Source organism: Saccostrea echinata, unplaced genomic scaffold (assembly GCF_033153115.1).
Source record: "Saccostrea echinata isolate AGI-Se365-2 ecotype Australia unplaced genomic scaffold, CSIRO_AGI_Sech_v1 ptg000056l, whole genome shotgun sequence".
NCBI lineage: Eukaryota > Metazoa > Mollusca > Bivalvia > Ostreida > Ostreidae > Saccostrea > Saccostrea echinata.
Window position 1 is genome coordinate 14914264 of NW_026889805.1, and position 125737 is coordinate 15040000.

The window sequence follows — 125737 nt, forward strand, 5'->3', positions numbered from 1 at the left end:
CTTTCAAATCTGCAAAATTTCGTGTTTACATCCATTTGTCATATATCATTTACAAAAGACATAAATTTGTCTTTGTTAAATTCATTTTCAAAGTGAGAATGAAACCTGGATACATAATTTGGCGCCTTCTTTGGATACAGTGATTTCCTGTGGGAATTCGATATTGACGAAGATGCCAAACCTGGTCATTGGTCTTTTTTTATTTAACAGTTGTCAAAAATGTTCGGTTGATGCTGGGGAAAACCAGTCTATAGGCTAAAGCTCTGCTCAGAGTATATAAATATAATTATTGACTTGTCATTCAATGGATCCTTAACTGGGATGTGTTTTTGTTACATTAAAAATTAATTTTAAATTATCTGAGAAGGGCAAATTCAGATTGTCCTTACATATAAGTGTCGAATACAGGTCTAAATTTGCAGCCTCCCACTGGCAATTGGTGTCATTCCTATACTGAATGAAATATTTGAAAGGATGTAAAGCAAACCAAACAAACATATTTCACCCGGACCATTTATTGAGAGGACTGGGGGTCATGGGCGTGTCTGCTAAACCTTTCGCATGCAATCTTTCAGTTTTCCACTGGTTTCCAAATTGTTGTTTTAACATGTCTCAACATTTTAGATGATCAACTTTAAGAAATCCATATCTCTCTTCTGTATGTTCCAACTCTGACAATCGGCTGCGCATGCTTAATAGTATATTGTCTATAGTATATCCCAACGATCAATTTAAGATTAAACAAGGATAACTCTAGTCTCCTTTGGTCTTTTACCATGTAGGTACAGTAATATTTTTACATATATTTTCCTAAGTCTCATGTTTTTGGTTTACTACATTATTAATTATTTATTTGTAATTTGTTACATGTTCAATATTTAAAATCGCCATCTTGTTTTAAATTGAGTCGTAACATCATATTTAGTAATATTTACATTTCCAATGTCTTTGTCCGAGATAAAATTACAAATTGTAAAAATACTTTATTTCTACATAAATCTACTGGTTCATCGATAGGCGCGGTTTAAAAAAAATCACGTGCGGGGCGGGACAAATAGAGACAGAAGCGGGGCTATTAGCACGGGAATTTGCAGCATCAGGAGCATGTAAATATAAGGAATAACTGTCTTATTTTTTGGATTCATGACGATGATCAATCGATTGGCTTGCGTGATAATTTTATGCATAAACGCCTTCGGCGTTTATGCAAATTATCACGCAAGCCACTCGATTGATCACATCATGAATCCAAAAAATTAGACAGTTATTCCTTAAATAGCTGCAATAATGTAGCCCTCTCCGATTTTTTTTTTTTTTTTTTTTTTTTTTTTGGGAGAGGGCTACAACTCCTTAGGATCTCCGTAATGGTGCAAGTGCGGGAGTGATTCACTACCGCACATATTTCGGCTCAAATTATCAGTAAGTGGGTATTTTATTAACATATCTTACCTGAACTCATAAAATGTAGTCATGCAAGACATGAATTGATCCAAAAATATACAGAACAATCCGTATATCGGTTATTTTTCGTGTATGTCAACATCACAACTTGAATTTATCCGCCATGTTTACTGACCTTGATCGATTTTATTTTGGGACAACCAATGAGAATTCGGGATCTATGGGAGCGGATCGAATTGGATTTCCCTTATTTTAAGCATAAATATCACTGTTTATGAAAAAAATATCCCATGGAATGCTTTTATTTATCGATGTGTAGTGATATCATACAACACAAACATTTATCAACACCGATATTTACTTTATCAAGTGATTCTAAATTTTAAGCGCAAGTCTCAGTACATCACGCGAGAACTGTCATGGCTGCTGAGGAGAACGACTGGTAAACACTGAGATTTATTTTACTTGGTATTCGCGTATAAAGGGCTATGATGTTGACAGTGAATAAAAATTCCATCTTATTGGAAGTAAGTTGAATGCAAAAACAATTTATTTTGCCTGCAGTCACCCGTATCTAAAAAATATATTTGCACCATTACGGAGATGCAGTGGAATTGTAGCCCTCTCCTGAAAATATCAGATTAAAAAAAATTGGAGAGTGCTACATTATTGCAGCTAATTTAGTAACATCATATTTAGTTAGGTGTAAAATACTGTGTTCGTGTTTTTTTGTTTTTCTTCTCCATTTTCCTTGAAATGTACTTTTAGGTTTTAGCATTACAATTTATAGGGTATCATGGTTAAGGCAATTGGAATTCGCAATTCAAAAGTGATCTACATTCTAGAAAGGATTTTGCAAATCAAAATATAAATACCTTCTAGAACGCAGTTTGCAATTCATTTTTTTTAAATCCATAAGAAGACAACACCATAAATATTGAAGACTTCTATTCTGGAAATTGAAATTTTCAGGAAGGGGTTTAGTGGTCAACTACTACCATGGTGAAAAAAATTTTGATAGTATCAACTCTTGTTTTGCAGATACGCTCTTCAAGTTTTTTCATGAGTACTGTATTTTAAGCCAAAATACGTCTGCCCATATTAAATGACAAATTTCAGTGTTATCCATCTAAACTCAAAAACTTGTTTGTTATTGAGTCAGATATCGAAATCATTATTTAAAAAAAAAAAAAGAGGCCCATGGGCAACAACGCTCACTTGAGTTATTAATGACTCGGCTATTCTTTATCAGCAGTTTTTCCCCGACATATTCCTATGTAAAACTTTGATCACATATTATGGCCCAACCTTACCTCAGGGGTCATGAGTTGAACAAACTTGAATCTATACTACCTGAGGATGTTTCCTTATAGATATGACTAACCATGGCCTTGCTGTACTTGAGAAGATTTTTAAAGATTTTTCCTATGTACATGTGTATTCCTGTGTAAAATTTTGATCATTCATTGTGGCTCCATGCCCCCGGGGGACAAGATTTGAACAAACTTGAATCTACACTACATGAAGAGGCTTCTAAAGAAAAAATTAATCCAGGCTTTGCGGATCTCTAAAAGATTTTTCCTATGTATTCTTGTGTGAAACTTTGATCACCCATTATGATCCCAACCGTCATGTACTCCCAGGGGTCATGATTTAAAAAAAAACACCTTGAATCTACACTACCTTAAGATGCTTCCATAAAAATATAACTAATCACTGCTTTTCTGTTCTTGAGAAGATTTTTAAAGACTTTTAATTTGTTTTACAATGTAAAACTTTTGATCCCCAATTGTGACCCTAACTTCCCTCGGGGGTCTTGATTTGTATAAACTTAAATCTACAGTGTGTAATGATTCTTTCTCATAAGTTTAATATTTTCTGGCCCAGTGGTTCTTGAGAAGATTTTTTAAATTTTTTTTTCCCTCCACATTTATTTCCCAGACAATACTAATCTAGAATTACTTCAATTTTGCAATTCTGCTAGAACCTTAAGCTTATCACTTTCGAGTTTTTGTGTTTCTTAATTTCATATCACACGAAAGAATTTTCTTGTTTTTTGCTGGTGAAAATTGTCAGTGTAAAAATTGTACATGTACATATAGCATTTCCAGTTTTGTAATAATTTTGTCAACAAAATTTGACAAAAACGCTTACAAAATGACAATATTCTTAATCGGAAAGTGGCGTCCGATGTCGGCCATCGTACATATGAGCATTCATAATGGAAAGAATAGCTGAAAATGCATTGACTTGTAACTTTTCTAAATATTGTATAACTTAACTGTGTTCAACTGTGAGAAAAGAAGATGGTCGAACAAGGCGCACAGAATGCCTATAGCTTCAGACATATAAAAATCCTATTCAATTTGTGAATTTAGTAGTTAGAGTTCAGTTCTTATCATTGAAATTTATGAAATCATGACAAACAAAACTTTTCTGCGGAAATTTTATCGACAAAAGTTATTCTATTATTAAAAAAGATAATGTGTTATTCTTGGAGTTCGAACCCAAACAAATAAATCCGGAGTATCATTTTCTTTTGAGACTAACACGCTAACCACTACGCTATACAACTATTGACAAATCTTTCATTAAAGCATGTCTCTGATATGACCCTTGACTAAATTAACTATTTCTCGGAGATATACGAATGATGTATCATAAAAGAGTATTTTTAAAGTATAGTGGGTCCTTGCTCCATGTTTTTATTATTCAAAAATGTATATTTTTACGCATTCTTTGAGGATAAACTTTCAAACAAATGGAGCGAAGATCCACCCATATGGAAAAATTGTGTTATGAGAAAATGATCCTTTTTGCACTCTTTTGTGTGTGTATGCTATTTCATAGACAAATAATTTCAATCTTTGTGAGATTTTTGCAAATTGTGGAGATTTTACATAAAGTACACTTTAATGTCAGAAGAAATATCCAAGAAAATTTTGTTATTATTAAAATTTAATTTTTTATCTTCATTTGTCGCTCCATAGGCATTTCGCTCGCTTTGTAATGTACAAGTAGGGAGAGGGCCTAATAAATTTTCAGAACTTGTGCTCGATCCCTTTGTATTATAAATGTCAATAAAATATGTTCAAACTAATAGCTGAAATGAAGGAATGATTCTTTGTAATCTCGTCTGCATAGACGACAGAGAAATGAAGTTCAAGTTATTGATTTGCCTGTATTAACATTGCAGTGTATTACCCTGATTCTAAACGACACTTCTAGTGTTATATGCAAATTAGACAGATTGATTCAATCCAATATTAACAATAAGTAGAATTTTTTACATCAATAGCCATGTTCGAAAACACAATTACCGTATATACTCGTCTATAAGTCGGTCCGCCTGTAAGTCGGTTGTATTTTAAAGCTTATATTAGAGGGATTGACCCGCTAAAACCAATCTTTTTATAACTCGCCTATAAGTCGGACAAAGATTTTTGGACCAAAGTTTAACTCCCAAAAAACGAGTATATACGGTATGCAAGTATATTTACATCCACTGAATATTTTCTTTATTTTTTTTATGAAAACCGATTGCTGTTAATCAGTCGATTAACTCTAGATTAGCTCTAGTTAGAACCCTTTCTTTTAAACCGCAAATTTCTTTAGAAAGGGACTCTTCAAGCAAGGTAAAGAACGGATCAATGATACAATGATTTCAGTATATTGAACCACCTTATACGAATAATTTATATGTATATATAAGCAATAAAATATCTCTCTTATGTATGCGTGTTCTGTATTTTTTCTGCATTGTCGCAACCTAACAAAGAAAGCTTTTTTTATTGTTTAAATAATTGTCAGTTGATGCTGTTGTTGATTATTTGGTTTTGATAAAAAAATCTTTTTACCCACTTCATACGAACAATTGACTCACAAGTACAATAGTACTGAAATCCTGATAAGTCGATACATACAGTTTGGCACATCATCTCTTGTGTTAGCAGAAAGTGGTTCTTTACCAATTGATTGAATACTGTTTTGTGGTTTAGATGTGGATAAAAAGACCATTCAACTGAAGAAAAGGTAAACAAAATTAACTTTATGATAGTTTAAAATGAAAGGAAAAAAAACCGTGTATCAAGTGAATTTTGCAATCATGCATTTATTTCAGCTCATGAGGATTCCATGATTATAAACCGGTATATCTCATTGAAACGGGTCGGTCCGCCTGTCATAATCCTCCTCTCAAATTCCTCTTACATTTTAAGACATCTTTGAAATATGATTGGCAGTGTCTTGTAGATGCGCTGCTAGGTTTCAGAATTTTTCTTTTCGTAGAGAGGGCATTTTGGGGGAAAACACGACATTTTTCTTCAAAACCATGTTTCTAGAACTCCTCTTGAATTTTATAGTAGGCAATTCTTCTTTCAGTATATGACTGGCCGTGTCCTGTAAATTTTCAATAAGGTTTTGGGAATTCCATTTTCATTCAGTAAGTCAATTGGAAAGGGGGGGGGCAAATTTAAAAGATTTTCTTTAACAAAAACTGTTCTCCAAAACTCATTTTAAACAGATGCTTCATTAAATTTCAAATTTGTATTTGATTTTTTACATGAAAATCTACTATAAGAGGCCCATGGGCCATAGGCTCATATGAGTTTTGTATTCCCAATTTGATGTTGTATTTTTGCGAAAATTATAGAATAATCACTAGTTACCCAGGTATGAAAGGAGCTTACATTTAGTGGCAAACACTTATGTGCGGGCTTTACTGACAGCATCTAGTATCTTTTTGATTTGTACGATCCTTGCTTAACAATGGAAGAATATGATGGGAAATAAATAGGTGCAATTCAACAGTAATATTACTCCTCTCAGTCTGTCAATTTATAAATCTCCTAATTATTAAAGTATCAAACAAGCTAACGATTTTTGTAAACTAGGAGGTGTTTGAGTTATGACAAAGACTTTATGCTCTAAGAAAACCTAACTTTTTTGTGTTATATCTCAATGTGCTGCAAAAAAAAAAAAAAAAATCCTTAACATGGTCACAAAAAAGTGAAGCATGTAATAAGGTTTTGGATGTAATCTGACTGCCTGAGAGAGTAATCATTGCTCGATATTTACATACTCTATTCACAGATATAATGATTCTGATCTTTATTTACTTTTTGAACTCCATGAAACGTAATGTTTCACTCAGTTTTATACAGTTTCCATTAATTAAAATGTAATCGCGTGCTTAAATATGATACTTAATTTTCTAACAAACATGTTTACCCTTTGCATGGTAAGTGGTTTTGATGTCGATGAAAAGTGATTGGAAATTCTTTGTTTTTGAAATAATTATTAGGATATAGATGTGAACATCTGGAGATTTTCCAAGGAGTCATTTAACTGTATGTTTTCAGATCTACGTAATATGTTTTGAATGATCCAGGATGTTACTCCGACTACAGGGTTTTCTATGGTTATTAGAAATATTTCGTCATATCAGAGGTGAGTTAAAACTTTACATTTCACTTTGAATGATTTTATAACTTGCGTCAATCGCTGATGTTCCTGCCTGTATAAAATTACCAATTAAAAGTATTTTTACACGATGTTTTGGGGAACAGAAAATCTATGCTACTTTATATACACTTATATAATACTTTCGCTTCACCATAATATTTATTTATGTCACCCCGAACGAAGTCGGGGAGACATATTGCTATTATTCAACCAATAACGCTGTCCGTACAATTCTCAAAGATGGCTTTGTCCATCTTTTTGAAACTTAACTGTTGTAATGATCACCAACTAAAGATGTACAATTTTTATTCAAAAATTTCAAAATGACCCCTGTTGCCATGGAAACTGACAAAATTTTTTTTTTAATTTCATCTTTCTCAGTAACTTTTAAACCAATCTTTTTGATCTTTTTAAAGCTATAAATTATTTATTTTCTTTGTCTTTCTAATTTCTTTTTTCTTTAAAATTCCTAGGGCACGTAAAGGCCCATCTATGATGCTTTTATATATTACAATTTTCTTTATATGATTAAGAAGAAAATATCATAGAATTTCCAAAAACGTAGGACCAACATCTCTTAAACACTACAAACTATTCATTTTATTTTTATGTACATGTATGTAGTTTCATTACGGGGACTGCACTAGAGTAAAACACATGGTACGAAATGTAGAGGTACACCTTCTCGTCACGGAGAAGAGACGGAAAAACCTTCCTATTGCTTTAACAACGAGTTTTTATTAAATAAAAGGGGTTGTATAGAATACAAAATGATGGTTATATAACATATGTCTATTTTCAAGTCCCCCCCCCCCCTCGAAACAGCTTAGTTGACTACGCAGATATAAAATTTACAATTGACAGAGAAGATCTTAAGAGTGTCATTAATAAAATTAAATTTCGCTGATGTGATCTGCGTGATACTAGTATTTTGCCAGCATTCATTCTTCTCTTTTGTCTATAGAATTTATAATTATTTTATTTAAGATTAATTAATCTTTTTAAAAAATAGCGATTGTCAGCTGCATTTATTAGAATTCCGCGTATTCAAGTGAATGTATAACTTGCATATGAATAATTTCATTCAATGATATTAAGAATTATTTAATTTCCATTGTTTTTATTAATTTGAAAATCCTGGGGTCCGCTCCCATAGGTGCGTGAAGGCCTCATCACTACTGTACACAAACATTCAGCACACCGTAAATGTTCATGATTCTGCTAACCTAGAAAATTTACACATAGGTTATCATCTCAAAAAAAAAAAAAAAAAAAATCAACCCCTGTCTAATGCAGAAATGCCCGAATTGAAGAGGAAAATTCAGGAATTATTTTGCTTCAGCCATGTTTGGACGTGAACCTTGCACGACTCCGCAAGCTCCATTTTCGATTCTGGAACTTTGACAAAAGCTAGCAAGCGTGACGTGCTTCGTTTGTCTGTGAAAGGGGCGTCTTTTTCTACCAATGCTCACTTATTTAAGCATTGAAGAATCTTTTAGCTTATAGTTCAGTTCGGTATTGCTTGTAATAGCAGACTTTCTAGTTTTATATTTATATCTGTAAATAAAACTGTAAACAACGAAAAGGTTTTCTTGATTTTTTTTTTTTTTTTTTACATATCTATCTTTGCAGAAATGTCTGGTAAATATAAACGTGTAACTTTTTGTAGAGATGACAGCTGCTGATATTGAACTGACATCAAATGAAACTTACCAACAGATGAGTTTCTATTGTATAAGTGCTCAAGGTCGATCTCACATAGAATTCTGGGTAAATTCTACAACGGATGTCCATTTTGCTCTGATGACCGAGGACACTTCCACGCCGAGAATCAATTATAGCCAGTTTTATGAGATTGTTATCGGTGGATGGCACAATACAGAGTCATGTATTCGAGCACAAAGTGTTCAATGTAAAAAAGTCAGTACCCCAGGTATTTTAGATGGTTCAATGTTTGTTCAGTTCTGGGTCAGTTGGGACAATGATCATGTCTATGTAGGAAAAGGACCAAAGTCATCCGGGATCGTCATGCTCTCCGAAACCAAACCCGGGTCTTATGAAGTAAATTACTTTGCTGTAATGACGCATCACAAAAGTGTCTGGAGATTTGTTGATGGTAATTGTAGTTTTTGATAATGTGTATAATTCTAGATCTATAATTCCTTTTGATTGGAATTTTTGATTTGACTTAGAGATAATAATTTTACACTGTGGATAGAAATTTTTGTTTTCTTCCATTTTTTGCTTATCATTTTCAGATAACTAATTACTTTCTTTTAAATATACTTTCTTTTAAAGATACAGAGTGTGAAATGAGAGAGTTCAACAATACGGATTTGGTTACGGAAGATAAATCATGTAATGGTATAACAACGTATAGATGTAAACCTGGATTCCTTCTGACAGGTGGCAATCTGACTCGCACGTGCATGATTGGTCGGGTATGGGATGGTGAACCCCCTGTGTGTACAGGTATAAAAACTGCTAAGGGTTTCTTTCCTGCATGTGAAATATGTGAAATAGCGTCTTACAGGTCGAAAATATAAAACGTTTTCGAAGCACAAACCCACGCAAGCGGGCGCAAAACATTGTCCCAAAGTGTTTTTTGATTCCAGAGCAGGTCTTATAAATATACAAAGTATAACTTTACACGTGAAACCTTATACTTATTTACTCAGCTTTTGGCCTTTCTGTGAAATAAATCTGTAAGCGATATCCATATAGATCTCTCTAAAATTGGAGACCAAAGCTGATACAAGATTTTATTCTTACTGAATAAATCCTTGTCCTTGTTCAGATTTAAAAGATGGATTTTTTCTATATTCTTTTTTTTACATGTGCCATCATAGTAACATTTGTTCAAAGGCTTAATTACACTTGATCATATATCAGGCACTACCTCAGAAATACTTGAGCAAAAACACTCCGAAGGAAAGTGTTAAATAAAAAAAAACTCTCAAACGCTCATTTCACCATACAATGATATATTCATGTTTTTCTTCAGCAAATTAACATAAAGAGCGCAAGAAAGACTGATTTTATTGTAGATTGTGGTTGTACATCAACAAATCATGTGTCAACGAATATGTCCATAGATTATCTAAAGGAAAGAATATCACAGCTCACAAAGGAACTTAAAATACACAAAAATGTTACAAGCTCATACTGGAGGTCTAAAACCAGCGCACCTGACTACAGGATATCCTCCAGAGGGATAGGATATACATTAGGATACGGTTTAATCGGTTTTATGCTAGGTGTTATCTTCATTTCAGACCTTCAAAGGATAGCAAACAACAACTTGCAGAAAAGAGTAAATGTTGAAACTTGAAATGATGATTATCACGAGTGAACTGTCAAAATGTGTATCTGTGCAAGCTTTGAAATAAAGATAAATGCAGTAACTTCAATTTTTTGTGTCTGAGCTTTCTTTTGAACCTATGTTGGACATTTGCATCGATAATTATGCTCCTGCCTTAAGATGACCTTGAACTTACTTCTTGGTCTCATTGGCTTTCAATCTTAAAAGTTTTTCCTTTTTTCCCCCTACGTTTTAACTGATACATCTTGTCAATATTTCAGTTGTTATATACCAGGCTTTGTAACTTGTAGTAAGTTAAAGGTTAAACATTGACGAGGAAACTTTTCAAACAATACTCTTCATTTTAGAGGCAAATGTAGCAAACATCGAGAAAAAGATTACTAAGTTTAGTCAAATGATTCAAACTACTTTCCTTGTCTTATTTTGATTTCAGATTTGCAGGTGACCTTGTGTCAAACAAATCAAAAGTATAGGAATGATATTTTAACCCACTTAATGTTTATAATGACATGTGTCAGTTTTAATTCATTTAATTACATTGTACATGAATAAGCGGACAGAAAACAAGAAAGGCGCTAAAATATATGATTTCCGCTTAGATAGGAACGTTTACAGTAATCATACAATAAACACACATACTGAACTTTCTTATTTTACATTAAAGTGTTAATATATGGGAATATAGCAGATTAACAGACTTTAAATAGAGATAATGGAATAAGTCAAGGTAAACTTGCATTCCGTCCTGTCTTGGTCAAGTCAAGGTTTCCACTAAAGTACAAATAGCATAAACCAGTTCACGAGAAAAGCAACATGTCTGTCAGACCAAGATCTCAATAATGATGCTCAAATAAGTCAAGACCAAAAGAGAGGAAAAACAAACCAATCAATGAAAACAAAAGTTGAGCCTGACACAAGACAAGATAGAAAGGTTTTTTAATGACCACTATGATGTCATAAATCTTTAAATAACCGAAAAGACGCAGATTTATTTCAATACGTTAATGTGATTTCATTCAAATAAGATCTGTTTAATTAAAGAAATGGATAAAATGCTGGAATTAAATATGATTATCATTAATCTGAATAAAATCAAATCCTGGATTCGAACAAAAGGCACAAGGGCCTTAACGGTCACCTGAGTATAATACAACACTGTAAAGGATTCATAGAATTATCATAACTAAAAGGGAATAAACTGCTAGATGAAGCTATGCTACCCAAAAGCAAAGAGAAAGAGGATGATCATGGATCAAGAAAATAATAAGTCTAGTACTCGGTAACAAATCTTAAAGTAGATCTATGTACTTGCTCCAATTTGCCACTATCACCATGCAAACTTAACTATACTGAAACGCAAAAGAAACGCAACATCCTAATTTTAGGGGGAAAAATTATAATTATACAGGTTATAACTTTGTACTTAAAAAGTTAGGACATCTTCAACTTTGCCAAATCAGTTATTTAACGGTTGAATGGTTTTCATTCCATAACCGGAAGTTGATTTTGAGCCCTCTTAACAGTGACAAAAATTGCATGTTTAATGAAACATTTGACAATTTGGGTGTCCAAGGGTTTGTAGTTGTTAATCAGAAGTATTGTACTAATATTCCGAAAAAAATCCTTCTTCCTTTTTCCGATGTGATGCCAAAATTTCCTCAAAATGACTGAAAGCACGTATTTTCATTGCTCTTGCTAGAAATTCTCAAAATAAAGGTAAAAGAGAGTTGCAGATGCAAATATGCACTACATAACGACTCATCAGGCTCATGCGTTTCAAAAGCATGAATGACAGTTCTTTGACCGGAAGTCCAAGGGTTACTACACTGCGCCAGGTTAGAGAAAATTCGACCTCAGTATCTGAAAAAACAGGCACTTAAAAATGCCTAAGAATATTTCTTTCGCTCAGATCAAGAGATTGATAAACCTAATGCATCGTAGAAATCGAGCTGCAATTATTGTATATGGCGGACAAGCAGGCTGTAATTGAATGGTCGGAAGGGGGAGGGGTGTTTTAAGAGTTATATGTTACTCAAATTATTATGTCGCCCCGAACAAAGTCGGGCGACAAATTGCGACTGTACACATGAAAACCTCGTCCGGGGATGTTCTCGCAGATGGCTGGCACAATCTTGCTGAAAATTTCCACAAAAGACATTCACTAGTTGTACTTGTGCATTGAAGACTTTCAGTTTCAAAATGGCTACCATTGCCATGGAAACGTACGAAAAGTGAAGAATTTTGTCTGGAAGTGTTTTCGCTGATTCTTTGGACATTCGTCATGAAACTTTAGAGAAATGATGATCCGTAATTGTAGTTTTGCGATTCGCATTTAAAGTTTTCAAATTGCCCATTGTTGCCATGGAAACAGATGAAAAGTGATTATTCTTTAACTTCAATTTTCTCAGTTACTGCTCATGCAATCATTTTAAAACTCTTTAGGATATTTCTTTGCAATGTGTCAAAGTGATAGCTATTTTCAAAAAATCTGCAATTGGTCGCACACAGTTGCCATAGAAACGAATCAGAAAAAAGGAAAGATGTGCACATATGTTCTCAGAGTTGGCTTGGACAATCTTGATGATACTTTACATAAATTATTATTAGAAACTCTAGGTGTGCAGTCAAAAATCAAAATTTTCTAGATTCCTACCGTTGCCATGGAAATGGACGAAAAGTGATTTTTTTTTAAAATTTCAATTTTCTCATTTATTACGCAAGCAATCTTTTGGAACTTCAAAGATTTATTCTTCCTTCTGTATCAAAGTGGTTTCCGAAAAAAAATAAATTGGATTCGATTACAGTAGGTCTATCGCTACAGCCACCGGAACGAAGTCGTATTTTGGTTAATGGTAGTTTTGTACTCGAGCGTTCTCGTAGATGGCTTTCAAAATCTTTATGATACTTTACAGAAATAATAATCACCAACCCTAGTTGCGCATAGAATATTTTATTTTTTCAAAGTTTGTCGCTGAAGCCAGGTTTGGAATAAATGATTTAAGAAAAGTCGCGGTCACGTAACCATTGTATGCTAATTGAAGTTTCTTTTAATCAAAGTACTGGAAGTACTGATACGAGTTGATAGTTGTCCATGCTTAGTTAATGGGTATTGCTTTTGTGATGAAAAAATAAAATGTCCATAATTTATAAACAGAAATTTAAATTTCCATTTTATTTCTGATGTCAATTTCATGACATGATGTAATGTATTTTGAAATCCAATTAAGGAGGATCTCTACACTTATGAAGTATAAATGATTTTTTGATTCATGCATTTGTTTCTAATGATAGACTCCATATCCAATAAAATAAAGCTCCAAAGTTTTTAACTTTATTTTTTGGAAATATTTAAAACGTTAAATTTATTTTGTAGAAACCCCTTAATTCTTTATTTTTAAAAGCCTTACGCTTTAATTTTCTATTCAAAGTTTAATGTTATAAAATCTTGAAATGAAAACCAACAAAGTTATAAATGAAATCTACATAAAATATTAAATTTATTTTGTAGAAACCCCTTAATTCTTTATTTTTAAAAGCCTTACGCTTTAATTTTCTATTCAAAGTTTAATGTTATAAAATCTTGAAATGAAAACCAACAAAGTTGTAAATGAAATCTACATAATTTTAATTTGAATCTACAATTATAGACAAAAGAAAAACTAAAACAGCATTTTCATGAGAAGAGCTGGATGGATTTCCTCCAAAATCTGAAAAATAAATACAATATCAAAGGGTTAAAATGATGAAAATAAGAAATTGAATGAAATTGAAAAACTGACAAAAATTTTAACCATCGCAAAAATTTAGGTGTGAAAGATCCGTTTAGAGAGTGGGCTCAAATATCTTGGTATTGGTTTTTATATATTTAATCTAATTCTTCTAAAACTTGCACAGGTATTAAAAAAAGAATTAATAAGTATATGGCAAACCAGGACATCGAAAGAAGTTCGTATTGTATTGTTTTTAAATGAATTTAAGCGGAGACCCACAAGTTTCTGGTCAAAGACATGTAAAGTGAATTCATAGTATTGCGAAAGGTAGATTTACTTACCGTTTTCATCCAACTTGTATGTTTGAGTTAATATAATTCCACTTATTAATGAAGCGTTTTGGTGATTTCATGAAGAGTTTCAATTTCACCGGGTATAACCACACATGCGGGGTGTATACTTGTCGGGAACAGGGTGTCTCCTCTAGGCAATGGGAATGTGATACATATGCTTTATCTGTTTAAATTTGCATTTTAGAATCTATTTCTCTGGAAAGCATATGCTTTTGTAGAGAAGCATCAATTTAGGACTTTATGGAAACGTATAAGTGGATTTGACACGCAATGATCAAATATCATGGTGACAAGGCATTGGTTTATTACATTAACTTTTTATTACTTATAATCATATTTTATTTTAATAAATCGTATTGTCTGTGAATAAATGATTCGAAATTGAATATATTGACAAACGATTCATGTTTAATAAAAGTCTACATTGGTCACTCTCGTCGCCTCGAGGGGATAGATTCCATTCACAATAGAGCTAGTGCACATATCGCAAGTTATGTTATACCCAGTGATTTATCGGTGTTCAGTGAATTTGTTTTGGACAGAATCAGTTCATTTCGGACCAAAATGGCGTTTCGAACGAAAGTACGCCATGTTGTGACGTTGTAGAGAGCGCCCTTAAAGATAATACTCTATGAAATTGTAAGAAAACGATATTTCTTTCTTTTAACAGTATAATTATACAAGTTATACATTTATTGAGCATTGCTACCTTATTTTAACAAATGAAATGAATTTTACTTTTTATAAATCAAGATTCCTTAATATATGAGTTTATATTCCGCTGTCGTGATGCTTTTTATGTTGCGTGTGTGTAAATCATCTTATTTACGATTACTTCATCTTAATATAAACCACTTGTATTAGTTAAATTATTTCCGGTATCAGTAGTGACAAAAAAAAAAGCGATACTATTTCTTCAATACAGTCCAATTCTCCGGATATGGTAGTGTTAGTTACATGTATAAACATCTGTGTTTTAATGTATTTCATGTTCATCAATCAGAAAAAAAACAAAAGAGAGGTTTTTGAGGAAATCAAAATTTTTATTAATCACCAATCCTGCCTGTCAAAACTATTATCTCCGCACAACAAATCCTCCACAATCCAAGAGTCGGTAGTCCAATCCCAGCAACTGGACCATGTGTTTTTAAAAGCTTCTTTAAAAACAACAACAACAGAATAATACACTTTTAGACAATTTCTAATAAAGCCAGTTTGGGGCGACATACGCTATTGCTTGCAATAGCAGACTTTCTAGTTGTTATTGTTATTCAAAAATGAATACAGTAAGGTAAAAAGTAAATTTACACACATCAGATATTTGATTTAAACGTTAAATGTTATCTTTAAACCTTAGCAAGTAAGACATAACTCTTAAAACACCATTAAATTACTGATTTGGCAAAGTTGAAGTCCTAACTTTTTTAAGTGCAAAGTTATAACCTGTACATAATTTTCCTCCTAAAATTAGGATGTTGCGTTTCAGTATATTATTGAACCAATTTCATCCGGCTTCTCTGGTCTTTGAAGATCATTTAATACATACACAGATAAGATATTTTTGTTTCCCTTTTATTATCTATTATTATTTACAAGTCTATGTGACCATTAAACAATGAATGGAAGTATTTTTTGTATTTCGTTATAATATATTCTTGTATAATTCTCTTATTTAATTGACCTTTCAATGACATTATATACAGTAATCAATTATCATTGGTGAATAGCAAAGGGGAATAACTTCTCTAACAAATATTATAAAATATTAATATAGCCCTGCCTAGCACAAAACACTTGACTAAGTGGTCCAGAATTCACACATGTGGTAAAAATACCCTTGCTTATTACAACTTTATACCCTGCCCAGTAGCAGAGCAGAAGATTTTGAATGAAAACTCTTTAAGTATAGATTCAACACAGCCCCACCTAAACAACAAAGCCCGTTACCCAGGTTTGCTGACTGCTAAATACCTAGTAGCAAAGAAGATTTTCAAAGAATTAATGGCTTTGAATTTTCACTATATAATTAATAAAGCCCCCCCCCCCTCCTTTCACCACCACCAGAACCCCTGATCCAGGGGCCATGAAATACAAAATTTTGGAAGAAGCACCCTCGCTCATCATAACTTTGCACTTAGTTTGTTTACTTAAAACCCAGGAACAGAGAAGTAGATTTTCAAAGAAATAATTTTTTACACTGCATATTCAAAAGTCCTCCCTTTCCAACACAAGAGCCGCTGACCCTGGGGTCTCAAAATTCACAATTTTTTGAAGAGGTTACCTTGCTCTTTATAACCATTTACTTAGTTTATCTTCAAAATGCCAGGAAGATTTCCGAAGAATTAATCATTTTGACTATATAATTAATAGAGCCCCAAACACAAGAAACCACTACTCAGGGGCCATGAAATTTACAATTTTGGAAGAGGCACCCTTACTTATCATAAATATGAACTTAGTTTGTTTCCATAATGCACAGGGGATGAGAAGATTTTCAAAGAAATAATACATTTTCACTTTATAATTAATAAAGCTCCGCCCTTACACCAGAACCTCTTACCCTGGGCCACTAAATTCACAATTTTGGAAGAAGAACATTGGTCATCATAACCATGTACATGTAAATAATTTTTCTATTATATCCAGGAGCAGAGAAGAATTTTTAAAGAAATAATGCATTTTCACTATATTATCCATTAACCCCCCCCCCCCACCACCACCACCAGATTCCCTGACCTGGGAATATGTAGATAATACCAATCTCTAATCCCCACTTACCCTATTCTTGTATTTTTTTATTTGTTTATTCATTTATTTGTTTATTTAATAAATTTATTTTTTTTAAAGTAATTTGGAAAGTTCTAAACTACAATCCAGATGAGATTGCAAACAAGTAATAAACAAGCACAAATCCTCTTTACCCCCCCCCCCCCCCCTCCCTTTTCCAATCTGCATATGGCTGTAGTTCCTGCATTGTTGACAATGTTGCAATGACAAAATTTTAAGTGTTATTACATTCCCACATTGTAAATTGCAGAACAGGTTAAAGGATACCTATATCCCTGCTATCTTTATTACCTAATCTGGAAAACCATTTTTGCTCTACAGTAGCTGCACTGGTTCTAAAGGAATGAGATTATACCACTTATTTTTGAAACCAAGCTCTGCCAAAGCCTCTTCATTTAAAATTGATTAAAACATATACTAATTACCTTCCAACCCAAGAGACACAACGGAGGACTAAGAAATGTTTCCAAAGTATTTGTAGATGTATATGTACTGCACCAGACATGAAGTACCTATAGGACTAAATTATATATTCCAGACCCTTGCCCAGCTGATGCTCTCTCAAAATCTGCAACTTGTCACCTTAAACTTCTTACTTCAGAAATACTGAAACTGTCACCTAAATTCAGAATGGGTTACCCCCATCCCTCACCTCAAGGCAAAAATATGGTATAGACTAGGTTGGGGGAAAAATTATGGACTTCAAATTTGTTTTAAAGTTGTAAATATGCATAATTATATGAAGGCCAGTATACAAATTAATTGTCCAAGTATGAGCTAAGGCAGTGGCAACCTATCCTTTATTTAATACCCTAAAATGCTGGGGAAGTTTTTCTAAAATGAATCTTTAACTCCTTCAGATTTGCATTTGATACAGCTGATACATGGATGTAAACTATATAACAGGGTAATAAAAAGACCCAAAGCAGAATAAACAGAAACTTGTACTAGATTTCAGGGAGGGGGTGGGGTGTTGTTAGGCACACTTAATTTTTAGGGAAACCAGATCTTTCATCTTGATACAGGAGGGATGGCTGATAAAGAATTTATTTAATCTTGTATTAAGATACAGTGGGTAGTGGAGACAATGAGAAAGTGGTATTCACAGTGGTTGGGGTGCTGAGGGTTTTGAGAAGGCTAGGGGTCCACGGTGGGTGGTTAAATTGAAGTTGCCTACCCCCACCAGGTGGCGGTGGGCACCTACGGTGCCCATGTGGCGAAATCGTCACCTTCAATTTAACCATTGAACTATTTATATTCTTGACTTGTTGTGGTTGATGTTGATATTTGTGATGGTTGATGTTGATATATGTGATGTTGACTTTGAAAATTATATCTCATATAGAGTAAATCTAAAGCAAAATTATGTAATATTATTGATATAATTAATTATAATTAATATAATTAAAGATAATTTGTGTTGAAATGTGTCCGTAGCACGATTGAGGTCAACCCAGCGTGCTACTTTTCCCGTCAGGGAGGGCACAACTTAATTGTTTATGTTGGGGGATGTGCCAGTTTGCCGGCTGCCCCACTGTTGTGTAGACCACTGTGGACAATACCTGCCAACTCGAATAAAACATATAAAATAAATAAGGCCTTTGTTTAAAATATATTTAGGTCTTTGATAATGAGCTGATTTTTTGGTATATGACTTTACCTTGATTAGTTATAGATCAAGTTTGCATTTCGTCCCGCTTCATTGATTTTTGTCAGAATTATGGCATTTTCAATTCTTAAAGGGGAACCAGATTACACTTGCCGGTAGGGGACTAGTATTGCTAATGCAATACTCTCAGAATGCTTGTTTTCATTGCCTTATCTTTTGTGATTTCAGATCTGCCGAAATTTTACAGACATATTCGATTTGGAGCAAACTGAAACATTTTCATCCCGCTTTGTGAAATTTTATTGTTATATACACTATTATCAAAGCATAACTTACATGTATATAATGTAAAGCTAACTTAAAATCAAGCATTCTGAGAGTATTGCATTAGCAATACTAGTCCCCTACCGGCAAGTGTAATCTGGTTCCCGCTAAAAATTGAAAATGCAATAATTCCGTCAAAAATCAATGAAGCGGGACGAAATGAGAACTTGATCTATAACTCATCAAGGTTAAGTCACATGCCAAAAATCAGCTCAATATCTGCAAGCGCTTAGAAAAAAATTGACGAAAACCCTGAAAATTGAAAAGGTCGTAATTCCGTCAAATATCATTGAAGCGGAACAAAATGCAAACTTGATCTGTAACTCATCAAGATACCCTCACATACCAAAAATCAGCTCAATATTTACAAGCGTTTAGAAAAAAGAGCGGAAAACCAAGTGGGACAGACTGACAGACAGAGGGACAGACGGACAGCTAGACGGACGGACAGACTTAGAGGAAACCTATAGTCCCCTCCGGTTTCACCGGTAGGGGGACTAAAAATAATATGATTATAATTATAAATGCATACTGTAACCCCTCCCCCCCCCCCCAAAAAAAAAAATTACAACCGCTTACATGCGGTTGTAAAAAATTTTTGACAAGCCAAAAATTTCTGGGTCTTTTTTAAGTGGATATGAACCTCACCCTTCCCCTAAAAAATCCCTGGATCCACCTATGCGTTTGGCTGCCTATCTTCCTCTACATCTATATACACATAAGCGTTTACATCAAAAGAAGCATTTAGCTCCTCCCCTAGCTGCAATTTATTAAATTCATACAAAATATTTGATAAATCAGTCATGATGAATGCTATGAAATTTTTTTTTCAAACTGATTTACACACATAACGAGATACTATATTGTCTAGCTAGGTTAATTTAAATGTTAAATGTTGATATATTTGATACATGAACATTTAAAAGTTTTTTAAAAGAATAAATAATAAGTATGAAATATGAAAAAAACTAAGTTGTTATTTGCTTTTATCCCCCGCTTTCGTGAAAACTAGGGGGCATTAAATCTCATCCGTCTGTCAGTCTGTCCGTCACAAAACGTTAACCTTGGCCATAACTTTAAATGAAAAAAAATGGGGCTTTCATCTTTTCATATACATTAGCTGTGACAATATACTTTCCAAATACACCAGGATTTTTGATCCCATGACCTTGGCCTTGAATTTTGACCTATTTTTCAAAAAGTTTAACATTACTTTAACCTTTGTCATAACTTTTGAATGAAAAAATATAGGGCTTTCATACTTCATATGTACATTTCCTGTGACAAGAACTTTCCGAATATACTATGATACTATGACTTTGACCTTGAAATTTAACCTACTTTTTAAAAATGTTAACATAGGTTACAACTTTAAAATAAGAGAAGACAGGGCGTTCATATTTGACATGCTCATTACCTGTGACGCTTCCGCACGTGCTATGATGTCTGGCCCTGACCTGACCTTAGTTTCAAAACTTTTAACTTTGTTGATTACTTTTGAATTAGAGAAGATAGAGCGTTCATATTTGAAATGTGTTTTACCTGTGCCAAGACATTTCCGAATATGCTGATTATTTACCTCGTGATTTTGACCTTAAAGTTTAACCTACAGTCTTTTTAGTTTTTGTTAAGGTAATATCTTTTGAATGAGAGAAGACAGGGCTTTCATATTTTACATATGAATTAATAATGAACTTTAAGAAAGAAATATATATCATTTTTGACTTTATGACCTTGACCTAGAATTTTGACCTGTTTATATATTTTTTTTAAACTTTTGCCACAACGTTTGCTCCAGAAGAGACAGGGCTTTCATATTTTTTCACATGTGCATTACTTGTGACAAGACCTTTCGGATTGTACAGCGTGTTTTACGAAACATGTCCTGACTTTGAATATTCTAAAAACATAGGTTATCAGAGATTACAGAGCTCACCTCAACGAATGTTGTCTTTAAGGAAGGTAAAGTCCCACACTAAACTAATAATGCGGTAGTGTACATCAATTATGCAATTTTGTTCTGATGGGGCTTGCAGTTACTTGGGAATGGACTTTTCTAAAACCTTCAAACTAGTATCTAATCCAGAAATTGTAATCCAAATCCAGCATCTGAAGCAAGTTTGAAAATGTTCATCCCTTGATGCATCATCCATGCAAATTTGGTTCAGATAGGCCTAATAGTTGCTTGGTAATGGACCTGCACCAAAAACTTTAACCTCGTCACTCATTTGGAAAATGTAGATCAAATGTAGATCAAATCCAGCATCCAAAGCAAGTCCAGTAGTGTGCATCCTTAGTTGTATCATCCATGCAAGTTTAGTGAAGGTATGGCAAATAGTTACTTTAAAATGAACCTGCTTCAGAAACATTAACCTGGTCACTCATCCTGAAAGTGTAGGTCAGATCCTGCAGCATCCAAAGCAAGCCTGGTAGTGTACATCCTTAGATGTATTATCCATACAAGTTTGGTCAACATAGGGCTTAAAGTTACTTTAGAATGAACCTTCTCCAAAATCTTTAAACTGCTCACTCATCCAGAAAATTTAAGTCAGATCCAGCATCCAAAGCAAACCTGGTAGTGTATCACATGAGATGCCTCCAACGTCGTTGAGATGAGCTAAAAAGTTATGAAGTTTTATGGAAGAATGAAAAATGTATAGAAACTAACCATATAATTTTATCATTGTGAACTTTTAAATAAAGCATGAACATTTATTCTTAAGACAGGCATTTTTACAATGAGGACCTCAGAGGCAGTCTTCAATTTAACGTCAATTTATAATGTCCCCCAAATGGCTGGCGTGTTTCTCAGTCACCAGTCTCATTTTTTCTTCTCTGAAGACCCATATTGCTAAAATTTGATAGGTATTTTCGCCTACTGTAGTAATGATTTTTTAAATACATTTTTAACCAATACTTTGTTACACAATCTATAATAGTATTTAAATATTGATATTTCCCTTATACGATTTATGTGAAAATCATTCAGTTTGTATGGATTATATATTAAGGTAGCTACCTATATGACAAACTGTTGCCAAAGACCACCCTTACCCAGAAAAACAACTTCTGAATAATTTTATTTGGGTATGACTGCACTTCATTACATTTAGATAATTTTGGTTAAATATGCAGGCATGTTCACGAAGCCATCTTAGGATTCAGATGTGTCCTAGGAACGTCTTAGGAAACGTCTTAGTCTTAAGCAAGTTAAGTAATTTAGAAATGTGACAAGGGAAATGCCAGATCTTTCAGTGAATAGATAAGTGAATTCAGAGAGAGAGAGAGAGAGATTGAGTGAGACTCGAGTCCTATTAGCATGGGAATGCATCCTCCTATACTCCATTCCAAGAAAAAAAAAGAACCAATTTATAACTGGTACATGTATGTTTATATACATTTCAAAAGAGTTAAAATAATACCACTTCAGAACGTTTTAAGCTGCTACAAGATTATTACATCAATTAACGGATGGATTTTCATTTATTCCTTTCTCTATTTCCCTTTATTTAGGTACATGCTTAGTTTGCTTACTTATACAGATATATATTGACAACGCACAATGTTTAGTAAATTGATTTAACTCATAAAAGAAATTATTATTTTACAAAAATAATTGGGTTAATTACATAAACTAGGTGCTTTTAATAATTCCTAGTTGTTTTCCAGTCAGCAGCGCTTCTTAAATCACTTATGATATGTCTTAAGATAACCTCGTCGTCGTCTTAAAGTTAGGACTAAGATTGGAAAGTCTCTTAAGATAGGATAGCTTCGCTGGTCTCACTTAAGACTAAGATATGTCATAAGTTCGTCTTAAGAGATATCCTAGTCCTAAGATAATCATGCCTGCAGTACTTTCCATTCATGTGCTTTTTATTTATTTTTTTTTTTGGGGGGGGGGGGGGTCTTTCTTTTCTACGATTTTTTAAAAATGTTTTATAATGAACAAAATTTCCAAAAGTTTCAATATACACGTTACGCTTTGAAAGTTCTCGGAAAAAGACACTTCTAAACTATTTCATTAAATTTTGCAAATTCACACCTCCTTGTTTTATTGGTAAAGATTTTCATAACCTTTTGTCTCGAAATTAGAGTAATGAGCATGTAAATGACTTTTATATGTTATACTTGCACCTAAGAAAATACAGATATTAAATATGTTGGCTTTGAAATGAACATGAATGTCTATAGATAGAAAGGGGTGATATTCTTTTAAATTCTCGAGTCGGCCTTATCGTCAGCAAGTTTCCTGTATAGAAAGATAACTCTTCTGGGTAATTCTTATTCAAAATCCTGTTAACTGGAATTCAATTTTTATGTTTGCATAGAACAGTTTAAAATATCAACATTGTAACCTCTTGTATCTTTGAATTAAAAAAATTGACTACTTGACTTGTAATGATGTAATCAATAACTAAGATAAAAAATGATGACATTTTAGTATATTGTGTTTATATTATGATATATATTGAGGGAAAATATACTATGAAATACAGTTGTTGTTTTGTAAATATTTTATCATTATACAAAAAATACAGAAAACTAAAGTTGGGACATGTTTGTTGAAACACCCTGTATTATGATATTTGACTGACCTCATGACCTTGATCTTGAAGTTTAATGCAATTTGAGAAATTTTAATCTTTGCAGTATCTTTTATTAATTCGAGAAATTGTATCTTTTTTGTATGATGGACAGACAAGACAGGTTACACGAACATGACAGTTACATTATGCTATAAATAATTGCACCCCAGCCAAAGCGGGGGACCACAATTCTTTGAATTTGCTTGTTCTTTCTTTAACCTTCAATTTAAGAAATTAATTCTAATTATGATTTTTCACAAATTGAATATAATTTAAACATTCATATTTACATTCCATATGTTTATTTTCATAAAGTGTATTGAAATCTTCGAACGGCATGTAGAACTACAGGTATAATACCATGAAATAAACGGGGGTTAAAAAATTTTATTGTAAGGAAGTATGTTTCTAAAGATTTTGATCCCGAAATGTAATATTTATTTTCATATTCATAAGATATTGTATAGACAGTCTAACATAATTTTATTAAATGTCAGAAAGTGAAATGCTTTTTGAAGGTCTTTTCTATTTCTTCTTGCAGAAGGATTTCAAACAATAAAAGAATTGCTTATAAATATCTTCGAAAATTTAGCAATCTGTTAAGCACAACCAGTTTTAAGACATCGGACAAACATAAGAGACTTAAATCTAATTGATGAAATTTAGTAATTAGCCATTCCGCTCAGGTGAGCTAAAAATAATTTGTATGATCGTACAGTTATGCCTAGGTCACATTTGAGCCGATGGTCGGGCGACCAATTCTTTTCTAGTATCGTCGGCTGAAAAAACATGATCGGCCGAACTAATATCGGCGCAGAGTAGTCACATTAATTCCTAGGAACACCGATGCCTTAAAACCCCAGTCACATTTCCAAAAACGACCAACGGCCGACGGATTTTGAGGCAAAAATAGGATTCTTTGGGCAACAGTCGGCTGTTCATCGGCCGTTGTCTTGCCCGACTTTGACCTCTTTTTTCGTCGGCCAACCAATCTTGTGTCTTTCGGGCAATGTAATAATTTTTTTTTCTGCATCGGTGGCTGGTTCCTTCTATTGAAGCAGTCGTTGAATAGTCCGTCGTCCAACCTTCGATCATTGTCCGACCATCGGCAGAGAGTTCGTTAAGTCGGTCGTCGGCCGGTCGACATTTAGGAATTGGATTTTGGTAAATGTCGGCCGACGGTGAAAATCAAACCGGTTTAGCGAACGATGATCGGGCGACTGTTTTGCCAACTTAAAATTATTTAATTTTTTGAAAATTATCGGTGTTCCTAGGAATTAATGTGACTGTTCCGCGTCACCCAATACCAGTGTCATATCATATTTTTCAGTCGAGGATACGAGAAAAATTTGGTCGCCAGACCATCGGCTTAAATGTGACCTAGATATTAAAAGTTTAAAAAAAAGTATAAGTCGGTTAACCGTCGCCCGATCATCGTTCGCTGGGCCACAGTTTGTTTTTCAACGTCGTCCGACGTTTACGAAAACCCAATTCCTAAATGTCGACCGACGACCGACTTTAAAAATCTTACATGTAACAATAATGATATGTGAATTTATACTGGTAATTTCCTATTAATATAAAAATAAATTCATGTTATAATTTATGAAAAAGAAATATACAATTTGAAATTCATAGTAAGAATACTTTGATTTTCTATTATAAAAACTTAGATACTTTTAGACTAAACTACAGTTAACTATAGTTTTTTGGGTAAGGATTAATCTTTTATAGAATATCATTCACTCATCTTGATCCGTCTAAAGCGTTTTTTTTTTCGTGGATATTAACACCACTATAATCTATTCAGCCCCATAGGTTCGCTTACGAAAGCCCTGAAGGGACACCTCAATTTCTCCAAAAAGTAAAAGTTAATTTGAGATCTCGAATTACACAATCCGTTCCTACATATTATCAATTCATTCTCTCGATTTATAATTCATGATCTCGAATTACAAAATCCATTCCCACTAATTATCACTTCGGTCTCTACTTTTTCACTTTTTTTCAGAATATATGTCCCTTCACGGCTTTCGTATTCGCTTTATTGAATCATAAAAAGGAATCAATTTTCCCGAATCGGAAATCCATATTCTCTCAGATACAGTAGAGAAAAAAAAACTGTCTTATTTTCAAAACGTTCAAATGTGTCTGTAATGTACAGTGTATATTTAAGTATAACAAGCAAAGAATAGAGTTACATTTGAATAAAATATTAGTGATTCTTTTATAAAAAAAAAACAAACAACTGCTTATTTATGTCTTGTTGTTTTAAAACGAGAGAGAGAAAGAAATGGGTGCAAGGAAACAGAGAAATATTGATTTAAATGATCATTTGATGAACAAATATTTGCTGCATATTAATTCGCAATATGTCCATCAAGATGATTAACAATGTCTTTAAACACATTATCACGTCTAATATGGCGATTTCGCCGAGCCACAGGCAACATAGGTATGTCCATTTTTTTTTCTTGAGATCAAATTAGGATACCTCAGTAGCTGTCTTAAGATTATAACAATATTATTAGGAATTTTTCTAACATAGATACTTTTAAAAACCACGCTAAGAAGAGAAATGAGACTTAAGGTATTCAATGTATTACGACCATATTTTGTACCTAATAAATGAATGGTCTGATATTTTTAATCATGGTAGCATATTGAAGGTGTTATCAAATAAAAATACTCCACCAAAGGAAATGACAAAATTTTGATTGTTGTCCAATTAATTGCACCTTCAATTTTACATTGAAGTCTATGGGCAGTGCATATGACATTAAGATATTGTAAAAAGTACTAGTAATTTGAATTTCATACAAATCTCTTGGTGAAAATATGCACAAACTCTCTCTTTATTAAAACATGAAATAAAAAGAATCATTTACCACTGATATTTTGACAAAATAAAAATTTTCTTCTTTTCATCAAGGGCAGATAACTCTTCAAAAATATTTAAGTTGCAAAATGGCCAGCTTCTTAAATGTAATCAGTCATGTGAATTTGGTTCATTTCACTTTCATTGTTTACTAGCAATAGATATTTAACTAGTTTTAAATGATTAAAAATTGTTCAATATCCCTTCATTATACATTGAATACCTGAAGTATATCTTAAGACGTTTCTTAGTCCTAAGATAGCTTCGTAAATATGCCTGCAGATGGTGAAATTCAGAATTTCTTTAAATAGTTTTTCTCTCTTCTTTCGTATTTAGCAGACAAACTAATTGCATGGTTATGATAAGCAAGGATGCCACTTCCAGAATTATGAAATTCATAGACCCTTGATTGGGAGTTTTGGTTTTAGGGTGGAACTCTGTGTAGAATACCGTGAAAATGCATTATTTTTAAAAATAAGCAAACATACTAAATGCATGGTATATAATCATGATGATGTGCAAGGGTGCTTCTTCCAGAATTTTTAGTTTCTCAGCCCCTGGGTCAGAGTAAGGATGGGGTTTTATTGATTAGATAGTGAAAATGCAGTAATTCTTTGAAAATCTTCTGTGCTCCTGGGCCAGGATTCATAAAACTTCTTAGTATATTCTTAAGTTTAAAAAATCACTTAAGTTATATATTTTATACTTAAGTCCCCTAAGTATTACTTAAATTTGATAGAAATACTTAAGTGTATTTCATAAAACAGCAATTATGATTATAATTGAATTTATGTATTAAATGCGTTGTATTTACTGTTTACATGTGTGTAATGGTTTATATGATAGATATAGCATGCTGACCCGCACGCTGACCACAGTATATTTAAGTATTGACTTTAAGTTAAGTGTCCTCAGGAGGTGTCTTAAGTAGATAAGAAATACTTAAGTTTTCTTTATCAAAATAAAAATAATGTTTTACAGAAGACATTTTAATCTTTCAGTAAGAAACCATGCTATTACATCCAACTAGAAACTTGTTTTGACTCTGAGATGTTTATCAACTGGTAAGATGCAATATTGTGCACTGTTGATGACAATGCTGTATCAGTTGTGATTCTAAATACCTCCATCACAAAAGAGTGCCCTTTTTGTTCGGGAAATTGTATGCGTTGCTAGGGTGACCTAACTTAAGTGCTCTAATTTTCTCAGAATTAAACTTAGATAAGAATTGCACTTAGAATTTATATGAATATGACTTAAGAATTTTTTCTTAGCTAAGAATTTATTTTATACTTAAGTGTGAAACTTAGCACAAATCCTAGGTATGTTTATGAATCCCTGATCATCCTCTTTCTCTTTGGCAACATAGCCTCATCTATCAGTTTATTTTGTTTAGTTATACTTTTATGGATTCTTTACAATGTTGTATTTTACTCAGAACTGTTTTATTATTATCAATGAACTTCATCTATCTTTACTAAAAAATAAATTGCATAAAATGTTTTATTTTGTTGGTATTAAAATCATTTCGTCTATCAACAAATTACAGATATTTTTGTACATTTTACACTCAATTTACAGAACAGTTTTCATCGCTAAACATATTTTAAAAAATATATTACACACGTAAATAATCATATTTTGAAGTCAAGAAAATAAGAAAAAATTGCCATAAATGATAAAAATATCAAAATGACGAACTGCTTTACAAACTTTGAATGAATCATTGTGTGTGTAATTATTTTAAACAATAATATATATAATTGTTTATATATTATTATTAAAAACACAATGTTAAAAAAATCATATCAAATGTCAGGAGTGCAACAGAGTACGGTAAAATTTTATCACCCGAAAATCTAGTACTTTTTGTAAGAAAACTTGTATATCAAAATTCTTTTGTGGCATGGATTTGAAAAATTAATTAAAGCAATATGAGCTGTAACTCTGATGTCGAAAATGTTTGTTGCAATATTGTAATTAGCTATTTCAATGACAGAAATAAAGTATGTTTATTAACATGTATTGTTTATATTTGCGATAGAAAAACTAATTTTAAGCTTTGATTGAAGCAAAATTACATTATTGTCGTCTTGTACGATATTGATTTCTTTTATAATACTATATAGTCCATTGTACAGAAATCTTTCTTCTGAAACAATTTGATACTTTAATTTAGTCCAAGTTACAAGGTCTAAGTTACATGTACATGTAGCTTTCTCATAATAGCACATTTTAACATCAAAATAAAATTCTCAAAAATACAGCTCATATTGCTTTAAATGGACAAAAAAGTTTTTTTTTTTTTTTTTTGAAAATTATTGTATCATATATCTTTCATATTAAAACTTTTCAGACCAGAATTGAAACAATTAATGTAAAATAATAATAAAAAACCAATTTCTTTCATATATACAAAAAAAAAAAAGAAAAAAAAAAGAAAAAAGAAAAAAAAAAGGAAAATCAAAGTTTAGATCTATTCGTTTATATCCCTGACATGTTTGAAGGATAAAAAAAATTTAATTTCTTTTGATTATGTATTTTAGAAAGTCTTTAGAATGGAGTTATGTTTTTCTTTTTCAATAAAGTTCTTCTAATAAAAATTCCGAAACTTAAACTTTTTTATACACTTGTCTATTCTATTGTCACTTCAGTAATGTTAGTTTATGGTAAGTTGATTTAAAAAAAATCAATTTGCCGGTCACTATGTTTGAATTCACCCTATTTCAGTTTTTTTTTATTTTCAAGTCTTAATTACAAAGATTCATTTTAGTAAGAAACACTTAAAGGTTACGTAATGGTTGTTTTGTAGTGTTTTTGAGAACCTGTTGGACTGGTTACTTACCAGTAGATAGTAATCATCCCTATAAACTTGCTCCAAAACAGTACAAACAACCTTAAAGTTTAGTCAAATGCGGACTGACTTTTTTCATACTAGTTGTTAGGCCGTTATTTACACGCTGAATTGTAGACGAATTTTTCCGTTTTTTCCCGATCGTGACAAGGAGCACACGGCGAGTGTGACCGGTCGGCAGGGGATGCTCACACCTCCATGGCATCTGATCCCACCTCTGATGTCTTAGAGGTCAGTGTTTGCTCTGCTCCTATTTTGTAATGTTTAATGGACTTTTGAGCTCGAATACTGTTCGTTATCTCCACATATTTCATTCATATTTTTAGCTTGCTTCTATTATAATTGTATACTATAAACATGATCCGAACCAGTACAAACAACCTTTGAATTACCATATGTTATTTAGCTTGCTTCCATAATAATTTTAATGGTATAAACATACTCCGAAACAATATCGATTTATTTTATATCATGTACATACGAATCCTATTTTGGAATGCATTTAAACCCCCTCCCACCCCCGATGTATCACTTTAAAAGGTTTGATGGTAAAATACCGATACCTCATAATATGTCAAATGTGATCCTGACACAATGTGAATCTCAAATAAAACTATCGTGATCTGACCTACTTTGGATCTTCATCTCTAAGAGTCCTTAGATTAAGCAATCTGAACACAATTGAGGGCCCCAGTTCTCCTAGAGCCTGGTTTTCATGATGCACCAGTTTATATTTGTAATAAAATATTGATATAATGATTATATTAGTACCAATGTAAGGCAGTTGTAAATTAATTTCGGATTGCAACAAATTGGTTGTCCCCAAAGGAATTGACAAGATTTGATAACTTGGGTGATATAGAACAGATATCTGTTGATAATCGGAGTTAAATGGCACATTAAATCGATACAAAATTTAAATACTTTAGGATATATCACAGACCTATTTCCAGGGATTCTACTTTGAATAATATCATTGATTTCAGATATCTAGTTATAGCAATATATTAACATATACATGCTTAGACAACAGTATTTTCTTTTTGAATTTATCATTCACTTTAACATTTGAAAAAAAGAAAATGATATTTTAAGTATGAATTTTTCATATATTTGTAGAACTTTTTTCTGACAATTGCATGTATCGATCATCAAATAGACTGAAAAAGCTAGATAAGGTTAAATTATGCTAAGTGGTTCCGATTCATTAATGTCTACTGCAGTCAAATTCTGTCCGTTATTCAGAGGGGATGCTTTTTACATACTCAGTAGATTCACCTTTTACCAATAATTGTAAAATTCTCTTTTAAAAACCCATGAGCAATTTACATCAATAGTTAATTAAAAGTAAAACGGTTCGTTTAGGTCTCATATATTCCTCTGTAAAACTCATGGAAGAAATCTTGAACATCGAATGAGGTATGTATATTTTCTTTCATGTCTTAACAATTTTGGAGCAGGTTCGTTAAAAGAAACTACAAGGGCCAACCTGAAGAAAACTTGCATGGATGATGCATCAAGTGATGCACACTACCTGAGTTGCTTCGGATGCTGGATTTGACTTGCATTTTTTGGATGAGTGACCAAGTAAAAGTTTTTGGAGCAGGCTTATTCCAATGTAATTTCAAACCCTATCTGGGCCAAACTTACATGGATTTTTAGCTCACCTAAACCGAAGACTCAAGCGAGCTTTTTTGATAGAAATTTGTCAGTCGTTGTTGTCATCATCCTCGTTGTTGTCGTAAACTTTTCACAATTTCATCTTCTTCTCCAGAACTGTTGTGCCAATATCAACCAAACTTGGCACAGGGTATTCTTGGGTGAAGAGGATTCAAAATTGATCAACTGAAGGACCACGCCTTCTTTCAAGGGGAGATAATTATGAATTAATGAACAATTGATGGCATCGTTCCTCAAGAACCAATGGTTTAGAAAATATGAAACTTATATGGAATTCATCCTCAGGTAATGTAGATTCAAATTTGTTTAAATATCATGACCCCTGGGGTTGGGTGGACCAGTAATGGACAATCAAAGTTTTACATAGAAATACATAGGAAAAATCTGTAAAAATCTCAAGAACAACTAAGCCATGATTGCTCATATTTATATAGAAGTATCCTTAGGTAGTGTAGAATCAAGTTTTTTTTTCAAATCATGACCCCTGGGGGTAGGGTGGGGCCACAATGGGTAGAGTAATGTCCAAGACACGATGTAGTTACGATATCGACAGATTACTTTTATATAGTTTGCTATGATATTTCTCTAGTTTTGTGTGTATATTAGAATACTTTCTGTTTTAAGAAGTTTTCCTTACTGGCAACATCCACGATATCGTACCGATATCGGAATATGATTGTTCAAAGGATTACGGTTTCCACCCTTAAATTGTGTTTTTTGACGTAAGTTACTTGAAAACTATCACTTATAAAGCTTCCCCCTTTAGTGTCGATATCGCCGATATCGACAATATCGCTTCTATATCGAATCATGTTTGCTCAACCCTTGGTTAGTACCGTCCTTGTTACTGTGTATGCGTGTCTATCTTTAAATAATTTATCTTTACGAAGATTGCACTTGCCATCGATATTGTCGATATCGTATCGATATCGAATCACGTTTTGTTAAAAACTTAATGCTTACCAACTTTCACCTTAATACAAAACCTTACTTTTAACCTAACCCAAGATAATAAATTCTGTATTTCTTAATGCAATACTTGTGCATATGTACTTTCCGATTAATAAGTTGACCCTAATGTCGATATCGTATCGATACCGAATCATGATTGTTAAAAAAAATATTTACCAACTCTCACCCTAACCCAACACCTAAGCCAAACCCAAGACAATAACAACCGCTAACCCTTTGTATGTCATCCTAATTTATTTTCTTCTTCATGCCAATAATGAATCAATATCTACATCGCTTGTGGCCTTGTAAAATTATGTTATACCTCATTTTGAAAATGAATTGTACAAATAGGATCGATATCGATATGATATCGTCATGGAATTGTCGATATCGACGACATCGGCATAGCACCAAGTCTCATACATGGTATCAAGTATTTCCCATTAACAGTACTGATCAGGATCGATATCGATACGATATCGATATAATATTGTCGATATAGTCGATATCGACATCGAATTCGTTCTTGGAAATGTATGAATGGGTAATCAAACTGAAACATGTGAATACACAGAAATTTTTTTTTCAAAAATCTTCTCAAGAACAGCAAAGCCATGATTGGTCATATTTATATGGTAGCATCCTCAGGTAGTGTAATATCAAGCTTGTACAAATCATGACCAGCGGGGGTAGGGTGGGGCCCTAATAGACGATCAAAGTGTTACATGGGAATACATAGGAAAATCTTTTAAAGTCTTCTTCTCAAGAACAGACCCCCGGGGGTAGGGTGTGGTCACAATGGGCAATCAAAGTTTTACATTGGAATACATAGGAAAATCTTAAAAAATCTTTTTCATTTTCTTTAGAACAGTAAAGCCATATTTGGTCATATTTATATGAAAGTTTCCTCAGGTATTGTAGACTCAAGTCTGTTCAAATCATGACCCCCACGGGTGGGCCACAATGGGCGATGAAAGTTTAACATAGGAATGCATAGGAAAAATCTTTAAAAACCTTTTCTCAATAACAGCAAAACCATGATTAGCCAAGTTAATATAGAAGCATCCTTGGTTATTGTTCGAATCATGACTCCTCAGGAGTAGAGAGGGGCCACAACAGGGGATCATAGTTATACAAAGGCATATAAAGGATAAATCAAACATCTTTCTTTACTCCTCACTAAGATATTAACAGTAGTGGAGGAAAAATTTCAAGAATACTGTGCAACAGTACATTCGAGATGTGGTGTAAATCACATGTGGATACTAAAAAATTCCAAGGAACTTTTGGAACATTGGAAATCACAAAATTTTACCAAAATCAACAACATAAAAACTTACGACTTTTCAACTTTATATACATCTATTCCCCACGATAAATTAAAGTCCAAACTTTCTGACATCGTTCGTTGACAGCTGCTTTTTCAATAAAAATGGAACTCGTAAATTTACTTACCTTGTCAATGATCATTTGCAAAATTACTTTGTTAAAAAGCAATGTGACTGTACACACTACAGTCATTCTACAAAAACATGACCAATTTAAAGAACTTTTTATGTCGCTTGCAAATTTACCTTTGTAATATCTTTTTTAAATTTCGATTTCAACTCTAAGACTTAAAATACACACATGGTTTTGTAAATATTCACCGATATATATGCAGTTAAAGTTTTGATATGAACATAATGTAATGTTGAAAAACGTATTCCACTGCAAATCTTAATGTCGCTTCATTTATATACAGATTTCAAGATGAAATTTTCAGCCGTAAAATCGTTCCGAATAGAGTGCAATGAATGTTAAAAAATGTCTTTTATCCTATATAAAAAGAAATCAAACCAAAGAAATGTATAGATCTCCTTTCATGCGAATTTATAAGCATGTCGCTTAAAATCGATTAACTTCCGTAACGATTTTGTTTTAAATTTCACGCATAGAATGCAGATTTCAAAAAGAACTAAAACTTATCTGACAGTGACCACGGAACCTTATATCATCGATTCTAGTTGCGAGTCAGCTATTTTACACGATTACATTTTCGACATATCAAAATGAATTAGACAAAAACAGTTCTCTCTTAAAAATTTAACTTCCGTAACGGTAATTCAGGAAAGTTTATGCATTTAAGGTATAAAATTTTTGATTATTTTGGGAGCGAAATGCTTCATACTTTTGTTTACTGGGAATTCCGTAACGATATTTCTCCCGAAAATTTAATTTAAATTCGGATTCATGCCAGACTTCATGAATCATACTTTAGCGTTCTTTACTGAACATCAGAAACGAAAAATTGGTCAAATTCAGCTTTATTTAAAAAATTATAAGGCTTGATCAAGCATTTACTTCCGTAACATTACCTTAAAATCAATGGTATCTTGAAATTATTGTAAAAAGTTAACGATACCAGATTTGTGGACAATTCTTTGTTTTCAAGTTCACTGATAGGTCCTTTAGAGAATTATGATGTTCATTTTGCTATTTAAAACAATTATTTTTTTTCATGTTTTTTACTCTGAATTGGTCCATTTATCGTAGAATGACTGACAAGTACTTTGAAGTTGACCAAAAAAAAAAAAAAAAAAAAAAAAAAAAAAAAAAAGATGCTCGAGTTTCTGATTGAAAATATCTATGTGGTTTTTGGTGAACAGGTCTTCCAACAATCTATTGGAGTTTCCATGGGTACCAATTGCGCCCCGTTATTAGCATTTTCGTATTCTTATGAAGCAGAATTTGTTAAAAAATCTTTTAGTGAAAAGAAGAAAACACTTGCTGTGGCCTTCAACTCGACATTTAGATATATCGACGACGTATTGTCAATTAACAATGGTTATTTCCAATCTTATATCCCGGTGAGCATGAGATAAAAGATGCCACAGAGTCTGACACATCTGTTTCATATTTGCTCAGAAAACAAACTACATTTTTTTCCAAACTCAAAATTAGTAATATGAATAAAAATATTGAAAAATACATTTTTATTCGGGCATGCAGCCTACTTATAATCGATATAAAAATTGAAAGTCTTTCCTGTCTAAAAGACCACATGCACTGACACTAAGAAGTGACTTATAATCAATTTCTCATAAAATGCATATTAGACTTTATTTAATGTTCTAAACCAGAAAATAAAAATATAATGATATTTAAGATTTTTCTTTATCTCTACATGTTCAATCATTCAAAGCCCAATTCTATAAAGTTGGTTTTAATTATAATTTACTTACCTTGTCATTAGTCATTTGCAAAATTATTTTGCTGAATGTACACACAAGCATTCCCACGTTGACATTAAAAAGTTGTTCGAGTTTCTGATTGACAATATCTATTAGTTTTTGGAGATTAAGTCACCCAACAATCTGTCGGAATTTCCAAGGGTACAAATACCGATCCGTTATTAGCAAACCTATTTTTGTATTAATATTCGTATTAAGCAAAATTTACTTTTAAAAAACTTTAATATGAAAAGAAGGTCCCTTACTGTGGCCTTAAATTCAATATTTAGATATATAGAAGCCGTATTATCTATTAACAATATTCATTTTCATTTTTACATTGATTTTATACATCCCTTTGAGCTCGAAATAAAAGATACCACAGAATCTGACACATCTATTTCATATTTAGATATTTTACTGGAAAAAATGATAATGGTAACCTTTCAACAAAACTTTATGATAAACATTGATAACTTCAACTTTTCTATCGTCAACTTGCCTTATATATGTAGCTATATATCATTGCCACGTATCAAACAAGGCAAGCTATTGACAAATAAGTCGATGAAACAAGAATATCATCAGTCTCGATTAAAGTCAACATTTTGCAAATTATATGGTCAATACAATGACTTTTCAGTAAATACAAGGAATTTAATCATTAAGTCAAATGTTGACTGGCGTTTTCCCTACAAATTGTTAGTCTATTATTTTCACATCGAATTGTCTACGGATTTATTCGTTTATTATGACAAGGAGCACACAGGTGCGACCGGTCGACTCCATTTCGTGGGGGAGGGGGTACGTACCACCAGTAAAGATCAGAATATTTATTTTCTTTTCAGAAGATGACATTTTATTTATTTATTTATTTTCAACATTTTCGAGGACAGATTATTTCTAAATTCTGCCAGCTCGACCCCCTCCTTTCAGGATCCTAATATGCAATAAATAGGGACCTTCTTTGCTTTAAAAACCCGTAACATTTTTTTTTGTTTTCACTGTGAATGCAGTCTTAATTTGACTGGTGAAATCCTTTGTAATGAAATAAATAAACAAGCTCTCGGATACAATACAAATTAAAAATAGAAATTAAACATTAAAAAATTTACAATACAAATTGAAAATATAGAATACAAATAAATACTTTTTTACAAAACAGATAGAAACTATAGAATACAATTGAAAATTGTAAAATACAAACGGAAAATATAGAATTCAAATAAAATATTGTACAATAAAAATATTTTTTTTTAAATATAAATGGAAAAAATAGAAAATAATAAAATAATAATAATAAAAAAAAATAGAATACAAATGGAAAATTATCAAATACAAATGGAAAGTATAGAATAAAAATGAAAAAAAAATGTACTGTACAAATAAGAATTTTTAAAATACAAATATAAAAGGTCAGATATTGCAAAGTTTGATGCAATAGATTACTGATTGTTTTCTTCATGATATTTCATGATCTTGATTTTCCGCCTATGTTTCTAAAATTCAGATTTTCTTCTCGCCCTACAAATTGTCCATAATAATACCCCCTGTTAAATATAATTAAAAAACCAGTCAAATGATACAAAACCAATCATCGATCTCTAACCTTGAAAATCAATGTTATTTGTTTTATTCTCATGCTTTACACATACAAAGTGAGGCTGAAAATCTTTTCTTCATGAGAGAAAAGTTCATAGATATATCCAAATTGATCTATATATATCCATTGAAAATGAATGCAGATCACAGCAGTTACAGGAGTTTAAGGTAGATTAATGTCATCATTTCATCTCGGTCATAAAGAGGTGCTCCAGACCGTCTAAAATTGGCCAGAATGTTTCATGACAGGTACAGTTTAATAGTTTTATGCTGTACTTTTTATAAATTGGTCCATGATTGAATTTAAACACAGGTTTGTAAAAGGACTTAAAGATTTGAAATTTGAAAGATAATACTCCTTTAATCTACACGTATAAGCAGGTTTCCTTTCAAGTTATCAGTCTATAGTGTGACGTTTACCGTTAAAAAAGAGGAAATTTTAAAAAAAGGTAAATACGCCGTTCAAACGCTTTAATTCTATAATTTAACTTTTCTTTTCTTTTTTTTCACAGAAAAGACAAATACAAAAGAAATCAAAGTCATCATTTGAAAAATTACTGAGTATATGTGTTGTTTTTTTTTCATAAATCTTACTGCATATTTATGGAAGCCCGTTGAGGACAGTTCAGAGAAAAAAATATTTTTTATTGCGTTTAAACGCAAAACATGGCGTTTAATCGCAATAATCATTGCGTTTAAACGCAAAAGATTGCGTTTAATCGCAATGCATATTGCGTTTAAACGCAAAACACTTTGCGTTTAATGACAATCTTTTTGCGTTTAATCGCAAAAGATTGCGATTAAACGCAATCTTTTGCGTTTAAACGCAATAACTTTGCGATTAAACGCAATAATTTTTGCGTTTAAACGCAATAATATTTTTGCGTTTAAATGCAATGATTTTTGCGATTAAACACAATAGCTTTTGCGTTTAAACGCAATAATATTGCGATTAAACGCAATAATTTTGCGATTAAACGCAATACTTTTGCGATTAAACACAATAGTTTTTGCATTTAAACGCAATAATATTGCGATTAAACGCAATACTTTTGCGTTTAAACGCAATAATCTTTTAGTTCAAAGGCAATAATCTTTGTGTTTAAAGGCAGTCATTTGTATCAAACCTTGCAGAGTACAGTGGACCCACGCATACTTATATCTTTTATTTCTTTCTCTTTTTACTTATGAGGAAAGTGCATATTGTTTAGCTTTATAGAATCAGAATTCTCCGAGCAAACGCTCTCTGAAAGGATAAATCACTAATAAGAATTTATAGACGAGAAAAAAATGTCGGGTTGTAAAAACAAAGGCAACCTAAGAACGAGACATGTCTTAAGCTTATTATTCTCTACATTCTTAATGAAGTTTTGGTCAGTTGCTCTGTTAAAAAAACTGTCCCCTACGTTGCAGGCACAAGTTTAACCCATGTATAAAGGGATTTTTGGAAAGGACTGAGGAAATGTTGGAATTACGTACAACATGACGAAGTATTTAGACTTTAATGTACATTCATAACCCTTCCTATGGTTGCATACAGTAAACACAAGAACATATGTGATGGATTTATATGAGATCAAAATCAAAATCAAATGAAAACAGATTGATCGATGTGCACTACATGTATCAAATTGCTATTAATACCACTGAAACATTCTCTATAAGTTGTGATATACGTAAGCAATTGGTCTGAGACTTCATTAAGAGTTTTGGGTTCTAATACATTAAAGACATTCAGTTTGTTAGGATGCCATTGTTTTACTACATCTTTCAAAAACTGGAAAATTTTGCAAAAAGACACAGAACAAATCGGATCTTCTTAAAGTTGAATTGTCGGATCCTAGTGCATGTACATGTAATTATAAGCTTTGACTAATTCATGTTTGATTTTGAAACTACAGTATCATTGTGTTTAAATGCAAAACAAATCCTTATAAGGAAGGATTATTGCGTTTAAACGCAAAGATTATTGTGTTTAATCGCAAAAGTGTTTTGCGTTTAAACGCAATATACATTGCGATTAATCGCAATCTTTTGCGTTTAAACGCAATATACATTGCGATTAAACGCAATGTTTTGCGTTTAAACGCAATAATTATTGCGTTTAAACGCAATAAAAAATATTTCTTACTCTGAACTGGCCTCAACGGGCTTCCGTACATATTATTGTAAAATCAAACAAATAAAAGACTTCTAAAAATATTTTGGTTTTGCTGTAAAAGATTTTTCTTACATTTCTAGAATTTCAATTTTTATATTTGTTTTAAGAAATGAAGCTAAATAAATTGTGTTCGTTAATGAATAATATTATTAAAACATACTTTCCTGCATAATGAATATCTATAACTGTGATATTTCGTTAATCTCCATAGTAACCCATACATGAGATAAATTTATTGCAAGTGTTTTTTTTTTCAGTGTAAATCCTGTGTACAATTGTAAAATTGTGATGAGATTAATAAACTTAGTTCGGTTTAGTTATAGTCTAGTCACAAAAATGAAAATATTTTTACGACAATACAAATCGAAGATTATAGTTCCTATCTTTGATTAATCAAATATTTAATCGTTAATACTCATAGTCTGGTTTAGATTCTTCAGAAATAGATGTAATAAGGCCAAAATATGTTTCAAAATGCATTAAACCTACATGTTAAGTAAGCATGACACATCAACTACCAAAGTCGGACTCGTGTCAGCCTTGTATGTCAGCATCCAGCAAAAATGGCACTCCCTTTGGTCACTACCATTTCAAATTTCTTTGTCACCTTAGTTTTTGTACCCATGTCTATCTAACCCCCCTCCCCACCCCCCCCCCCCCCACCCCTCGGCCAAGGCAAGATGTGGATTTTTTATGCGCAGTACAGTTAAGGTGACAAATGGAAATATCGGCGAATTTTTATATAGAAAATACATTCTTTACAAGGATGGGCGATTCTTTTTAGGACTTTACTACTATCAGACAAATGTAATGTGGTTGAAAACTACATGTTGGGGACGATTAGATTTCTTACCTAGACTTGTGACGTAATGTGGCAGTCACGTGATTTTAGCAAATATACCTGCAGTATTGAGGTCATCTATAAATTCCAATATTGCAAGGGCATAACCACGTTGAAAATCTAAGTTTAATTTATAATTATTTTCAACACTCTTTGTAGTTTGTGAAAAGTGCTGCGAACCTATATAGATTCTACTATATGACTGCTAAAATTACGTTTGTTAGACCGTATGCTGAATATTTTGCTGGTCAAGTACATTAAATATAGATATAATTAATTCATTTGCAAGATTTCATCAGATTCGCAGCACTTTTCAAATATCTTCATACCTCTTGGGTTTATGTGTAAAAGCTTGTTATAATTCATTGAAGGTATGCCCTTGCAATATATCGATTTATTACGACCCTTCTATTACCCTTCAATGAATCTGCATACAAATATACGGCAGTATCGCTTGTCCAGGAAATGTACGGGAAGTATATGATTAAAATCATAAAATATACATCGCATCCAAGTTAATGATCTCTTTTATATCTGCAAATATATTTTATTTACTTACAAAATACATTTTTTCATTGTATAAAATATAACTTGATCCGCCTCTCACAAACTGCGTCAAATTTTGCGATATGACGTCACATTGACAAGTGCATTGCGATCAGTGAATTGTTTATATATTGCTCTGTGGGATTAAACCAACGACAAAAATACATGCAATAGTGAGTACTGATGTAGTTTAAAGCTATCCAACAGTTTAAAATAGCAAATCATTTCATTTTGTGGTAATTTGAAGAACATATACATTTGTGTGATGTCATAGTAAGAATTTCCCGTAAAAATTAGGCCCCGCCTCCTTATTGCAGCCTTAAGGTAGGTCGCGGGTTTGCTTTTGTCATCAATTTCGGTACACAATTTCGACGATTCAAGCGGTTGTTTTGTGCACATTTGATTATGACGTTAGTTACGTCACAAAGGCGATGTTGTATTGCTTCCCGTTTATTTCTCTGAAAAATTATTTTAGTAATAGAATCTAGTCCGTACGAAGCGTAGAAAGTACTAGTATTATTGTCCTAAGTTATTGTACGTAATTGTATTGTCGTAAATGCATGAACCCAGAGTATTATAAGTTTGAATTCTGCTCTGATTATGTGTGTAATGTATAAGAACAACTTAAACTAATAAAACAATAAATGCGATGCAAAATGCAAGGAATAATTTATATTATTTAAATGATACTAAACTGCTAAAGGTCAATCAAAATGAGTCAGTGTTAAATTAAAGATATGGCATGCAAAATGAAAGTTACCGTAAATTGCTAAGCCGAAAAATTGAAAGGCTGTATGTATGCACCTAATTTGCAACGAAGGGAAGGTGCATAATGCACCATGTTTGCTCATCACAGCCGAAAAAAAAAAAATTTGTTATTTTTTGGATAAAATCAATCCTCAACACTAAAAACGGATGAAATTTAATTACATGCATTTTCCTTTTTTTTTTTTTAAATTGTATTTGAATCTGAAAAAGTACAGGCTAGCAAGGAATTGATTTATCATAGTGAAATGCATTAAACATGTTAAAATAAATTTATACAAACACCCGGCATATCGGACCTTTATGAGACTCTGAACAGATATTAATATACTTCATGTATTACGAAAGACTAGTATCAAGTACAATTTTTTCTATAACAAAATTACGCTGTCTGTGTATAAGCTGAATGCAAGTATTTTACATTTTGCCGATGAAAATTGATAAAGAAAAACAAACAAGGAAGAACAAATGTTTGAGAGTTCGGACTATATACTGAATTGCGATTGATATAAAAAGAACATGATTGCCGGTAACCCCCCCCCTTCCTCAGTAGTGGGGTGGGTTTTTTTTTTTTTACCGATTTCGAATGAAGTGATAAAATTCACGTCTTATACTTGAAATCTTAATAATGAACTTGAACATCCTAACATTACTTGTATTAATTTATTATCAATCGCAGTGTTGTCGCTGCATATTAGTTCTAATGCACGAAGTATGTTTATATCAATACACCGTTCATTCTTATTTCATAGTCAGAATATGAATTTCATAATACTAGAGTAGATAAGTAGCTGTTCTTCCTAACACGTTTCCGCAATAAGTGAAATGCTGAATAAAATTACAGTGTGCATCTTAATGTCACCTTTTAGATCTTGTATATTCCATATATAAAGATACTTATATGTAAACGCGATTACGTTCAATATATGACGTTTTAGTCATAAATAACGCCATATACGCAATATTTTGGCAATATAAAAGCAAACTTTTAAAATTATTTAGCAAAAAAACTAGCGAGAAGACATATTGATTTTTTTACCTCAATAGTTTTAATTTTACCTCATCTTGATATTTTGAAATTTCTGAGTAATTCGTCTACGTCTTTAAAAAGTTATCCAACCTTTTCTAAAGAAACTCTTTCGGTAAAATCGTTTTAAAAATGTCATTTTCCTATATACATGTATTACTATAGTAAAGCGTAAAAATAGTACCGAAAACTATACCGCGTTTACAGTAATATAGCATTTAAACCATGTAGGCAAATTTAATAAAAATTTCAGAAAATATGCCGCCAATTCTAAGGAACATTATATCAAATTTTCAGGATATGTTTTCTCGTAAGAATTTTTATGCAGTAAACCCGCGACCTACCTTAACTGTGCTGCGTGAACAAAAGGTGGGGAGGTGTTCTTTTAATATGTTGATATTGTATCAAAAAGCATCGCATATTGGTTTTAATTAGGCATAATTACAATTTTAAAAAATGTAAATAATTTATCGTTATGTATTATTCCTATTTAATTAGAAATTGATTACTGGTGCTTTACAACCGTCACCTTTTTCATTCTAACTGCTCGACCATTTTTCAGAGAATAGTTCTTGGGCACTTGAAATAATTTCATTTTCTTTGTTTTATTTAATGCCCTGGCACTTTCAGACAGTATCAAATGCATCATCCAAAAACGAGAGACATTTAGACAGAAATATCGATTTATTACATTGGCTGTAAAGAATACATACATGTACTTGTTAATGCAGAGAATAATAAAATAATTGATTTGAGTTCTGCACCAACATTGCTTGCAGTTATAGAAATAATGATAAGGGTATAATCAAATAATTAAATGCATGTATTTTCTATTATTTAGGTTTATGTTAATTTCGCGCTCTGAAGATACATCCTGCCATGAGAAGATTAATAATTTAGAGGCATAACTGATCAATCCACTCCTCTTGTTTTCAACTTAAATTCAATTAATAAAAAAAAATCATAATAAAAAAGAAAACGTGTATGGAGATCTGTTACATAATTATGGAGATGATTCGAAACATGCAAAAAAAAAAAACAAAACAAAAAAACAAACAAACAAACAAACAAAACAAAACAAAAAAAACAAAACAAAATAAAACAAAACAAACAAATAAACAAACAAACCACACACACAAATTTAAAAGGAGGGACAGTTGTATCAAGTACAATAATGAAGCGCCCTTCTTAATTGTAACAGGTACCAGATTATGACACTACAGTGTAAGCAACTTACCTCTTACAGGTTACCCGATTATGAAACAGCTACCAGATTATGAAGCTGTCTACCTGTAACAAGTTCCAGATTATTAAGCTACCTACTAGTATCAGGTACCAGATTATAATGCATCTACATCTAACAGGTACTAGATTATGAAGCTTTCTACGTAAACCTCTAACAGGTACCAGGATATAAAGGTTCATTCCTCTTACAGGTTCAAGATATGAAACTACCCACCTCTAATATGCAGGTTTCAGATTATAATGTACCTACCTCTTACAGGTACCAGATTATGAAGCTACCTACCTTTAACAGGTACCAGATTATGAAGCTACTTTCCTCTAACAGGTACCGGATTATAATGCGCCTACCTCTAACAGATATAAGATTATGGAATCCTTACCTCTAACAAGTACCATATTATGAAACACCTTATATCAATTAAGAACCATAATAGAGATGAATGAGGTTACTTTTAACAGGTACCACATTAAGGACATTGGCAAGTCAGGGTTTTCCGGAGAAAAAAGGTTTAATACATGGGTTTTTTCACTTATAAAATAGTGATTGAGAGTGATCTCCCGTGTAGAATTCTCTAAGCGGTGAAAACCAATGAAACATATGTTACAGAGGTAAACAAAAGCACGTGTACTTCCTTCAACGGGTAGAATCATCTATACAGCAAGAAAGAAAAGTAGTAATGGCTTTTTTGTACATTGTATTTAGGGACAAAGAGCCAACAGGTCGTCATTTACCATAGTTAATATGCTCAGTATGCTGGGAAGGTAAAAGATGTGACATATGCTGAAAGGTAGGTCGACCATGCCGACTGAGAACAGTTCTTAGGTCATGTGAAGGAATCAGCATTTAGTAACTACGAATAAAAGTTAAAAATTAATCCATGCCAATATTTTTGTGACAATGTGTTTCAATCATTTCAGTCAATTACATGATAAAAACAATCAACCAGTCTCGAGACCAATTTTAGCTGTTAAGGGACGCAACTCAAAAATGATGATCGATGCCGGTATATCAATGTCTTGTTTCTATATATACATTTTCAGTCAAAATACCTAGAAGTCATAGGAAATGAAGATACAATAATGTATATAATACAAAAACTGTACGAAATAAATGGGTTTTGAAGAAATATTATGGTAAAAAATTATGTAGGTCCCTTTTATCAACCTTTTTACATAGGAAATTCATTAAGAATTGTAAAAACACTAATTTGACAAAATCTAAAAAAGAATGTTGGATTGGTAGGTAAAACAATCCAGAATATAGCCTGTTTTGTACATTTAAACCTACTCAAAAGATCTTGAAAAATTCTATACAATAACCAGGAACCTTGCCAATGTCCTTAAAAATTTTAGGAAATGATTATGTCTATATTACAGATAGGAATTGAGCAAATGATTCCTTCAACATTACAGAGAACAACTAAGTACTTGTCAGCGACAGAAAATAAAATCATTTAACCTTCGTAGAGTCGCTAAAATATGGCTATGACAATTATTAACCATTTCTTATGCTTGTAACTGTTGTTTAAACATTAGAGTTTGTGATAAACACGCAGTTTTAGAATCGATTTTGATAATAAATTAAACTTATAAAGACTTAAATTCAATTTTTTTGTATGACATTACATTTTTTGCTGCATGTATCAAATTCGATTTTTTTTTGTATTACATTACATTTTTTGCTGCATGTATTCATAAACATATGTATATGTGTGGCACTTGAATCTATAATTTCTTAATCGTTGATGCAAGGATCGACTTTCATATTTCACAGGTTTATCCTTTCTTTGGGTATACCAACATTTTGACCTCCTGACCCTGACGTTTGATTTGCATTTAAGAATCTTTAACCTTCGCCATAGAATGCCATACGGGGACATCAGTGTTTTACAAACACATTTTGTTGAAAAGAATATATGATCGATGGCATGACTTTGGCATAATTAAGAAATAAAAAGGTAAAATGTAAGACGAAAAAGCACAAACTATTTAGAAAAAAGGATAAAAGAACTGTAAATCACTTTTTATTGGCAAGAACTTTATTTTCGTATAATTACGCGAGTCAATCTGCTCGCCAATATTTTACTCTGCTATATATTTTTCTCTATATAGATTAAACATAGCAATAACCAGAATTCCTGAACATTTTGTCTCGCTTATAAATACCAAATAACCATCTCGCGAAAATACGGTGTAGAGAAAATTTGGTGATCTACAGTATCAAAAAAGTACATGCGTAATTACAAGAAGAAAATTGTAATACAAGAGACACCCAGTTTATTTTGTTATAAGTTTAATTATTATCAAAATCAAATTTCACAATTATGTTTTTCACAGGAAAGTTAAAACAACAGTTCCAAGTTTAGAAACTGGTTATTAACTGTCAAATCATGTTTATGCTACTGTTCGAGAACTATAGGATTTCCTTATCTTTCTCTGACATATTCTCAATTACTATCTGTAATGTTGAAAGAATCACTTTCAAAAACTTGAAATACTTTTTATTGCGGTACCTTTTAGAAATAATCTCAATGATTTCTATTATGGTTCTTGATACAGTTAGGTGCTTTTCTTAATCTAGTATCTTTAGAGGTTGCACGCATCGTAATCTAGTACCTGTAAGAGATAGGTGCATTAGAACCTGGTACCTGTTGGAGGTAGGTAGCTTCATAACCTTGTACCTATAACAGGTACCTTGATAGTTTGATACCTTTTAGTGGTAAGTCGCTTGATTATGCGAACCCTGTTTAAGGTAATCTACAGCTTGCTAAAGAAGGTTGCTTTAAAATCTGCTACATGTTAGAGGTAGGTGGATTATAATCCTGTACCTGTTAGAGATGGTTTATTTCATAATTTTGTTCCCGTCTGAGGTAGGTATCATCATAATCTGGCACCTGCTAAAGGAAGGTATCTTCACAATCTAATAACAGTTAGAAGTACGTAGCTTTATAATCTGGTACATGTTGAAGAGGGTAGTTTCATACTCTTGTACCTGTTAGATTTTGGTAGATTCATATTCTGGAAGGTGTCAGAGGTATAAGTCGCTTGATAACCTGATACCTATTAGAGATAAGAAGATTCATATTCTTGGATCTGTTACGATAGAGTCACTTGAATATCTGGCACCTGTTGGTGGTAGGTCGCTTGATAATCCGGTACCTGTTGGTGGTAGGTCGCTTAGTAATCTGGCACCTATTTAATGTAGGCTGCTAGAAGCAGGTTCGTTTAAAATCTAGTACCTTTTACACGAAGGGTTGCTTTAACCTCTGCTGTTAGAGTTAAGAGGATTACTGTATAAGCAGAAATTATGATTCAATTCAAAATTCAAGGATTCAGTTTTGGCATTTTAGCGAGGGTGTCGAGATGGCTAAAATTAAATATCGCTAACAATATAATCCGCATTAGAGGTTACTGTTATCTTTCGGTGCACCATATAATCTCTAAAATTACTTCTCGCTAAATTGAATACTTATTTTAGGACAAATCACTGAAGCTGCGTCTCGTTAAAAATTCCACTTATACGGTAGGGTGATTCATATTTTTTTCCTGTCAGAGATAGGTAGCTACATAAACTGACACCTGTTAAAGGAAGGTAGTTTTATGATCTAATACCTGTTATAGGTAGGGAGCTCCATAATTTCGAACCTGTTAGAGGTAGGTAGCTTCATACCCGGTATTCTGCTAGCTGTTAGAGATAGGTGCATTGTAATCTGGTACCTGTTAGAGGTGAATACATGTAGCTTCATAATCTGTTCCAGTACTTGAAGGGCCTGTGTGCCACTCTTTTAATGTCTATATATGGTGCTGTACACCTCTTGTAAAACAAATTTGAATGAAAAAAATATCAAGCATATATTTTTAGAATTTTTTGTATATATTTCTTTGAATAATACAAGAATTTTCATCAATTGATATCTTTTCAAAACCCCTCGTAATGCATGCTGATTTTTTTGTCTGAAACATCTAATGGTACTTTAATTTTAATTTAAGAATATCTTGAAAAATTATCAGTAGGTTAGGTACGTCGCTTATGTCCTTAAGATACTTTCTGGAGTTTTGTTGGTTTAAAATCTTATTCCTTTTACGGGTAGGGAGCTTTAAAATCTGCTATCAGTTGGTGGAAATTGGATTTTAATCTGGTACATATTAATGAGAGGATATATCATAATTTTGTCCCTGTCAGAGATAGGCTGCTTCATAATCTGGCACCTATAAGAGATGGGTAGCTGTATATTCTGGCACCTATAATTGGTTCGTGGCTCCATAATCTGGCACCTATAAGAGTTAAGTAGCTTCATACTCGGTAATCTGGTACCTGTTAGAGGTAGATTGCTGCATAATCTGTCGTGTATGGTGTAGGTTGTTTCATAATCTGGTACCTGAAAAAGATAGGTAGCTTCATAATCTAGTACCTATTAGCTGTGGGTTGTTTGATAATCTGGAACCTGTTGAAGAAAGGCTTCTGCTTGCTTTAAAAGGCTGGTTTGAAAACTGGTACCTGTTACAGGTTGGGTTGCTTTAAAATCTGCTACCTCTTAGGCCGCTTGATTATATCTGGTACAAGTAAGCATGTAGCTTCATTATCTGGTACCTGTTACAGATAGGAATAGCTTCATAATCTGCTACTTGTTAGAGGGTGGTCGCTTGGAAATCTGGTACCTGTTAGAGAAAGATAACTACACAAACTGGTACCTGCTACAGGTAGGGTGTATGACCCCACTGTCCTTGCCTTTGTTGTCCCCCACTTTCCCTGAAAATGGAGGATATTATTTGGGTCTGTCTGTTCGTCCGTCCGTTTGTATTTCTGTCTGTGTACAACACTTTCTTTTCCAGACGATATCTCGAGAAAGTCTTTGAGCTTTTACAATAAAGGATTTCCATAGCTGTTTATTTTTAGGTCAAAAGGTCAAAGGTCAATTTCATAAACTCATAAATTCTGTCTGTTTTAACACTTTCGTTTCCGGGCGATATCTGATGAAGCTTTTGAGCTCATGCAATGAAATTTTATAACATAACTCACTATGGCCCCGCCCGCCCCTCTCAAAGTATCCCGTCCCGTTGTTTTTTTTTATTTTGGTTAATTTTTTTTTTATCAAAAGTCAATGGAAAATTCGTCGGCATCGATCATGCTCAAAGTTTAAGCGTTACTACCCTTTTGTATTTAAAGTCGCGTGGCGCTATTTTTAGCACAGGAGCATATGGTCAGTTATTATATATAACAACGGGGCGGGACACTTTTTGAGGGAGTTATGGTATTAAATTTCATTGCATAAGCTCAAAAGCTTCTCGAGACATCGCCTAGAAAGGAAAGTTTTAAAACAGACAGAATTTATGAATTCATGGCCTTGACCTTTGACCTTTTGACTTCAAAATCAACAATAGTCTTCTCTGGCCCATAGGGAGTTGTTATAGAAGTTAAAATTTTATAAAATTTCATTGCAAAAGCTCAAAGGCTTCTTGAGATATCGTGCGGAAACGAAAGTGTTACAGATTGACAAACAGACGGACTGACGGACAGACAAACCCAAATTAGTATACCCTACTTTCAGTGAAAGCAGGGGACAAAAATTTACCAACATAGAAACATGTATGCAGTAAAAATACGATAGAAGATACACAAACAAAAAAAATGCAAAACTATCAATGTCTTCAAACCCACCCATCCCTTTTCTTTACATTTTGATTCTTGTTCCGCAACATGAAAGGTGTAACATCCTCCTCTCTGAGTAATTAGACCACACAATCCAAGATATGCCAACTGAATCTCGATAGCTTCGTTAGCAGAAATTGCCGGTCTTCATATCTTGTCTCTTGAAACCAGCATATACTTGAACATTCTCCTATCAGTTTATATTTGATTTTGGCCATTTTATTCCGCAAATAACACTATCTATTATTTCTTTACACATAACTCAATTTCACTTTCAGACAGTTCGCCTAGAGTGATGAAAGTTGAAATATACCGAACGGTGATTTTTGTCCTTCTACCACAAATAAGAGGTAAAATAAGTATGTTGTCTAAATAAGGCTAGTTTCTGCTATATTAAGCATTTGCAGCCAGAGCTAATTGTATTTTTGTATATTCGTTTCATTGCTGTCTGAGGGATCTGAGAAATTTAATGGCGGTAATATTCTTTTCTCGTCATTTAAGCTGTGGACATTGAGGTTTCGACGGCGGATAATAGGAAATATGTGAAGCTGAGTACGCATTGCATTGTTGCTGCAGGCAGATCGTTCTACACATTCCAGGTCAAGGCAAAGAACGACGCACATATTGCCTTAATGAGCGAAGACGATGACGCACGCCCTCTGTATGAGATTGTTATTGGAGGCTGGGGAAATAAAAAGTCATGTATCCGAACAGGTAAACAGCTTCCATGCTTGAGTACCTATCAACAAACAGTACTAAGTCAAACTGCCTATAGGTTATTTTGGGTGTCTTGGATTGGAGGATACATCGTAGTTGGTGAAGGGGATGTCGTTAATAAGAACGTATTTATGAGCTACCATCACTCAAATCCGTATCATGTTAATTTCTTTGCTGTGATGACTGGATGGAGTTCTAGTGGACAATGGAAATTCAGCAACGGTATAAAATCAAAACATAATAATAAAAATTGAGCCAGAAAAATGATTTCTTTTATCTGTTTCAACAGAATATGTATACTACTAAAAAGTACCATGCAAATGAAATGATTTAATTAGTTATAAATACTATTCTACGTTTGTTAAAAAAAAGTGTAGCATTATTAAGCAACTACAATTTATATATTCACCAATGAATTGGAAAGACGTGAGGTGCACTCTGCAAGCCTTCAACAATACCAGAATAGTAGAGAACTACACGGACTGCGTTGGAACCACGACGTACGAGTGTGACAGCGGTTATTTTCTCCACAGTGGAAACTTACAACGCACCTGCTTCTCCAACAGGACGTGGTCAGGGGAACCTCCTTATTGTAAACGTAAGAATTTATGTGAAAAAAAAAGAATTATAAAGTTTCTATGCACAGGTTGTATTTATAAGAAGACTTTGTCTTGTCATAAATTTTGAATTTAAATTTTAACAAATGTAAATTTTGTATTAACTGCCACATAGTAAATTCAAAATTTGCAGCAGGACACACTGATAATGTCCCGTTTATCAATAAGCAACATGCCTTGCAAGCAAAATAAGTTATCCGTCCGCGTGACACACATTGAGCATATGTTTTATAGATAGTTAAATTTATCGAACAATACGTGTACAGATCAATAACATGTAAAATTTAATGGATTTATTTAAAAGAATCTGAGAGATAATAGTCACACAAAAAATAATAATAATTTACTGTTCGAAAGTGTAGCATCCATTTAAAGATTGGTTAAAATCACTTGGAGCAATTGCACTGCATTTTTGAAAATTATATCCGTCTTTAATGAAGTGTATCAATTATTTTATTTGATTTCCTGTATTATTAAACATGAATGAAATTGAGTTTTCATCTCTAGAAATTTCATGTCCACAAATTTCATCGACGGTCTCTTATGCAATCCAACACCAAGATACAGATATTGGAGGAAACGTCACTGCCGTCTGCTCTGATAACTTTCGTCACTCATCCGGTCACCTGACCAGAGAGTGTACCTCTAATGGGTCGTGGGATGGCGAGGAACCTGTTTGCTTACGTAAGTCTTTTAAAATTTGTGGGTATAATTCTGTCGTTTATTAATTTTCAATCTAAAATTGAAAATGAGCACGTTATAATTTGTCATGTGTTCATTTTCAACTTCACCGTTCACGGTAGCTCAGTTGGTAGAGCGCTCGCTCCGTGCTCGGAAGGTCGTGAGTTCGAATCTCGACCGCGACTGACCTAAGTCGATAAAAAATAGGTAGCAACTGTTCCTTCGCCATGCGCTCGGCACTTTGAAGTGAAAGTTGCGGGTCCTCCGGATGTGACCTTAAAAACCGAGGCCCCGTGTCACGGTAGGCTTTGGCACGATAAAGATCCATCACTGTTCAATGGCCCTGAGTCACGAGTAAAGGTCAAAATTTGAAGCCCTTCACCGGTATATGGTGACGTTTCTATATGAGTGAAAAATTCTCGAATGGGACGTAAAACAACATACAATCAATCAATCATTTACAACTTCAGACTGAAAATTAATTAACGACAATTCTATCCAGTGACTTTAGTTTTTAGGTTAAACTTATTCTTACATAAGGCTTGTTAAACAGCATAGACTCAAGATATTTGATTATTTATAGATATCTACATATGCCTTAAGAATGCTTTTAAATTATTAGAGTATTTGTGTAAATATATGTTATCAACATATAGGGCTACTCAAAATTTCCTCTGTATGTATCTCTTCAACCTGAGGTAGCACCGTTCACGGTAGCTCAGTCGGTAGAGCGCTCGCTCCGTGATCGGGAGGTCGTGAGTTCGAATCTCGGCCGCGACAGACCCAAGTCGATAAAATGGGTAGCAACTGTTCCTTCGCCATGCGCTCGGCACTTTGAAGTGAAAGTTGCGGGTCTTTCGGATGAGACCTTAAAAACCGAGGCCCCGTGTCACGGCAGGCGTTGGCACGATAAAGATCCCTCACTGCTCAATGGCCCTGAGTGCCGAGTAAAGGTCAAAATTTGAAGCCCTTCACCGGTATATGGTGACGTCTCTATATGAGTGAAAAATTCTCGAATGGGACGTAAACAACGTACAATCAATCAATCAATCAACCTGAGGTAGCAGAGGATAGTTTCGGATAAAGAAAGGGTAAAAAATTAGGGAAAAAATAGAGAAATACATATTTTAGGTGATTTTATCGCTAGAATATTGTATGCGTGCATTTAAATTGAAGTGGGGGCCTTATATATTTTATTGATATATGACACTATAGTGTCACAACTAATACTCATAGGATACTTCGTTTTTTAGCGGCCTTACAGGACAAAATTTTTAATATAAAAATGGTGAAAAGTTGACTTGAAACTTCAGATAAAAAGAACTGAATGTACTCTCTGGGGACTGATTTATATTGGGGAAACAAAGTATTCACTCAATAAGAGAATGCCGGAGCAAAGGTTTGAAATAAATAATGGGGCCATCTCCATCTTTATAATAATTTCAATTCACTTGGCCACTCTCTTCTTTCAATGAGGATAAGAGTTATGATAAATCATCCAACTAATAGTCCAACTTTAAGTAGACGGTGAGAAGAATACTGGATCAAGAAACTGGGAATGGCCTCTCCGTATGGATATAACGACCACATAAATAATGTAGGGAATCTTTCAAACCCACAATGTGCCAATGTGGATGTGATAGAACTTTTTAACAGTACACCTAGATGTGGGTGTAGTAATGGACATCGATCATACAATAGACCAAATATTACATGATGTCACTTTTGCCTTGCGTCAATAAATAATTAGGTCTTCAACACATTCGCACTAAACTTTAATCGGTTCCCTTAAAATTTTGAATGGACTATTTGAAGAAGCTAAAGCAAGTCCATACTCAGATTATTCAACTGCAGAAAACAAGCTAGTGTTTGCGATTATGGACGTTGCTAAGCACATGCTCTTTAAGCTACCATGTGTGTCAGAAGATACCGTCGATTCCTTATCTTAAATTTGCCAACAAAGAAATAGATGCTACGAACATTAGTAACATTCTTAATCATAAAAAGGTTCAGTCTTGCATTCTAACATATTTCAAGTTGAAGTCATCACCCTGTATTCCCTACAGATCTTCCAAAACTGTTGCTTCCAAACCTTTATTATAAACGATCCTTAAAGTAAGTAAGATCAGAGTGCATTCGGAAAGATCACAAATAATGGACATATGGAAATATAAAAGTTCTGTGTGTCTCTTCTGGTGCAAATGATATGGCCAACGTTAAGATTTTTAAAAGAAGGCCAAACTTCAAGGTCAATGTAATAACACATAATAATATATTTGAAAGGTTTTATCACGGGTAATGCACATGAAAATATATAAAAGTCCTCTGTCTCTTCATGTGCTTAAGCCAGGCCCGTACAACGCAGGGAGCAGGGGAGCGCCCCCCCCCCCTTTTTCTGAGTATTGTATTTTGCTATATAGTAAATTTTCCTTTAGATTCTAGTTGAACCCCCCTTTTTTTAAGTCTTAAGGTCGGGCACTGGCAAATTCCAGGATATGGACTGTAATTTTTTTTTTGCTTGTCAGATTTGGGGGGGGGGGGGGGGAGAGTCGCCCCCCCCCCCCAACTTTTGAAACCGTTGCTACGGGCCTGAATATTGAGAAAAAACAATCAAGTCATTTATTATAATATAGTGATGAATGACTGTTGAATCAGAGATTTTATGCATATATAATTAATTCTGGTTATAACGCGGTATTTGATTGAATAAAAAATTTACTTTATATCGTATAAATTGGGTTGCCTACGTCACTGGGACTTGCGTCAAAAACGTATCGATCACTCTGCATGACGTTACATTTAAATTTTGTACATCTTGAAGTCATTTTTAAAGGCAATCATCTTCACACTTAATGAATGAAAATTGAATTACATATAAGGAATGATACGGTTTAAAATGGGGTGGAACAGTTTAGGCTTCTTTATAAACCGGTTTATAAAGCTTAAACTGCCCACCCAGTTTATATTGTATAAATTGGGTAGCTATTATATTCATTCCTTAAATACATGGAGTATAAAATGAATTTGTTAAGGAACATCCATGCATATTTCGGTTAGAAAACTAAAGTAAATTTTCTGTAACTGCACTTATATATATTAAATAATGCCCAAAAAATTATAATACACATCTTTACAATCATCTCACAAAGCAACTGAGCAAAATTTAGTAATTACTTTGTTTTTATGCTTTTAAATTACTGAGATGGATAGCATTTCAGAACTTTTTTAATCAGCAAGATATGTTACGCGATCTTTTGATTTAATATGAAAAATACAGCAACCATCTTGTCCCCCATGTCACCCCAAATAATATAGCCTGTGTCATCACCCCAGATAATATAGCCTGTGTCATCACCCCAGATAATATAGCCTGTGTCATCACCCCAGATAATATAGCCTGTGTCATCACCCCAAATAATATAGCCTGTGTCATCACCCCAGATAATATAGCCTGTGTCATCACCCCAGATAATATAGCCTGTGTCATCACCCCAGATAATATAGCCTGTGTCATCACCCCAGATAATATAGCCTGTGTCATAAAATGTGAAGATAACGAACAGTGATCGGTTTTTAAAGTCCATTTAAACAATACAAATTATCAAAGCCAAAACGGGTTTGATGATTGATCAAACCCGTTGATGGCACCTGATCCAACAATGGGATCAGGTGCCATGGAAAAGTGAACATCCCATGTTGACCGTTCACACCAACCGTGTGCTCCTTGTCCTCATCGGGTCCACGGAAAGTTCGAAGACAATTAACTCAATCTGCAAATAATTACATAACAATTTGTATGAAAGACCTCTGTCAACATTTGACCGAACGGCAGTTTGTGTTTGCAAAGTTAAAAAGGTCATTGTATCGACCTTAGAATGTTTTAAATATTGGCTTCAAACCTTAATATCCTTGTATCATCAAGTTATTTGTCAATAGCCTGCCTCATTTTAAAAATTGTTCGTTCATAGAAAATGACCTTGCGTACTGAATCAACAGGCTTTTCTTTAACTGAACGATGTATACATTTAAAGCCCCTTCCCTACATTCTGAAAGAGATTAAATAAAACTTTATTCTATTTTCGAGTTTGTTTTGTTTGTTTAGTACTTAGGGTTGCATGCATGATTGATTGATTGTATGTTGTTTTATATCCCATTCGTTTTTTTTTCTCATGTAGAGACGTCACCATATACCGGTGAAGGGCTTGAAATTCAGACCTTAATTCGGCACTCGAAGCCATTGAGCATTGAGGGATCTCTATCGTGCCAACGCCTGCCGTGACATGGAACCTCGGTTTTTCAAGGTCTCATCCGAATGATCCGCAACTTTCACTCCAAAGTGCCTAGCGCTTGGCGAAGAAACAGTTACTACCTTTATATAGCAAGCGCTCTACCGACTGAGCTTTTGTGACGGCGGGTTGCATGGTTGAAACTACTAATTAAAATCAATAATAAAATACGTCATAAACCTCGGGGCACTAGTGCTTGTGTTTGATAATAGAATCAATGCAGTAACAGATGCAAAAAGTTTGAGAGCTACAAAGATGGCATCGCCAATATTCGGGTTTTCGTGTGTTTGTAAACCCTGAATCTTACGAAGTTTATGGGAATTGCAGAAACATTCCATCTTTTGTGTTAAATAGGTTTGAAGATTAAAAAAAAAAGGGAACCGCACTCAAGATCAAATCACAAATATTTTTAATTAAAAAAAATAAAAAGATGTAAATGTATATAACTATACTAATTCATAAACAGTGCAAAGAAATACCTCACACGCTACTAAAATTATTCCATAATTAACACTCTCTAGCACCATCTAAATCAGATTATAACTGTTCTTTTTTGCACGCAATGTAGCGTCAATTCAGTGAACGACTGTTGGTATTGCATCGATGATCGTTCGTTTTGCAATCGAGTCTGTTGATTTTATTTTGTTTTAAAAATACTTAACAAATAGTGTGTTTCATTTATATAATTTTGCTTTATTTAGATGATTAAGAGAATTCTGCCTTACGCTTCTTGACATATTTTATCTAATATTCATATCATGCATCAATAAACAGTTTATCATTTTAAGCTCTGGTGCATCTTATTTGGAACCAAAACATTTTCTCCCCAGTTTCTCTTTACGTTTTCTATCTTACGTTAAAGAAATGAGAAATAAACAACTGTACTTGTTTTCCTTTTGGGAAAAAAAAGTAAGTGTTTCAGGTAAATCAATTAAAAGGAAAAAGATAATCAGTACTTGTTTTCCTTTTGGGAAAAAAAGTAAGTGTTTCAGGTAAATCAATTAAAAGGAAAAAGATAATCAGTTCATGATTTACTCGAATCTGTTTTCAATAGGTTGCAGGTGCCCGTGTTCATTGATTGGTCAGCAGGGGTTCAACTCTTCAAGTGAACTAGAACAAAGACTTAAACAGTTGAAAAGGGAACTAGAGATCGCTAAAAACTCCACAAGTTCCTTTTATCGAAAGAGGAACTGTGCTTTGGACAATCGACTTTCGTCCGCCAGCCTTGGATATTTGTGTGGCTATGGTGTAATTATTTCCATTGCTGTATATTTGGTGATTCCAGATTTATCGATATTGTACAGACATTTTCGATTTGGAGCAGACTGAAATATTTCAACAACCATTTGTGCAAGATTATTTAATACACTTTTGTCGAAATATTCTCTTAGGTACTTAATTCTTCATGGTATCTTGTTGCATTTCTTCTACCCCGCCTACCCCTTTCCTAGCCTTTCCTGGCATACTCTAATACATATAAAGGCGTTCACATCTTATGAACCATTGTGGCTGCTAATCAATCGAAGAAAAAGTGTTGATATTCCATAAAGAACGGTGAAACACCAATCAAACCACAGTAAGTTATAACGTTTTCAAGATTGACGAACATTTAGATATTTAAGAACAATTAATCTGTTATGTAAGACATATGTATTTGTTTGTATTATTTTCTTCAACTTTAATTCAGAAAACATCGTCTTTATATCTATTCACAAATTAAAAAAAATAACACAAATTTTTATATGTATGGGTGTGGGTGTGCGTTCATTATACTGAACGAAAGACATTCTATGTTCTGCAATGATTTCTTAAGTCTTCTCTTAGGTCCATTATTTGTACACGTTTACATCTGTTTTTCTATGATTCAATAACACTTTTCCTGTAGTAAAAAAAACAGCCGGTTATATGTTTTGTTTTATATCCATGTTATACGTACATGTATCTTTAAAGCATCTAAATGTCTTTTACTCCTTGAGTCAAAGCAATAATACACCTTTGAATAATTTGCAACTACATACTTAAGTTTTAAATTCAGTATAAACTCAGTCCAAAAAGTTGTTGTCCTATCAGTTTTCGAAATGTAAATCATAAATAAACTTTCAGAAACCATAATTTTTATGTATTCAGCTAAAAATATTATTTTGAACCCAGAATCGCTAATATGATGAGTTTTTATTGCTTGCCAAATCCCAACATCATGAGACACCGATAGATCATGGATAACAAAATACTAAACAGAGAAGGGTTTCAGAGTAGCTACTCAGACATAATTTTATGACAGACAGATGAACAGTCGGACAGCTAGACAATATAAAAAATGAAACGTCTTTTCCCTTAGGGGAAACCTAATACAAATGTCCAAAATATTTTCATCTTTGGTGAATGTCTCGTAGTGAAGAGCTACCTTTAACCAAGGCTGTTCATACCAATTGTTAGGCCTTTGTTTTTATACTGAATTTGAGTACGGAATGTTTCGCTCACCTGATCAATACATAGGGCTTACGGCGGGTGTGACCGGTCAACAGGGGATACTTACTCCTCCTAGACATCTGATCCCACCTCAAGAATTTCCAGGGGACCCTGTTTTTTGCCTTGTTCACAGATTTGTATTGTTTAAAGAGTTTTTTGAGATCGATCACTGTTTGTTATCTTCACCTTTTTCATTATGCAAAGTAAAAATTGGTCTAGGTCATGTTGATCTAGAAAAGAACTAAAAAACATGTCACTTTTACTAATACAACGTGCGGACGCATAGGAAAGCCTCTGTTGAATTTAGCTTTTGTATATGACCCAAGAGGCAACAAAAACGACATCTCATCTCAGTGTCATTTAAGCAGATATCAAACGAAATATAAACACAAAATTTCGGCAGATTTATAATCAAAATCAAGATATGCAAAATTCAAAAACGATGACTTTTTGAAAAAGATAAGATTCCATTGAGACTCCGATGAATAAAGGAATTGCACACACTCAAAAAAATGTGTATGAACAATGATAAAATTTTGAGTGAAATAAAATAGGCTGCTCGTGTGGAAATAAAATAGATTCGTTCTTTCCCAAAAAAGTATGAAATTCAGATGTTGCTGGTTTCAATGCAACTCGAAATGGATATTATGTAGTATTTCAGAGACCATTAAAAATTAAAATAAAAACCTTTCTTAATGCATTTCATACTTTGAGGTGTTTATATTGAACTTGCCATTATTAAATCTGAATCAGATTCAATGAAAAAGAATTTCAAGGTTTATAATTAAAAAATAAGAAACAAGGATTCACAATGGAGACCCGTCAGGTTCTAAAGGCGTGGTAAGTCCATAAAAACCTGAAAACAACAGACTATAGTTTTGTCCTTTTACAGATATAATAGGTTACTCCACCCAAACAGATCATAGGGGTGTAAAAATACCTCGATAAATTGATGTATTGTATTGTGATGCAGAGGGCGTCGATATGGACATCGCAGCATAATGTGATTTTTAAAAAATACATTCTGGAAATATATAATGGACATGTTTTTTTTCCTTAAAAGTGGAGTATATGAGTAATCAAAATGGCAGGATATAATAATAATAATTTTAAAAAGTCAGATTTCTTTTTCCAGCAATTGAAAAGAAAATTTAAATCTTTAATTTTATTTAATCTTGTTTTTTTTTAAAATGCAAAAGATTATTTGAATAAATTTCTTTGAGAAAGACAATTTTTATTCCTTAAAATCAATAAATAATTATGGAGAAACCAGCAAATGTATAATCTTGATATATCATGATTTATTACGATATTTGTTTGAAATATGGTGATGCATCGTGATACTTTTTTCCCTCACGACATACAGTCCTACCAGATAATGGCAATTTGACAGATTTAAAAATTATTAACAAAATATCCTGTTTTTTTTTTAATTTTTAAAATCGTCAGTTTAAGTGCTTTTTTTCTCTGGTAGGGGGTCCATGGATTTAAGAGATGACATTCTTTTTTCTTTAAGCAGCTTCCTTTCAGCAGCCACTCGGTTCTTTTTCTTTGCTTCCATAAATACAAGTACAGCCAGAATGATCAAAACAAACTGAAATATTGGAAATTATGTGTCAGAATAATGCACACAAAGTGTAAAGACAATTGCACACAAGTTAATAAAGAAAAGCCTAGAGATTCCTTACCTGAATAGCAAATCCAATACAGTATGCAATTGCAATAAAATCTTCACTTCCAAAAGATGTATCCCAAACAATGTCAAAGCAGCCCTGTTTGTGAAAATGTACAGCATTACGTGGTTTTAAAAACGTTGACAACATGGTCATTTCAAAAAATTAAAACAATATGAGGAAAATACCGTTATTGCCGTGTTTCCGGTGGAAGTTTGTGTTGCACATGTCAGATTGTCAGATTTAGGTAAAGGATCACAGCACACAATTGGTGTCTTTAACGTGTATGCTGAAGTTGATGTGCTAACTATGCGTGTCCAGTTTGAACGTTCGAAGTCTTTGTAATTAATCAATCCACAACATTTATACTGCAATTTGAAATGTTTTGCAAAATATTAATTTTTAAATATGTATTAGGCACTTATTTGGTAATATAAAATCTGAAGCCTTTCATGGCATGTGAAACATGGAATAGAAAAAGAAATCCAATTTCATTCTTTGGACAATTTAATAATGGATAGTTTACCTTGACCATAACAAAATTCCAACCCAAAGTCTGAACGTTTTTCCCTGCCAGTCCCGTGTAATCCTTCAATGTCATCAGGACTATCCCTTTGATTGAATCAGTCACCTGTAAAAATGACTTCAGGTGTATTTGTTTTGATAAAATAATCACACTATTCAACAGATCTGGTAACAGAGCATTTGTATCTTTGAACTTAAGACGACAAAAATTGTTCACATCTTCTTGTTCTTTTAAGTTATGTTACTTTGGCATCTAAAATAGCACAGTATATGTATTTAGATTTATTGAATAAAATGTTTAATTGACCACATTGTCTAATGGGAATTTTAAAAAATACACTCTAGTAAAACTTTTTGCATGCTTAAATTTAATGTCAATTTATCGTCTTCTGGCTCATAGTTAGGATATACTAGTATACTATAAATCTACATGTAAAGATTCATAGTATGATAATATATTGTGTGTAAGTGTCTTACAAATTGTATCTGATTTGAACGTCTGCATTGTATTTGCCATATAAATGAAATATGATACATGTATATATGTGCGAACCCATCTGGACATTCCTAGCAAGAACAAAAGCAGTGAAACATTTTATCGAAAGTCCCATTCATGACGAGTTGTGCACGTGCTGCTTTCAGGGACATATTAATATAGAGCCATTGGCTGTAATCGAAGGCAACATCTCACCAAGAAGTAAAAAATCGGTTGTTTTACCACTCGATAAAATCAATGGAAATATTGGACTTTTATTTTTAGTACAGGTTGATCAAGGAAACTATTTTTGATTAAGATTTAACAGATTGTTACATAAACAATTATTACACAAAGAAGAATACATTTTTCACTTGAATTAATTTGATGTTTATAAAAATATTTTCAACTATTTATTTGGCATAAGACATACCAATTTTTCATCAGTGTAGACGATTATGACCAATATAAGCTCCACGGCAAGCAAGAAACTGGTCAGGAAAATGTACTGAAATGCAAACAATGTTATTCTTCATAAAATAATAATCACATATTTGAATTTATACAAATGTTTGGATATCTTCTTCTTCTGTCAAGTTATTTTGCATATTTTTAGATACATCAGTTGGAATAGGCATAGATATAAAATATATTCTTAGATTAATTTCTTAACTCGTATTTAGTGAGATATACTGTAATTAGTGAGACATACTGTAATTAGTGAGCACTTTGCTTTACAACATCCTCCACAGCATCCAAACATAGCCACGATCATAATCACTCCGCAGGAAACGGCCAGCATCAGGCCAATGTCGTAAAAAGCGCTGGAAAGCGACAGACCAGAGTACTGGTTCTCCGACCCCAGACCTGTGGCCACCAGGGTATCCTTGAGCAGTTTCATCACAGAGTTACTGTTAATCAGATGGTCAATCACACCTACATCTGGCAGAATAATCATGACCACGCCTACTCCTATAAATACTAAACATGTTGTCTGAAACGAAAATGAGATAAAAATGGGCAAAATTTTCTTTTATTAATGACTTAATTTTGCAATAAAAGATGTCAAATTGCCAACAAATTTAATTTTTCTTGCATCACTTGTGTCTCAAATAAAGGTCCACATCCTAAAAATGAATTATAGGAGAGAGCTTATATAGACGATGTCTGTTCTCCAAATCTTTTAGGTTTATAACATAATTACATAATAATATATCTAATAATATTTATTTCAATGGATTAAATTAAATCAAATTTCCAACAGGAAATGATATTGGGCAGCAGGTAAAAGTGTACCGGGTCCTGTAATTTATTTTTAGGTTGTGGACCTTAGAAGTAGAGTAGAGCAAGTCCTACTTGACTTATCTTACCCATTTCAAAATTTCTTAATGTATCTTTGAAATTCACAGCCTTTTAGTATATCAAATTATAGAGCATGATATTTTCGCTCATCTGATTATTTTGGCCCGTATTTTCATACAATACTTACGACAACTGTGCCGTTTATAAGAGTCAGGAAAAGGCGGGTAAAACAAGATAAATATCCCATCTTCAATGTCCTGAAAACATCAACATTATAGCTTAATCTGCATTCATAGGAATATATCACTTTTCCTTGCTAGGAGATTTTAAAGGTGTGTTATGTTTAAACCATGAAACTATATCCTCTTAACCAACTCTTTAGTTTTACATCAATTAAAATACTACAGTATTCTGTTATTTAATAAAAGAGTTCGTAATAAGAATATCATTTGTAATGAAAGATAAACTGAGACTTGTAATCATTTTTCCCCTTTTCCATTACGAAAAGTTTCATATACAAGTTACATGTATCACAGAATGAATTTCTCTTTTGAAAATAATGTACATTTTAAAAATAATTTAATGTACTTTAGCGTTTACTTCATTAAAAGAAACTAAAAATATATGTAAATAATGAAACACAAACCTGAGTTAAGTGTTCAGTCTGTGTAATTTGTGCTCTAGACAACTGGGAAGAGAGCCAAGTTCAGAAAGGTTACTCTTAAAGACAAAACGAAGAATTCTTTTGATTTTGATTGTATATTATTTTTTAGGAATAATTTTTATTTTTTGCAACCCTGAAAATTGTTATTTAGTAAATGATTATAAATTTCGATGTATAATTAATAATTTAAGCAGAATATTCCTAATAAATCAATTCATCTGATCATGACATGCAAATGTATCGTTTAAATTATTATGATATCGAGTATCCCTTTTTTAATACTCAAACAATTACAAGAGCCAGCATAAACACAAAGAAATTCTACCTTATTCAAAATGAATTTAAAAGGATTGACAATGACATCTCTGATTTCCATGTTTATCCACATATAACTGGTCAGATGATACGGACGTTAATCAGAAGACGTCAATAGAGAACATGGCCTGTCCTTATACTCATTTGTTTGTTGTTTGTACCAACACTGTATATGTGGTAAGATTTTGTTCTAGTAAAAATAACAAACTATAAATCCGCTAAAAACTAAGCATCTTTGCAAACTAGAACTGTTACTCATTATACCTATAATTAAGTTGAATGATTTCTTGAGAATTCTGCATTTAAACAATGCCAGAAGCTTTACCTTTCTTTGAGACTATTTTCTTTTAAAACCATTATTTTGTTCATTATTTCTTAATTATTTTTACTTCTCCTAAACAGATCCTTTTCCTAGTTCTGGTCGCTGTAGCTTTTACCGTACATTTCCTAAAGATCCCAAATGCCCTCGCCCTTTATAAGGGTTCAGTTATTACTGACATCAATGACGTCATACTAGCCACAGGTCTTGGGGACGCAGATTACTATGGTGATCGTGACCTGGTGTTGTTTTTGTCCAGTTTCCTGTTGGTGATCTTCATTGCTGGACTGGTGCTCTTAGTTGTAGCATTTACCGGCTGTTATGCCGGATGCTGCAAATATTCGGCTATCTCCAAACTGGTAAATCTGATTTCATTTTGTGAAAAATATCAAAAAGAATTTTAATTTTGAACTTGAAAAAAATTTCATTTAAACTGTCAGTATGAATTTGTGTAATTAATTTAAATTCTTAAAGTTATGAAAGCTTAAGATAAAGTATAGAGGTAAAATGTAACTTAAAGGAATTTATAGTACTGTGAATTGTTGAAAAATTCAGCCTCTTCCTTTAAAGTACGCAGTGGTCCTTATCCTAATGTTGGTTGTGGAGTTTATGCTGGTGATTGCCGTATATGGGTTCCCCAACAGTTTGGTAAGATGGTTAAATTAACTCGAAATCAAAAAACTTTAGCATCATACACTACAGATGAATGATATACAACAAAAAACGTGCATGTATTTCTCGAATAAAAACTTTACTCTTAAGTAATACTTTTTCATCAAATATGCACTCCCTTTAGTTACCCGAATGGTTGGTTAAAAATTACAAGTTAATACGTTTTTATGTTATGTTTTATAAAAGGTGATGGGTTCCATCAAATCAACGATGACATCATTTCTCACGTCAAGATACGAGGGACTTGTCGGAAACAGTACAGAAACATTTGGCTGGAACTTCATTATGTCCAAGGTTAACTTTATGATGATTGAGAGAGGTTTCATTTCAAACTACTTCTTATACACCTTCTCTTTTATAATGTTTAGACAGTTGTTGATCGTCGTCTCTCCTTATCACTTGTAATCATCAATTTCTCCGGGGTAAGAAAATCATTTTATTCCATTTTGCAAACTAATAAGCCAAGATAGAGAAAATTTCTTCAAAATTAAAATAAAAAATGTGTTTCTTTTTTCTTCTATATGTGGAAAAAATTTTCTCTATCTTGGCTTAGTTGGAGTTTCATCTTTTAAAATAAAATGCTCCTGAACACCTAACAGACAAAATGTATGTTCATAAGAGTACATGTAGTTGAGAAGCTACATAAGGAATTCACCCTCATATATATCGCAGTTATTTTATATAAGTCCTCTATATAAACCATTTCTTCCAGGCTCGGAGTGAATGGATATGTTGCTATAGTCTTTTGAAATTGCAAATCTTTTGAATTTTATTTAAATTTTATTCAAATTTTGTAGCTGAATCAGATTTAAAATGAATGCCAAGAAATTTTTAAGAAGCAGTTCTTAAGATTATGTAGTCAAAAATTTTAACAATTTCCGAGCCTTGAAAATAGGAAGAATGTTTATAACGCAAATCTATATTGAGTACCACAACTAAATTTAGAGTTGAACAAATTGTTTACATGTAAGTGAGGATTTGTGACAAGATATTATTTATCGTATGTTTTAATGAAGTAAATATTTCTTTCCAGGTTTGTAAACTTTATCATTTACTTAGTTTCTTTCATATTCCCTAAGGGGTTTATATAGTCTCTTCCTTCACGTTGCATGCTATTAATAATACTTTTCATATTTCATTAAAAAATCCATTCAAACACATTAACTACTTTTTTCGCGTAAATGTCAACAAAATAAGCATGAATAATTAAAAGAATGTTATTTAGGTAAAGTTTTTAAAATATTTAAATCAAAGTTAAGTATGAATTATATCTTTCTATTTGTTTTGAGAATAATCTAGCATAAGGGGTTATCAAAAGTTCGTGGACTAGCGCCACAAAATTAAAACCGCTTTAGGTACATCAATAAATTTTAAGACATTTGGTTACTACCTTCTTTTTCTATAAATAGAATAAACCATAAATCATAAGTTATATTTTTTTAAAATAAATTGTTAATGTTTTTGTAAGCAATGGTATATATGTCCAGGCGGCGCAACCTCAAATATGAGGTTTTTTTTTTATTTGGGTGTAACTGAGAAAAACCTCATTTGATATGAGCATTTGTCATAAAAAATTCCGTTAATTCAGGCATGTAGTACGAAACAATTTTTCCGTAAAATTTGAAATTTTTACCCCATTCTGTATCTTCAATGAAATTTTATCGTAAATTTTATATGGAGTGTCCAAACAATAAAGGGTTTGAAAATGACGTCAAAAAGTGGGAGGGTTTTCTTTTTCCAACATTCTATAAAGTTTTGCACCTGGAAAAACTGGTATAGACCTAGGGGATGTTTAAACGGGCTACAGAAAAATAAAATACATCCAAAAGTACTTGTTTTTAAATGCCCAAAAAGATTCAGAGAGATGAAAGATGCACAGTTAATGTTGATTTGTAGTCAGGGTGTCAAACGTCAGTCACGTCGAAATGTGTTGTAGAGATTGAACTCCAATCAGGTAAGTATTCTATCATAATCAAGTGAGAATCTTTTTCTATGTATAAATCCATTTACAATATTAGTATGCATTGAAAGCAGCTGTTCGTGACATGGTAAAGTCATGAAAACAAGACGGGTTTAAGTTCTTACTTAACTCCAGGGAATCTCATTAAGATAAGTGTATGAGGTAGAGAGAGCTGACATTGAGAAACAATGACGTTGTCGGAAGTCATGAAACTAGACGGCGACAGCGCCGGGTGATCATATAATGTTTTTTTTTTAAAATAATTTGCCAAATTTATCAACGTATCAAGCTAAAATTTTCAACATTTCTTAAACTTTTGTTGTTTTATGTTACTTATAAATTTTGCAAGCACAGACTACATACACATGTAGTATTGATTTTATCCCAGCCTGTCAGTCCACAAACTTTTTGATAACCCCTCGTAAACCCTTTCTCCCCTAATTGATTCACAAAGTTAAAGTTACATGCAACAAATTCTAAATCAGACGAACTAATAAATTTTATAATTTGGAATGGCTTGTGTTGTTAATCAGATTATTGCATTAGTATAAGCAGGAATATTCTTAATTAACACATGCTTTCATACTAACATATATACGTGTATTCAGATAGACATATATAATAAATTGTTTAGAATAATACTGAATAAATTTTGTTCCTTTTGTTCTCCTTGTAAAGCAAAGGGCGTAATCTTGCTTAAAATTACATGACAATGAATACTTTTTCATCTAATTAAAAAGATATTATTTCATCAAACCACGGCTTCTCGTCAGTGCCTGAACCTATGGCAAGCCCTTTTGCTATTTAGTCGGAAATAAGATATCTCTTAAAATTACAGAAATGCCTCTTATTTTAGAGAGATATCTCTTAAAAACAGAGATATCTCTCAACTTAAGAGATATCTGTCTAAGAAAGAGATATCTCTTTCACTTAGAGAGTGTACCAGTAATATATATAAAAAAAATTTATCTTACAGAATTTTACCTTACATAGGTACAGAAATCCAGAATGAAAATGTATGATTATAGAACTGGACATCTGTTCTTGTAAAGTATCATTGGGACTTAGGTTTCTGTAATGAACAATTCAGAAATAGCTATATTTGTTACAAACTCAAGAGACATGTACTATGTCAGAGAACAGGTCCTGTTTCCACGATATTGTTTAGGTATTTACTTAAAATACATATTATAATCTACACACATTGTAACGAAAAACACAATTTACACTTTCGCTTCTGTTAGGGCATATTATAGGTTCCTATATACATACAAAAATAAAACCTTAAAACAATCTGCATTATGTCAAATTCATATGCGGATGTCTAGATTTAGAACAGGTATGAATTTCTTCATTTCCTGATACTGAGTTCAAATCTGGGTCACAATAACGACCTACAGTTTTAACAAAGATAAAATCAAAGTTTCTATAAAGTAAAGCAAATTTCCAAGAGCATTCATCAGTTTTATTTTCTTGTTTGTATATGAAATGATCGGTGACAATGCTAATTCAATGCTCATAAATGCTGGTCTACGTCGTTATTTATTGGAGATACATAATGGAATAGCTTTATTTGTGGTTGATACCTTAACTGTAGGTTTACTGTTTTTGATTCTCAAAGCAAACTTCATGGAGACAGTTATTTTGTTTTAACTCAGATCGTCGCCATTAAATAACAGATTATTAGATTTATTTATCACCTGTTTAAGCGGAAATTCATAATTTATTGAAGACATTTACCCCTCATGATTGTCAGGAAAGGGAGACTTAATAATAAAATTATGGTTGTTAGATAAAATGTTTACCATGTTTAATTCATGAATGTTATTATTACTTCGTGGTTGCTAATTTGCGAGCATAATCTAAAACTTATTAACTTAAATTTAAAGATGCACATGTATTTGACGAAGCAGTCTTAAACCGCATGTGATCTCATTTACCTAAAAAAAACAACATGCAAAGCAAGTAATAACAAAATAAAACAAAAAGGCAACCTGAAGTGTGAAATAGACATATACCTATTAACATCAATGATATCTATCAGTATAATGTTTTCAGAAAGGTTGGAAATGTTAGAAACTTCCCAGCTATTTTCCGTTCAGTAAAATGGTATACAGTTGTCTTGCATTTCATTTTAGTATCAATGTTGTGGTGTTTATGGATACAATGATTTCAAGGGGACAAATCATTGGAAGTCTAATGTTGTCGCCAAGGGAAATCTATATACATTGAAAATCCCAATTGTGTGTTGTGATCAACTTCCTACTTCCGGGAATTTGACATGCGCAGAAGCTACCACCGGAATCAATGCAAATAAGGTACAAAAGAGAATGAAACACAATAATATAGCATATTTGTGAGCATCGCAAGTAGTTAACATAGGTTAAAAATATTTTCTTTCACAGGGATGCTTTGAAGAGTTATGGAACGTGTCTTTGGGAAGCCCCCCAGTTGCTATTCTGGCCCTAGGAGTGGGGTTGATTTTACAAGTGAGTGTAAATATTTGCAGTCATCAGTATTCTTAAATTTCTTGGTAGTATTTTTTTTCAGCAGAACTGTAGGTGAAAGCTAAGATATATTCTTTTTGATCAAGCAAAGTAAAATGAATACAGAATTATTTCATATATTTAGTTAATTATTTATATAAAATTAGCTGGAACAGGAAACCAATTTTCTTTGGTACATGTACTCAATTACATCCTTTCTTTGACATTTTATAATGGTGCTTATTCTCTGTTTTCCGCTCATCCTTAAAATAAAATGATAAATAAGGTTTTCCTTTTAAGGCCCTTTGTCTTTCCATTAAATGGAATACAAACAATTATTTTTCAGCTTTCACTAATTTTTGCTGCGTTTAATTTATCGGACAAAGACAAGAAGGGAAGAGTTGAACCACACCTTGACAAGTGGAACAAGTAGTGACATATTGACTGAATGTCATTGATTGATCCATACAGCATGAAAAAAAAAGGAATTGTATTAGTTTTGTTATTGTTAAAGTTTTGATGAATATTGAAATTGTTTGTTGTAAGTTATTATAGTTTATAAATTATACTTTGTTTTTATCAAAACACAGGACGAGTGTTTTGATGACTTGGTTGTTACATATGAGAAAATAAACTTGCGTATTCTAATAGTCTTGTGGTGAAAACTCCATGTATTACCCCAGAATACAAATCTAATATCCAGAGAGAGGAAAGACTTTTAGGATAAAGCAATTTCAGTCAAAATCAATAAAGTGTAAGTAAGATGCTTAGATTAAGTTAAACGGCAAAAAAAAAAAAAAAAAAAAAAAAAAAAAAAAAAAAAAAAAAAAAAAAAAAAATATATATATATATATATATATATATATATATATATATATATATATATATATATATATATATATATATATATAACACTTTTTCTAACTAATTTGTAACTCAGTTATAAGCTTGTTGTGTAGGTTTTTTTTTTGTTTTGTTTTTTTTAAAAACTGTGGCTTAATTTATTCAATGTTTTCTTACATCTTCACTAATTTGTCAATTTAAGATACAAGATTCTTTGTATGCCTAATTTTTTAAGGCTTTTTTCTGTGTAAAATTACAACGCATGGTTTCTCTTACTCTTCTGTAACTGAAGGGAGTTTATTTTTTTATCCAAATAACAACGAGCCATTCTTACTTAAGATGATTGATAATCATGATAATTTGATAAAATTCAAAAATAGCAGTTATATGACAAGATGAAGCTGAAAAATCAATCAAGCTTTGTTGTACTGACATATCTTGAGTAAACTGTTCCTCAGTATTATAAACAGTTAATCCTGAAATCATTAAATGATCTCCTATGTGTAGTCATGCATAAAAAGGGTCATGAAGTATATTTCAAAGGTTCCAATAGCGTTATTTGACTGGCACTCGCCCAATTTCCAAATTGAATTTTATTGCTAGACATAAAATATGCAGGAGTACTGTAGTTTTGCTTCTCTTAAAGTGCAGTTATAAAATGCGTTCAGTTAATTTCGTACATTTTATTAACTGCATTGATTAATGACTGATTTTCAATGTATATTAGAAACAGAGGTAAAATTTCAAGTCATTACTCTTGTAAAATGTTAACAATTTCGTTTTTTGATATGATTTCGAATTTTTTTCTCAGCATTTCATCCTTGAAAAACATTTTTGTAATCTAGTATTTGAAAACACGAAACAAAACAAACATATAAAAAGAGTTTTCACATGGTCTCTAAGTCATGTTGCAAAATCAGAGATGCAGAAATCAAAAAAGACCTGTAACCATAAAGACTTGGATTGATATATATTTTTTGACTGATTTTGATTAGAAATGACATAAATAATAAATCCCTAAAATGTAAAGAAATCGTAAGTTTTCTTTGGTATTTAGATGTGCGACTTTTTATGTAATTCTATACACAATTTTTGCACAATTTTTTAACATTGTGACAAAATCGTATAAAAATCTCCCACTTTCCTTTGCAAACATTATTCAGGTCATATATTTGATTATAAATCTATGAAAAATATTGCTGATTTGTGAAAAAAGTTTGTTTGAGTTATTTATCCTTAAAGTTTAGAGAGGAGATGGTAAAATATTACTGGGAAAATCAGTGTGTTTCTTATTCGTTGGGGATTTGGTAAACTTTCGACACTGTCCTCCTGTTTTTTCAGTCTGAGATTTTATTTAATTCCAGCATTACTGTCATGTGGCTGAAATGTATTTAACACGTGACGAAGCTGATTTATTATTTATATCAAGGTCTTTAACAATTAAGGCGTAAATATCACTACGTTATCTTGATTTAATGATGCATGAATACAACACAATAATTAAACCTATCAGCTACACTGTTACTGGAAAAGAAAAAATGTATTATACATTCGTATAATAATAATCATGTTTTTGGCAACCTATCGTGCCTCATGAAAAACATATAAAGTAAAATTAATGTTGTGGCTGTGTTTCTACACAGAAGATATATCTATTCATATATCTATTTTGTGCAGAGAGAAAATAATTAGCCACAGAATAATTATTAATGAAAATTGCAAAAATGATTTGTAAACAAGGTATTCTTAGATACATAAAGAAAGGAAAAAAAAGAAAGAAAACATTAAAGTAAAATACGAGATGCGTTACCATTCAGTTTGTGCTGTACTCGTTTTACTTTGTATGTTCAGAAAATTGTATAAAAAAAGTCTAGAAAAGCGAAAAATTTGATTAATTAAATAAGGCCACGCCTTAGCTCACATTTAACCACCTGGGGTAATATGAATATGTTCAGAAATTATTTTCATTATTGTGTGCTTAGCTTCAACAAGGACAAGGTACGGTAACGATGAAAAAGGTGAAGAAAACGAACAGTAATAAAAAAAAATCTACACAAATACAAATCTGTGAAAAGGACATAAAACACGGACAAAATCCAGAAGGTAGATCAGGTGCCTAGGAGAAGTAAACATCTCCTGTCTACCGGTCACACCTGCCGGGGGCCCCAAGCAATTATCAGGTAGACGGAACATTTTGTAGTCATATTTAGTATAACAACAAAGACCAAACAATTGGTATGAAACAAGACAGCCAAAATTCGACCCAGTGATAGGTTATATTTACTAACAAGGTCATTATAACGATCATAGATTTTACGAAATGCTGACTTTAAACGAGGTTGTTGAAATCTCTGTAACATCAACTTATCTGTCAGTAGCTTGCCTCTTTTTAAAAATTGATCGTACCTAGAGTATGCTCTTGAGTATCGAATACGTTTGGAGACGTAAACATCATATGTAGGTGATAGTTGAATATTAGCTGAAGTCATCTCGTTTTTCATACAATTAGTTGCTAGTTGGCCCTTACTGTCTGTAGTCAGTAAAACATCCAATATGAAACAGGTGTTGCAGATTCTGTGGTGTCAAATTCACTGGTATATAGAGTCGACATATGAATGGAGGTACTCTGTTACTAGTGTTAATAGATAAAACATCATCCATATATCTGAATGTCGAGTTGGAGTCCACAGCAAATGTTTTCTTCCTCTCATGTAGAAGTTTTTGAATAAATTCTGTCTCATAGGAATATACAAACAAGAAGCACAAAACGGATCGCTAACAGAAAAAACGCGTATCCCTGGAAACACCAGAGGAGGGATCAGGTGCCTATAAGGAGAAACACTCTTCATGAGAAGAAAACTCCTGCTGTGGCCTTCAACTGATATTTAATATATGTATGACGTTTTATCAATTAGCAATGGTTGCTTTCATTCATATGTCGACTTCATATATCCCAGTAAACTCGAAATAAAAGATACTACATAATTTCATATTTGATTGTTTTACTGTCTATAGACAATAATGGCCAACTACATTTTTTTGTAATAACTAAACTGTATGACAAACGGGATGACTTCAGCTCAACATAATGCAAACTTGATCTATAACTCATTAATGTAGACTCACATACCAAAAATCAGCTCAATATCTATCTGCAAGCATTTAGAAAAAAATGTGCGGAAAACCCTTAAAAATCAAAATGACTGCAATTCTCTCAAAAATCCAAACTTGATCTGTAACTCAAGAAGATACACTCCCATACCAAAAATCAGCTCAATATCAGCAAGCGTTTAGAAAAAAAAGTGCGGAAATACTTAAAAAATTTAAAAAGACCCTCAAAGGTCATTGAAGCGGAACGAAATCCAAACTTCAAATACCTACATAGCGAAAATCAGCTCAATATCTGCAAGCATTTAGAAAAAAAGTGCGGAAAACCAAGTAGGACAGACTGACAGACAGACGGATGGACAGACAGACAGACAGATAGATAGCTAGAAGGACGGACAGACGAGGAAGAAACCTATAGTTCCCTACGGTTTCACCAGTAGGGGACTAACAATACATGCGTAAAATGAAGACATTTACTACATCAGGGTCTGTGTACAGATATAAATAAAAAAAAATAAGTTATTTAGTTAACACGCATTGATTTTGTATAATACATGTATGAATATTATTCTGCTGCATTATCTTATTAATGTCTTTGTAGAGGACTATATACGAATTTCACACAAAACATTATAGTAATTTGGTTGTTTATGTTGTATAATATCCATCTGCATCCTTTCTCATAAGCAATTTGCAAATTAAGCAGGCAACAAAGTTGATAATTATTATTTTTTTTCTATGTTTTCAATATTTGAAGTTTATATTGATGTCAAACAAGGACAATCGTTAAATACCGATTAAGAAATTTAATTTCATTTATCTATTCACTTACAAATTTATTTCTTAAAGAAAAAAAATGATATTATGATTTAACACATAACGAGAATTTAGATTTATTCTAGACCGATAGAAAAGTATATGATTTTTAAACGGTTAGGAAATTTTATTTTTTAATCAGTAATGAAAATTGAAATATAATTCTATTTTTCTTCTCTCATTGAACAGCTAAAAAATAATGTACTTATTTTATCAATATTTTGTCGTTTTATTGATAATTTAAATCATTCTTTTTTTAATCAAATCAATGGCCAGCAATTATCACCTAAATTTAAACTGAGTTTGCGGAGACTATGTGTATGTACATGCTTGACCACAGCCTATTGTTTCCCTTAGGTAGAAAACCCTCTCAAATCACATAGAATATACAAAAAATACACAGTAGCAAGTGTTTTCGCGACACGTGTCTCCACCTGTGGCACGTGAGAACAGGTACCCGCGATTACAAGGGTCAGCTCAATCTGACCAGTTTACACTGATTTTTATGAAATTAAAAGTTGTATTAAATCTTCTCTGTTAATTCCAATTCACGTATCTATATGACTTTTACCGAGACGAAAATGTTAAAAATTATTTAATTTGGGTTTACGGTCACAGAATGTTCAATTTTATTACACAGAATTACACTAACAGTTTTCTTATTATTCTTTTGATACAAAAATGATACATAGCGGGTTCCAGTAAATGTTCTACCAAGCCTCTTTCTTTACTTCTCACTAAAATATTAACAGTAGTGAAGGAGAAACTTCAGGAGTACTGTGCAACAATATATTTAAGAAGTGATGTAAATCAGATGTGGATACTTAAAAATTCCAAGGAACTTTTGGAAAATTTGAAATCACAAATTTTTACCAAAATCAACAACATAAAAACTTACGACTTTTCAACACTTTATACAACCATTTCCCACGATAAGTTAAAGTCCAGGCTTTTTGATATCATTGACAGCTGTTTTTTTTCAATAAAAATGGAACTCGTTAATTTACTTACCTAGTCATTGGTCGTTTGCAAAATTATTTTGTTAAAAAACATTCTGATTGTACATACAAACACTCTGAAGATGATATTAAAAAGATGCTTGAGTTTCTGATTGACAATATCTTTGTGGTTTTTGGAGACCAGGTCTTTCAACAATCTATTGGAATTTCCATGGGTACCAATTGCGCCCAGTTATTAGCAGACCTATTTTTTGTATTCATATTCCATGTCGGGAATCTACGTGGAAACCACTACTGCATGTTTCCACGGTTTCCCATATTGGGTAACTTACGGGAAACCACAGGTTGGTTGTTTCCATATAGGGAATCTACTTGGAAACCACTATGTGGTTTCCATAAAATGGAAACTATATGGAAACTACTGATGTCACGATTCCCATATGTTTCCATCGGGAAACCTGGCTTTTCATCCTATGTATAATTTCAGCCAAACTCTGTCGCTTCAGGCAAATGGCTCGGATCAAAGGGTTTCTAGAAAGTAAGCACTACGAGTCATTGACTTTTATTCCAGGTGGGATTAGAACAGAATTAATATGGTGGATAAACCAATTCGAAATTTCAAATGGGAAATCAATCATAGCCTCAAACCTATCAATGATTCTTACATCAGATGCCTCAGGCCTAGCATGCGGGGCCATCTACAAAACACAGAAAGGTTTTAGTCCCCAATAGATAAATCCTATGACATAAATGCAAAGAAACTCTTGACAGCATTTTAGCACTTCAATTATTCTCAATTCAAAGAGAAATATTCATAAAATTAGACGACGTACCAACTGTAGCACACATAAACACAATTGGTGGAACAAAAATAAATTAGTAAATCATCTGTTAAAACAAACACATAAGATTGATAAAGTAAAATTCTTTAGTTGTAATCTCGTTTGAAATTGGTGATAAAATGAATATTTTCACAATGTTTTTGTTTGTAACCCCCCCCCCCCCGTTGAAACAACGAAAGCTTTGGATGAATTAAATAATACTAGTAATTCATAATACCTGGGGGGGGGGGGGGGTAAAAATAATTTCCATTTTCAATTGAAAAAACACAAGTTTTACCAATTTATAGTTATCTCAGCAATTCAAAGAATGGGTAAATTTCTTATATGGCTATTCACTACATCCATGTTCGCCACATGTGATCCACATAATTATATGACTTTCATAAGTGGATCATATAATTTGCTTCATATGAGTATATGGCACTTTTTCTTATATAGCATTAGAAAATCATGAGTGACTCAGTTGATCAAAAATAACATAATAATAATAGAAGTTACACTTCCACTGGATCTACCCTATATCTTTAAATCTCACGACTAATTGGGATGTTCACATTATACCCGTAAGTATGAATTGAACTTATAAAAATCAATGTGCCTCAAAGAAATAAGTACATGCACTAATATAAAATTCATTTTACGAGAATGAAAAAAAAATATTGTAAAAATAAAAGGTGACTAGAGAATAATTTCACTTTTATAGTTTAGACATTTTCAAGGTTTTTCAGTAGTATCTTTGTTTTACCAGTATGCTGGTTTAATGCATGTATTTCAACACATATTATGCATCAAAATCTTCACGAGCGAGTCGTTTCTTAACGAATCATATCTTTACTTTGATCACATCGTCAAAAATAAAAAAATTATGAACCACATCACCTCACAGTAATGTGTATCATTTAAAGTTTAAATTTAAACTTATCTCCAACTTTCTAGCTATAGAGAACTTTTAATAATGTACCAAATGTCTCGATTACATCTTTGCTTCAAATAACCATCTTTTTAGGAAGCCTATCCGATTTTCTCTTAAAAATATTAAAAAATATCAATTTCTAGAATCAAAATAATAGCTAGAATAGCGAAGAATATGCATGATAATATTTTCTCCAATATCGTTATGTCAGTTATGTATATGATTGGTTGCTGTGACGTCATATTGTTCATCATCATGCACTAAAGCTACATTCCTGTATTAATAAAACTCACATTACCAGAAAAACACCAACACTAATTCATGTGAGTGTTTGATTGGTTGCTTTGGCGTTATATTTTTCATGTTTCTCTATATGTACAATTATGCAGAGGCCCTAATGGAAACACACACTAGGAGAAAAAAGCCAGCACTTTAAACAGTTAAAGGTTTTCATATGAAAATAAAATGTCCAATGTGAACAATATATTTGAAGAAAATGAATGATTTTATTTTTTATTTTCCATTTTAAATGGAAATACACTCGATTTGAAATCCATTTTTTGTTCACCTCTTTCATTACTAACAATCTGGCATAAACATGTATCTGACATAAGCATGTGTGAAAAAGATTCTAAAATTAAAATCTAAAAAAAAAAAAAAAGGCAGAATAGAGTAAATGTGGTTTTAAGATGTGAATAAATTGCTGGCAATTGTGGATACATGCATAACGTTGTTAATGATTTATTCGCCTTAATTATAAATTCATATTCATGTCGTGTAATCTCGTCATGATTTCCACAATGTATTTATTTTACTACAGGGAAGCCATCAGAAGGTAGGAATAATTTTTCACTCCCAATTTTTTTCTTTGCTTTGTTTTGTTTTTAATTGTTTAAAACGATAAGAATTTTATCATTTTAGGATTATTATTTTATAGTGTGTAATTTATAATAAGAAAGCTTCTTTATTAAAACAAGATTTTTTACGCCCTACTTAAGAAAATATAAATTATAAATAGAATTCAATACTAAACATTAAAAAAAAATCAATTTTAATTGTAATTGAATGAAATTAAAAAATTAAAAACAAAGCTTGAAAATATTTTATCTCAAGAAAAATTGTATTCCAATAAAAAAAAATTAAAAATAAAATACGAGATAGAAGCAAACGGCTCGCAAATCATCTTACACAATCACTCAGAGTACAAGTCAAAATAAGTAATGTATATCAGTCATTCAGAAAATGAAGCTCAATACTAGACGGAGCTGGCACCGGCAGCAAGCCATTAAGTTTGACAAATTAGTGCGTCAAAACTCGAAACGAAGCAAAAATTCATAAGAATACGGCGTGTTTGTGAAATTTTGATGTCTTATTAACATATAAGGTTACTTGGTATCGTCAAAATGATTGATTCGTTTGACGGCTCGAACTGGCGTTTCTTTGCCTTATTTTAGAAAGATGAAATGAAAATTGTTCTTCCTCAAAACTATTTTTGAATACACTCACCATTTATCGATGTTTTGTTTTAATTTAGGTATATGTTATAGTTATTTCAGATGAGGGTAACGATACCAATATTGCTGGCCCTCAGCGCTCTGGCACTCGGAAAAATAGAAAGAGTGCCCATGCCTGCGAATATGTGCAAGATTTACAGAAACCTTGGTACGGAGTATAAAAAAACAGGAAACACGAAAACGCAGCATGAAATACAGGACCTAGGGCTTAAGCAATATCTTTGGGAAACCGATCGTACCCGACCGTCCAAGAAAATTCCCGACGCCACAGTGAAATACATCGAAAGTTTAGACAGAGAGATTTACAATGCAGCCAGCCAGCAAGGTAGAAAAAAGAGGCAAGCTGGGTGGTACCGTGGCGAACGGAAGGAAATTCGAATGCTTAGTGATGAAGAGAGGCGGGCAGTTTTTAATTGCTTTAACACACTTAAACAAACTAAGGTAAATGTACAGGTGAAAATTAAAATTTTATAAGTATATGAATAATTCTCTGTAATCACATAACTACTGATACACCCATTGAATTTCACGCTCTACATGTATCTGAAATAGCTAAAATCATTTCTGCGTTCATTTTATTTAAAATCTGTTTCAGACATTAGAGCCCAATGTATACGATGCTTTAGCTAGTGTTCATCACGGTGCAACTACTCCAGTAGCTCGTTTTGGTTGTGGCTTCCTTGGATTCCACAGAATTTATCTCCTAAGGTTTGTACACCGTTTGCATTAGTCCCCACCCTACTTTGTATCAATTTGGGTCATACCATATCGGCATTACCCTATTATTCAGACTATCATCTTAGTGATATTTTAAGGAACAACAAGTATTCCTATTGTAGTCGACTAGTCCTACTGACGATTACAGATTTTTTCAAATGTGGTCTCAGAAATACAAATAAGGGTGCAAAGTTTTAGAGCAAGTGTATACAAAGAAAAGGATTAATCCCACTAAAATTTATTATGTACAACATGAGGGATTCCGCTGCACAGGAATATGCATAAAAAATCCCAGGTTATGCAAACTCTTTCACTCATATCAAATTTGGTACCCTAATCCAAAGTACCAATTGGTAAGGATCTTCTACAGATTATGGGTAGAAAGGAACACTACTACCGTGTACTTGCCGAAAAAACGGAATTGAAAAATTATTTGAAATCGTTTCCACATTTATTTTTAGATTAGAGTTGGCGATGAGGCAATACTGTGGCCCCACGATAACTATTCCGTACTGGGCAACTACACTGGACGACCCACTTCAAGACCCTGCTTTATCCGTTGTATGGTCTCCCGAGTTCTTTGGAAATGCTTACAATTTCGTGGAAACAGGGCCATTCGCCAACTGGACAGACCGCTCAGGAAGAAGAATATCTCGTAACCTGAATAACATTGGGTCCCTCATCAACGAAAGAGACATTGAACAAGTGATTGAACGAAACAAACATTATCATGACATTTTTTACCGCCCGGAAAATCCATCTGCAGCAAATTTAGTAAATACCATAGAAGGGATTCAGAACAATCCCCACGGGTTTGTGGGAGGAACTATGAATCGAATGAATATTGCATCATATGATCCACTTTTCTTTTTCTATCACGCATTCGTCGACTATATATTTGAAAAGGCTAGAGAGAGTTTTAGGAACAGAGGCTTTAACCCTGCAAACGATTACCCAGAATGCGTAGGCGATCATGCAGCCCAGTCTCCAATGGCCAGCTATACATTCTTTAGAAACATCGATGGTCTGAATGACATCTGGACTAATCAGTACTTTTATTATACCGATCCACCAACTTGTTCAGCACTAAATAGAGACTGTGGGTCAAAATACCTTGTATGCAGAAACACGAGAGGACAATGGAAATGTCAGTCTAGAGTAACTAACTCTGTATTTGATGTTTCTCCAGAGATACGTATGGCATCTTATGCATTGAATGAGCAACTTCCTGGTCAGAGATTTCAAGTAACTAGAGGTAACGTTAACACCGGATTAACTGGTAACATTAACACCGGATTAACTGGTAGCATTAACACCGGATTAACTGGTCCAACGGATCAACTTGGAGGAACAGTTCAACAAAATCCTTGGAACTTAGCTGGTCCCAAAGTAGAACTGCCTGTTTCTCCTCCTCAAACATCTGGTGCTAGTCCGTTTACAGAATCACAAATGGGAACAAATGTTGCCCAGCAATTTGGTGCTGGTGGCAATACATTGTCACAACAGGCACAACCTGATCCCCTTCCTAGACAAATTGGAATTGGCCAACCGCAAAATATCCCTGGTTTTCAAACCTCTGTATTAAGTGAAACAGGTACCTCTCAATTTGGTAGTCAAATGGTACACTCACTGCCAGTTCAACCATCTCCAGTACAATCACTATCAGTGCAATTACCAGTACAGTCACAACCACCACAAGGAAATTTGCACACAGGTGTGCACTCTGCTTTTAACCCTTTTGATCCAAAAAATCAGCAACAAGGAATGAATGGTGCTGGCAATGGCAATATGGAATTACCTGTAATGGGTAGTCCAGGTGGTGGAATGGAACTTCCAGTGATGAATCCTGTTGTGGATCCTGTGAATACATTTGAACCCATTGGAAATCCAATGGAGCAAATAGGTCCTAATCCACAGGTATCTGGTCCAGAATTACAAGTTAGGAATCCACAAACAGTTGCACAATCTCCACCTGTTGTCAATCCCGCTCCAGCAAAATCACCTGTGGATATAGGTCCAAAACCCATTCCAATTACACCACCTCCTAAACCAACAAATCCACCTCAACCTGTTCAGCCCCTAGAACCTCGACCCCAGCCACCTTCCATCATCTCTAATCTAAATCTACCTGGCAATCAACAAGGAGGAAGTGGTAATTTCTTCAGCTGGCGAACACAACCTCAAAATTCATTCAGTATGAGAAGACAGAAACGCAGTGTAAAGCAAGATTTGCCCTTGCCACTTGACAATGAAAGGACTTCATGGGTACACCAACTGGCCTATCCAATTCAAAATACCTTTGAAATTGATGGAGTTGCCGATTCCTCCAAATGGCTTTACGTGCCAGTAAGTGTTACAGTTGTAAGGTCACCAAATCGTACATTTGAGATTCATGGATATGAAAACAGTATGAATTCTCCATATGATATCTATGATCCAATACAGTCTAGACAATTTCAAAGAAGACTGACCACGCAAGCACTACCAAAGCGATCACATTCATCAATAAGTGGTTCTGGTGCTTCCCAGATTTATTTGAAGTCTGATGGCTTGTCTTATGATGGTACCTACATGGACTACGTAATTGTTGATGAACGTTTGCCAATATCAGAGTACACAGGGTTTGTGGCAATAAAAGACCCAAAGTATGGAAAATCTGACACACATGTTTCTGTATTTGACTCACTAGGACAAATTTGTAAACCAAGATGTGCAACTTCTAAATCAAGATCCAACCCCAAATATCGCCCCTGTTCAGGAGTTATTGAAGCTGTCACTTCTTCTCCAGATATGGCTTACAAGAGCATTCCAGAAGCAATAATGGACATGTGGGCCGTCAGAGATCCATATCCTCCTCGCATGTACAGACCAACATACCTTGAATTCCTTTGTGACAGTACAAACACTCTTTACTGGGAAGGCTGTCAGAATGACAGATATCAATAATAATGAAAACAAATTGTGAACTTTTATATTAATATTATTATAAAAACAATTGATTGTGGTAATTTAAATTATATTACTGTAAACGTACATAAATTAGCGCACTCAAAATTTTGTGCAATCTTCCTTATCAGTTGATTACAGCAATCATGAATTAGCGTATTTAGAGCCAGGGTTCTTCGTGTATTTGTTTAAATCATTATATTAGTGTGTACTTGAATAACCAGACAAGGTGCTAAGATATGATTACTGCTAAAATAAGTACGTTTACAATAATTGGAAAAAACTCCTGGAGATTCTAATTACAATAATTTAAGATATCACAACATTTTTGACAATCTTTGAAAGTCATGATTAGGACTCAAAACAGCACTTTTTTGTGTTCATTCCTGAGCTGCAGTGTCTGGCAGTTTCAAAGGAGTTTTGTCAGCATCCTCTTGTGAAAACGAATGGGGTTCTACTGCTCATACATAATGGCAATAAACATTTGTATAAACTAGACATGGATTATGTTTTATGTCAGCTGTTAGTTATCTAAGTCTCTTCACCTGAAAAGACAAAAATACACAAAGACACATATATAATGAGAAAATATTTCAGCATTTATAAAAAATACAAGTTACCATTTCACAAAAAATTCATTTTAACAATACTGCATATACATATTAATTCTGGTAATTAAAGTAAGAGGAATTAAGGTTTGGGTTATTGTCAGAATTTAATTTTAAATTCATATTTATTCAGTACAGAAAATACTCCTAAAAACGATTCAAGTTACATTCAACAAAAAAATTCTCTTATGTTATACAGCAAAGGGTGATATTTTATCCCTTTATTAGGGATCAATATACATAATAATTAATCCTTAAAATATGATTCAGAGAAAATTGAACAGTTGTTTGTTCTCTGAATGTTCAAGAATCTTGCAGGAGAGAGTAATAAAACAAGACACTGTAATTATAGATGGCGTCAGCTGAAATATTTTCCATCTGTATGAAATTTTAAGTGTCTGGAAATTATTCCAGTCTCTTGTAGTGTAGAATTATGTCACTGTGTTGACACTTGCTTAATTTAGTAAAAGCAGTCTATGGCATATCTAAATTATGCAATTCAATTTATCAAATATTTCACAAAAAACTAAACATCCATACAAAATATTTCTTTTAAAATTTCAAAATCAACATGATTTTTTTTTTGTCATAAATGATGAATTACACAGTCTGCCTAACTAGGGAGGTACAGGTCACTCAATCATTTATAACTATCTGCAATATCAGTATCTCCCCAGATGGAGTGGAATCTATTGTTTATGCCTCAAATGTCTTTTGAAAAGTCATATCCATATGGGCATAGCCCTTCTTTTAAATAATAAATATAAGATGCTCATTCTGTAAAGGTGATCAACATTTTAACTGGATTCATGTTTCAAGGGTCGTACTAATGACTATGAGATGCTTAAAGTAATGGATCTGAACAATTTCCCAAATTTCTTTACTTTTCTAGAATTTCTATTACATCTTTGAGTGAACATTTTTCTAAGCTAAGATGGACCTATAACATATCTCTTCACTGTTCTCAATCACCCTAAAAGGTTATGCCCTTTCTCTAACTTAGTTCTCTGCTTGCATTGTACTGTGACTGCTTACAAATTCTTTGGTAATTACATGTACAACTATACTACTAAAATCCTTTCATACTTTACCTTTGATAGGAAAGCATCACATATTTCTATTGTAAACTGTTCTAATGTTTGACCTCCCTGATGACTCTTACTTCTCATTCCCTGAATTCAACAAAAATTAAAAATGCATTCATAAAGTTCTTAAAAAATAAATACATTAGCGATGTTTTATAACCTGGCATATTTTTGTTTGCTTGTTTTTTTAATTTAATGTCCCTCTTAAGAATTTCTCACTTATATGGAGACGTCACCATTTGCAGGTGGAGGGCTGCAAATTTAGACCTATATTTGACCCGCAGATCCATTGAGCAGTGAGGGATCTATTTCATGCCAGCACCTACTGCAACATGGGGCCTCACTTTTTACGGTCTCATTCAAAGGAGCAATCTATTCATCCTGCAAAGAGATTCGAACCCGTGACATAAGGATCAACTACTTACACCCCAACTCTAGAGCAAACACTCTAACCACTGTGTCATGCTTTTGACGACATATTTTTGACAATGAGCTGTAAGTTATCTGGTTCAGGTACCTTAAACGCTTCCCCCTCCTCCCCCCCCCCCCCCCCCCCCCCTTCTTCAGTGGATCCAAAATCCAGGAATTGAAAATGTTTAGGAGTGTTAGAGTGCAATATTGAGATAATATAAAACAAATTATCTTTGAATAAAGAAATAATTTTTTTAAAATACATTCTTTCATCAGACAATTTTGTATTTAATTTATTCATTATATTTATTTGTTGTACAATTGTTGCTTTTGGAAAAATCACATGGATGCTTTGGCAATTGTATGCATACACATTAACCACTGTTAAAAATGACTCTCTCTCTTTCAAATGATATTGTCCTTATGCTCATGCACTGTATTGTTATCATGCATTACATCCATGCTCTATGGAGCTACAGAACTTGCTTTTAAGTTTTGAGAGAATTAATCTTTTTTTTAACTTGGTCAATAAAGATATTGTGTTCATTGGTTTATCAGTCAGTACAAAAGACAAAGAAAGATAACTTCTAAATGCTTCAATTATCGTGGTACATAATTATTACAAAGTGAGTGAAAATTGTTTATTAGAGTCTGTACATTCAATAGTTTAACAATGGTTAATGTGACCCTAGACTGGTGACAGATCTTTACTGATGTGAATGACTGACTCATTGATTATTCACAAAGAAATGGTCGCCCATGTGGTGCATTGGTAGAGCGTCTGCTTTAGAGTCACGGAGTAAGTTGATCCTTACATTGCGGGGTCGAATCCCACTGTGGGACGTGGAGACCAGTCCTTCGGATGAGACCGTATAAACCGAGATTATGTTGCTGTGAACAAGTAAACTTTACCTAATATGTTTTACACATCCTGTGTGCATACATATAAATTATACTAAGTCAGAAAGAAGAACTATCAACTATCCAAGAGTTGGCAAAATTGCAAAAGAAGATAACACAATTTTTACAAAAAAAAAGTTGGATAACAGTTTCAAAATGGATGTGGACAAAGTCATTCCTTTCAAAAATGAACTATCATGAGAACAGATACTCACCCTCTCTAGAGCATAAAAAAGACCATCAGGGCCCAAGTTATAGCCGGCCTCTACAATTCTACAAAGAGCAAGACAAAATTAACCTCTAAATGTAGGGGTGGGAGGGATAGAAGGAAGTAATTAATTAACTTAACTTAATAAGTAATTAAGGCATAAGAATCATACACAGAGGAGGTAACTGTTCTGTCAAACAAAAATGTTTACATTACTCATGACAAGATTTATTCTTGATAATTTAATTCAATCTTCCTCTGTCAGAAGTAAAGTTGATAAAAGGGTACATGAAGAAAGTGATTTCTAATTAGTTCAGGAATCAACTAGTTAAGATAGAAACAAGAGGTCCATAGGCCACAAACCTCACCTGAGCCACATATCACAGCTTGAGAAATGGACATGTACAAAAATGAAATCAGTTAAGGCCAAACCCTAATTTTGAGAGCTGTGACCTGATCAATTTGAATATATATGAAATGTGGATGCTTCTTCTGTTAGTCTGGGGGGAGGGCAATCAAACTGAAATCTATATAATGTCATGGTTGTAGCATGTATAATTTGAGTAACTGTGACACTCTTGTGCTTTAGAGGAACTTTGCAGTGTACCCTATAATTCCTCTGTAAAACTTCTAATGACTATAGAAACGCTTAAGTAGACCAATCTAACCCCTGGTTCAATGGTTTAAACTGAATCTACAGTAAAACTCAGTAGGCTGTGGCCCTTAAGCTTATTTGAATATATGTCACACAAGGATGCTTTGTGGCAAGTTTGTTTGAAATTGACTCTGTGGTTCTAGGGCAGAAGATAAAAATTAATGTGAAAAGTTCACAATGGCACACACATAGATATATGCTGAACAAACTCTGATCAGAAAAGTTTACTTAAGCCCATAAAATAATGGCTCAGGTAAGCTAAAAGGCAATTATACTAGTTTGCAAAAATTGAAAACTGTGCCAATATTTTGAACTACTATGGTGAATTATATCAAAATGGTAAAATGTCTATTACAAGTGTATTACTTTTAAGATATAAAAACATGGATTCTTGAAAGAAAATCTAAACAATATGATTAATATCTCTACTTGATCATTTTCATTGTAATACATTGTATTGATTTTCAATTCATATTTTTGAATTGCTTAATTTACAATATTTGTGTAATTGTGGCATTGTTTGGGTGAGAAAACTATCTTTTCCACACTTTGTGACAAAATAAACCCATGTGCTTTACTTACGACAAAGAAAACCGATCTGTCAACCCTGTGTTTGGACTAGAATGGACAGTTATAACACAAAGGGTTACACACTAAAACAATCCACATTTAATAATCATGAAATGTTTAAAAAAATATCTGATTTAACATTAGTCATTTTAGTTGTTAAAAGTATTTTTTAAACCAAATCTAAAAAAAAAACAAAAAAATGCAGTCAAACCTGTATTAAGTAACCTATCAATGAAATTTTAAAAAGGTCACTTATGACAGGTAGTCTCTTACATCAGGGAATCATATTCTAGTAGTTTTCAACGTACATGCATGAATACTAAATAGTAATAATACCTGTATTTGTTTTCCTGTTCCCTTTCTTTCATCAAAGTTTTGAATCATTTTCATTCTTTCTGATACATAAAATTGTTCAATAAATATTTTTTTTGTAAAAATTGTTTTTATTATAGTTAGTAGGGATAAGTGTAAAATCCCTCTGAAAGATATCCAAAACAGGTTTGTTTCTATCAAGTTGCATACTTTTAGGATAAAAACTACCCATGACAAGATAATGCAAAAAAAGAAAACTCCTTCAAAAATGTCCAAAAATTTCAGTTGTTTTATATTTCATAAAGAGCACAACCTCTGATTCAGAATATATAATTATATAATGATAGAACAGTTTCTGCAGATTATAAAACATGTTTTATATTTTGGATTGAGGGGTGTGCTCATATTTTAATTCCTTGCTGAATGTACTCAAATACACCTATTTTCTGCCAAATTCAAGAACACTGCAATTTCACAAAGTCTGTTTTCCAACACCTTGACTCTCAGAGGAAATATACATTATAGGAAATGAAAGCACTAAGTCTCTCCTTTAAAATGATGTTGAAATGGGACATACTGATGACAGTCATTTTTTTTTTTTTTTTTGGTATATGGACAAGGCCATTTTATACATAAAGTGAACCTAACTCTTTAAAGGTAAGGTTGCAAATGACAGGAAGCTGCTAGATATAGGTGGTCACTATAGACAGGCTTGACTGTATTTTGATGTAAAGCATGACCTTCAGCAATGAAATACTGAATGTCCTGTCATAATCATCTTTAAATATCAATACCTGTAAAACGTATTCTAAAGACAATGTAGAAAATAAATAGAATTAGCTTTTACTATCAAAACAATGACCATAAGATGTTTTTGCACAAAAAATCAGCACACATTACCAGGAGTTTAAACCAGATATAAAATTATAAAAATCCTTGTATTTTTTAAAGAAAAATTATTATAAATATAGTTTTAGCTGGTATTTCCTATAAATTTGATTTGGAGGAAGTGTACAGTATTGCCAGGATCACAAAATTGCAAAAAAGGTCCTTCAATAATTGGAACTTTTAAATTATACAGGGAGTAAGAAATTAAAGTTCAAAACTATGTTGCGTATGTCCTTAATGTAATAAGAGCTTTGAAATTTAATTTTAATATGAGATAATTAAAGCTGTTCAGCAAAATAAACCACCATTAATGAAACCTCAGAGTGCAAGTGCTGCAGAGCTGAAATTTTTTTTTTAATGTTACTAACTAGTTTTTTTTTTTTTTTTTAATCCAGGTACTAGTGTAACATTCACAAAATCCACTTTTTCATTTCTCTTGACCCGGCCATCTTTAACTAAAATTCATCTAAATTCTATCCCTAGACACAATCAAATCTTGTTATCTTGAACTCTATGGAACCAAAAAAGAAAAAAAAATCAGATACTAAGGATAAGGTTATCCAAGATAAAACACCTTGTTTTCAATATTTTTATTTCTGTCAGTAATATACAGTTAAAAATTGTCATCCTCCAAATAAACATTTTTTGAATAAATTTTAATGAAATATATCTATTAACTATAAATAAAATTTTTCTCTCAGTTAAAAGGATTTTTGTGTTGTTGCAACACAAAGTTCAGGAATTGTGAATCTTTTCAATAGAATTTCAATCATAAAGCAGAAATTTGACAATACATATAATTTTCAGTTAGTGACCAAGGTACTCATCTTGCACATCCTAGAGTCATTGAAAGATCACAGAGATAATTCTTTTAGTAAACAATTTCCCTCTCTCAATCATGAGGCCAAAATCAAAATTACCTTTGTTTCCCCTAACGCGACCGACCCGATTAAATCACGCCGACTGAAAAGTTTTTTAAATAAGATTATTCAAATAATTTTTTTTAATGATTATCAATTTTTATAAAATACAATTTCATGAAAATCTGTTTTTATTAGAACGGCCGATATTGTTTTACTGTGATTTTCAAGTGTTTGCTGGAAACAAAATGGTGCCCATAACATCTGGTTATAGAGGAATACTTTATTTGCGGTGTTATAAAACAACGGCAACGTATCAACCTCATGCCTTTAGCTTATTCGAATCCTACACGCTTGAAAATTTCGTTAATAAAATATACCATAACTAATTAAGAGTGTTTTGGTGTTATTTGCAATCCTGTCTTTTGAAATTAAGGTACTTAGTACATGGCAAGGTCAACCTCATGAGCAGAGGAGGGGCCTACCTTGTGAATACATCAATCAATTTCACTGCATTTTATTTAATTTGAGTTTTGATCTAATAAACAGTCCATCTAAGTTCCATAGTCCTGAGTTGTAAATATGTCTGCATATTTCATCCTCATGAATATAATTCAGACGTCCTTTCTTCATGCCTTTCATTCATGGGTTAAACTTCGTGACTATGACATTGCGTACATGCATATTTATCATTTTTAGATATGGTTTGGTTCAATTAAATACTGAAAAAGTACATTGCATTAAGCACTGGAAGCTCAAAGTAGGTTTGAAAAATACTCGAATGTCCGGTCTTTGCGTATCTGAGAATCTTTTCTTTTCAAATATTCGATTTCAATACATTTACATTGGCGTGAGATATTGTACAAGTTATATCCGTGAATTAAACTTAAATTTAGCTTTTCAACGGCATTTGTATGATATTCTGTTTACAAATCGCTTTCTTTTGTACTGTTCTTATTCATATATAATGGCATGATTCCATTAAATTTCAGAAGGTATTTTCAAAGCTGCTGTCAGAAAAAAAATATTTACCTACCTACCTACCCAACTCGAGATTTTAGGGTCGGGTTAGGGGAAACAAAGATATTTTTAATGATGGCCTGATCCCAATTTTTTGAGTAGTTAACCGATGGACTCAACATATGATGCCCAGCTCCTGACACTGTGACAACCCACATACATAAAAAAAAATGGTTCAGACTAATACTACTCACTTAGACATATACCCATGATATTTGAAATATTGATTTTGAGATACCAAAATTCAACTACATGTATACCTCAGAGGAACAAACATGCAAACACAAACAAAAACATGAACAATTCCTTCCTACTTTGTTTACAATAAGTAATTAAAAATCAGTAATTAAAAAAAATTTCCATTATATTTTTTCAATCTCAATCCAAGACTTACTTGCGAGCATCCATTCGAGTATTAGCTAAGGCTGCCTTTAATTGTTCATTAACAATTTCTGCTAGCATTTTGTCCACTTTGCCTGAATTTTGAAAGTCCAAAGACTTAAATAGCATCTCGCTTAACTTCACATAGTCTGAAATAATAACATTGCTATAATGATTATCATAATAATGTTATTGAATATTAGGTATGTTGAATCTTTGACATTTATAGCAGCAATGATCATTATTCAAAGTACAGAGAAGGATATCCATAGATTTCTGTTCTTTTCAAAGTTCTATGCAGGGTATCGAAATAATGAATCTTTTTGGTAGCAATTTTACTTTTGTTTTTACTAATGCCTATTTTACATAAAAACACACTACAATTTTACCTTGTAACACACAGCAAGTAAAGACCCCTGACTTAAACACATCATATCGAACAGCTTCATAATCCAGACACTCGATCTTCTTCAGAAGTTTGGTCGTTACAGGCTGGGGGATGTCTCTGTTAACAATGTGTACAAACAAATCAAGACAGGATATATCTTATACATCTATCTTTAATCCATAATCAAATTATTTGATCAATTGCTCCAAATGTTCATAAATCCTTCTCTTCTTAACAGCAACTGTGTCTCTAAATTTGACTGCCTGATTTCAAGAAAATCTGTTTATTATGTACAGTCTGACTATAAACCATAATGTTGCAATAAATCTCTGAAAATATGGCTATCTGCTTTTCTTTTAAAGGTAAACCAAAAATCACCATACCTGCAGAGTGTCTTAATGAGATCTGTATATGAAGTCCCGTTAAGACCATACAGTCTTTTACCAACTACAAATTAAATTGAAATCAAGTGGTTAAAATTGAGTGCATATATATATAATATTCACTCAAGTTCATAATATGTTACCAACAGCAAGGTTGGAATTTCTTGAAGTCAAATGACACAAAAATCCTGACTTGGAGTAAAAAAATTTATTGAAGCTTAAATTTTATTTCTCAAAGCATCAAATAAAAAAGAATGGAAAGAAATTAAGATAGATCTGCTTGGTTGTTGCTATAACTGTGAATACTGAGACAAATATATTACACCTTAACTGGACATACAAATGTATCCATATATTAGGGCTGGGACGATACAACTTTTTCTATATTGATACGTATCACAATATTTGAGCCATAATACGATATGTATCACAATATGTTTAATTGGTCATAAAAACTTTTTTTTGAATTGAAATGAACAAAACATTTCTTCACAAATAAGAATAATTTACCTGGTATTCAAAGAAGTTGTATATCTCTTGTAAAACGAAATTATTTTAGACAAGTGGTGTTAATTATTATGTAATTCATATTTATAGTTATATTTAGCATATTAATTTTATATGTTAAGCCCAAAATGTTAAGTATACAAAGAAAAACATAAGTCAGAATTTTTTTTGCAATATTTCTTCATACATATCGATATGCGTATTGTCCTCACACAGCATCAATATTATCAATATCTCCATATATCATCCCAGCCCTACCATATATGTATTTATAAGAGTGTTCCCTTAGGACTGCTATCATTTCCTAGAATTTCAAATTTTTCCTTTTTCATCTCTGGCTTGTGGATTTAACCTTAAGTTCAATCTGATTCAAAAAAACAATATAGACAAAGACAAGTGTCTGATCTTATGCTAAATAACTAATTAAAGTATCTGAAAGTCCAGTTGTCTACGTCAGAGTATACAATTGTTAGAAAAGACAAATTATAAGTACAAACAAGATGCATGTACAGTTCAAGATATCTCTATTATTTCTACTTTTAGATAAGACATAAAATGAAGACTTTTTTTAGTTGTACAGTGTAAAAGATATTTTTAGTTATATTTTTACATGCACTTTATACAGTACATGTAAACTGTAATTTCTGAGAATAAATTTTAAATTGAGTTTTACTCAGAAGTCTCTGATGTGACAGTAGCTCTGCTGGTTTGCATTTACAGTGTATAAAAGTGGGGGGGGGGAAATGCACATGAACATGGAATTTTTATAAATATAAATACATTTAGAAAATTATATATCTTTGATGTTTTCTTAACAACATGTAGTACCTTTTTCTTTTTTGAAAAACCAAACCAAAACTTCAGTAGAAGAAGCATTGGTATGTATGAAGTTTACTAAAATTTGACCAAACCTGTAGAAAATGAAGCATTTTGAAAATAATCACAGAAATTTTTATTTTTAGTAACCATGGCAACATCATCCATTGAAATAAAAAAAAATGACACAGAGGATTATATATGTATATAAGTGAAGTCTACTTATTACCAAGTTTTATTGAAATTGGATCAAAACTGTAACATTTAAAAAAAAATTGTTTATGGACAGACAGAGGGACGTTGGACACTTTGCTTTCACAAGTGCATAATTTTTTCTGGTCTTTGATCAGTATAGAGCTAAAAGAGGAGTGTTTACTCATGTTATTACTTCAAAGGCCTTGTAAACACAAAATAGACAACAGGATATTATTGACATTTATTTACAAACAAAACATCACTCATAATAAATCTAATATTGATGGAAGTATAGAAGTAAGAGGAAGATGATGTCAAGTTAACATTTAGACTCTAATATCTATATTCAAGAGGAATATTTACATACAGTTATATATATACATGTAGTTACTCACTCTCCTCCTCCATAAATAATAAATCTGGATGTCTCCTTCTATAATCTGATATTTACATTAAAAATCATGTGAGATGTCAAAGTGGTAACAATATTATTTAAGGAATGAATTTAATAGCTGTATAGCCTGGACTGGAGCTGTTAATAAATGCTTTTTAAATAAACTGTGAAGCGGTTTATAAAAAAATGTGAACTGTTCCAACCCAGATTATACCAGTATAACTTCGGTAGCTATTAAATTCATTGCTTATAATTTAATTTTCCATCATTAAGTTTAGAAAAATAAGACAATTTCTCCTTGAAAAGCGATATAAACAAATTTTTTATCCAATCAAATGACATGTTACGACCAAAATTAAATTATTCAAAATTAGTCTGACTTAGGAATGTCTAAAATTAATTAAGAATTGCAGCATTTCATGCAAATAGCCATAACTTTTGTAAAAATGGGTCGATCAACATGAAACTCTAACTAATGATCTGTGAGTCATCAATATCAAGAAACATACCAAAAATCAGCTCATTATCTACTAGAACAGCAAAAAAGTCCAGAAAATAGTGAATTATAAGAAATTTTCAAAGTCTAAGGGCCATAACTTTTGGAAAAATGGGTCAATGGACATGAAACTCAAACTTGGTCTACAAGTCATCAATATCAAGACATACCAAATATCAACTCATTATCTATAAGGCAAGCACAGCAAAAAAAGAGAAAACCGGAAAACTACTATGACTAAATGATAAAATGACAGAAAGATGGATTATGACAGATGGAAAGAGGTAACACTATACATCCTGGCCATTTCATTACGGGACATAAAAACCAGTACAACAAATAATAGGTACTTTATTGGTCATGTGTTTTGGGTATAAGTTTGGCTTGAAAAATTGGATATGAAAAATGTTAACTGCTTGCAGATGACACAAATTTTAGAATAAAACTGCATTTTAATGAACACAGTAACTTTTTTCTGTTGTCATCAGAGAGTGATAAACGTGCCTATACCTATGGGCATGTCTCGGGAAGTGCAGCATGCTCTATCTTTAATACATAAAAGCTTTTTAACATTCTATTTTAGAAGATTTATAATGTCGTGTTGTAATTTTCTGTCATTAGCTGTTGTGGATTACAAACTGCCATTATAAGGGCTTAAAAAGCAACAAAGTATGGTAATGACATTCTTAATGTTCATAATAACCATAGAAAATAATTCATTTAATTAATTTTCATAACCTGTAAATGAACACACAGAGATGCAAATGAAATACCTTATGTATAGAGGTGAATTTGATTTAAAATTGACGTCATACTTGCATTCATATATTCTGTATTTTACAATTTAAATTCAAATGTTAGCAGCTGTCTCCCTAGAAATAGTTTTTTTTTGTTCCAATGAATTTATGGATGCCAGTATTTACACCTACATCAATTTTTTAACAAGAATTCAATGCTATGCCTATTTCTTAAACAGACAGAACATACAGCAATTAGACCATTGATTCACAACAGTAGTTTCTTTGACCTACCTTTTTGTTTGAGCAGAATATCATAAGCTTGTCGTACATTCATCTCAAACACTGGTCGACTATGATGTGTCATCTCAATCATATTGCGAGCTTTTAGCACCAAGTTTGATTGGTCTTCTAATGAGTCAAAACTAGAAAATTGATAACAAATAATGCTAAGAATTAGTCATGTGAATTTATATGGCCATTGGCATTGGAAAAGATAATGACCACCTGTATAGCCACTAAAACTCATAATTCAGTAACAGCAGTAATAACATAATCAGAGGTCAAAAGGTCACCAGCCATGATAAGGTCCCAAACTGAGAGATGTGAAGTCAACCTGCATGGGTAAGGTCATCAGCAGTGATCAGGTCATCTGCAGTTTAAGGTCATCAGTAGTGATCAGGCCATCTGCAGTTTAAGGTGATCAGCAGTGATCAGGTTATCTGCAGTTTAAGGTCATCAGCAGTGGTAAGGTCATCAGCAGTGATCAGGTCATCATCAGTGGTAAGGTCATCATCAGCAGTGATCAGGTCATCTGCAGTTTAAGGTCATCAGCAGTGATCAGGTCATCTGCAGTTTAAGGTCATCAGCAGTGATCAGGTCATCAGCAGTTTAAGGTTATCAGCAGTGGTAAGGTTATCAGCAGTGATCAGGCCATCTGCAGTTTAAGGTGATCAGCAGTGATCAGGTTATCTGCAGTTTAAGGTCATCAGCAGTGGTAAGGTCATCAGCAGTGATCAGGTCATCAACAGTCAGTTCAAGGTCATCAGCAGTGGTATGGTCATCTGCAGTGATCAGGTCATCTGCTGTATAAGGTCATCAGCAGTGGTAAGGTCATCTGCTGTTTAAGGTCATCAGCAGTGGTAAGGTCATCAGCAGTTATCAAGTCATCTGCTGTATAAGGTCATCAGCAGTGGCAAGGTCATCTGCTGTTTAAGGTCATCAGCAGTGGTAAGGTCATCTGTAGTTTAAGGTCATCAGCAGTGATCAGGTCACCTGCAGTTTAAGGTCATTAGCAGTGGTAAGGTCATTTGCATTTTAAGCAGGATATATGACATTTTAAATCTTCAATACATGTAGTTATGTCACCAGCTTTGGTTTATACCAAATGCATGTTGGCATTATTCATGTATAAAAATTTATTCCTTGAAATGCTTTCAATGTACTGCAAAGATAAAATTAAAAAGACACCTCTATGGAATATTTCAAACATACCTTAATCATGTATCAAGGTAAAAAAAAAAAACTTACTAATCTGCCAGGAAAGAAATGGGGTCTGATGGCCTGTTACTGACAATTTTACCAAGGACATCCTTCATCAGATTTCCTATGTTAGATCTCTCTGTAAGGAAGGTCAAGGTTAATTCTTCTCAATTTACCAGTTTGTATCATGTGAACATGATAAAAGTTATTGCTACATTTAATATTCCACAATCTTTTATGGTCTATGAGTTCTAGTCAGTTACTGGAATGGCTTTAAGGTTGCATAAAAGATGCAAAAATTCATTTGACAACTACTTTATGTTCAATCTGTACCATTTTCAGGGAGATTGATGCACGATTACCTCACCAATGTGCATTACCTCACCAAACAAGTTGAAAGAAGGTCATGTTTTAAAGTATGTATGTCTGTCTTCAACATTATTTAAACTAGAGGGAATAAGAGCACTGAGCTCACAAAATGATATCCCCTGCCTCTCATATGATTATAATGGTGAAGTCCATGTTTTGCTATGGGAGTCCTTAAATAAGTGTCAGATCAAAAAGTAAAAAAGGTGCATGATGGCACTATGTAATAAAGATTCTGTAAAAAGTATCATTGAATTTTATTCAGTGGTATAGGAGGGGTACCCCTCAATTTTATAGAAAGAATGGCAGTGTCAATGCTTTGCTATTGGAAACCCGAAAATATGTGTATGATCAAAAAGTAAAATAGGAGGTCACAATGGCACTATTTAAAAAAAGATTTTAAGAAAGTCCCTTTAAATTTCATTCAGTGGTATAAGAGGAGTTGCAGATAAGAGATGGGTACCCCAAAGCATATCGTTCAGCTAGATGGACGAACAGACACCCCCATCACTGTACATCCCCTGCTTTTTAAGCAGGGTGTGTAACAATGATGAAGTAAAGGTACTGTGAGCACTAGAGAGCTAAAAAAAAATGAAACCCCTTGCTCCCAAGTATAATGGGAATATCCATGTTTCCATGTTTTTGCTAATGGAGAAACCCTGAATATGTGTCCAATCAGAACATAAAATAGGAGATACACAATGGCACAGTTTAATAAAGATTCAGTAAAAGTCTCATTAAATTTTATTCAGTGATTGATATAGAAGGAGTTGCAGATAAGATATGGGTACTATCAATTTTATGGAGGGAAATGCAGTGTCCAAGTTTTGCTACGAAAAACCCCAAATATGTGTCTGATCGAAACTAAAAATAGGAGTCGCACAAAATCAAGAAGAGTCCGGTAGACTTTCTAGTTTTTTTATAATGAGTAAATTATTTATGAAAATGAAAAAAGTTATTATCCGCATCTTTTCCTTACATACTGTGATAGATAGTTTCATATTTCAGAATAGACTGAGAGGGACACAATTTGTATATAAAATTTATGAATGGTGATATATCATGAAAATGTGTCATGATAAAGTCTATCATGATATATCACATTATGCTTCAGCTTAATTAATTGTTAACCCCTATTACTAGAAGGTCTACCGGACTCTTCTTGACTTTTTGTATTAGATATTTATATTATGCATTAATTAATAGCAAATTTTGGGCTTTTTTTATGTATTATGGAATACCAGAAATCCGAATCAATAAATCCCTGTTTATAGTTTGCATCTTTAGGCCAATTAAGCTTAAAAAATTCTTTGTTTGCAGTTGACTGACCTATAATCTTTAGAGTGGGTAGGTAGGTTAAGTTTTCAGATTAAGCCACTGATTGATATAAACAAAAATCTAATAAAATAGAAAATGAAAGTTTCAATATCCCAAAAACTTGAAACTTAAAAAAAAATACAAAATAGCTGGAAAAAAAGTTTGGATTGGGTGCATTTTCAGTGGGTCAGTAGGCAACTGCAAACAAATTTTTTTTTAGACCTTAGATATCTGGAGCTCTCTGGGTGCCTTCTAATTCTTTTTAACTATGCAGTCTGTTTCTGTCAATAGAATGAGTTAACTTTATAGACAATACATATTGCCAAGGTTAGGAGAAGGATAAATAATGCATTTAGCTTTCCTTAGAAAAACTCTGCTGACTCGCAATAAATCTGTATAACACATTTTTTTGTTATAAAATTTTTTTTGAGGGTGGACGTTTCTATTCCTATGTCAAGATGATAAATAGATTCGAGGTGACACACCACCTTTCAAGAAAATTGTTTTACACAACATACACACAGGTACTTGGGTCCTGGTTTATAAACATGTATGTACCTTATTGATATGTAAAAAAAAGTATCTATATGGTACATACATATTTATAAACCAAGACCCAAGTACCTGTGAACATACAATGTAAAACTTTATACAAACATGTAAGAACAGAGAAAATTTGAACTGAAATCTGCACATTGCCATTGATCAAGGAAAATTTCAGACCTTAATCCATCCAATGTAGTGTGTTATGAAGAGGTGGACATAAACATCTAATTTAGAAGCGTAACATGAAAGTCTGTGTGATCATTAGTAGGAAAAATAATGAAGCCTAGTTCAAATCATAAAGTTATGCATCATTTTTCACTATCATCATCGTTAAACCAGTACTTTTGTGAAAGAATTTAAAGAAATGACAAGTAATACAGCAATAGGTAAAATGTTACCCAAAAACTGTCTGTCAGTCTCTTGTGGACGATCATCGGCGGAGTTCGGTTTCTTCTTGTCCGCCATTTGTATACATAGTGCGTTTGAGTCAGTTATGCGCTTCAAATGTCAGAGAGCGAATGTCAATGTCCCGGAATCTGAATATCAGTTGTATTTTTTTAAAACAATCTTTGTTTAAGTAATTAATTTAATTGTCAGAATTTTGTTCAAGAAATTCCTAAACTGAGTTCTTGCTACATAATTCTTGTGAAAATGGAGTATACTTTCTATGGTAAATAGAGTTTAATTTATCCGGATAAATTAATCCTGCAGTTTACCTTTCCCTTTTTACAAAGCACCTGTTTGACTGCGACTATTTCTTAAAAGTTGACATTAGAAACGTATGACGGTATGTATGAACATTGAATAGAAATATATACTGTGTCAGTAGAGACATAAATAACATGTAATCTGGGTCTCTGGTTAGATAGAATGTTCTATCATTAAAATGATAAATGTCCTACGGACCCAGTTTAACTGTGGTGAGAGCCTGTCCCGAGACATAGTTAGACTATTCTAACTAGGTTTCTGGTGTTACCCAGATTTGAATTTTCTGTACCTGGGTTCTTAAGGCTTAGTTCATCTTTATATAACATGAATACAATGAACAGTAAGCAGATCTGGTACAATCACTAGATTTAGCTAGGTACAGGTCTGGTACAATCACTAGATTTAGCTAGGTACAGGTCTGGTACAATCACTAGATTTAGCTAGGTACAGGTCTGGTACAATCACTAGATTTAGCTACGTACAGGTCTGGTACAATCACTAGATTTAGTTACGTACAGGTCTGGTACAATCACTAGATTTAGCTACGTACAGGTCTGGTACAATCACTAGATTTAGCTATGTACAGATCTGGTACAATCACTAGATTTAGCTACGTACAGGTCTGGTACAATCACTAGATTTCGCTACATACAGGTCTGGTACAATCACTAGATTTAGTTACGTACAGGTCTGGTACAATCACTAGATTTAGCTACATACAGGTCTGGTACAATCACTAGATTTAGCTACGTACAGGTCTGGTACAATCACTAGATTTAGTTACGTACAGGTCTGGTACAATCACTAGATTTAGTAACGTACAGGTCTGGTACAATCACTAGATTTAGCTACGTACAGGTCTGGTGCAATCAATAGATTTACCTACATAGCTTGAATTACCTACATAGCTTTATTTACCTACCTGATGTAGCTTTATTTAGCTACTAAATCAAACTTATTTCTTAAATTATCATTTTCCCCAGAAAGTGCAGAAAATTGCACTTTAATGCAGTGATAATTTTCAACTTTAAACTCATCTGAATTCAATTCATGAAAAAAATCACTCTTGGAGATGTGTCTTTTTCTGTGCAATTGCAGTCAAAGTGCTAAAAGTTTTGGGACTGTAAACAGCAGTTAATTTGTGACCTATGGTTAACACGAGCACAGTGTGAAGTAATCATACTCATACAGGCCTCATCACACACAAGGTGGTGTACATTTACTCAATCCTCTATCGCCTGGTCACACCCGCCATGTGCTCCTTGTCATGACTGGGCAAACGAAAAATAGACAATTCAGTGTGAAAACATGGCCAACAATTTGTATGGAAAAAGTCGGTCAACATTTGACTTTAAAAAAAAAATGATTTAATGATAGATTGTATTTGCTGACAAGGTCATTGTATTGAACAAACAATGTTTGTTTAGTTTTAATTATTGTATTTGTTTTCTTTGTTGTTGTTGTCATGTTTATAGATTTATATTGCAAACTTTTGTATTTATTTGAACCATTTTCAAAGATGAATATAACTTAATTCTTTTTTTTTTTTAATTTCTTTAAGGGTTTGGACTCTGTTGATCAACAACAAGATGCTCATCTTTCTGTAGATAAATAACTTTCAACATGGCAGGGGCTATGCCCCAGTTGGCATCAGTAAGCATCTGAACATGAATCAATTTTTTATTGAATAATATCATTTCATTATCATTTGTATTATGGTCAATTTACAGCAGAAAGACGTGCAATTTTTTAATTTCTTCTTTTTTTAAACAAGGTACTCCAATAAAGATTGCTTTTAGTTATCGAATGATGAAATATGTAATGAATTAATGTATTTTAAATGTGAATTATAGACAAAAATAGGTCAAGCCATCAAAAATGGAGACTTCAGAGAACTAAAGCGTCTCATTGACAGTGGGGAAAATGTTCACCTCAAGGACAGGGTGAGTTGTATATTCTTATTTAAAAGTAAATGATATACAGTTTAACTTTGTTATCTCGAACACCAATATGTTGAATACCAGGGATATGTTGAAGTGATTTGGAAGTCTGAACCACTTTTTGTTTAAATTTATTAACTTCATTATCTGGAATCCTCCTCGGATATCTCCAAGTTTAATCATGGTCCCATTGAGGTCCAGATAAAGGTGTTTGACTGTACACTGTATATATATCTGATGAGGTTTGTTTGGGTAGGGTTTTGGACATAATTTCAGTTTGTTCATTGCAATCTGTGATCCAGTCATCTTTAGCTACATCGGTCAAAGGCCAAAAGAGCTTAATATGCTGTGGTAATGTGTCCATTGTCTGTCTGTCTGTTTGTCTGTAAACAATCTTTTAATTTAAATTGTATGGTCGAAAGTGTTAATTTTTTTTACCCATGGATATTGTCGTCTAGATCATGTGTTCAAATGAAGAAATATGTCCTTTCCAATTATCCATGTCTTGTGCCTAAGTTATAATTGAAATAATAATTCTTTGCTTACAAACAAAAAGTCATGAATATTCAGCATAAAGATCTTTTGAGAACAAAGTGATGAAAATTCTGCTTATTTGCCACAGCTAATAAAATTAAGATAAGTCCTGTGAAATTCTTTCAAAATGATACTCATACAGTTTTCATCCAAATTTATTTAAATTGGTTCACAATTAGACAGCAATAAGAAGCATAATTTTGTTCTCTGTTTGTTTTTTGCTCTACTGGTCAGAGACCATAATGTATCTTAGCACACAATTAGACTAAACTAAGATACATAATTCAGTGCATCAGTTTTTGATTTTGATGAATGGTGTTGCCTTGGTTACTAAAAATACAAATTTCTGTGAAATTCCTTTAAAATGCTACTTCTCCTACAGTTTTGGTCTGATTTCAGTATAACTTGGCATACATGTAGACTGCACTAAGACACATAATTTAAAGCATTGATTTTGAATAATGGTGTTGCCATGGTTACTAAAAATAAAAATTTCTGTGAAATTCTTTAAAAATGCTACTTCTCCTACATTTTTTGTCTGATTTCAGTAACTTAGCACACAAGTAAACTACACTAAGATATATAATTCAGTGCATTTGAATGATTTTGAATAATTTTTGATGAACGTTGTTGCAGAGAGACATAAACACCATATGCAGGTGCTAAGGGTATACTGCTACATAAGTATTAAGGGAAGTTGACGATTGAAAAGTTTAAGTCATCACATTTATCATAAAGCTTTGTTTTTAGGTTACCATTAATGCCTTTTTCTAGTAAAATATCCAAATATGAAACAAATGTGTCAGACTCTGGTATCTCTTTTTTCAAATTCACTGGGATATATCGAGTTGACATATAAATTGAAGTAACTATTGTTAATTGATAATACATTGTAGATATATGTAAATGTTGAGTTGAAGGCTACAGCAAGTGTTTTCTTCTTCTCATGTATAAGATTTTAAATAAATTCTGCTTCATATGAATACAAAAACAGGTCTGCTAATAATGGGACACAATTGGTACCCATGGGAATTCCAATAGATTGTTGGAAGACCTGGTCTCCAATAACTACATATAAACTCAAGCATCTTTTTAATATCAACTTCAGAGTACTTGTGTGTACAATCAGAGTGTTTTTTAACAAAATAAATTTGCAAATGACCAATGCTAAAAAAAAGCTAAAAAAATTTTATGAGTTCCATTTTTAGGTCACCTGAGTCACTCAGGTGACCTATATATTGCTATCCGTTTTTGTCCGTCGGCATGCAATGAGCATTAACATTTGAACATTTTTAGCTTCTTCTCTGAAACCGCTCAACCAATTTCAACCAAAGTTGGCATATAGCATTTATGGGTGAAGGGGAACAAAAATTGTGAATTTCATGGTCCCTGCCCCCCTGGGGCCTGAGGGGTGGGGCTAAAACCACAAAAATTAATGCAATCTTAAAAAATCTTCTTCTTTACACCTGGACATCAAGCAGTCAAACTGTTAGCATGATTGTAATAAGCATTGAGCCCTCTACCAAAATTGTGAAATTCATGGCCCCAGGGTCAGGGGTTCTGGTACTAGGGTGGGGCTATATAGATCATATGGTGAAAGTGCATTATTTCTTTGAAAATTTTCTTCTCTGCTCCTGGGTATTAAATAAAGTAACTAAGTACATAGTTATGATGAGCAAGAGTGTCTCTTCCAAAATTGTGAATTTCATGGCCCCAGGGTCAGGGGTTCTGGTGTTAGGATGGGGCTCTATTGATTATATAGTGAAAATACATCAATTCATTGAAAATCTTCTCTGCTCCTGGGTATTAAATAAACTATTTAAGAACATAGTTATGGTGAACATGACTGCCTTTTCAGAAATTATGAATTTTATGGCCCCTGGGTCAGGGGTTCAGATGTTTGGGCGGGGCTCTATTGATTATATAGTAAAATTGCATTAATTCTTTGAAAATCTTCTTCCCTGCTCTTGGGTTTTAAATAAACTAACTTAATGCATAGTTATGATGAGCACTGTTGCCTCTTCCAAAATTGTGAATTTCATGGCCCCTGGGTCAGGGGTTCTGGTGTTAGGGCAGGGCTCTATTGATTATATAGGGAAAATACATAAATTCTTTCAAAATTTTCTTTTCTGCTCCTGGGTATTTTTCAAACAAAGGAAGTGCATGGTTATGATAAGGAAGAATGCCTCTTCCAAAATTGTGAAATTCATGGCCCCAGGGTCAGGGGTTCTGGTGAAGGGGGGGGGGGTCTTTATTGATTATATAGTGAAAATGCATACATGTAATTTCTTTCAAAATATTTTTTCTACTACTGGATATAATTCAAAGAAACAAGTGTATAGTTATGATGAGCAAGGGTGCTTATTCCAGAATTGTGAGCTATGGCCAATGGGTCAGATGTTCTGGTGTAAGGATGGGGCTTTATTTGTTTAATAATATAGTGAAAATGCATTTCTTTGAAAATTTTCTATGCTTCTTGGCATATTTGAGGCAAACAGAGAAAAGTTTTAATATGCAAGGGTATTTTTACCAGAATTTTGAACACCTGGACCATTTAATCAAGTGTTCTGGTCCTGGCCAGTGTTCTATTTAATAACTTGTATTCTGTTGAGCAAAGTTATTCCCCTTTGCCATTCACCTTTGATAATAAATCACTTTAAATAATGTATTTGAATGCTTAATAGAATAAGAGAATTATGCAAGAATATTTATTGTATAATACAAAAAGTACTTTCATAGTTTTAATATCAGGTAGACTTGGAAATAATAAATGAATAAAATTGAGACAAAAATAACTTATCTTTCTTAATTGTTCTTCAAAGGCCAAGAGAGGCCAATGTGAGAAGTAGTAATATGGGGTTAAAAAATAGACAGATTGTTAATATTCCGCATGGTAATAGTGATAAATGGGGGACAGATTAGATACTAGACCAATTATTTTGTTGATGCAAATCATACTATTTTTCTTGCTTTTGGGCAACAAAGCTTCATTTATCAGTTTATGGATCCTCTAAATTGTTGTATTGTACTCAGGTGACCTTTAAGGCCCTTGGGCCTCTTGTTATTGAAAAAAGCTGCTGTCAATGATGTCAAAAAGCCTGGACTTTAATTTGTCATGGGGAATGGTTGTATTAAGTGTTGAATAGTAATACATGTACATGTATTTTGATTTTATTGATTTTGGTAAAATTTTGTGATTTCAAATTTTTAAAAAGTTCCTTTGAATTTTTGAGTATTCACATCTGATTTACACCACTTCTTGAATTTATTGTTGTACAGTACTCCTGATACTTTGATGAGTTGGGTGAATTCCCTTTAGAAAGTCATTAAGAGGCACAATATGGGTGAATTAAAAAAAAATGACCAAACACATATTTATCAACCCACACTAAAAATACAGGCAATGAAAATAGATTTCTATGTCTCAGCATATGTCTTTAGATAGTGTCTAAATACCTGCCAAATATCTCGTTGATACCTTAATTAACAAAAAAGTTATGCCCAAAAATGATGCTAAAGTTGTCAGGAGTGCAACACCTTTTTGTGACATTTTGAAATTTCAATATTTTTTGGAGATCTGTGAAATAAAAAATAATGCATCATGTTGAAAATAAAGACTTTCCTGATAATATTCAAAGTATTGAGCTTTAAATGTGGACTGTCATAACTTTTGTTTAATCAGGTTGTGGTCATGGTTGATGTTTAAAAAAATGTTATACCATGTCAGGAGTGCAACAGAAAAAATGTAGTGTTGCCAAAAAAACATCAATTGTAAAATTTTGATAGAAAATTAAGACAAAAAAGAATTTTGGAAGTGTAAAATAATAACTGATATACATTTTAAAACTTAAAAATGTTATATAAATCACAAGCAGCATTAATGAGAGTCAAGTATATGTGCATACCCAAAAATGTCAGGAGTGCAACATTTGATGTTTTGCTCCCAAGCATGAAAAAACTATTATCAAAATATGATTTTCTGATTTTTATTTTGGAAAATAAAGACACAAAGAACATTTTTACCAAATAGATTTATCAATTACAGGATGTGTCTGTGCTTCAGATCCATATTTCTATGGTCAGGAGTGCAACACATTTTTTTTAAAGATTGAAGTTGTGTGACGAAAAGACTTCTATTCATGCTTAGAAGTATTCATTAATTAATAATGATTTTTTTGTATAATTTAATGCTAAATTATTGACAGTTTTATTATTAAAATCCTTCCTTTTTCAATTTTGTCAATTCAGATGTATTTTTATCTTTTTTGTGATTTTTTTAATGAACGTCAAAAATAAACACACTAAAACATTGTCATAAAATTCGAGTAATTCCTCCTCAACTTCACTGAAACAACAGAACATCTACTTTAAAGGGCCCAATGCTTTTGGTCAGGAGTGCAACAAATATGTTTGAATTATAAATCATCCAATAAGAATAAAAATAAAGAAAAAATGATGAGTAATATTTTTCTGGTGGGTTACTGTGTTTGTCTTCTATAGGAAAATATGCTTTAAAATATATTTTCTCTTCTATATATACATTTACGCTAGATTTTTGGCATAAAATAAGGTATAATTCCAGATAAAATGCGAATTTGAAATACTTTCATCTGTTTTAATTATGAAATGTTGGACTATACGTATTGCACAATTTCTTTACCACTTGATGTTGCCAACACTTTATGAATTTTTGTGTTCTATGGTTTTAAATTTAAACTTTACTGCAGTCAGGAGTGCAACAAAACTGCTTCATAATTACCGATGCTTTTTAACTATCTTTACTAAAAAATAAGTTGAAAAAAAAATGCTTGATACTATTTGATGTTCAAAACACTATGTCTATCAACAAATTACAGAAATTTTACAGTCAATTCAGGGAATAGTTTTCATCATTTCACATATATTTTAAATACAATTTATATATATTACACTTTGCAAATAATCATGTTTTAAGGTCTTCAAAATATGAAAAACCTGCTGTAAACGATGAAAAATATCAGCACGACAAATTGATTTACAAAGTAAGGATGGGTTATTGTGTGTTATAATTTTTAAAACAATGTTAAATAAAATACATATCAGATGTCAGGAGTGCAACACAATAATGTAACGTAGGGTCACTTCAAAATCTAGTATTTCTTGTAAGAGAACTCGTATATAACAATTCATTTTTGGCTTAGATTTAAAGAATTGACTTGAACGGACAAAAAAGTGAATTTGGGGGAATTTTATTGCTTCATATTTTTTTCATATTAAAACTTTTCAAACCAGAATTGAAAAAATAATGTAAAATAACAATCAAAAAGCCAATTTTTTGCCACATGTACAAGAGAAGATATTCATTCAAGGTCTAGATTTAATCATTTATACCCCTTTTACCATTTGAAGCATAAAAAAACTATAATTTCTTGTGATTATGTATTTTAGAAAGTCTTTTAAGGTGTAATGATATTTTCTTTTTTCAAAAGAAATTTTACTAATAAAAATTCTGAAACTTTTTAATCCAATTGTCTATTCTATTGCCAGTTCAGGATTTTAAATTAGAATGCATTTGCAATATGATGATATAAGTGAAAGATATGTTATAAGTAGTTGAATTTTGCCAAAAAAATTCAGTTTGATGGTCATTTTTTTTTAATTCACCCACATACGTTTTATGAACTGCTTTTATTAAATTATTAGTGAGTTCATGATGAAATATTTTACTGTTTCAGAAAGGTAACACATACCTGCATTATGTTTGCACCATGTATAGACCAGTTGTGTTTCACATAATAGCTGCCCAAGGAATTGATATCAACAGCCAAAATAAGGTAAGTCAAAATATATATATCTGCAGGGCGGATCTAAGAAGTCTGATTTTAATTAGATTGCAGAGTGTATATGGTGCAGATCTATGGCGTCTGATTTTAATTAGATTGTACCATATGATACACAAGTTTTGAAATTGCAAGATTCTTTTAAATGCCCTAATTTTGTCTGTACCCTTACCAAACTGTTATGTTTGCTGCAGATCTGCAGCAAGTCTGCTGCAAGTTTGCAGCAAACAAAATTGTTCGCAGGAAGAAAATTTTCTTGTTCGCAGATGATTGCCGCTAGCTGCGATCTTGCAGCAAACATTGCAGCAATTGCTGTAAGCTTGCAGCAAATTCGCAGGAACTCAACATGTTTGCAGGAACATTGCAAGAAACATACACGCCAATCTGTTGTTCGCAGCAAGTTTGCAGGAAACATTTAACAAATTGAATGTTTGCAGGAAGTTCGCAAGAACAGTAAACAAGTCAAATCAGCCAATGAAATGCAGATTGTACTCGGGTCAACACAGAATTTGCCATTTTGAAATGTTTGAATTGAAGTGTAGATGTTTCAGCATTTTGTTAGGAATATTTACCATTTTGAACATGTTGAATGATTACAAAAGCATAATTCTGGATGTAGGTGTACATTGGCATACACAAATCTAATTGGTAAGATCTGATTTTGTTTATTTTAATATGAAACAATTATCTCTTTAAAGCATGTTTAAGTAACATGTACTTGCTAGGTCAAATCTTAATCTATTTATGAACTTTAATCTTTATTTTAATATAATCTTTATTTTAATATTACATTTGTATGTTTCTTTAAATGTATTAAAGGTTCCAAATCAATTATTATAAATGTTTAAATGTTTTCAAATAAATTGGTATTAACCGTACAATTTTATTGTTAAATAATGTGCAAAGGTTTTTAATTTTCTGTACATGTCAAAAAAAAATTTATGAAGACTAGTTTGTGAAAATTGTCTAGGAACATAAAGAGAGACTATCAACACTTCAGAAACTAGCTTGCATCATTTCAGACGCATGTGGTGGATTTTCTCTATAATTAACAGATTAAGATCAGGACAAAGGCTTTCTGCGAACTTGCTGCTTGTATGCAGGAATGTGCCAAAACATTAATTATATTGCTTGCCGCTAGTTAGCAGCAATGTTTGCCGCAAGCTTGCAGCAATGTTTGCTGCAAGTTTGCAGCAATGTTTGCCACAAGCTTGCAGCAATGTTTGCCGCAAGCTTGCTGCAATGTTTGCAGCAAGCTTGCAGCAAGGTTTCCATATTTGGAAAATCCAGTGTTTGCTGCTGACTTGCAGCAAACTTCATTTGCATGGTAAAATGTTTGCTGCAAGCTTGCTGCATACTTGCCGCAAACTTGCTGCAAGCACAAAGGCTTTGTATAGGCTGTCATGGTTTCTGTAGCTTCATTGCAGCAAGCTTGCAGCAATGTCTGCAGCAAGTTTGCAGCAATGTTTGCTGCAGACTTGCAGCAAATGTTTGCAGGAAGGCAATATTTTTGGTAAGGGTATTCAGCTAGGGACTATTACAGGAAGGCACCAAAATTCACAATGTCAGATCTAAAATTTTTGATGTGACTGAAAAGATTAAAAGCTGTAATCAGTTTGATAATTTATATACTTAGTAATAAATACAAGTTTCTTTTGGCATATGCGATATGCGTGATGTCACAGTAGCTGTATCAGCACTTATGCAATACAGATCAGACTATAGCTGTAATGCCATGTATTAGGCATTAATGCCCCTCTTGCTGAACCCCTCTATTCCCTTGAAAACTTTTCTTTGTTTTTCCACCTGAATAAATTATGTTTTCAACAGACTAACAAACATCAAATAATAATGATATGGAAAAGGGTATGTATTATTGTCTTTGTAATAAATCCTTTTTTTCTGTAGTTTGGCTACACACCTCTCCACGTTACAGCGCTACAGAAGGATGGGCTACACATTGCTGATGTCATGTGTTGTGGGGCAGACCCTGACATCAAATGTTATGTAAGTTTTTTGGTGATGTACATGTCAATTAAACAGATTATTTTTGTTTTACTGAAAGTAAAGTTTCATATAAGATGTACCCTGAGATATACACCTACATTGTATATAAAGGAGATTTTTATTTGTATCTACCCAAAGCTTGGAAAGACAGCTGCAGAGCTTGATCCCCACAACAAATATTGGCAAATGGTGTATGAAAAATATAAGGTTGGTATAGGGAAATTCAGAATATGAAGATTCCTTTTAATAAATGCTGGTGTAGCTCAATCTTGACTATATATTAGGGTGAAACTATCATTCAATTCTTTGAAGAAAAAATTTTAAAAGAAAATCCTCAGAATAAAAACCTGAAGAGGAGCTGTTAAATTCATCATTTGTTTGTCCTCATGATAAAGCCTGTGATGTACATGCATCTTCAATATGGATCTACATATGTAGTTAATTACATTGTATATAGATCTTTGAGAAAGAAGAAAAAATTGGATTAAATTGATAATACCTTTCTTTACAGCCAGGAATATTCCATGCTGTTAAAGCACATGATGTGGAGAAAGTCAAAGAACTCTTACATTGCTGGTGTAAAATGGATTCTAAATATGTAAGTGATCATGATGTTCATATATATCTGTAAAGTGATAGACCTTTAAATCAAACTTACATATATGTAATTTCCTCAGCATGGATAAGCAGATACCTGTAATTTACAACATTAACTGTTGTGCAGAAGGGACTAACCCTAGGATAAGCTGTTGATATCAATACCTGTAATTTATAACATTTACTGTTGTACAGAATGGACTAACCCTGAGACAGTACTCGGCAGCTCACAAGCATCACGACATTGTTAGGATCCTGGACCAACACAAGGCTACCCTGGTGAGTTGGCAGATAATCAGACCATTTCTCCCACTATCTTTTTGACTTACCCAAAGTGTATTATGGATAGATAAATTTTAAGTTCTCTCTTTTTTTCATGCTCCATCATGAATATGGCTGGGGCATATAGAGTTTATCATGTCCGTCTTCCATCCTTCCATCTGTCCTTCCGTCGCGCTTTGCATTTAGCTCAGTTCAAAGCTCAGCTTCAAGGAAACTATCCAAGATATTTTTATCAAACTTCATATGCTGATAGATATTGATGAGAGCTATGCAACTGCATCAGCATTTTTTGACCTTGACTTTTCCTTTAACCTTGACCTCACTTTTCCTAAATTAGTCTTTAGCTCAGTTTTAAAGATACCATTCAAGATAGTGTTATCAAACTTCATAATTATGCTGATACATACTGATGAGAGTTATTCAACTACTTCAACATTTTTGACCTTGACCTTTCCTTTGACCTTGACCTCACTTTTTTAAAATTAGTGTTCAGCTCAGTTTTAAAGAAACCATTCAAGATATTTTTATTAAACTTCATATGCTGATACATACTGATGAGAGTTATTCAACTTCATCAACATTTTTTGACCTTGACATTTCCTTTGACCTTGATCTCACTTTCCTTAAATTAGTGTCAACTTCATATGCTGATACATACTGATGTAAGCTATTCAACTGCATCAACATTTTTTGACCTTGACCTTTCATTTGACCATGACCTTTCTTTTCTCAATTTGTGTTTAACTCAGTTTTAAAGAAACCATTCATAATATTTTTATCAAACTTCATATGCTAATACATGCATATGTAAGCTTTTCAACTGCATTCAACATTTTTATACCCCCGCTCCGAAGGAGAGGGGGGTATACTGTTTTACCCTTGTGTGTCTGTCTGTCTGTCTGTCCGTCTGTCTGTCTGTCTGTCCGTAAGAAACTTTGGTCGCAGTTTTCTCAGCAACTACTCATCATAGGTGCTTGAAATTTTAACACACTCTTTGTTTAGGCATGCCATATGGTGGGATTCATTTTTGTACGAATTCGATGTCAACTTCCTGTTTATCCGTGCGTTTGTCCGTACCATACATAAAAAAATTTGGTCGTAGTTTTCTCAGTAACTACTCATCGCAGATGCTTGAAATTTTAGCACAATCTTTGTTTAGGCATGCCATATGATGGGATTCATTTTTGTACTAATCCGAAGTCAACTTCCTGTTTATCTGTGCGTCTGTCGGTATCACACATAACAAACTTTGGTCGCAGTTTTCTCAGCAACTACTCATCACAGGTGCTTGAAATTTTAACACACTCTTTGTTTAGGCATGCCATATGGTGGGATTCATTTTTGTACTAATCCGATGTCAACTTCCTGTTTATCTGTGCGTCTGTCCGTATCACACATAACAAACTTTGGTCGCAGTTTTCTCAGCAACTACTCATCATAGGTGCTTGAAATTTTAACACACTCTTTGTTTAGGCATGCCATATGGTGGGATTCATTTTTGTACGAATCCGATGTCAACTTCCTGTTAATCCGTGCATCTGTCCGTACCATACATAACAAATTTTGGTCGTAGTTTTCTCAGCAACTACTCATTGCAGATGCTTGAAATTTTAGCACAATCTTTGTTTAGGCATGCCATATAATAGGATTCATTTTTGGAACAAATCCGATGTCAACTTCCTGTTTATCCGTGCATCTGTCCGTACCATACATAATAAATTTTGGTCATAGTTTTCTCAGCAACTACTCATGATGACATCGCAGATGCTTGAAATTTTAGCACAGTCTTTGTTTAGGCATGCCATATGTTGGGATTCATTTTTTACAAATCCGATGTCAATTTCCTGATTATCACTGTGTTTGTCCATAACCGAACTTGTGTATTCACATCAGGGCGGGGGTATTATTCGTGAGCATTGGCTCACAGACTTCTTGTTTGACCTAGACTTTCCTTTGACCTTAACTTCATCTATTTTAAGTAAGTGTTTAGTTCTGTTTTAAATAAACCATTCAAAATATTTTTATCAAACTTAATATGCTGATACATACTGTAGATTCCTTATTTTTCGCGAGTACTTATTATCGCGAAATGGCTCTTTCACGTCAAATCGCGAGAACAATAATTCGCGATTGGACGGTTGATCAAGGGGTTTTACATTGATTTCAGCACCATAAAAATAAAAGCGAGAAATTTTATTTCGCGAGTGGTGCTTTTCGCGTAATTACGCGATAATTAATTCCTCGCGTATATTTAGGAATCTACAGTATTTGTGAGAACTATTCAATTGCATCAAAAATGTATGACCTTGAACTTTCCTGTGACCTTGACCTCACTTTTCTTTAAATTTGCATTTTCTTTAGTTTTAAAGAAACCATTTAAGATATATTTATGTAAGCTTTTGCACTTATACATGATTTGGTGAGAATTTATCATCTATATTCAACTTTTTAGATTTCAGTTTTAAAGAAATTATTCAGGATATTCTCATCAAATTTCATACACTAATACAAATTTTCATGTTGCATTACTAATATACCTTTGACAGGGCATTCATGTCCTATGGACATATTCCTGGTTTTTTGGTGTTCTAATTGTAGAGAGTATTGTTGGCAGTATCAGAAAGTGGTTTTTTTTTTTACTATGATGTGATCTACATTCTGTATTGACTGGGATGTTATCTATGTTTTTTTAATGACTGAAATATGGTCTATTGTTTGTTTTTTTATTAAGATGTGTACAATGGTTGTGTGATTTTTTGACTAGGATATGTTCTGTAGGTTTTTATTTATTTATTCAATTTTTTTTGTCTAGGATGTGAGATTTAGTTCAGGCTGTATATTTTTTGACCAGTATGTGATTGTTTGGTTTTGACTAGGATGTGATATTTGATTGTCTGGTTTTGACTAGGATGTGATATTTGATTGTTTGGTTTTGACTAGGATGTGATATTTGATTGTTTGGTTTTGACTAGGATGTGATATTTGATTGTCTGGTTTTGACTAGGATGTGATATTTGATTGTTTGGTTTTGACTAGGATGTGATATTTGATTGTTTGGTTTTGACTAGGATGTGATATTTGATTGTCTGGTTTTGACTAGGATGTGATATTTGATTGTCTGGTTTTGACTAGGATGTGATCTTTTATTGTTTGTTTTTAGTCATGGATCTGACCTATTTGTTTTGTTTTGTTTTGTTTTTTGACTAGGATGTGAACTAAGGTTGTTGTTGTTGTTTGTTTGTTTGTTTTTTTTGACTAGAATGTCATCTACATGTATGGTTTTTATTTGTTTGTTTGTTTGGGGTTTTTTTATTAGGATGTGACCTAATAAAGGTTGTTTGCTTTTTGAGTAGGATGTGATATATGGTTGTTTGTTTTTTTTACTAGGATGTACCGGTAATTTATGGTTGGTTGTTTTTTGACTAGGATGTAATCTATGGTTGTTTGATTTTTGACCAGGATGTGATCTATGGGTGTTTGGAATTGAATTATGACCGAGTCAGAGCAGCTTTGAAGAAGTCCTGGTGCAGAATTAACTTTCTTAATAAGGTATAGTGGGTTACTTTGACAATAGAAATGAATAATGCATAGATATCTTAATTTTTTTCAGCAATGAATAAAGCATTCTTTCTTTTAATGGACAGTGATTAAAAGTAATAATTATTATTATACATCGTTAAAGCATTTCTATAAGCACAGCCTTTTTTTTAATACAAATTTTTAGAAACACAAAATTTAAAATGCAAACATACATGCAACTTGTTGATTCTAGTAAATGGTAGATATGATATATGGTGTATTCTGTCTCTCTGTGCAGGCCTCCAGAAAGCAGCACATTCTACAGTTTGCTATAGAAATGAGGGACAACACCTTAGTCAAAATGCTCTGTGATGCTGGGGCAGATGTTAACATGCTGGTTCTCGTCCATGATTACTTTGTGGTGTGTTTATAGATGATCACTCCTTTGTTAACACTATTGCTTTACTTTAAAAACAGAGTTTTCACAAATGAAAGTCATATGTTAAGTTATTATTTATTTGCAAACTACATGTATGAATATAAAACTCCTTGTAATGTGCACATTGAAATAATATTTTCAAAATGATGTCACAGAGGAAGGAGTGTACTGGACAGCAATCCTGCAATCTTTGGTTGTAAAATTTATTTTAAAATGTAACCATTTCTTTCCAGCTAAATTACTAAGCAATACATTTATGACCTTTATGAAGTTAAATATAATTGAGGCATTAGTTGGTAAATGAATATATGTTACAAATGTTTCATAGCCAGGACAGTCCTATGAAATTCATTTTGGAGGGTAATGTTAAAAATTTTTTCACATGATAGAGACATAGATTTACCGGTATTGTATACATCCTATCATACTATCAGATGTGTATATCATGTAAAACCTCTCTTTTTTTCTATGTGATTTTGATGGAAATATGTGTATAATTTTATTATACCTCTCATGCTTACATTCTGCTGATGTGAAGATGCTTAAGATTTTTACATTTGATGTCTGCAGACTTTTTGTCATTTAGGCTAAAATATTGTTTATAGGGCTTTCATGAGTTAAAGGTAAAAACAAAAATACAGGAATTATTTCTTTATTTTATAAATCTTTTTTTTTCACTTTTAGCAGTATTATAGTTTTGATTTCTCATAATAACTTGACTGTAAACTAATTTTTATGGCTGTAATAGAAAACTTTTGGAAGTAAATCTTATGTTTAAATCCTCAAACTTCTAATAGTAACGAAGTTATTGTTTATTGAAACGTAGGTTAAGTTGAACAGAATTAGTTTACAGTTTTTTAAAAATTTACTTTTCAGTTGATGATTTTCTCCATTTAATTAGAAATCTAAATAACATTTACACCAATAACTATATATATACCAGCACATTTATTTTTGTGTTTAATGGATTTATATTCTGTTATTTATTTCTCTTATGCAAAAATATATATCGATTACTGTTATTCGACTTTCATTTCTGGTTTTGGTCTGCACAACTCTCAATTCTCAGTACTTCAGATTATATCATAGGATGTTAAAAATTAAAACAAATTTGTTTATAATATCCTTGTTACTTCACTATTCTAATTTTTGATATATATTAAATAAGAAATTTAATAGATTGTTTTAATTCAGTTGATGAGGTACCCATATGTATTTATGGAAAAAAATTGTTAAGTATAAATTTTCTATGCAGAATAACAGTATTTACTTGTTTGTATCTTTTATGTGTCCATAGAATTACATTATCTAGGATAATTTGATAAGTGATCTAATGCAACATGTTTAAAACAAAGTTGATGCATATAATCAACTAAATAAATTTATATTAATTAGCATGTATTTCTGTTCCATAGTTTTAAGATGCTTTAGATTTTTTGCTTTCCTCACAGAATTTAGAGATATTTTTACAGCTGGGTATTATTTTTTTGTGATCAGGGTCCCCTGTACTTTGAAGTGATCAACACCTCGACACCGCCAGACATCATGTGGACCGTACTGAAAGCTAATGTCAACTTTAATATTAAAGATGAGGTCAGATTACAAAGCTTTTTTGAATACTCCCATACATATAAATGTTAAGTGCTAAAACTTTCTTGTAATAATTCATTTTAAACAAACTACCAGTAAACACTTATTTCTCATTCAATATTAAGTAAATGCTTTAAAAATGTTATCATAAAACATAATGTACATGTAAATGTTTTTGAAAAATACTTGATGTCCTTTACATTTTAATGTACATTGTACTTTCAAACGTTTAAATTTTTTAATGTACATATTTAGAGAGGAAGAAATGCTATGACCTATGCTTTAGACAAGGGGAATGGGTTCTTGCCAACAGAAGTGTTCAAGTTTATGCTAAGGAATGGAGCCTATCTGGGAGACAGGGATGATGTGAGAATGTCCTTTCTTGTTGCTCTGTTTTCTTTGCATTAAATTAAAAATAATTATAATAAGCCTGTTTTGTGAATGATGATACAATATTGGTTTTGATAAGTTTTATTCTTTTAATACCCCGTACTAAATTTTAAATCTAATAAAAAGTACAGGTGAAATACTTACAGTTATTAGTACATTGTCATCAGATAAATTTAGATAACATAGTCATACATAAGATCATTTTTATAAGGTGTAACATCAGATACTGTAGATTTCTAAATATACTTGAGGAACTTATTATTAATTTTGCAAGAAACATGACTCAAAAGTCAAAAATAAAAAAAAAATCACTCAAAAAAATAAAATCACTTGCTTTTATTTTTATATAGACAAAAGTAGAAATACATGTTAAAAACTTTTAATCAGCAGTCCATTCTTGAATTCTCACTATTTGAAGTCTACATCTCATTGATGTCAGAAATTGTACCTGAACACTTGAATTTTAGAATTAAATGGAAAATACTGATACATTGTAAAAAGTATTACTTTTTTTAACATTTAAGACAGGAATAGGGGCCAGTGAGATTGCCAAATCTTTGTATCATTGAATGACTTCCTTTACATTTCAGACAGGGGTAGGGGTCCGTGAGATTGCCAAGTTTGCTAGGAGAATGGATGTAGGCACATTGATAGACAAGGTAAAGGGAAAATATAGAGTGTCATGTACCATACTCAATGTTTGAAATTCCAGCACTTGGACATTAATGACATGGGAAAATTAGCATAGATTTTGTTGACCATTGCAGTACTACATCCAAGTGATTAGGAATTCAGACCTTGATATGCTGAGGAGGCTAGCTGTGGATGGCTATGGAGGACTTCTTATAAACTTCAATGTATGGATTTTTTTAGTTTAATTTTCTTCATTTATTTTCATGTACTCAGAGTTCTAAGATTAATGAAAAGGTAGAATTCAGTATGTTTATTTAATCAGACCATTGCTTTTCATGTACATATAAACTTACATGTGCTTTATATAGATCTCTTTGTCTCTTTTCAGTATAGAGACTCATACATCTATGCTGCTGGGAATGACACTGATGATGTTTTAAAATTTATAGAATGGCTGCCAACATTTCAGGTGAGCAAGGCTTTTTATTGTTTCTTTGTTTTGAAGTACCAGTAATATATTTCCATGGATATTGATACATGTAGCTTGAGAAAATAGTGACAAAGGTCTTGCTAATGTTTTTGATTTATAATCTCTTTTTAAAAATGTTCAGTTTTTTAGAATCCTTAGTTTTTATCAAACATGTCTAAAGGCATCTTTTCCTGTTAGAGACACCCCCCCCCCCCCCCACACACACACAAGTCCTGACTAAGATGGAGAAGTTTCATTTCTGTTGTTGGGGTCAGAATTAAGTATGCATTTTTCTCTCTGGCTTGTATGCTATAAAATTGAAGAACATAGTCTTAATGATAGAATATTCTATTTACAGGAACAAGTGAGATTGCTCCATCTGGCCATTAGAGAGGAACCATTAAGTGAATTCTCCTCTATTCTCCAAAGCTGTAGTGAACCAGAATTGTTAATCAACTCTAAAGACAAGGTCAGACTTCTTAAGATATGAACTAATTTGGATTGTATCTCAGAAGCTCAACATATTTTAATTTGAATTGAGATTTTTAATGGAATTTTTATTTTTATTTTTTTGGTTATTTATTATCATTTTATAATATTTGTTATTTATTATCATTCTTATGTCAGGGATTGAGGAGTCCACTGATTCTAGCTACATTATTTGCCCGAGATGATGTGGTGAATTTTATACTTAAACAGCCTTACAAGATCGATATCAATGCCCAGGACTGTGTAAGCATAAAAGTTTTTCAACTTTTACAGGGACATATACTAACATATATACTAACAGGATAGGCAACTCCTTCAGCGCTGTGTGTATATCCTAAAAATATCTCATGCTTCCTTCCAAATTTTACAAATTATGTTTAATCCCAGGAAAAGAACTTGTTTTTTGATAAATGCAGGTTATTATTTTTGTTAATGGGTAATGCGGATGGTTTTAGGTAATTTTTAAAGCATACTTTGTAAAATATTTTAAATTTAAGGAAACAAGCAGCAGAATCTTGGATCAGAAGTGCTGCCAATCAGGGACACATGTTGATCTTAAAAATACAACATAATTATAAAATGCTAACATAAGGAGTACACAGTGTAAATAATAAATGTTTTGTTCCGACATTTTTGATAACATAAGAGATATATGAAATTAAAATTGACATGAAAACCTGTGCAAGATATAGTGGGACTTGGAAGAGTTGTCAATCTTGTTAGTATATAGATCCTTGATTTTTTACAGATATTGAAACACACTCTCAATTTAGGATTGTTGAAATCAAAATAGTCCTTCCTATAACATTTCTCACCATACCTGTTTATTTCAGTGCAAGAGAACAGCGTATCATTATACATATTTTCTGGATCTGGATGGAGAAAGCATTCGTAAATCTCTGATTGAGGCTGGGATAGACCAGACTCTATTGGATGTGGTAAGTCAAGTCTTTTATGTGGATGTAGGGCAGTTGCATTCACTTTATGATTTGAGTATCATTATGGGTCTGAGTGGGAAAATCATTTTGGACGTGGACAGATTTTCTTTCCATTTATGATAATATGCCTCCGATATGTCAATGTGTCCCCATGTGTGCGTTTCTTGTCTGCCTGGTACTTATAAGTGGCATATGCTGTCCTATCACTGAAGAGTCATATTACCAATGAATCCTCTCAAAATGTTCCACCATTAGAAGATTTCTGGCTAAAAATACAGCAAGATCAAGCCAGATCTATATACATGTAAGCATTATTATATTGCTAATATGCAACTTGATCTCTCTCAGAAAGGCAAAAGAGGAGAAGACTATGCAGAATTTGCAGATAAAGAGGAATGGATTGATCAAGAAATCACTGTAAGTAATGAGTTTGACCAAAAATAGATAATTGTATAATTTAACTTGAGTGTGTTAACCAAACTTAAGACCTTTAATTCCATGTAAACATTATATTTAATTTAAGCTCAGCTAAAGGCCCTTTCACTTGGTGCATGAGCAGACACGACAAAATATTTGTGTGACCGAAAAAAAATTGATTTGGATCGTAAACTGTTGCCGAAATAATTGCATATGAAAAAGTATTCGTACGAAATTCGCAAGATCTAAAGCGACCGTTGTGCGATGCAAACACAATGATCTTGCAATATAATTTGTGTCTATATGCGGCTGATATACAATGAAAGCAAGTGTTGTAAGATAATGCGATAAGATGGCATGAGTGATCATGTGATCGGACGATTGAACTTGCACTAATGCGATTGGACATGCGGCGCTTGTGTGTTCATGCGGTCCATGGTACGAATGCTCATTCAAGTGCATATAGGCAACACCCATCAGCCACGCAATTCTAAATTTAGAGAACTCGACACAGTGCTGCGATTTTTCTTATTTCTTCTTAATATTGTTATCATTTAGAATGTGCGTAATTAATTATTGACTGAATTATTATGACATCAAAGTGTTTCGGCGGTTTGATATCATATTGGTGTATATATATAAAATATATGGTGTATATATATAATATTTGCATGGCAAATTGAAGCTGATAAATCGTGCAATGATAGTAAAATGTTGCAAGATTACATGAGGCATGATAAGCAACAGTCATATGGTTGCAAAACACACGCATAAACAGCTGCGGTTCATCATATGATCTTTAAAAATTGTGCATCACTCTTACGAGTACACAAAACATTGTAAGACATTCGTACTAATGTTCATGTGTTGCATCGGCAATTGCGATAATTTGGATCGCATTTGGTTGCGTCTGAATGGTGTGCATGTCCACTATTTTGAGGAGACTTGATGCAACCACTAAAATGCATGCAACCAATGTGAGACATCATGCAACGTATGTGAGAACTCGTGCGAAGCTAAAAAATTGTGATCGCAAAGTGTTGTAAAATGCTCCTGCGCCAATTGTGAAAGGCCTTAAGCCAGCTAGCAAGTGGCTGAAGTGAGCATTTCTGATAAAAGTTTGTCTGTGGTCTGTCTGTTGTCTATTATCTCATGATCTGTTCTTAGTAACTTTTCATTCTTCAAAATATTTAATTATGGGGGGGGGGGGGGGGGGGTAGAATTGTAACAATTTTCTTTTTTCACAAAACTGTGGGAGAAGGATCTTTGTTTATTCAATTTAATGACAAAGACACATAACTTTCAAGAAGAGAGGATTGAATAAAATGAAAATAGGATAGGTTCATTTTAAAAACTTCCTCAGAAGCAATTGATCAAAACAGACAGCATAGAAGGATATTGCTTTAATATACAGTTGAACTTTGGTATCTCGAACACAGATATTTTGAATACCATGGATATGTCGAAGTAATTTTGAAGTTCCAACTACTTATTCCTTAAGAGTTTTACCCTGGATTTCTTGAATCCTCGGTTATCTCAAAGTATTTTCTCGGTCCCTTGAAGTCTGAGATAACGAGGTTTGACTGTACAGTATAGCATCCCTTCTGTTCAAGTTGTGAACCCTGGACTTAGGATGGGGCCACAGTTGGGGTTCAAAATTTTACACTACAAAAAAAAAAACAACAGTTTTCGGATATCAATATGTATGACCAGCGAAAAATGTGTCCATTATTTAATACATCTATTCAGTTAAAAGAGAGGGAGTTATATTGTACGAGCTTTGTGGCTAATATGCATTTTGTTGCAATGCTTACATACGTAAAAACATTAGAAATAACATTAAAAATCATGACTTTGTATAATCATTTATTAAATGGATGTGAATATTTTTACTATGCATGTGCATGAAAATTACTCTAAGCTCACTACTAATTTATTTGTGCATGACATTTTTTATCCAAACAGGCTAAATATGGAATGGAATTAGAACTTATGTGTATTGAAAAGGTTTGTATTTTTTGGGCTTAAAAATCATCTCTAAATCCTGTGTAATTTTTAAGTCATAAAATACATTGTATAATGTTTGAAATACATGAAAAATCACCAAAAAAAAAAAAAAATTAAAACAGAGGTTTAATAATAATATTTTTCATCCAAAATATAGTATGAAGACCTGAGAAAAGTCATTCGATCCAAAAAACAGGGATTGAAGGAGTTCATTGAACAGCTAAGAGATTTCCCGGTCCCTGTGGCTACCTTCCCAAAGATAGTAAGTATCAAACATTATACATGTAGATGGTAGAATATTTTCTGTGCACAGATTCATATGTTCATGTCTGGAAGAGTTTTCTCCCTTTTCACAGTAAAATACAAACACAAACTAAAGAAAAAAACAACTTATATTCATGCTTGATTTAATTTACATTAGTGTACCATATACTTAGCTAACATGGTGAGGAACATTCTTTCAAAGTCCATGATTAAATATTTTTAAAATATTCTTAAGAAAGTAGAAATCTGAAAAAGTTGACTATTATGAATTTTTGAAAAGAAAAATGACTCATCATTCAGTGAAATAACCATCATTTCTTCCTTCTAGTTGGGCCCCCTGATGTCGGATTACAGAGACATCATATTTTTAGCAGTGGATTATGGGAAAGAAGATATTGCAGTTCGATTGGCTCATCTAGGAGCTGACTTATTCAGGAAAGAATTGGTAAGAATATTTACATGATTACAATTTATAATGCTTTGATACTTGAAATTTGTTAATTCATTTGTTTAGTTTCAGTAATTGGTGAACATACCTAAATTTCAAATTCTTCTGATCCTTTTGTATACATTTATGTATATATAAAACAATAAAATTTGTTTGAATCTAATTGAGATTTCACAATGGCCTATTATGCAAGCAATACTGATGAGTTTCATTTATTATTGAATAATATTCACGGTGCTGTAAATTCAGCAGGTAGGCATAGAGTTGAATAGCGAGAATTAATGCATAATGAAAATCTGTATGCTCGCCAGACTACTGCGGTGAAGACTTTTATTCAATGCGTATGTTACGTACATTCTTTATCCATTATATTTTTAAATGTACATGGATTTTTAAATTAGTTTATTGCTAAGATGTCATTATTGTATTTCTTTAACAAATGGTTTGCAAGGAATGTACAAAAAAAAAGGGGGGGGGGGGGGGAATTGGGTTGAAAATGAATGTTGTAATTGTTGAGCAAGTTCCAGACTTTTAGTTTTAGTATATAAGAAATAGCAGGGTTGCATGGAGAAGCTAGATTGTAATCACGACATTAACTTCAAGAACTGTATTTCAGTACATAAGAAAAAGCAGGGATGGAGAAGAAGTGATGGTTGCCATGGATGTTGTGGAAAGGGCTGCAACGCTCAAAATGGTAGATTTGGTCAATGTTCTTGCCAAGAAGCAGGTACGTCAGAGGGAAATCCATACACCATTGGTTCCAAGACGTGCTCAAGTCAAATTACAGCTGGAATTGTCAATGAAGTCTGTGGACTTTGAAAAGATATTTGTGTCTCAAACACCATTGTGTTTTTATTGAGTTCATCATTTCATTGATGCCTTATTTAATATTTCATCATCTCAATACATTGCATTTCAAGGTTGGAATAATTAAGAGATGTAAGACTCACTAATGTTAGTATTTTAGATGTATGAGCTTTTTATTTTTGGTTCATGGGAAGTATGTTTATGTATGCATGTACTTTATATGTAACATTTTTATGTACGGTATTGTTAAACTGTGATATTTTTGACACAGATTTAAGATATTGTTAATGATTTATTAGCGTTAATCATGTTCTTGTATCTGCATTGCAAACACATGTTGAGAAATTGAAACAATAAACTATACAATATTTTATGTTTTTTTTTGTTTTTTTTTTGTTTTGCTTTAGTTGTAGACCAGATGATGTAATTTATTGGTAAACGTATAGTTCTTGTTGTCTGTCTGTAAATATTCTCCTAGCTCTTGCAGTTTTTGTCAGATTTCCATAAAAATTACCTTCATCATCAAAACCTGATTTAAGGAAAACTTTTTTCAAGTAGACTATATCAAGGTACTTTATGGTAAATTTACTTTGATTTTTGATTTCATTGATCATTAAAAATAGAATGATATATTGAATTCTTTTTAAAGTTCCCATAAGAGTAAAATTTTTGTAATAAAGATACTTATATGTATATTATTTATCAAATTTTGTTGCAACATGTACAATTCTATCAAAGACTACTTTAGATTTTACTTTTCTAGAAAAGTCTCTTGTTACTGAAAATAATAGCTCTGTAAATTTTTCACTATGCTACTTCCTAGTATTAAATCATCGTCGCAAACCACGGTTTTGAGTCCACAAGCTATTGTGGGTTACCGACAGTGGTATTAAATATTCCCAACAGCTGTATGTCTGACATCGTGTTTTAAATGAAAAGAATGTTTATAACTTTGACATTTCAAATCTCAGAGGAGAAATATTCAAACATAAATGCACCAACATATATAACCTTACATTTATCTCTCCGTGCCAGAAGGCACACAAGGCCTGAACATCCCTCATGTTGTTTTGGGGCAGCCTCCGTTCCTTCTCCCCTCAGGCGTCCACCTGAGGGCCACAACACAGTCATCCATTGGATCCTTCCTCAGCAGATGTTTTCTGTTCCTGCCATCTCCAGAACTGTCTTGTTTGGGATATGCTACTGCCATCTGACCTTGAGAATCCTTCTGAGGCACTTGGTCTGAAAGATGTCAAACCTCTTTTCCTCTATCTTGGTAAGCTTCCAAGTATCACATCCATATTACAATATGGAGAGGACCAAGCTCGTGAACAGAGAGACTTTGATCATTCTACTGATATCTGTGGCCTTCCAGATGTTGGCTTGCCTCCTGAAGGATGCGCTGGCCAACGCACTCCTCTTCCTGCTGTCAGCAGTACCTTCACTGTCCTTTGTTACATTGGCACCAAGGTAAGTGAGCTGTCCACCTCTTCTGCTTCACTGTTTCTGACTGTCAGGCTGTTTATCTTCCATCACTTTGCACTTCTTGGCATTCATGATCAGCTTCATCCGAACTTGGAAGAAACCAACATACCGGTATATACATCCAGTCTAAATCATTAAGACTACAGTCTAATCAGAGAAATGTGATTATTAAATGAAAGTAACCTATAAGTTGGAAAGATTCTCCTTTACCAACTCTACATGGATTTATTACTTTCTCAAACCTAAAAATTGCTCCCCCCCCCTGAAAATACCTTATTTTACAGAAGATCTATTTGCATGTTCTTTCCTATGTGTGTGTCATTTCAATCTACACCTTGTTCCTATCGCCAAACTAAACAACACATTTAATTTAGTAGTTCAGCATATACAAGTTACAAGTCAACCTGATCCTTAAAAACTATAAAAGAGCTATTGTTTTTTGTACTATATGATAAAATTTCTTGTATAATTATTTTATTCAATGGACATATTTACATTTTTAATGCGATTTATTATCATAGTTGAATAATGAAGGGTAATAACTTCTCTCAAAAAGAGCAAGTTTCCTTACATGATAAATTGAGACCAGTCCATTGGTCAAGAATTTCACAAATCTGGTAAAAACATCCTTGCTCATTGCAACTCTGAACTCTGCAATCTAATAGATGCAGGGAGCAGAGATTATTTTCAGAGAATCGATGCAATTTCACTAAATGTTTTAGAAAAGTTTTAATACCAAAACCCCTAACCCAGGGGACATCAATTTCACAATATTTGAAGATACATCTTTGTTCATCATAACCATGCATAGATCTGTTTGCTTATTACCCAGGTGCAGTCTTGAGAAGATTTTAAGGAATTAATGCATTTTTTACTCATGACGAATAGAGCCCAACCCAACACAAGGACTCCTCAGCCAAGGGCTATGAATTCAGTTTTGTAAGTGGAACCCTTACTTATCATACCCATGCATTTACTCTGTTTGCTAAATACCCAGGAGCAGTCTGAAAAAGATTTTCAAAGAATTAATGCATATTCCTTATGGCCGGTATGTAATCTATAGAGCCCCATCCTAACAAGAATCCATCAACCAGGGGCCATGAATTTAACAATTTTGGAAGAGGCACCCTTGCTCATCCTAACCATGCATTTAGTTTGTTTGCTAAATACACAGGAGAAGAGGAGATTTTCAAAGAATAAATGCATATGATCAAAAGAGCCCCACACCAGAACCCCTGACCCAGTGACCATGAATTTCAAAATTTGGAAGAGGCACCCTTACTCATCATTCATGCAATTTGTTTGCTAAATGTACAGGGGTACAACAGAACTTTAAAGAATTTTTGCATTTTCATTATATGATCAATAGAGTTCTGCCCTAACACCAAAATCCCTGACCCTGAGGCCATAAACCTCTCAACTTTGGTAGAGGGCACATTGCTTATTATAGCCATGTCAACAATTTGTCTGCTTGATGTCCAAGAGACATGGATTTCTGAAGATTGCATTTATTTTTATAGTTTTGACAGAGACCATGAAATTCACTATTTTTCTTCCCCTTCACCAATTAGATATTACCAGTACATATAAAAATTGGTTAGATATGTTCAACAGTTTCAGAGAAGCTGAAAATGTTCAATTATTACAGTACATTGCACAACTGTACTGTGCATGAACAACAGATGAATCCAGATACATATAGCAATAGGTCATCTGAATGAACAAACCTTACCAATGTAACTTGATCTCAAGATTACAGTGTACAACAGTTTACATGTAGTTGGTTTCAATATAGATCATTCATTTCATGGCTTATAAACATATTTTTGCCTTTAACATTTATGTTCACAAATGAATGAAGTTTCAGTTAATAACAAAATGTGTTTGTGAAACACTGATGCCCCCATATGGCAGCTCATGGCAAAGGTTAAAGTTTCTTAAATGCAAGCCAAACTCCAGGCAAAATTGTTTAGCCCCCTCCACCCCCCCCCCCCCCCCCAAAAAAAAATCTACACATATTAGGATCTTTTTTTTTTTTTTAATAATCTCTGCAATAGCATTCATTAGGTACAACCAAGAACACAAAAACATGCAAATAATAATTTAAATAAAATAAATAATAATATACACATGTAAAGGACAAAACAATAGAACACCTGACACTAGGTAAGTGCATGGACAAAAAGAATTACTACATAGCAAGACTGCATGTGCAGAGAAGCTTAAAGAAATTAAAAAATTATTAAAAGATAACTGAAATTTAATGACTTTTTGTTCAACTGAGCCTTGATATTTAGAAAGACCTTTTTTCTTTAATTAAACATTTTTGAAAAAAAAATTCATCAACTCCAAATTGACAATCAGCTAATCGATATAATTCTAAATGACCATGCATGTAAACGAGTGCCTATATAAATATGGCATACACCAGCAAATAAAAACTTTTCTTGATAAACATACATATATTTATTTATATATTGATGAAGTAAAAATATTCATGGGGATTCCACTTCCTGGATATGATTCTTCAAGAAAAATTGAATCTGTCATAAATGTTTACCTTGGAATTTTATACTATAATCTGAACAATCATTATATTCCAGTAATTAATAGAAACCATAAAATAAAGGCCCATTGAACTCACTAACTGGTGTAAAACCATATAAAATTTTATAGCCACAAACATTTTAGCTTCCACAATAAATACCTTTATCTGAGATCTCCCAATCTCTTAGACAGCAAGACTGGGTATAACTAATATCCTTGCTACTTATCTCCAAAAATAGTTCACTACTTTAGAAACTATAGACTCTACTTTAATACACACAGATGTACAAAATACATTAACATGGGACCTAGAAATAAAATGTTGACAAAGTTCTGGCCATGTGATACTCTGAAATAAGTCATTTGCAAAGAGTACCATCAGTAACCAAAACTCTGACCTTCAGAAGATTTATGTATCACAATATGGAACCAAATATAATTACCACGTACAATTTCCAAAGGATTATGTATACTTAACATACATTATATACACTTTAACTACCGGTACTACAATTTTTCTTAATTTTACAAACATATACATGTATTCCAGTTACATTCTGTTATGTTGTGAGGTATTTATGTCTTAAGAAAAGCTGGGGGTTCATGAAGGGTCTCTGAATAAAGGGACACTACCATTACATGGACCAGTCTCCACCTTAAAATATTTTTTATAACCCAGTTCTGTGCCCTTCTTTCAGAATTAATGCTTATAAGTGTATAGATCATACTTTCATAAATCAACAGATACCATCTGATTCACAGTACTTTAAGAAATCAACTGATACCACTTGTGAGCATTTATGATCTCTACAGAGTGAAAGATTACTCTTGTATCTAATCTTCTGAGAATTTCCAATATAGTTTGTTTTCACAAGACTCTGAATCTTAAAATACATATTACATCCATATAACAAAGTTTTCTCCAGGCAAAGCACTTGCATGTATAACATATTAACAGATCATTACAAAAATAATTGCAGGGAAATGCGAGATGGAATGCTTAAAAATTTGTAGATTTCAAAAAAAGGCAAGAAACACATGATCTCAGGCATCAGAACCAAATTAACAAGAATACAAGCACCATTAAAATCATT

General features: G+C 32.7%; 7 protein-coding genes across 10 annotated transcripts; 5 read left to right on the forward strand and 2 right to left on the reverse strand.

Annotated features, from left to right (window-relative positions):
• Positions 1–8535: 8535 nt before the first annotated feature.
• Positions 8536–10233, forward strand: LOC133173890 (uncharacterized). The gene is made up of 3 exons (XM_061308957.1): positions 8536–8980; positions 9163–9336; positions 9912–10233. The coding sequence occupies exons 1-3, from the start codon at positions 8536–8538 to the stop codon at positions 10193–10195; spliced, it is 903 nt and encodes a 300-aa protein (XP_061164941.1). The 3' UTR covers positions 10196–10233.
• A 39019-nt stretch (positions 10234–49252) lies between these two features.
• Positions 49253–57175, forward strand: LOC133173312 (sushi, von Willebrand factor type A, EGF and pentraxin domain-containing protein 1-like). 2 transcript variants are annotated; one of them, XM_061308299.1, is made up of 5 exons: positions 49253–49320; positions 49472–49909; positions 50112–50285; positions 50812–50988; positions 56326–57175. In XM_061308299.1, the coding sequence occupies exons 1-5, from the start codon at positions 49266–49268 to the stop codon at positions 56598–56600; spliced, it is 1119 nt and encodes a 372-aa protein (XP_061164283.1). In that variant the 5' UTR covers positions 49253–49265; the 3' UTR covers positions 56601–57175. The 2 variants fall into 2 exon arrangements, with proteins under 2 accessions (XP_061164283.1, XP_061164284.1); XM_061308300.1 differs by having other exon boundaries at positions 49472–49684.
• A 1904-nt stretch (positions 57176–59079) lies between these two features.
• Positions 59080–62755, reverse strand: LOC133173891 (tetraspanin-1-like). Its single transcript, XM_061308958.1, has 7 exons — positions 62705–62755; positions 61126–61407; positions 60847–60921; positions 59940–60044; positions 59602–59781; positions 59429–59512; positions 59080–59334 (listed from the first exon to the last, which is right to left on the reverse strand). The coding sequence occupies exons 1-7, from the start codon at positions 62753–62755 to the stop codon at positions 59191–59193; spliced, it is 921 nt and encodes a 306-aa protein (XP_061164942.1). The 3' UTR covers positions 59080–59190.
• Positions 62756–62817: 62 nt separating this feature from the next.
• LOC133173433 (tetraspanin-1-like) lies at positions 62818–68779 on the forward strand. Its single transcript, XM_061308416.1, has 7 exons — positions 62818–62871; positions 63097–63372; positions 63584–63661; positions 63872–63979; positions 67784–67963; positions 68051–68134; positions 68478–68779. The coding sequence occupies exons 1-7, from the start codon at positions 62818–62820 to the stop codon at positions 68562–68564; spliced, it is 867 nt and encodes a 288-aa protein (XP_061164400.1). The 3' UTR covers positions 68565–68779.
• Positions 68780–77163: 8384 nt separating this feature from the next.
• Positions 77164–81285, forward strand: LOC133173779 (uncharacterized). The gene is made up of 3 exons (XM_061308814.1): positions 77164–77567; positions 77722–77834; positions 78305–81285. The coding sequence occupies exons 1-3, from the start codon at positions 77169–77171 to the stop codon at positions 80787–80789; spliced, it is 2997 nt and encodes a 998-aa protein (XP_061164798.1). The 5' UTR covers positions 77164–77168; the 3' UTR covers positions 80790–81285.
• Positions 80913–96787, reverse strand: LOC133173780 (tubulin polyglutamylase complex subunit 1-like). Of its 2 annotated transcripts, XM_061308815.1 has the most exons (10): positions 96713–96787; positions 94134–94224; positions 92898–93028; positions 91372–91416; positions 89459–89522; positions 89077–89192; positions 88701–88836; positions 84009–84066; positions 82489–82569; positions 80913–81334 (listed from the first exon to the last, which is right to left on the reverse strand). In XM_061308815.1, the coding sequence occupies exons 1-10, from the start codon at positions 96777–96779 to the stop codon at positions 81317–81319; spliced, it is 807 nt and encodes a 268-aa protein (XP_061164799.1). In that variant the 5' UTR covers positions 96780–96787; the 3' UTR covers positions 80913–81316. The 2 variants fall into 2 exon arrangements, with proteins under 2 accessions (XP_061164799.1, XP_061164800.1); XM_061308816.1 differs by lacking the exon at positions 91372–91416.
• A 1801-nt stretch (positions 96788–98588) lies between these two features.
• Positions 98589–120883, forward strand: LOC133173760 (putative ankyrin repeat protein RF_0381). Of its 2 annotated transcripts, XM_061308785.1 has the most exons (22): positions 98589–98675; positions 98876–98965; positions 105211–105309; positions 107224–107322; positions 107461–107529; positions 107834–107920; positions 108115–108198; positions 111661–111750; positions 112019–112141; positions 113657–113752; positions 114005–114115; positions 114730–114798; positions 114907–114996; positions 115161–115241; positions 115600–115710; positions 115869–115973; positions 116564–116668; positions 117017–117085; positions 119051–119092; positions 119250–119354; positions 119685–119801; positions 120421–120883. In XM_061308785.1, the coding sequence occupies exons 1-22, from the start codon at positions 98646–98648 to the stop codon at positions 120661–120663; spliced, it is 2115 nt and encodes a 704-aa protein (XP_061164769.1). In that variant the 5' UTR covers positions 98589–98645; the 3' UTR covers positions 120664–120883. The 2 variants fall into 2 exon arrangements, with proteins under 2 accessions (XP_061164769.1, XP_061164770.1); XM_061308786.1 differs by lacking the exon at positions 119051–119092.
• Positions 120884–125737: the final 4854 nt, after the last annotated feature.

Bases quoted from the DNA above. Each gene is read 5' to 3' on its own strand.
- LOC133173890 (XM_061308957.1), top strand. From the start codon at position 8,536: ATGACAGCTGCTGATATTGAACTGACATCAAATGAAACTTACCAACAG. The intron at 8,981-9,162 runs GTAATTGTAGTT...TTTCTTTTAAAG, and splicing joins TGTCTGGAGATTTGTTGATG to ATACAGAGTGTGAAATGAGA. The intron at 9,337-9,911 runs GTATAAAAACTG...ATTTTATTGTAG, and splicing joins TGAACCCCCTGTGTGTACAG to ATTGTGGTTGTACATCAACA.
- LOC133173312 (XM_061308299.1), top strand. From the start codon at position 49,266: ATGAAAGTTGAAATATACCGAACGGTGATTTTTGTCCTTCTACCACAA. The intron at 49,321-49,471 runs GTAAAATAAGTA...TCGTCATTTAAG, and splicing joins CCTTCTACCACAAATAAGAG to CTGTGGACATTGAGGTTTCG. The intron at 50,286-50,811 runs GTAAGAATTTAT...TTTCATCTCTAG, and splicing joins GGAACCTCCTTATTGTAAAC to AAATTTCATGTCCACAAATT.
- LOC133173891 (XM_061308958.1), bottom strand. From the start codon at position 62,755: ATGGAAATCAGAGATGTCATTGTCAATCCTTTTAAATTCATTTTGAAT. The intron at 60,922-61,125 runs GTATGTCTCACT...TTTGCATTTCAG, and splicing joins CAAAGTGCTCACTAATTACA to TACATTTTCCTGACCAGTTT. The intron at 59,335-59,428 runs GTAAGGAATCTC...CCAATATTTCAG, and splicing joins GTATTGGATTTGCTATTCAG to TTTGTTTTGATCATTCTGGC.
- LOC133173433 (XM_061308416.1), top strand. From the start codon at position 62,818: ATGGCCTGTCCTTATACTCATTTGTTTGTTGTTTGTACCAACACTGTA. The intron at 63,980-67,783 runs GTTAACTTTATG...ATTTCATTTTAG, and splicing joins GGAACTTCATTATGTCCAAG to TATCAATGTTGTGGTGTTTA. The intron at 68,135-68,477 runs GTGAGTGTAAAT...ATTATTTTTCAG, and splicing joins GAGTGGGGTTGATTTTACAA to CTTTCACTAATTTTTGCTGC.
- LOC133173779 (XM_061308814.1), top strand. From the start codon at position 77,169: ATGAGGGTAACGATACCAATATTGCTGGCCCTCAGCGCTCTGGCACTC. The intron at 77,568-77,721 runs GTAAATGTACAG...AATCTGTTTCAG, and splicing joins ACACACTTAAACAAACTAAG to ACATTAGAGCCCAATGTATA. The intron at 77,835-78,304 runs GTTTGTACACCG...ATTTATTTTTAG, and splicing joins CACAGAATTTATCTCCTAAG to ATTAGAGTTGGCGATGAGGC.
- LOC133173780 (XM_061308815.1), bottom strand. From the start codon at position 96,779: ATGGCGGACAAGAAGAAACCGAACTCCGCCGATGATCGTCCACAAGAG. The intron at 89,523-91,371 runs GTGAGTAACTAC...TTTAATTTGTAG, and splicing joins ATTATTTATGGAGGAGGAGA to TTGGTAAAAGACTGTATGGT. The intron at 82,570-84,008 runs GTGAGTATCTGT...TGTTGAATTCAG, and splicing joins TTTTTTATGCTCTAGAGAGG to GGAATGAGAAGTAAGAGTCA.
- LOC133173760 (XM_061308785.1), top strand. From the start codon at position 98,646: ATGGCAGGGGCTATGCCCCAGTTGGCATCA. The intron at 114,116-114,729 runs GTGAGAATGTCC...TTTACATTTCAG, and splicing joins ATCTGGGAGACAGGGATGAT to ACAGGGGTAGGGGTCCGTGA. The intron at 115,974-116,563 runs GTAAGCATAAAA...TGTTTATTTCAG, and splicing joins ATATCAATGCCCAGGACTGT to TGCAAGAGAACAGCGTATCA.